A 115865-nucleotide genomic window follows, 5' to 3' on the forward strand; every position below is an offset into this window, starting at 1 on the left:
AACCAACTAAAACCAGAAGGAAATGACCAAGGTGCACACATGGAGAAATGTTTGACAATGATAATAGAAGTTTTAAAATCCCTCTCGTAGATCCCACTCCAGGTTAAGAGAATCTTACAAGACTTGGTTTTCCTCAACAGAAAATTAAGACACTAGGCAGAAATTCCCACCATGCCAAAATGCCTCTTCTATAATCCTTATAATGCCTGATTTATGGGTGTGTGTGTGTGTGTGTGTATGTTAAGATTATCTCGCTACGTCTGTCAAACCGTGCAACGTGGAGAGTTACATTTTTTTTTATGTGAGAAACGGCTGTCGAATCCTACTAGACGTGATTAAATTTCTTCAACTTCTCTAAGTGTGCAAACTCAACTTTTATTTGCTACAGCTGAAAGTAGAGTTGACGTATGAATCGTTGTTTTTACATGGTGTGCCCTAAACCCGCCGCGCGTGGCTGATTGGTCCGCCAACAAGTTTCTAGGTGATGCGTTAGCTTGCTGCTCTCTTGAACTATTGAAGATATTAGGTACTAATAATAGTAATTAATTAATCATTAATAAATGGATTTTTTTAATTGAAAAACTAAAAAGTCTTTATAAAACAAAAGGTAATTACCTATATTTTCTGTAGATTTTGTGTCAATCTGTCAAATGGCTTGGGAGCTATTGAACAAAACAGGTGATAATGATAATGAATGAATCTATATTCCTTAGAAAACGTGATTTCTCTGTGTGTGTGTATTTGTGTGTTTGTATATTAAGATTACTTGGCAACAATTGTCCAAACTATGCAACCAAATTGACATTTTGATGGTCCCCAGAAACGGCTGATGGATCATAATAGACGAGCGTCTGGCAGCAATATGTGTAGTGGGTAAACCAGTATTCAGAATAAAACACCTATGATAGGTCAGTCAACATCCTGATTTTAGCCGACTTGTCTAGTGGCACATAGTCATACAATGAGTTTTGATCATACGTAGAAGGAAACTGCTGCACTGGAGCAATCAGGCAGACATGGCGCTGTCATTGTCATCCCTGGGGGGCCAGGTAACCACCCCCCGACATTCCCTGCAATATTCACATTTTCAAATATGTAAAGTGGCAACTAGTTTGTATCACAATGAGGAATAAATGAACAACAAAATAAGGAAGCAACACATCTGACATCGCAAATGAGACGGTTATTTTCTTTTGCCCTGCAATCAGTCATAATAGCAGGACACAAGCAGAAGCAGTGATCAGGGGTTGAAAAACAAATCATTCGAGGACTACGCAGATGTTGAAAGAAGCAGCATCTTCCATTATCAAACGTGTTTTCAGATTGATCCATTCAATTCGAGTCAGGCATATTATACTGCCATATTCAATCACATGACAATCTGTAGATGACAAACAAAAGGGGCAATCCCTAAGAAAACAAATGTAAACTGAGTGAACACAATTTCTGATAACACTGGTGTGCCGTGAGCGCTACTCAGGTGTGACGTGGGAAAATACAAGAACTCATACTCTGTAATATTCTGAGAGAAAAATCTTAATATTTCGAGATTAAAATCAAACTATTATGAGATTAAAATTGAACTGTTATGCGATTAAAATCAAACTATCACAAGATTAAAATCGAACTGTTATGCGATCAAAATCAAACTATTACAAGATTAAAATATAAATTTGATGAACACCTGCTGTATGCCAACACAAAGGAGGCATACAGCTCAGCCCCCCTTCCCCCACTGGGCCGCTCAGACCACAACCTGGTCCATCTGATCCCCACCTACATCCCTATGGTGAGGAAAATAAAACCTACCACGAGGATCATACAAAGATGGACCGAGGAGACCAGCATGGTACTGAGGGACTGTTTTGAGACAACCGACTGGGAGGTGCTGTGCAAACCACATGGGGAAGACATCGACAGATTGACCCACTGCATCACAGATTACATCAACTTCTGTGTGGAGAACATCGTACCCTCCAAGAAGGTCCGTTGTTACTCCAACAATAAGCCGTGGGTCACCAGGGATCTAAGGGCCCTCCTGAACAAGAAGAAGAGGGCTTTTAGGTCTGGGGAGAAGGAGAGTCTCAAAACGGTCCAGAAGGAGCTGAAGAGAGAGATAAGGAGGGGAAAGACCAGCTACAGGAGGAGGCTAGAGAAGCAACTCCAAAGAGGCAACACCAAAGAGGTCTGGAGGAGCTTGAGGACCATCTCGGGCCATGGAGGCAACAGTGGGAGAGGCCCGGAGTCCGGAGACGGGGAGTGGGCCAATGAACTGAACCAGTTCTTTAACAGATTCAGCCCTGCCCCTCCTCCCCTGACCCCCCAGACCAGAAGCAACTCTACCCCCTCGTTCTCCTCTTCCTCCCCCTCTTCTTCCCCCTCTTCCACCGGTCTCTGCATCACTGTCGATCAGGTGACAAAACAACTAAAGAAGATCGAGGCAAGGAAGGCTACCGGTCCGGACAGCCTCAGCTCCAGACTACTGAGAGAGTGTGCGGATCAGCTTGGCACAGTGATTCTGCATATTTTCAACCTCAGCCTCAGTCTGCAGAAGGTCCCCACCTTGTGGAAAACTTCCTGCGTGGTCCCAGTCCCAAAGACTGCGAACCCCAGGGAGCCAAACCACTTCAGGCCGGTAGCACTAACCTCTCACCTGATCAAGACACTGGAGAGGATCATCCTCAACCACCTGAGCCCCCTGATGAATGCAGAGCTGGACCCTCTGCAGTTCGCCTATCGTCCAGGCATTGGTGTGGAAGATGCTACCACCTACCTGATGCACAGGTCTCTTTCACACCTGGAGAACTCGGGAAGCACGGTGAGAATGATGTTTTTTGACCTCTCCAGTGCATTCAACACCATTCAGCCGGTCCTTCTGAGAGAGAAACTGGAGGTGGCTGGAATAAGGAACCACCTAGCTGCATGGATCATCAACTTCCTCACCAACAGACCACAATATGTGAGACTCCAGGACTGTACGTCTGATGTGGTAACTTGCAGCACGGGGGCCCCACAAGGCACAGTGCTTTCCCCACTCCTCTTCTCCCTCTACACGTCAGACTTTAAACATAATACAGACACCTGCCACCTCCAGAAATTCTCCGATGACACCGCCATTGTTGGACGAGTGACTGACGGGAACGACCTGGAGTACAGGGGAGTCATCACAGCCTTTGTCGACTGGTGTAGGCAAAACCACCTGCACATCAACACCAGTAAGACAAAGGAAATGGTCGTTGACTTTCGGAGGACACCTCAACAGACCACTCAGGTGAACATCCAGGGTAAAGACATTGAAATCGTGGAGAACTTGAAGTACCTGGGTGTTCACCTCAACAGCAAACTAGACTGGTCCACAAACATAGATGCCCTGTACAGAAGGGGCCAGAGCCGCCTCTACCTGTTGAGGAGCCTACGGTCCTTTGGTGTGTGCAGGTCACTGTTGAGGACCTTCTATGACACTGTGGTGGCATCTACTGTGTTTTATGCAGTGGTCTGTTGGGGAAGTGGGAGCACGGAGAGGGACAGGAACAGGCTGAACAAGCTGATCAGGAGGGCCAGCTCTGTTCTGGGCTGTCCTTTGGACTCTGTGGAGGAAGTGGGAGAGCGGAGGATGCTGACCAGGATGAGGTCTATCATGGACAGCACCTCCCACCCCCTGCACGAGTCGGTGGAGTCCCTTCGAAGCTCCTTTAGCAGTAGACTGCGGTACCCTCACTGCAGGAAGGAGCGCTTCCGCAGATCCTTCCTCCCATCAGCTGTCAGGCTCTTTAACTTAAAAAAGGCTGTGGGTTAGGACCTCCTGAATTCGGATACAGTGTAGATGTGCTTCTATATATATGTATGTGTATGTATATATATATCTCACCAACACAGTTACCTATTTATATATTTATTCATGTATTTATTTATTAACTTACTATTAAGTACCTATTTGTGTATAATGCCTTTCCTATTCCTGCATCCTCACCCTCTTCCTATCGCAACAAAGAAATTTCCCGATTACGGGATGAATAAAGTTATCCAATCCAATCCAATAAGCCGCACCCTTAAAATTTCCTGGAAATCATTGAATTTTACAATTTCTTGCGTTTAAAACAACACCCTGATTCACAATTTTCCCCTCCATATTCATGGTTTTAATAGAGGGTACAAATTTGTTACTTAGAAGGGAAAATCTTAAGAAAAACCATTACACATGGTATTTCTGAAATATTGCATGGATCAAAAGCACATTATTAGTCTCAATTTCATAAAGAAGTCAGTAATCTAATGGTTGTTTTCTTCCTGCAAAACAGAAAATAACCAACAAGTAGTAAATGTTAATTTGCCGACATCTACTAGTAAAAAAAAAAGAATATCGATGGATGGATAACTTTATACATCTCGTATTCGAGAAATTTTATTGTGGCAGTAGCAAGACGGTGATTAGACAGAACAGAAAAGCAAAAGCACAAAGTACAAAGCAAATCAAAGTAAATGGAATCATCAAATCATTAAAACATAAAAGCAGCAAAAACACAAAAGGAGCAAGAGTGGACGGAGCTACCGCCGCCGCCGGCTGCCGCTTGAATGGCGCCATCTTGGTTGCGGTAGCTAAAACGGATACAGACTCAAAAAGACGTTGGAAAGTTGGACAAAAACTGCTTTAGCAATGCTGTATGTCCATATAAGTCTGGTCAGACAATCTAAATTGCCCCTAGGTATGAGTGGAGAGTGAATGGTTGTCTCCTCGAGCCGTGCGATTGGCTAGCCACCAATTCAGGGTGTCCCCTACCTTGTGCCCAAAGTCATCACTCTCAAACAACTCACATTTTAGAAATAGTAACAGAATTGTCCACTGAACAGAGTGCTCGGATTCAAAATGCTTTTTCTTTCGTCAAAATCATTGAAATATTTGGATGGTGTTATTTTCCTGAATTTAGTGCAGTTATATTTACGAAACAAATGTTCATACTAAGAGATCCACCCCTTGATCCCATTTTGCTATTGGTTGCATTTGCTGGTCATTCTCTAGACCCGGGGTGTCAAAAATACGGCCCGAGGGCCGGATCCGCCCCGTCTGGTGGTTTGGTACAGCCCGGGGAAGAAAGCTGCATTGTATAAAAAAAATATGAATTTTCTTTAAAATGTGTAGTTCTTGTATTATCCGCTAGTGTGTGCAGTGTTTTAGTACGTGGAGACAACATGAATTGACATTTATTTATTTTCTTATTTTATTCTCTTGTTCATAATATATTCTTCATAATGTAAAAGGAAAATTCTGTTAATAAACATTTTGATAATTTACTCATTCTTTGCACTAATTATTAGTATTAGTGACTAATACAAATGAAAAAAGTGGGCTTATGATTAGTTCATAGTAATGTAATTTTGCAATGAGTTTACTGGTCCGCCCGGCGTGATCTCAAATTAAGCTGTATTCGGCCCGCAGACCAAAGGGAGTTTGACACCCCTGCACCTTTGAATAACATGGAAAAAAGTTATTGTTTGGAAGGAAATGGTCTTCATATATGTACCTTGGAGGCCAGGGCTTCAGTGCTCTCTCATTACATTCTCTTACTTCCAGTATCTCCGGTATGGCATTGACCTTTTCAAAGACTACTGCAGAAACTAAGGGCAAGAAATACAAGTTCGACACTGAATGAAATTCTTCCATGCTGTGTTATGTCTTCATGTGAATTGGTTAAAATAAGGACAGTCATATATTTGGGAAAACAATGATTAGAGAAGGTAATTTCAAAATGTGACTTCTCAATATGAATGTTTTTTTAAAATATAGTAGAGAAGAAAGGAAAATGAGGAGCAGAGCAACTTTTTTTTTCAAATGTTTTAACTCTCCCTTTTTTTCCCCGAAAAGGAAATGGTCCTTCACAAAGGCCCAATGTTTGGAAGAAATCAATTTACAGGAGAGAATATTTGAACTAGAGAACGGCATGTTCTTAATATATAAATAAAATGGGGAAAATAGTTTATGTTTGTGATGACAGTTACAGACGTTGTGGTTTTCATCTGAATATATCCACCCCATGCCCATGCAATTCACCAGCCAAAACACATATTATGTTTGACTTTCACATTAATAGAGGCTGCTTCACTGTGCCAAGCAGCTGCATATTAGGAGCTATTACGTGATTTCATAGCTCTTAGAAAATTGCTCCTATTCACAACAAAATGGCTGGAGGTGGGGTGGCAGGCATGGTGAGGGGTAGTTAGAGGACAGGACAAAAAAACCCAAACACACAATCATGCCTTTTCAATTGATGATGGCAAGGTTGATGACAACATGACTATTGTGTTATAATGATAACACCACAAAGGCATCTGCCCCTCTCATCAAGGCCTCACCGTGGCTGCAGATACAATTTAATTCACTGCTCTGTTGGCGGCGCTGATACCATTATGCAGCACGTCGGCATAGGGGTAATCACTGTCTTTCCTGAGAAGAAGATGAATAAAGACAGACACAAAAAGAGAGAAGAAAACCGATGGAGGGATGATGTTGATAATAGGGATGCCGAAACTCACAATTAGACAGCCATATGTGATGCATCAGAGCCCCCGTTGATTTCCATCACTTCTACACTGCTATTTGTTTACCATGGCTACCAGTAATCATAATTAACATGTCATTAAGTTTAAGGTGTCTTTTGGTAGATGTATGTGAGCAGCCTGAGCATTACCAAAACAGACAGCCACAAAAGTGAGACAGAGTGAAAACTGTAAGCTAAGGGCTTCTGAATGATAGATATGAAGGGTGTAACAGGGGTGTCCAAACTTTTTGCAAAGACGGCCAGATTTGGTAAGGTGAAAATGTGTGCGGGCCGACTATTTAGCCTGACATTCTTTGAACCATTAACATTAAATAGAAATTAACCTTTTGGGATTTTTACAAATGGCATACTTTTACTTTTACATTTTTTTTTACATTTAGGTTTTTACCGAAATCACAAACCACAAAAAATTAAGAAAACTATCAAGGATATCTAAGTTCATGTGAAACATCACATGTTATTCACTATTATATGCTCACTGTAGGAACAGTGCTGAAAACAAAACAATGATCACTGCATATTCAAACTGTGATTTTGACCATCACAAAATAATACTGAACTCATGTATTTTATACTGTGGTCAACAGTGCTGGCGGGCCGTGTATTATTGATTTCATGATAGAGGCCACGGGCCGGTAAAAATTTGTCCACGGGCCTTAATTGGCCCGCGGGCCGGACTTTGGACATGTCTGGTGTAGGAAGTTCATCAAGGTCTTAATTGTGTTTCATTGGAAGGCAGGGCGGCCCAGGATCTGAGTGGTTAGCGCGTCAGCCTCATAGTTCTGGGGTCAAAGGTTTGATCCCAGGGCGGTCCTCACTGTGTGGCATTGCCATGTTTTCTCTGGGTACTCCGGTTCCATTCCACATCCCAAAATCGTGCAGGTTAGCCTGGTTAAACACTTGCCCATGGGTACACATTATTTATTGGAGTATAAAACGCCAAAGTTTGTACCAAAAAAATGAAGCAAAGTTCGGGTGCGCGTTAAATCCTGAGCGCCGCGGCGAGGAGGGTAGGAGGAATGGCTCAATACTCGAGCTCCCAGCTCCACTCTCTACCTCTCGATCATCTGTTCAAGGTCCCCGTTCGCCAGGACTAACTCCTGCGCCCTGTAATCATGCACCCGTTCTGACACCACGTGCCTGAGCGCCCGTGCTGACAATGCGTGCCCGAGCGGCCTTTCCACACGATGCCGACGTACGTGCTCCAACTGGGGCCCTGACGCCTGCGACCCACCATGTTTCCAACACTAAATTGTTCCTAGGTATGAGTATGACCGTGAATGATTGTTTATCTCTTTGTGCCCTGCGATTGGCTGCCAAAAAAAATGTGTCTTGGATTCTGCTCAAAATTGGCTGGGATAGGGTCAAGTACCCACATAACCCTTGTGAGGATAATGAGGATAAACGGTATGGGAAACAAATGAATGAAGCTTTACCTCTTGTATAGGTTATTAGATGGCAGTGACGAATTGAGACATCTCACACTATTAACCAGTTTATCACAGATTAAAAAAAGCAAGCTTTAAAAAAAAAGATCTCATAATTTAATTTATTTCTTTTCACAAACGCAAAACAATGACTGCACAACAAAATAATTAGTTTTTGCTGATTAATAGGAATGTTGAATATAGTTGTACTCATAACACTAATCAATCAACAATGCACATTTAATGTAAACAGCCGTGAAATATTTTGCACGAGGGATTTAATTAGGGAGTTAATTACAGCATGACTTCCACCTTTTAGCCTGGGGATCTTACGTGTTCATTTGATTGAAAAATCAGCACTGACAACAAGAATACCAAAACAATTTGCTCTGATGTTGGAGAGTACAAATTTTTGGAAAATAATTGAGGATCCAGCATTAGCACACACCATGAGGTTTTGAGTAAAAGTTTACAGATATGATCACATTTTGTTTCAATAAAAAGCAATACAACCACATATACACCACATATCTTGGACAGCAATACATACAGTACACCTAATTGTAAGATGACTACTGTGCTCGCATTGTGCGAGAAGAGTATTTTAGGTAAATATATATATATATATATATATATATATATATATATATATATATATATATATATATATGGAGAGATGACTTTAAGGAAAGAAAGTAAGCTTGCGTTAGGGATGTGAAACAACATTCATTTCCATGCCACAAAGTAGAGACCTAACACTGCTGGCATGATCAATGGTGGATGATGTTTTTAAGGTTTTTTAAGACTACACGACAAAGAAAACTGCCATTAATGTGGCTCAGTGGCGAGCAGCCGACTCCCTAGGATAAAACTCTGCCAAAGTGCTCTGCGGAATCCTCTTGAGCATCTCCTTGGGGAAGATTCGAAGCAGTTGCCAGCCAATGTCCAGAGTTTCGTACACCGTCCTGTTGTCATATGGGCCTAAGAGTGAGAAAAAAAAGCTCAAATAGGTTATAATTAGAACAGGGGAGCCCATTATATAGATTGCGATCTACCAGTAGTTCGCCAAGGAACTATCGGTAGATCGCCAAGGTACTAAACATTGGTAGATTGCACAAAAACAACATTTTGATCCCTGCCCTAAGTCAGTTAATTTGTACCAACCAAATTTGTGATGTATGAACACAAAAATCCGGATCAATTCAATATATTTAGGTTCCATGAAAATATTGTCTCTGATAACTTTAATCCGAATGCTGATCGGATTTATGAAAGTGTAAATGTGACTATTCATTAAACATTACGGCTGCCACCATTTGCTCGGACAATATCCCATTCTTATTACCGATATAGGCTCCTTGATGTCATTACAGAACAACAGTTAAGGTAGGACTAGCCATAGGTGGGCGGACTTATTCAAAGAGACTCAAACATTTACGGCATATATATTTTTCATATATTTTGTGAAACTGGCAGTGCAGTTGGGCAATTGCGCTGTGCAATAGTGCGTAAAATACCATATATGACATGGTAGATTTTTTTTAATGTTTTACTAAAAATCACAAAGATTTAGTGGTGAACATTTGTGTAGGGAAACACTCACCCTGGGCAATGAAGTTCTTTTCAAATTTCTGCAAAAACTCAAGGTAGAGAAGATCATCAGATGTGAGGGCTTCTTCTCCCACAACAGCTTTCATGGCCTGAACGTCCTTCCCAATAGCATAGCAGGCATACTAGATGGTGCAGAGAATATTGCAAGAAAATGAACAATAGGTGGAGAAAAAGTACAAAAGGATGTTTGTTGTAAGACACAATAAATCTGTCTCCATCCTGTCAGATCCTTTTTGTCGCTTTTCATTCAAAGCAAGAAAGAGTAGTATAATTATACAGTAGCAATGAAAAGTAAACACCATACCTACTAATAATAACATAAAAATTAACAATATCAACTGATAACTAAAATCGAAAGAACGTGTTACCAGCTGGTTTGAGACATCAGCGTGGTCCTTCCTGGTCATACCCTCTCCAATAGCGGACTTCATCAGACGGGACAGAGAGGGCAAGACATTGATGGGTGGGTAAATCTGTAAGAAAAGAATGGAAATCTTGATTAAAAAAACTTTAACCACAGTTTGAATTTTTTTTAACTCCACTGGCTACATTACCTGACGGTTGTGAAGCTGTCTGTCAACATACACCTGTCCCTCAGTGATGTACCCAGTCAGATCCGGAATTGGATGGGTGATGTCTGAGTAGAGAAAAAAGTGTAATGTAAGGAGGGAAATAGGTTTTATTTACAATCTGGCAAATAAGTATTTAGTCAAACACCAATTGTGCAAGCTTTCCTAGTCTTGAAAATATTAGCGAGGCTGGTAATTGACAACAAGGGTCAACCTCAACCATTAGAAACAGATTGTGGGAAAAAAAACCTGAAAATCACATTGTTTGATTTTTAAAGAATTTATTTGCAAATGATGGTGAAAAGTATTTGGTCAATACCAAAAGTTCCGCTCAATACTTTGTTATGTACCGCTTTGTTGGCAATAACGTAGGTCAAACATTTTCTGTAACTCTTCACAAGCTTTTGACACACTTGCTGGTATTTTGGCCCATTCCTCCATGCAGATGTCCTCTAGAGCAGTGATGTTTTGGGGCTGTTGTCGGGCAACACAGACTTTGAATTCCCTCCAGATTGTTTATGGGGTCGAGATCTGGAGACTGGCTAAGCAAACTCGAAATGCTTCTTACGAAGCCACTCCTTTGTTGCCCTGGATGTGTATTTGGGATCATTGTCATGCTGAAAGACCCAGCCACGTCTCATCTTCAATGTCCTTGCTAATGGAAGGAGATTTTAACCCAAAATCTCTCGATGCATGGCACCATTCATTCATTTGTCTTACAAAGATCAGTCGTCCTAGTCCCTTTGCAGAAAAGCAGCCCCAAAACATGATGTTTCCACCCCCATTCTTCACAGTGGGTATGGTGTTCTTCGGATGCAATTCAGTATTCATTCTCCTCCAAAAACAAGAACCTGTGTTTCTACCAAGAGGTTCTATTTTGGTTTGATCTGACCACAACACATTCTCCCAGTCCTCTTCTGGGTCATCCAAATGCTCTCTGGTGAACCGCAGACGGGCCTGGATGTGTACTGGCTTCAGCAGGGGGACACGTCTAGCAGGGCAGGATTTGAGTCCCTGGCGGCCTATTGTGTTACTGATATTTAGCCTTTGTTACTATGGTCCCAGCTCTCTGTAGGTCATTTGCTGTAGTCCTGGGATTTTTTCTCATTGTTCTTGTTATCATTTTGATGCCACGGGGTGAGATCTTGCATGGAGCCCCAGATTGAGGGAGATTATCAGTGGTCTTGTATGTCTTCCATTTTCTAATAAGTGCTCCAACAGTTGATTTCTTTAAACCAAGGGTTTTATCTATTGCAGATTCAGTCTTCCCTGCCTGGTGCAGGTCTACAATTTTGCCTCTGGTGTTTTTCGACAGCTCTTTGGTCTTGGCCATAGTGGAGTTTGAAGTGTGAGAGACCCGGGTTGGGGATAGGTGTCTTTTATATCGATGAGCAATGTTCCCTCTAAGTTGCGCGCGTGCGCAATTGCGCACTACTATCGTCTTCTCTGCACAGCAGAAATCATATGGCGCGTAGTAAATAAAATCCAAACTTTTTTTTACCCCTTTCCCCATGATGGCGCCGTCTACGCGGCAGGCGGTGCCAGTAGCTCTGTCCACTCTTATGTTCTTTGTGTTTAACAGCATGATTTACATGAAAGATTAGAGGGAACATTGACATGCACCTGTTTATGGCAGGTGTGATACTGGTGTACCCATAGCGAGCAATGATGATGTCTCTCACACTGGTACTTAGTGTGCTCAGGGAGGTTGACATTCTGCCCAGATCAATGAAAAATTAGAGGGAACATTGCCGATGAGTTAAAACAGTTGCTATTAATATAGGTAAGGAGTGGAGCCTTCGTTAGACCTCGTTAGAATAAGTTATGCCTTTTTGACAGCCAGAAATCTTGCTTGTTTTTAGTTGACCAAATACTTATTTTCCACTCTAATTTTGAAATAATTTTTTTTTAAAAATCAAACAACGTGATTTTCAGTTTTTTCCACATTCAGTCTGTCTCCCATAGTTGAGGTTTACCCATGTTGACATATACAGGCCTCTCTAGTCTTTTTAAGGAGGACAACTTGCACAATTAGTGGTTGACTAAATACTCATTCGCCCCACTGTATGTTTGAATTGTCATAAGTAAACAATTATATATGGAACACTTAAAAATATGTTTTAAAGTTACTTCAGATCAAGCAGTTGAACAACACCAAATGTAGAAAAGTTAGTTTTCTTGTGGCCATTTTACCACCCTCTAAAAGTCAAACGGTTGAAGCAGTAAAACAGCAGAAGTCTTCAATCAAGGTCGACACATGCACTGCATACTGTAGTTACTATGGTAACTTCAGGCAACACATTGCAAGACCATCTCTAATGGTTACACTGTTTTACATGATGGACCAATAATTCAATTCAAACACACAATCCATATGACACAGATAATTCCTTGTCCTTCTAACCCTACAATTGACTGGAAACCGATTTAAGGTGTAATCCACCCACTGCCCATAATTAGCTGGGATAATTTCCAGCATCTCCACGTCCTTTGTCAGCATAAACAACTTGGGAGAAAATTTAATGAATAACTGTAACCATCATGTCATTCCTAGGAAAAAGGTGCATGCCATTGCCTTCAATAACAATTTGCACCTCTGGTGAAGGTGTTTTTAGCTTGTAATTATTTCAATGTATTTCCTAAACAATAAAGTTTGCTAAAAATTCAATGATTAACCTAATATCTCCACACATTGTTAGTCAAGAAGATCTAATAGACAGGACTGTTTCTAGTGATTGGGTAAATAAAGAGCAATTTGAACCTATAGCGTTAAAAGGAATGCTGTTCTTACCATCATTAGGCATTGTAAGAATGGGGATCTGGGTGATGGAGCCATTCCTGCCCTCTACTCGGCCAGCACGTTCATAAATGGTGGCTAAGTCAGTGTACATGTAACCAGGAAAGCCACGACGTCCAGGTACCTCCTCTCTGGCAGCAGAAACCTTAAGAATGAACGTAAGAAAGGGTGCTGAGTGCAAAGGTCACAAAGATACATCAAGGTTCAGTTTAAATTTAAGCATAGCAACCCTAAACGAATCTGAAAACATCACAAATAATTTGTCATTCTAGTAATTTCAAAAGAAGGTAATTATAGAAACAGAGGGGCAATTAAAAATCTAGGGATAATCTCATGACGATTTGAAGTATTGTTCCGGCACAAGTTACTCAACATGCAAGATCACATCATTATACCTACCACAATATATGTTTTCGTGCCCATACAGAAATACAAGTACACAAGTACAATTGTCAAAAACTGTATATTTAGTGAACATTTTAGCCATACACATCAAAAGACTAATGTATTAATATCTAAATATACTATATTAAAATGGAACCATTGTAAATACTGTACTCAGTGAAAATACTTCCTCTGCTTAATATAAATTCCCCATTTTGGAGTTTTAGTCCAAGTCCTTTGTTTTCTGACCAAGGGTCCGTTGTCCTCGATATTGGCGGGGTTACTGTACTCGCCTGACTAAAAAAACATGTCAGGTAACTAAACGACTTAAAGAAACACCATTGTCTCTTATAAATGTATGTCAAAATATAGGCTTTGTTTTAGTTTTTTTAAACTATGAGGATGGTTGAACTTATTGGTTAAAGCTGGCTATACCATGAGTCCAGCCAGCAGCATTCCCACACATGATGATGATAATCACAGAGTTAATCTTTGAATAAAAATGTCCGGAAAGGCACCCACTTCCAAAAATACTATAATTTTGCTGCCTGGGGCCGGGGTTGCGGGCACACCTCGCTCGTTGCCGGTATGCACTGCCGGTAGGGCAACGCTGGCGGCATGCGCCACCGTACCGCCGGCCGAGATATTAAAATTCCACTTCGGTCCACCGTGCCGTCCAATCGGCCATTAGCCGTCCAATTGTCAATTAGCCATCCAAAAAGCTCTATTTTCGTACAAGTCCAACGAGGCAAGCCCACTGCCCCCCACTTAAATGAAATCACAACTTCCACGTTGCTCCGCCTTTACGCCACGACGCCTTGCCATGCTCGCCGGCCAAAGTGCTGTTTTCGAACAAGGCTGATTTCATTCGCCGTAATGTCGCCCAGGGCTCTCATTTCTCCCCAAAAAATTCCCTCTTCGCTGGTGCTCTCTGCTATCCAATATGCCGAGTAAGTTTTATTTTCAGATAAGTGCCAAAGACGTCAGCCCACTGCCCGGACTTAAATGGAATCTCAAATTCCACGTTGCTCCACCTCGACATCCCGCCATGCTCAACGGCCAAAATGATTTGTTTTCAGGCTTTGCAGTGCATTTTCAACTGACTTCATGATGAAATCTATTTATACATTCAATCGTCAACAAAATGTTTTGTTTGCCCATGTATTTACGTCCTCGACGATGCCGATTAGTCGGGACAGCTCTATAAGTGATGTTGGTCCATACATTGCTACAGCTGGGAAGAAACTGAATATGGCACACATGCATGGCTTAAGCATGTAAGGCACATGTCAAATTGTCAATGACATTACAAAAGTTATCTGCAATCAATGACTAATTGTAGTAATTAGCAGATTAACCGGATTCATTTAAATCTCAATGTCTACACTACTTTGAGCCTACTATTGCAGAGTCAAGTGATGGCAGATTCCAACAGGTTGCAAATGTTTGCCTTTGATTTCAAGATCTTGAAAAAAAATTATCTAAATTAACTTTTTTTCCCTCCTTTATAATGTCAAGTGCTTTCAGAGCAAAGGGGAAAGTAAATCCAAAGGCATTTATCCTTGGAGTCATGGGTTGTTGGTTAATATGAGGGCTACATCAGTTCAATTGAAAACTCACCCTCTATTTGCCTGAATAGAAATACGTTATTGTCCTCGGGGCTCTTTGTACATTCACATTGAGCAATTCAAATTTTAGCTGAGGACAGAGCACATGGGTCAAGGTGATCACACTATTAAAATCTAGAATTGTGCTTCCAGCGTATTGAGAGGCAAACTATACAACATAAAATGTTTAATACAGGCATAAAAGCAGGGTGAAGAGTATGGACCAGACTTCCAAGAACATGAAAAAGAAAGAAAAGGATAGGGTTAACAGGGAAAGAAGTAAAGGGGACAGCAAAAATGTGGGGTTAAAGCTTTTACTTGTAAAGCTCAGCAGCTGAAAAGGCTAGGTGTTTGCAACATATAAGATAATACTTATATCTACCTGGTTAATATTCATAGCTGTTCCATTATTTCACAAAATACTTACATTATACTTGGAATTTAACGTCACTTGCATCCGCACCTTAGCGCCGCTAAAATAATAGCACGTTTAGTTGTTTATTTATTTATTTTAAATCATTCAAACAGGTGACAAACCTTCAAAATGAACGCAAATACTAAATATCAATGCTTTCCAGCAACTTAGCATAAAAAGCGTATGATAGATGTGCTAATCTAAGACCTAATTACTTTGATTCCTACACAAAAGTGTGGTCCCCAGGTCTTCTACAAGAGTAACCTATCTTTTAACACCGAATCCAATGTGACAAGGAATCAATGAAAAGGGAAGATAAGAGCACAAATCTGAATTGCATCTGTTGAGCAATGAACAAAAAGACTGTTGTGGGTTATAACATTGGGGAATAAAATCCTGCACATCCTTTGTCTGAATAGGGATTATTACTGTTTTTTTAGGAAGCATGTACATTGATTAAACCATTTTTTTCTCTATTATTTCAATGATTTTCATAGATACATCACATTAGATTTTAAATAAATCATTTTTAAAAATACCTGAAAATGAAAGATTCAATGTTTTCAATACCGTGACGGGACGTTTCGTCGACGGACACTAAGTCCCTGGACGTTTCGTCGACGGACACTAAGTCCCTGGACGTTTTGTCGACGGACACTTGGTCGACGGACACTTCATCAAACGGACATTTGGTCGGCGGATTGTTCGGCGAACGAACGTTTCGTCAACGGACGTTTGGTCGAGGGACAATTCGCTGCCGGATTCGCTCGTCTGACATTTCGTGGAACGGACAATTCTTCGCCGGATTCGCTCGTCGGACATTTTGGCAAACAGACAATTTGTTGCCGGATTCGCTCACGCTCCAAATTTTGTAGTCTAAGATTGTACTTTAAAAAGAGGTTTATTATTAAAGCAGGGGTGGGCAATTAATTTAACAAAGGGAATCAACCTGCAGCTATAATCTTACATATTTACATGTATATGTTCCTTAATTTGCATAGTCCCCTTATCCAATAAATGAAACTCAAACCCAAGTGCAGTTCAAATGCAGTTGCCAGCCGTCCAATCCATTTAAAGTGGAACCTCTGATTGAAATGTACTGTTGACAAGCGCAGTGAATAAATAGGCTCTTTAAGTGCCAATCACCCAATGAAAATGGATTGGACACCTATTGCCATCAATGGCAGAATATGTGTTAACCTAACAGACTGACTTGTCTAAGCTTTTCTGTGGAATTTTGTCTATTCAATAAACAGCAGTGTTTATCACCATTGGTTTGTTCATTTATTGTTGTTTGAATAGAAAACTACGTTCATTGGAGAAAAGCCGACATTAAACAACATTAATTAATCAGCATTACATAGAAAAGAGACCAAATTATTGCTTCCCTAAATTGTTGTTTTACCACCACGGAAACTGGACAGATGACCCCCGAAGCCCTGATTTTGCTACACAAACTCAACAAACTTCACTAGAAAAGTTGCCAAGGGTGCTACTGTGCAATGTGCATTCTCTGCAAACAATAAAGCAGTAGGTAAAGTCTGTCCGATCCCAGCAATTCACGCAAAAGCTTTTAGCCCACGACGACTGTGTTTCTGACTGCTCTGCAGATCGAATCAAGCACCTTTGTAAGCGGTTGTCAGAATATCAGAATATAAGATAGTTAAGCTCTCATTTAGCCCACTAAATAGTAGTTTCATGACAATTCTGCTTAAAAACTAGCTTGAGTAGCTCTGTTACCTCTCTCAGAGCTTCAGCATAGGAACTCATATCGGTGAGAATGACCAGGACGTGCTTCTCACATTGGTAGGCCAGATATTCAGCTGCAGTCAATGCCAGGCGAGGGGTAATGATACGTTCAATTCTAAATTTTAACAGAGGGGAGGAAAAGAGAGAAATAAATACATAAGCTAAAACACAAACAGATATTGCATGCAGTGCACATCCTCTATCATGCTTATAAAGCGTGATTTATGGGTGTGAGTGTGTGTATGTTAAGATTCTCTCGCTATCTTTGTCCCAACCGTGCAATGTAGAGAGTTGAATTTTTTTTATGGTGGCCAGAAATGGCTGTATATCCTAATGATTAAATTTCTTCACCTTCTCAAAGTGTGTGAACTCATTTTTTTGTTAAAGCAGAAATCAGAGTTAATGTTTGAATCATTGTTTTTACATGATGTGCCCTAAACGCACCACGTGGCCGATTGGTCTGCCAGCGAGTTTTCTGGTGCTCCTCAGAACACTTTTTTTTGTCATGACGGGAGTTATAAAACATCCACCCATTCATGTATTATGATTCATCTATTCTCTAATCCTTACAAAGCCTGATGTACGGAGGTATAGGTGCGAGTGTACCAAAAAACTCGCTGGCGAAAATAATTCCCAAAATGACCAGGAAAGGTGTCTTTGGCCAGCACGTCCAGCACCGACGTGTCTCGCAGATTCTTTCCGTCACGACAGGAAAAATAAGTGTTTCAGGGAGCAGGAATAGATTGTGTGATTTATGGATGGGTGGATGTTTTACGTTATTATTATCACGCTACTTTTGACCAAATCCTGCATCGTAGAGAGTTGACATCATGGTGGCCAGAAACGGCTGTCGGAATCCTAGTAGACGAGTGATTGAATCTCTTTACCTTCTCAAAGTGTGTAAACTCAAGCTTTGAGCATTTGCATGTTTTATCGATGAGTATGCCTGACCTGAAATACGTTAGCTTGCTGCGCTCTTGTGGTGGTTTAAATTAGTTGCATGAAATACGCAACAGCACCGCTATTGTATATTTATTTTTGTAATATTTTCACTTTGGTTTACAATGTCTTACAAAACATTGCTTTAATAGGTAAAATTTGTCAGCCTTTCTTTTTAAATTGACCGTCACTTTTCCATACGTTTTCCTAAAAGGCATACTCCTGTTTCTGTATATATTATATATTCCTTTTATGCATACTTTAAACACGCTTGTCATTTTCACCAACTATGCCAAAAAAGAGGAGTTCTCGTATCGAGTTGGGAAAGGTGAAAATTGAAGCGCACCAATATGGCAGCATAATTTTCTTCATTCCAAAGTGGTGGCGAGGGTTCCACCTCGGCGGGAGCTCATCATACTGCATCTATATCATGGTTACGTAGCCCCGACCATGCTCAGATGCCTATTACTGAGTGTAGACTTAGCAGGGGCAATAACAGCTCTTGGGCTCGCATGTAACTGAACTTTTCCATCTAAACCTTTTTTCAAAAGAGATTCTTTTTTAATAGCGCAACAATTGTCTTTTTATTGTTTTTATGATTCTAAACAAGCAGGTGGGACCAGTGAACCCGGTATCCCTGTTTGTATTTCAGTATAGTCTGTTTGATATTTTAGAAAACCTTTGCTCTCCTTCCAGAAACAACATTTTGAGCAGCAAACTACTCTACTAAATAATCCTGCTAACCAATGTTCCCTTCTATTTTTTTTTTACGTCTTGACATACATACAATCTCCCTGAGCACTTGGAGGACAACTCTGAGCAACATCAGAAGTGTTTCCTATGGTCAAGCACCAGTATTACAACCTGTCACCAGCAAAGGCACTTCTACTACCCATAACTGATCTAGTCATTAAAAAAAATACTGATAACCATGAATAAAAAAGTCAGTGATTAATTTTCTGGTGTTATGTGCAGCTATTGTGGTCCCCTTAAGCACCAGTGAGCTACTGAGCTTCGTGTGAAATGAAACTTTTTATGGCTGAAATGTGGTACTCTTAGGCTGATGACATTTAATGAGCTCCAAAGGTCAAAGAAACGGTGAATGAACGTGTGATATGAGCAAACAAATTTTTTTTGTTTTCATAAAGCCTTTTTCCCCCACAGCCCTAATTTCGGCTTCAACATGACGATGGAGTGAGGCTGTTGTGCAAAAGTATAACTTTGTTTTTTTTAAACCCAAACTGTGGCACTTTGAAGTAGCTTGCCTGGCACTGAAATGCACAGATAAGACTTTGGAAGTGCTCTTGGAGATTTACGTTTTGTTGAGTTCAATAAATTGATTTACCGTACTTACTCGCATATAAGCTGCTTTTGAAGGACAAAAAATAACTGAATCGAGGGTACGGCATATATGCGTATAAAAACGCGACTTGCAAAAAAACTGCTTGTGAAAATGTACTTAGTCATTTGGAAGCAGTTGTACTTTTTCCTTGCCATATATAACCACCCTTCCTTTGCTTAGCCTTCCGACTTTACAACTTTATGGGTAAATGGTTGGTCATTGAACTTCACGTACGAAGTAGATATTTGTACAAATGTCAATGACATGGAGCGATTCAAGGATCCTCAAGACTACATCACCATCTGGAAAACTGATTGAATTTGAGTGATTGATTCAGGTAATTATTAGATTTTTTTTACAGTACGTAACTTTGAACACGGCATTTGCTTCGTTTACAGTGCCATCTTGTCGTGACGTCATCGTGTCATAGCACCGTCAATTTGCAGTTTTTTGCAAAACCCGTTTTATGCGCATATAAGCCATACCCTTGATTCAGTCATATTTTTTTGTCTGACAAAAGCGACTTATATGCAAGTAAAGAAGGTAATTGTGTAGCGCTTCATCATTCTGACTTTTGTGGGGTAGCATGGGATCGATCGTTTCGCGGTGGTGTGGTTGAGCCTGCAAATGGTGCAAATCCGTTTTTGTGATGAAAATGCTGTCAGAAATATGTTTCATTTATCCCTCAAATATTTGCTGGTGTCCTAAAGTGATCGAGGCCATAGAAAATACTAGATACTTACTCACATGTGTCCCGACCAATTTTTTGAACTCTCAATTTTCCAGTCTTTATTCCGTCAACAACCTCAGTTTCATTATACCAATCAATCAAGGAATGAATATCTCAGTTATGCTATAACTGTAAAAACTGTTCTTGATTAAGATGATTAAAATCACATTCTCTAAAGTCAGTGTACTCAATTATGGCATGCTCCATTGGTGCTAGAAATACAAAGTCAGTAAATGCTGACAGTCTTACGTAGGGTCATTGGCCAGGTTTAAGAAAAGGCACACATTATCCATCGAGCCATTTTCTTCAAAATCAGACTTGAAGAAACGAGCAGTTTCCATGTTGACCTAAGAGACAGATGGATAAATGTCAACGAAGCACAACAAAGGCCACTCAGTAAAGCAAGTTAAATTGTCTATTTATTACCAGCTTTCTTTCCACCAATTCAGTTCTTAATAAATTTAACAAAAAATTTAAACTAAATAATACATTGTCACTAGCGATAATACGTAATGATAGAAAAAATAGGGATGTATATCAGCAATTTCAACACTATGATTGATTCTTAGAACAATGATGTGATATCAATTTTTCAAACTGCTACAGTATGATTTAATGACCTTTGATTGATTTATTAAGATAATATGATTGAAGTCTAATCAATACTGAAAAAATTAAAGTGTTAAAAATAGGAAAATTGCAACAACATTTTTTTTTTTTGAAAAAGCAAGTCAACTTGCTCAGTTGCCATCCCATTTAGATGGAACTTGGGGAAAGGGGGTTGAAAATATTCAGCAAGTGAAGCAAATTAGGAGTTTGGAAAAGGTCAACCTGTCACAAAAGGCAGGCAGGAGGGGCAGCTGAAAGAAAGAGAATTTGATAGTGCTCGGATGGCAGTTTTAAGGGTCTTTTGAATTAGTAACCTCTACATAGCAAGAGGGTATGCTCAGAGGTGTAGAAGTAAAAACACTGACTTGAAGGTTAAATCACCTAATGAATAAAAGACTAAAAACAGGGTGGGAGAAAGACAGTCACATCGGGGTTAAAAGTGGATTATCAACAAAGATATGTATGATAGTAAACATTATTGGACGATAATTCAATTTTTATGCTCACCCCCATGGCAGCAAACACAATGGCAAAGTTCTCTGAGCTGTAGTCCATCACATCTTTGGACTTCTGCACAAGACCGGCTTGCCGACAGATCTGGGCTGCAATCTTAAAACAGACAGTAAATGCATTCATAGTCACACTCGTTAAAAAAAAAAAATGGAATACTACATTTCCCAATAATTTACAAAACTGAGTCATGATAAATTAAAATTTGTATACATCTGTTGTTTCACGGTGACAATTCAGTTTCAATTCATTACACTATTTGTATTGGTGCAATGCTAACATGTTCATTGCAACAAATTTAAAGAGTTATAAAACAAACTATGAAATTATTTTTTTAAAAACACAATTTTACGTTTATACATGTGTAACTTTCTTGTAAGTCAGGTATTGGTCTTAGAGACCTCTGGACCTGAAAGTCAATAATAAGGCACCACTCCTTTGTATAATGAGTGCTGTAGGAGTGGAGAGGAATTTCATGCTTTTCACTTAATGTGCATTGATCCATCCCGACACCTCTTTGCACCCCGCAAGCAGGCACCTGGTCGATAGAGCAACCTCTCCCCACATGAATGACCCAAGTGACATGCACTTAATTAAATAACCAACAAAGTTTTTGAACCAACCAGATGGCACGACAAGTGGATCATCATTAGGAGGGCTTTTTGTTTGACCAACTCTACAGTAAGACTCACTTTTGATCAGGCAATTATAAGGTGCGAATGAGAATAGGGGTCATACTGCATCTGGGCTCATAATATAATAAGAGTTAAAGAAACTGATGGTAGTGTGACATTGTTATTGCTGTGTCCATTATATTAATAGATATGTTGAAGTATAATCCTTTCAAACTTCCTCCCTATATGTATACTAAATACATTTATTTCCATGTAGTACACATGCACTGGTAAAAAAAATACAGTATGTTCAATGAGTGTTCTTAACTAATAAAACAATTGGAGCCTATCTATTAGAATTTTTCTGACATTTTCAAAAATGTCCATCAGGTGCTTGAAAGATTTGTTCATTTTTTATTTCAAGAGTAAAATTTTGTTGAAAAGTGTGTAACAAGAGCGCAAGGTTACATATTTAGGCCATGAAAGCTATGTTTGGAAAGGTTTGATATTTTTTATTTTTCTTCTCTCCGAAATTAATTCATTTATAGGTTCTATAAAAAAATCCTAGTATGTTTTGGTCTCATTTGAAACTTGATAAAAACCTTAGAATTTGTTGTAAACTGTTAATATTTAATAAATACAATTCTTGATACTTGCACTTGTGTACTTGTATAGGTGTGAAAATGTCGTATGTTATGTAGTAATAATAGGGGTGATCCTACATCGTGTTTTTTTTATTATCACGGCCATGTCTGGTGTACATTATCCACAAAAAACAATGCATTAGTGAATTCATCTGCCTATTGTACTTATCAGTTTCAAGGTAGAGTTTCAATCAGATCTTGTGGAGTTCTATTAAAGGAAACGTTAGTTAGCTTAGTGGGTGGATGTGGTCTTACTTCGTTATGGGGCAACCCAGCAGCGGAGAAAATAGGGATCTTTTGTCCTCTGGCAATACTGTTCATGCCATCAATAGCAGAGATGCCAGTCTGGATCATTTCCTCGGGGTAGATACGGCACTGGGGATTGATGGGCTGACCTGGAGAGCAAACCAAGCTTTGCTTTAACTTGCTACAACGAAGAAGCAATATTAGCTACAGAAAAAATATGGTGCCCTGTTGGAATATCAGATTGGTTATTTTAGGATTGTTAAGATTACCCTAAAGTGTGGATATGGCATGACCAAAATGTAAACAAAAAAGAAAAGTGCTTTTTCACCATCTATTTGTTCCTTGAAGATAAGATTCAGTGGGTTAAAAACAACATCAACAACAAATAAACGGGGCATTGCTAAAAACATACGGAACCTTCTCTATGGTGTTTAGTTTGTTACTAAATAAGTGTCAGCCAAGCAAAATATCTAGCCCATATCCCACTTTTGTTGAGGGTATTGGTGGGAGATCAATAAAATACACTTGTGTGGAAAAAACTGGTGTCATTTGTGTTGAGAATGTATGCTTGCAAAGAAATGTTAATGTTAAACATCTGTCATTTAACGACATTATTCCTAATTTAAATGTATGACCCATTGTAACAAAACAAACAAACAAACAAACAAAAAGTAAGACAAACAGCAGGTACCCATAATATCCAAATAGTCTTCAGCCAGAACACTGGGTCCTCGGTCGATAGGTTTGCCTGAGCCATTGAAGACCCGCCCTGAAACAGAAGAGTTTCTCCTTTAGATGAATGAACAAATGGCAAATCAAATCAGATGTAAAACCACACAGTGTTGAACATGTGTTTTAAAAAGCCCAGTGCTTTTTAAAAAACGATTAATGGCCCATGTCTTCCTAAAGGTAATGAATGTGTTTTTGGAAGTTAGTGCATCTGCCTCTTATCAGGTCTATAATCAGAGACACTGACTTGATGGAAATGATTGATACTTGGTGAAAAAAAAATGTTTATATTTTTTTGTTTTTTGCTGCAATTCATATGTTGCTGAGGGATGATGAGATCATCAAATGTATTGAGATTCGAGAACAATTGGTCGAATAAAGGGTTTAAATGTTTGACAGTGTTATTTGGTATGGTTCACAGGCAGATGGAAATAAACAAAATAACTAGCATGTTCTTACTCTCAACAATTCAAGCATTGACTTGCTAGTATAACACACTAACTGAATCAAAAATCTGTATCATGTTCTGCCTACCAAGCATATCCTCTGAAACTGGTGTGCGCAGGATATCGCCAGTAAACTCGCAGGCTGTCTTCTTGGCATCAATGCCTGATGTTCCCTCAAATACCTGAAAAGAGAAAAAAAAAACATTATAAAATACCTTGATCAACATTGAATACAACATTGTTTTTTGGTGTTTCTTTCAGAGGGGGGGGAACAAATTAATTTGTATTTAGTTCATTTCTATGGGAAGCGATGATTTGATATATGAGTAAATCGACTTACGAGTTGCACTTTAAGTACTGTACTCAGTGAAAATAGTTCATTTTCACATGATTCAAATAATAAAAAAACAGGTTATTGGGAACTTTAGTCCAAGTCCTCTTCGTCAGATTCGGGAGGCATTGGATCATCGATGGAATCTTCAGGAGACGCCGCATCGGAGCTTTTTTCAAGAGGAGCTTTTGCAAGAGGTTTTTGGCACACAATGAAAATAGCGACCGCCGTTTCTTTTCTCGTACAAATATTGCACTTGTTGGTTTTGCGACATTGTCAAGACGATCGCTAAATTCAATGGATCTGACAATGTTGTCATCAATCTCCTGGTGGAGCCGCCTTCTGATGTTGCCCCATGCAGTGTGTTGACGTCCTATCATCATGCCAGCTTCACGAATGTATCGACGGCGCAAATCCCTCATTGATTTTTTTATTCCTCAGAGGCAGGGTGCCTTAGTCCACACAAGAAAACATTTATTTTTATTTACTCGCAGAATACAGATCGCCACAACACACATACATCTCCAGAGTGGAGTGGCATTCACTTGTCGTGTTCTCCCTCTTAACCGCACGGCGGAATACATTAAGATTAACATGGTTCCTACCATCTGAATTATGGACAAAAGAATACCATAGTGTAGATTCATTTATGCTGCAAAGGCGCGCTACGGTAGTTATAATGGGAATGATCCTACTCCTCTTTTTCGTTTAGCACGGCCATGTCTGGTCTACATTTACCGCGATATTCGAGGTATTACTGTGGTTGTATCTTACCTGAACAACTGCCTTGCTACCAATCACCTCCAAGACTTGACCACTCCTTTTTGTTCCATCAGGCAAAGTCAGATGAACAATTTCAGCATATCTGGGGAACTAGTAAAATTATAAACACATTTAGTATTATATACGGTATACCCGTATTATACACACACACGCAGACACACATAAAATAACTCATCAAAAGGAGTAAGTGCCTCACCTTGACATTATCAAGAATCACCAGGGGTCCATTTACTCCTGACACAGTAGAATAAGCTGGAAGAAACAAGAGTCAGTGAATTACTTTTCATGGTTTCAGAGGGCAGCCAGATTGGGGCGCAATATAATTAACACTGTATTCCAATTTTCTATAGTGGCTGAAAAGCACCAATCAACTTGGGAACAATAATTGCAGTGAATACTTACAAGTCGACCTTTCACTATAAGAAGAATCAAACTGCTTTTTGCATTGCAAGCGCCAGGTCCAAATAAATGTCAAACAAGCAAATGTCGCAAAAATGTAGAAAATTCAATGGACAATTACTTTGACACAAGGTAAGGACCCACTATTCTCACAAAAGATGGTGAAATAATGGGCCATTAACAATAAAGGTTGCAGAAAATCATGGGTAAATAAATTGTACAACCAAAAGATAATCTAACAATAACCTAAAACTCACAACAAAGAGTAAAATATTAAAATATATTTTTTAAATGTACTGTTCCGTGAGATGTCACCCAATGCATGACTATGTCTATATAAAATGCCTCTGTAATAGAAAATACATTTATTTGAGTATAACTCACAAAATTTAGTAGTAAAAAACTGAAGCAAAGTTCGGGTGCGCGTTATACATGGTCTTCACTTTTTTGACAAAATCGCCAGAAGTTTTAATGTCCGCCATTTTGATGATTTCAGGCGAGAAAAAAAGGCAAGATGGCGGACTACGCACACATTGATTAGTAACAAGGTGGGTGCTCAGAGCCTATGCAGCATAAGTTTGATGTCTGGTCCTAGCATTAACAGTGTTATCAAAAGGCTTGAGTTCTGGAGTGTTGATTTGCTCTGTAGTGTATCAGTGTCTAATTGAGCACAACTTAAAAACGGCCACCTTGTGCCAGGTGTGCAGTGATGATATTTGCAAACTCCACTCATGTCAACGGAGTTCCATTGTCAATTGTCACTGCCTTCGGCAATCCCAAGTGTGCAAACAAATCATCAAGAGGAGCAGTGTGTTGACGTCCTCTCATCATGCCAGCTTCACGACCGCATCTACGGCGCAAATTCCTCATAGCACTGGTTCACTTTTAAAAATGTATTTCTCGTGGTTACCACTCATTTGGTGTCCTTGAAAAAGGATAGTTGCCGTGTTCCAAAAGTACAGTATCTCAGAAATACCACGTGTGATGATTTTTTTTTCAAGATTTACCATTCAAAGTAACACATTTGTACTAAAACCAAAAATATGAGCGAAAGTGTAAAATTCAACGATTTTAAGGAAATTTTAAGGGTACAGCTCATACACGGAGGCAGTAAATATGAGAGAAAATACGGTAAGTATCTAAATAAAAAAGGTTCATAAAGATATCAACTCACACGAAACTCCCAAGCAGAAGACAGGGTGAAAAATTACGGAAGTCAGGGTACCGCTTTTTCTTTGACGTCAAGTTGGGTGGTACTCCCCAACAGAGAAAAATATTTTCACCGTAAAAGAAAATGATGCTCCTGATGATGTAAAATGCTAAAAAGGCCTTTTCCTGTTATGTTCGAATTGGGTTTCGCATTGCGTATATCACCGTGTGGAGGAAGACGACATCTAGCCTTTACCTCTTTTCATTGCATTAGATTTTGCATCGCGCAAATCAACTTGTGAAGCAAGAGTACGCCGAGCCTATTCTAGCCTTGTTTGGATTTCGGAAAAAACAAAATGGAAAAAAAGTGGACCATGCCTGCATGGTACCGGTACCTGTCAGGGATGAAGGAGGCCATCAGACCTCTTCAATTCCACCTACATGCTGTCCGGTGAGGAAGCAGAGCCGTGGGACTTTAGGGGCGGACTATCTTATCTCTGGGGTTGAAGTCACCAAGATGGTTAACAAGCTCCTGAGTGGCAAGGCCCCAGGGAAAGATGAGATCCGCCCGGAGTTTCTAAAGGGTCTGGATGATGTGTGGGTGTCTTGGTCCTGTCGGCAACATTGCGTGGACATTGGGGACAGTGCCTCTGGATTGGCAGACTGGGGTGGTGGTTCCCTATTTTAAAAATGGTGACCAGAGGGTATGTATATATTATGGGGGAATCACACTCCTCAGTGTACCAGGGAAGGTCTATTTTGGTGTCCTGGAGAGGAGGGTGGGCGTGGGGGTCGAATCTCGGATTCGGGAGGAGCAATGTGGTTTTCGTCCTGGCCGTGGAACAGTGGATCTGCTCTACACCCTCAGCAGGGTCCTCGGGGGGCATGGGAGTGCACCCAACCAGTTTTCATGTGCTTTGTGGACTTAGAGAAGGCGTCTGACTGTGTCCCCCGTGCAGTCTTGTGGGGGGGTACTCCAGGAGTATGAGCTTCCGGAACCCCTCATACACGGCGTCCGGTCCCTTTATGTCCAGTGTCAGAGTCTGGTCCGCGTAGCCGACAGTAAGTCAGATGTTTCCTGTGGGGGCTGGGCTATGTTACCAATTCTGTTCATTACTTTTCTGGACAGATTATCTAGGTGCAGCCGTGGTGCTGAAGGGGTCCAGTTAGTAGGCCTCAAAACAGCCTTCTTGCAGGTGATGTGGTTCCATTGGCTTCATCAAGCCGTGATCTCCAACTTCCCTAGGTGGAGAAGTTTAAGTATTTTGGGGGCTGGTTCACGAGTGAGGGAAGGATGGAGCAGGAGGTTAACAGGCGGGTGGATGCCACGTCCACAGTGATGTGGACTTTTGTTCGAAAGTGACAAATATTGGAGTAATATGAACCATTGAAAGAAATGAGATATTTTGAAATTAGATTTGTTTTTTTACATCATAGGCGACACGCCGTTCAAAGCGGCTGCCTGTTTCAGTAGCTCCTTAAACCCTCACTCGTATTCTGTGCTTTTACAGCTTTTTATCCTTTATTTTTACGTTTTATTGTCTCTTAAGATTTTATCTGTATGCATGCATGTCCATATGTGTATGTCTATGTCTATGTCTATGTCTATGTCTATGTCTATGTCTATGTCTATGTCTATGTCTATGTCTATGTCTATGTCTATGTCTATGTCTATGTCTATGTCTATGTCTATGTCTATGTCTATGTCTATGTCTATGTCTATGTCTATGTCTATGTCTATGTCTATGTCTATGTCTATGTCTATGTCTATGTCTATGTCTATGTCTATGTCTATGTCTATGTCTATGTCTATGTCTATGTCTATGTCTATGTCTATGTCTATGTCTATGTCTATGTCTATGTCTATGTCTATGTCTATGTCTATGTCTATGTCTATGTCTATGTCTATGTCTATGTCTATGTCTATGTCTATGTCTATGTCTATGTCTATGTCTATGTCTATGTCTATGTCTATGTCTATGTCTATGTCTATGTCTATGTCTATGTCTATGTCTATGTCTATGTCTATGTCTATGTCTATGTCTATGTCTATGTCTATGTCTATGTCTATGTCTATGTCTATGTCTATGTCTATGTCTATGTCTATGTCTATGTCTATGTCTATGTCTATGTCTATGTCTATGTCTATGTCTATGTCTATGTCTATGTCTATGTCTATGTCTATGTCTATGTCTATGTCTATGTCTATGTCTATGTCTATGTCTATGTCTATGTCTATGTCTATGTCTATGTCTATGTCTATGTCTATGTCTATGTCTATGTCTATGTCTATGTCTATGTCTATGTCTATGTCTATGTCTATGTCTATGTCTATGTCTATGTCTATGTCTATGTCTATGTCTATGTCTATGTCTATGTCTATGTCTATGTCTATGTCTATGTCTATGTCTATGTCTATGTCTATGTCTATGTCTATGTCTATGTCTATGTCTATGTCTATGTCTATGTCTATGTCTATGTCTATGTCTATGTCTATGTCTATGTCTATGTCTATGTCTATGTCTATGTCTATGTCTATGTCTATGTCTATGTCTATGTCTATGTCTATGTCTATGTCTATGTCTATGTCTATGTCTATGTCTATGTCTATCTCTATCTCTATCTCTATCTCTATCTCTATCTCTATCTCTATCTCTATCTCTATCTCTATCTCTATATCTATATCTATATATATATATATATATATATATATATATATATATATATATATATATATATATATATATATGTATATATATATATATATAAATATTTCAGCAACAGTTATTTATTTATTTGTGTATTTATTTATTATTTAACTTATTATTGTAAAATATACTGGATTATATAAGAAAAAAATGTATGCACGCTAATGCCCTCACAATAGGATAATGCATGGCGACTTGTCAACAAGTAGTATATATAACTCTTGAAATAGTGATCGCCTCACCATTCGCAATGACTAGCGAGAAAGAAAAACACGCAATGCAAAAAAGCAATGCTCCGCCCAGTGCTCGCAGAGACATTACAAGAGGGAGTTGCGACTAGAGAGATTACAAGAGGGAGTTGCGACCAGAGACATTACAAGAGGGAGTTGCGACCAGAGACATTACATGAGGGAGTTGCGGGGAGAGAGACAGTGCCTATGATGTTCTTATGAGCAGCATCTTGCATCTGCTGTGTGCTTGTATATCAAAATGTGTTTCGTATCTCAAGATAACAATTTGCCCGAAATTTTACTCGTATCTCGAATTGCTCGTATGTCGAGGTACTACCGTATATTGTTCATATTTATTAGTTATACAAATGATGTTTAACCTTACAAGTGCGTAATGCTCAATTAGAGTAACTTATATAAACATTATAATGGATAAATCAAGGTATCTATTCTTCCTAAAACAAATACACATTTCATTTCCAAAATATCCACAAATATACTTTTCTTCTTTATCCACACTAGGCTTTTGCAGCAACAGAAGGGCCCATTTTGTGTTAAGTGTTTTTAGAATTCCAAACATTATGCTATTTAATAGCAGACCCTTTCTTCTAACAAGTGCTATGCACGGCATGTTGTCCATGATGAAAAAAATAAAATAATGACTACACTTAGCCTACAAATTGCCAGGAAATTTCAGAAGAGATACATACAGCTACAGTATTTACCGACAGGTGATAACAATAATGCTGGGAAAATTGGCCCACGTAATTATATAGAAACCTCCCAGCAGCCTGCACGTCATCTTAATGGTGAATCCAGTAACATGCTAAAGGAGTGAATTAAATGTTAAGACAATTTATTTAAAGAGTCTGTAAACTAATTTTGATGATTTGTTTCTAAATACATAGAGTATGTTTGAAGATAAGTGCTGATAACGGCACAAGCTAAGAACAACTGTGTTGAATCTGTAGGCAGAAAGTTTGTCTGGATTTTTGCCAGGATGTATTTTTATGCAGTTTTAAAATTTCAAATGTGTTTTAACATGAGCTGGTTGTAATGTGGGGCCTTTTCTGACCCACTTCTACCAGTATTAATGCATTCCTGGTTTGTCAGGAGATTCCAACAAGGACCACTACCACCATGCCTTCCCAATGCGTCAAATCCATTCACACCAAAGAAGTTCAAAACATCCTCAACAAGGCAAAACCCAACAAAGTCCTCAATGACCTACCACCTCTAATAAACCAAGAAGAAAAACTGCTGAGCAGGAAGGTGAGGTCCGAGCTCGCCAGGCTCAGATCAGGCTACAGCAGGAAACTAAACAGCTACCTGTCCAGGATCGATCCAGGAATACAAGATGCCTGCCCAAAATGCAACCTTTCCCCCCACAATACTGAACATCTTTTTTCGTGTACAAATGACCCCACAAATCTAACCATCCAAGACCTCTGGACAAGACCAAAGTTGGTCGCAGAATTTTTAAAACTAGATGATTAAGAGAACATTTGTAACCGTTTTTTCTATCACTACGACATACAACACAACACAGAACAAAAAGAAGCTTGACCCCCAGAATTCAGTACCAGAGAGGCTAATCAATCAATCAATCAACCATGCCTTCCCAAATCCCAAGATCCCACTATGCACCAAAAACATGGTATCATTTTTAAACTACCAAAAAATGAGACAAAAAAAACAAAAATTCATTAAGAGCCACACAAACGGAGACCTATTTTCAATTGGATTGGATAACTTTATTCATCGCGTATTTGGGAAATTTTTGTTGTCACAGAAGCAAGAGGGTGCAAATGCAAATAGTATAGGAAAGGCATTTTAGACATGAATAGATAGGTAATAAGTAATAGATAAATTAAATACATGAATAAATATGTAAATAAATATATAAATAAGCATGTTGCTGGAAAAAATATATATATATATATATATATATATATATATATATATATATATATATATATATATATATATATATATATATATATATATATATATATACACATACATACATACATACATACATACATACATACATACATACATATGTACACACAAAAACAGGATATTAGATTGGAAAAAATGTTTTATTTCTTCTAATTTGCCATCTATTAACAGAGTAACATAACTAGTGGTTTATAACTAGGGGCACTTTTCGCACGGCAACACGCTGGTTTCATAAGAAACTAATTTAAATGAACTTGGATTACGATGCACACACAAAAAAATAAGTTGAATGTAACCTTACACTAAACTTGATTCTAATTTTGTATAAAAGTTGGATACCTTTCCTCTCCGGGGTTGGCCTCGGTATTGTCTTGTATCTCATAATCGCTTATTTCGGCTGCGTTTTTGGCCGTGTGTTCATGCTCCGTGTTAGCTTCTATTGCTAACATACAAACTAACATACATCATCTCTGCCTAGACCCCCCCCCCCCCCGGAGGTTAACAAGGCCACAAAGAAAGATAATAAAAACTTGGCCCGAGGACCCCTTTCTCCACTGCAGGATTGTTTTTCCCGCACCAACTGGGAACTTTTCGAACACCACAACCTCCAGGACTACACGAACACTGTACTTTCCTACATCAAAAACTGCACGAACAACTTCACTGTTAATAAACAGATACAGGTTTTGCCTAACCAAAAACCCTGGATGACCAAGGAGACACGGGCACTCATCAAATGCCGTAACACTGCCTTCAGGTCAGGGGCCAAGGTACAATACAGCGCATCCATCCAGAGTGGAGCTGAAGAGAGGCATTAAAAAGGCCAAGGCAGCATATACAAAGAAAATTGAGGAGCACTTCACAGGAAATAACCCAAAGAAGATGTGGCAGGGAATACCACATATTACCAATTACAAGAACAATAATGTCTGTTAACGCAGATGCCTCACTAGCTGAGGAACTGAACTGTTTATTTGCCTGCTTTGAGACTGACAAATCAGTTCCAGTCTCAACACCCCCACCACCACCCTGCAGCAGTACAATGAAGTTTCGGGAACATGAAGTAAGACTGGTAATGCAGTCTGTGAACACCAGGAAGGCTGCTGGCCCCGACGGAGTACCAGGGAAGGTGCTCAGAGCCTGTGCTGACCAGCTGGCTGGAGTTTTCACAATAAAAATTCAATTGTTCCCTGCAACAATCCATCATTCCTTCCTGCCTGAAATCTGCCACCATTATCCCTGTCCCCAAAAAGCCAACCATTGAAAGCCTGAATGACTGTAGGCCTGTTGCACTCACCCTGTGATCATGAATTGCTTTGAAAAGTTGGTCGCCCGCCATATCGGGAAGACAATCCCTCCCTCAGTTGAGCCTCACCAGTTTGCTTATAGAGCAAACAGGTCCACTGAGGATGCTATCGCCATTGCTCTACATACAGCACTGCGCCACCTGGAGCACCATGGGAATTACGGGAGGATGCTTTTCATTGACGAAAGCTGAACATTTAACACTATAATACCGGACATTCTGACCAACAAACCCTCCCACCTTGGACTATCCTCTTCCATCTGCTGCTGGATAAAGAACTTCTTGACCAACCGTCCACAAACTATTAGACTTGGTCCCCACCTCTTATTACATTACTCTGAGCACTGGCTCCCCTCAAGCCTTTGTACCGAGTCCTTTTCTGTAATCCTTGTACACACGACTGTACACCAACCCACCAGTCTAACTCCATCATCAAATGTGCTGATGACACCACTGTGGTCGGACTCAGGAGGGGATGAGTCGGCCTACAGAGATGAGGTCAACAAACTGTCTTTGTGGTGCTCAGTGAACAATCTCACACTGAACACCACGAAAACAAAAGGACTAATCCAGGATTTTCACAAACACAGCACAGATCTGGCCCAACTCCTCATAAATGGAGTATGTGTAGACAGGGTCCAGTCCTTCAAATTCCTGGGGGCTCTCCTGGTCTACAAACACCACGGCAGTAGTGAAAAAGGCCCAGAAATGACTCAATTTCCTTAAGGTACTCAGGAGGAACAACTTGGACATTAAGCCACTGTGGAGAGCATCCTAGCATACTGCATCACAGTGTGGTAAGCTGGAAGCACAGCAGCAGACAAAAAAGGCCATGCAGAGTGATTAACACTGCTCAGAAGATTGGCTGCCATCACTGCAAGACATTCCCAGTCCTCGTTACCCCAGCAGAGCTAGGAACATTGTCGGGGACCTATACCACTCTGGTCAACAACCTGTTCCAGCGGTTGCCCTCTGGCAGACGCTATAGGTCTCAAAGTACGGACAAATAGGCTTAAGGACAGTTTTTCCCCACATCCATCAGGATTCTAAACTTGCGGTAACACAACACACAATGCCTTCTGTATAGTACCTCGGGGTGAGGTAACATGAAAATATGTTGGGCTGTGATCTGCCTCCTACTGTCTGACTGAAGGAAAGTGAGAAACAGTAAGAGGTAAGTGATTCGCTTGGGAGGTGATGCGATGTATCCATCACGGCAGAAAGCCAAACTACGAGTCTGAAAATGTCACTTATTTGGGTTTTTTTTGCCGGGAAATGCACCTAATGGAGAAGCACTACCAATTCCGTCATACGCAGCTGGGTATGATGACAATTACACTTTTGTCGAGTCAATGATGATGACAAAGCCTATGTCCGATCATATTATTATAACTAAAAACAAGTTTTCTCGTCAGCCTATTCTCCTGAGCCTTCATCTTGCAACAGCTTCTCCGTTCTTTGTGGTGGTCAGTTGGTGTAATTACAGTTTAAATGTATTTTTTATATTGTTGACAAAATGTATTTCACAATAATTAGCGTATTATCACCCAACCTCTGATCGAAATCATGTTCAAAACAACACTAAATCAGGAGCAACTTTCTAAACTACTATTATTAAAGGCGATGTATTCAACATTTATTGCACCAGGTAAAATCGGTTGACTACAGTTTCTCATTTACAATAACTTGAGAAGTAAAGGATTAATTTAGCCTACTACTAGTTCTGTCCAGATCACCAAACAAAACATTTCTTTTCATGGTTACACACAGTCAGAACACAATGGTACGCTAAGGTTACAGGTTATAGTTAGAGTATTCCTGACTTGAAGTGATTTTGAGCATTGCTTCTTCCTTCCATCAGTCAGTTGACACAACCCGCAGACCCCATATAAAAGCTGGTTCAACTAGCTCTAATAGAGACCCCTAGCCTGCCTTAATAATAATGTTGTACCCATCTTTTTAAAATAATTAGAACCATTTTGGGAATTTTAGTTAGGTCAAACCACGAAAAACAACTACTTTATCATAGTCTGCCAGAAATCTCAAAAGGCTTCTTATCTTTGTGATGAAATAAAATCTGAGATTGTCTAGGTGTTATAAAAATGTATGTTTTATTCTGCAAGTCTGTGTGCATAACTTTTGGTTAAATATATGCACTTTTCATAATGATAAAAACAAAAACAAAGCACTTCAGTAGGCAGTTATTTGTCAATGTGGTAAAAAGTGAAGGTAGCTTGCACTCACTTCATAACAATCACTATTACTCGAATCGACTATGTTCATGAGTTGTTAAGTAGCGATATTTCCCATTAGGTTTGGAAAACTTTCTCCACCCCTATTTTCTACTTCAGCTCAAGTGCAGCAGTCTCCTGGCTTGGCATGCAACCACAGAGTGGGTTACCCTGCAGCATATTCAACTGCCGAGCCCTTTGTGAACAAAGATGTTAATTGGTCCTAATCTGCCACTGGAGGCTGTTTTGGTAGCCTGACCTTACGCCCTGAAGGACACCTTGGTGTGAAATACTGAAGAGGCCATTCAAGTGCCAGAGAAAAGAGGCACATAGCATTCCAACACAATTCAATTTTCTATTTAAAAGTGAGAATGGTGGGAGGTAAGGAGGTCGGAGCTTGGATGGAGATGGGGCGCTATTGTTCAAGCAATAAATGAGAGCAACAAAGAAGCAGTAACTGCTGTGATGTGCAGTTTCAAATTCTCATCTTATCTTCAACTACAAGAAATTCCCACAGCACCACTGAAAATGGGAATACTAATTGCCTCAAAATCCAGCACTCGTGCACGCCTTGCCACCCAAAACACATTAACCATGTTGCTTACACTCAGAGAAACATCTTAATACAGTAATCCCTCGAATATCGCGGTTAATGTAGACCAGACATGGCCGCAATAAACGGAAAACCGGGAAATCGTATCACCCCCATTAGAACTACAATACGTTTTTGCGCCTATACAAAAATACAAGTACATAAGTACAAATATCAGTGCATATTTATTAATTACAGCTAAAAACATGTCAAACGACATATTAACATATAAATATAAAGTATATATATAAAAAGGTAACTACGTTAAATACTGTACTCACAGTGAAAATAGTTCCTCTCCGCTTGATATAAATCCAGAGCTGCCAAACACCGAGAATCGCTTTTTAGACTAGGTAAAGAGAATTTTCAGATTTTGGAAGATTTTTTTCCAGTGGCGTTTAAGAGCACAAGTTCTAATTTTAATGTCGTTTTTGGGGATAATTTTATCACTTATTAAAAATAACAGCTGCAAACAAAACATGATTATTGAGAACTTTATTACACAAAATCTGTGTGAATGCAATCATGTCAAAATATGTGGTAATCAACATTTTCAATGAAAAAAAAGAATGAAAGACCTACAAATGTTATACCACATGCAAATTTAATCAATTTTATTAGTTCTATTAAATTTCTCAGTTCCACGCTTGGCCTCTTTTGACTCCTCCCTTGAAGAGTTCTATTCATAGCAAGCTGCTCCTGCCAGTTGCATGTCCATCTTTACCAAGCACAAGGCCTCAAGTGGTCCCATTGCCATCCTGAAGTCTGTCCTGACCTTCCTCACAGCACTGAAAACACGCTCACGTGTGGCATTGCTGTGAAGAATCAAAAGTATGCCCAGTGCAATCTGTGTTGTGTTAGCATTATTTGGGTTTCCAGAGCTGTCTTTTATTTCTTCTACTAGTCCCCAATGCACATCTGCTTTCTCCTGTACTGTAATGCCTCCTAGCTCCTCAACTTGCAAGCAGCTGAATTCTCACTGTCAGGCTTCATGTATGGGAATCTGTTGATGAAGTACCTTACACTTGTCAAGTAACTTTTTTATATGATGCTGAGATCAGTTATTTCAACATGTTTGAGCAATTCGTACTTCATTAGAAATTTTTCTGACATATTTCACTGCAGTTTTATAGAACTTTCTCACACTTGTGCAGGCATTCCTTTCTCTTTTATATACGAACATTCTCACCAATACAAAGGCCTTAATCATTTTTCTCAAATGGAATACTAATCTCATAATCCACTTTCACTTCCAACAAGACTGTCACGCAAAGCAACAGTTTTCATGTTGCAATATTATAGTACTCAAAGAAGTCTCCTTTGGTTGATGGCGCCAAACACGGATATATAATACTTAATTCTATCTTGAATATTTGCAGTTCGTTATTTTTTTTTTTTCGATGGCAAAATATCAGTATCACAGTTCTCTCGCCTTCGCTTGAAAACCATGGCTACGGTACGTCGATGCTGCTTCAAAAATCTATCAGAATTACGTCCGCGTGACCTAAACGACTGTCACATCCGTTTAGGTCACATGGATGTAGTTTCGATTCGTGCCATCCTCAATCAGTGAATTTTAACTGAAAAAGTTATTACAACAAACGTAACCTTTCGAAACACCGATGGCGTCAGATATTGCTTGATTTTTTTTTCTCTCGCGGTTTTAATGGAAAATGCAGATTTTGTAATTTGCTATAAACTGGCGTAGAAAACCAAGGATGATTCTTAGTACAGTGGTACCTCGACATACAAGTGCCCCGACATACAGTTGTGGTCAATCTTGAGTTTCCAGTTATTTCTACAACTCTGATTTTTCTCTGATAGAGTGATTGGGACAGATACTTCTTTGTCACAAAAAAAACATTCATGAAGTTTGGTTCTTTTATGACTTTATTATGGGTGAACAGAAAAAAAGTGATCAAATCTGCTGGGTCAAAAATATACATACAGCAGCGCTAACATTCGGTAAAATGTCCCTTGGCCATTTTCACTTCAATTAGGTAGGTACTTTTGGTAGCATCCATAAGCTTCTGGTTGAATCTTTGACCAATCCTCTTGACATAATTGGTGCAGTTCAGTTAAATTTCTGACATGGACTTATTACTTCAGCCTTGTCCACAAGTTCTCCATTGGGTTTAAATCAGGACTTTGGAAAGGCCATTTTAAAACCTTAAGTCTAGCCTGATTTAGCCATTCCATTACCACCTTTGATGTGTTTGGGAGCCCAACTGCGCCCAAGACCCAATTTTCGAGCTGATGACTTATCTTAAGAATTTGAAGGCCATCCTCCTCCTTCATTATCCCATTTACCCTCTGTAAAGCATCAGTTCCATTGGCAGAAAAATAGCCCCACAGCATAATACTACCACCACCGTGCTTGACGGTAGTAGTAGGGTTTAAATGCCTCACCTTTTCTCATTCATACATATTGCTGGGCATTGTGGCAAAACAGCTCGATTCTTGTTTCATCTGACCACAGAACTTTCCTCCACAAGGTCTTATCTTTGTCCATGTGATCAGCAGCAAACTTCAGTCGAGCCTTAAGGTGCCGCTTTTGGAGCAAGGGCCTCCTTCTTACACGGCAGCCTCTCAGTCCTTGGAGATGCACAACATGCTTGACTGTGGACACTGACACTTGTGTTCCAGCAGCTTCTAATTCTTGGAAGATCAACTTTTTGGTGATTCACGATTGAATCTTCACCCTCCTAATCAATTTTCTCTCAGCAGCAGGTGATAGCTTGTGTTTCCTTTCTGATCATGGCAGTGACAAAACAGTTCCATGCAGTTTATACTTACAAATAATTGTTTGCACTGTTGCTATTGGGAACTGCGGCTGCTTTGAAATGGCTCCAAGTGATACTCAATCACTCAAGATGTTAAGAGGCCATGCTATGTAGATCATTTCACTGACAAAACGTTCTAAGTCACCAAAATTGCTAATTCGTGTTGCTGTATGTACATTTTTTGCCCACCAGATTTGATCACTTTTTCTGTTAACCCATAAAAAAGAACCAAACTTCATGAATGTTTTTTATGACTAAGAAGTAAATTTTCCAATCACTATCAGTGAAAAATCTAAATTGTAGAAATGACTGGAAACTCAAGAGAGCCATGACATTATGTTCTTCACAGGTGTATATAAACTTTTGGCCACAGCTGTACGGGCAATTTGAGATAAAAGGTAACATTTCAGGCAAATATTTATCTTGAGATAGGGGACAAATTTTGATATACGAGCATACAGCAAACACAAGAGGCTGCCCATAAGAACATCATGGGCACTGTCTTGTGTAATGTCTCTACGAGCACTTTTCCATTGTAATATCCTATTTTTTCAGTGGGTGGGAACAAATTAAATTGTTTTTAATTATTTTGTATGGGAAAAATTGACTTGAGATACAAGTGATTTGACATACTATCTCGGTCCCGGAACACATTAATCTCCAAAGTATTTGGGTATAGCCATCAAATATCATTCAGCCCAAGTTTGAAGCCAACATAACATTGTGTGAGTAACCTGTGATGAAAAAAAATAACGTTTGTATGAGAGAATTCTTTGGGCATGAGAATCTTTTCATCCACACCGGATATCTGTCACAGCGGAAGGCGACAGCGAAAAAATATTTTTAAAACAATCGACAAATGGGTCATAAATGTATCTATAGTGTTAGTGTCCATGGCCTGTTATATGGACAATTTTAGACCACAAAATAAACTGTAGTGAGCAGTCTTTAGGAGGTTGACCGTATTCACAAATTTGGTATAGACAACAAAATAAGCCACTCTGAGCCGTTTTAAGGAGGTTTTATAAAGTCCCAATTTCTGAATATTTGGATGTATGTTCTGTTCCTAACGCTGGGGCAGTAATACTGACTGTCAACTGTAATGGCCATATTAGGGTGACAAAAAAAAAAAAAATAGAGAAGTTGAGTAATGAAACAGGGGATTTCTGTAGACAAGTAAATAATACAAGTAAGGCTGTTCATCATTGCTTCCTGTTCTCCATTTTTAAAAAAATGGGTTATATGGCTACAAAAGACAACTTTTCCCTATTGCTGAAAAACTAAATGTCATTTTGGCCAACTAGAATGCAAATTAAGTAACTTGTATCGAAGTAAACAGACTTTGGTACTGACAGTTGAGACTAATACGACAGCATTATTACTATTAATTAAATGTTCACAAAAGCCGCACTGTGCCTTGCTCTTTTCACTATAATTCATTTAAGAATGCAGCACTAAAACAAAGGCCAGCATTTCATGGACTAATAGCTTTTGTCCTATTTGACACAAGAGAGACAAAGGCCTCGAGGAAGAAAAAAAAGACTTCGACTGATGTAAAATGTCCTGGATTTTTCATCTCAGAACTGTGACAAGTCAACAAAAAGGTCAAAAAAAGCATCTTGATCTTATGAATTAATTGCTTGAGATTCTTTTTCTAAGGATAAATATATTCTCTGCATTGGGCAATCACATAATATTCCTTTACCCGATAGACTAAGTGTACTTATTTGGCCGGCAAAAAAACCACTTTATCCCCATTAGGTTCACGTGGGGTGCTGGAGCCTAAGCCAGCTGACTCCGGGCCAGAAGCGGGGGGCATCCTGAATCGATGGCCATTCGATCGCAAGGGACAAGGAGGGGCACGGACAACCATGCATACTCACACCTATAACTAGGGTCAATTTAGAGTTTGCAATCAGCCTACCATGCATGTTTATGCCTGTCAAAATATCGGCGGGTTTTATTATACATTTTTATAGAGCAAGGAGGGAGTTGTCTTATTTGTATTGCAGAAAAGGACAACAAAAATACTTTAAAAATCATCATAATTTACATTCACTTTTCTTATCAAGTAAGGCAGCATGGTTACTTTCAAAATTGAATGACAAGGACAGTATTTTATTTAGTTATTCACGAAGTTTAAAGTTTCAAATCTGAAAGAAAGAAGATAGATATCAATTAGTGTAGATAATTATCTTGATAATTATCGATGGACTGATTTTTTTTTAAATTCCAATTTCCAAGCGTTCACACCCGCATTTTGTTGTCATTCACGTCAGGCATTCTTCTGTCTAACTCTAAAGAGCTGTTTTTGAGTATAGAGTGTTTTTGAGGGTCAAAAGCACTGTGAGCACATGGAAGTCAAATGCCTTGCTACCCGCCTGGGATGTTTTGAATGGATTTACCGTAATTCTTGGAATGCACGGGGAGGCTATTTTTAGAATGAACGTCCGCTGGGATGATCGGAAGAAGTAGCGTGCTGGCAAGAAATAAAACCATTCACTCAAGCGGTCAGAGCCATACTAAAAAAGGCGCACCGACCGATTGGGCGCATTTTTACATATATCGGTCGAGCTCTCGTGATGACACTAGGTATGGACTCGTGAAGACAAGTTTTAAACACAACTAAAAAACAAAAACATAAGAAATATGAACAAGATATACAATCACTCAGATTTAGAACTAATTTGCTAGATCATGGGTGAGATGTGAAAAAGGCATTAATTATTGTGGACACATCTATTAAAGGTATTAAATAGTCAGAAGTTCAAACATTAATAGATGTGTCCACAATAATTAATGCCTTTTTTACATCTCACCCATGATCTAGCAAATGACTTCTGAATCTACTTCTGACAATTTTACAGTGATTTCTCTATGAGGCTTCATTTTATTAAATTGTCCAATTTCAATCACAATTCTAACACACACACACACAACAAAGTAATATGTTCAAGGGCTCAGGTTTGCCTCCCGGTGGAGATTGGATATAGGGGGTTCGCAGCCTAATCCTTGGCCAGAGCACTTAGTATTTTAGGCAACAAGGGAGTTAGGAAGAGGAAAGCTATCCACAGTACCAGCAACGCAGCAGAGAGAGCCTCGAGATAGAGAGCCATGGAGCCATGGTATCTAGTCACCTGGAGGATGGTGTCTGGTGTTGAAAAAGTAGACTTGAATAAATATTTTTAGATTTTCTATTTAATATTATAATATTATAATATTAAATTATTTGATAATATGAGTTTACATTTTAATGTCAAGGTTGTATTTGTGAGGGTCTTTGGGGTCTTTTGAACATGAGGGCTAAGTAAATATGCGCCAATATTGGTTAATTAGATTTTTAATTGAGACTGTCCATATGCAATATTGTCATTATGTGTAAGCTGCCCTTTTGATTGATAGTTTGATGAGGCAGTCCCTCATTTTCTGAACCGCTTTATCCTCACGCAGAGGGTGCTGGAGCCCAGCTGACTTCAGGGCGGGGCGGGGGTGGGGGGGTTGTGACTTGGTGGCCAGCAAATCCCAGGGCACAAGGAGACAAACAATTGTTCACGCTCACACTCATACCTAGGAGCAATTTAGTGTCCAATCAGTCTACCATGCATGACTTTGTCATGTGAGGGGAAACAAGAGTACCCAGAGAAAACCCATACAAACTCCACACAGGTGCACATGACCTGGATTTGAACCCAGAACCCCTGGCCTGTGAGGTCGACGCGCTAACCACTATCACCAGTTTGATTAGGCAGTGGCTCCGTCAAATGTTGACGGGATCAGTCACGTGATCGTGTGTATCACGTACACTCCACCGCTCGTGATCGCGTCACATGACAAACATTTTCATTCTCCCCATTTTCACAAATATAACGACCTTCACCAATGCCTCCTAACATGTGCTGCTGACCAGAAGAGGATTGGTAATCCACGAGTAGATTTTTTTAAATAGTATATAACATTGGCTGATCGCAACACCAGAGGCTTAAAACAGCTATGCCGGGCCAAAGACTGTACTGCAATTATCCCGACTCCCAACATTAAATCAAATTACATTATTGACAAAATATTGACATTTGAAAATTACGACATGGTGAACACAAAAATAAAGCATTGAATAGATGCAGCGTGTCAATTCGACCTTGCTAAAGTAAACCTTTCCAGCCACTCTTAGCAATATCTTGCAATGTAGCCCAGTCGACTTGCAACGACATATGAATGACACGAAGCTGAAAATGGTAAAACAATAAATACAGACAAATACATCAAACAAAACTAGCCACCACTGTTATGTGTGATGAAGCCTTTCTTTTTTTTACGGTTGTCATTTTTAATTCATTTCATCGTTAGCCTGTAGCTACGTTAGCAGCAGGTAGCAATTTGATGTAATCACTTGAACGTACTTAGCCTTGGTTGGGAGATGTAATTTCTGGTCACGGCTTGAGTGTGCGTCCTCGCTGCTGCTGCCAAGCCGTTGTCCATCGTCCTGTTTGCCACTAACGTTGCCATTGCTGAGTAAAGTAAGCGACGGTCTTCTGGTCGTTTCTGCTAACCAGTGCTGCACAACACGGATGACAGCGAAGGGCTTACTGCTCAAAGTCGGTCATATGACTGCCTGACGAAGCGGATGTCCCCAGAGCGAGTGAGCGTCACTGAGTCTCGAAAAAAAGGAGGTTGGTGATAATTTGAAATCATTAAGAACACAAATTAATCTGAAACTCTTGCTATATAATGACTAATTATATAAAAAGAATCAATATTTTTTTTTAAAATAAGAAAGTTGCTATTTTGATTATTGCGGGTCAAGAATAATGTATTCATTAATTTTCTGAAGCGTTTTATCCTCCCTAGCGTCGCGGGGGGTGTTGGAGCCTATCCCAGCTGACTTTGGGTACGAGGCGGGAGAATCCCTGAATTGGTAGCCATTCAATCGCAGGACACAAGGAGACAAACAACCATTCACCAGAGCTGCCAAACTCTGTCGACCCTATTTCAGGAATGTCTTTGTCCAATTTCTGGAGTATTTCCGGAATGAATGTTCATCTCATTTCATTTTTTGAACCGCTTTATCCTCATTAGGGTCGGGGAGATGCTGGGACCAATCCTAGCTGTGTCCGGACCCTTAATTGGTGGCAATCCGATCGCATGGCTCAAGGAGACGGACAACCATCCACACTCACTCAAACTCACACCGACACCCACCCAGGGGCAATTTGGAGCACCCACTCACCCTACCATGCATGTTTTTGGAATGTGGGAAGAAAACGGTGTACCCGTAAGAAACCCACGCAGGCCCAGGGAGAACATGCAAACTCCACACAGGTGGACCAACCTGGACTTGAACCCAGGACCCCCGAGGTGTGAGGCCGACGCGCCAACCACTGGCTTCACCGGGCCGCCCTCTGGAGTGAGTGCGATTCATGCAAAATTTATATAAAATGTAAAAAAAAAATAAAATAAGAGCAGGACAATTTTCAATCAAACTTATCATCCTGTTTTCACATTGATTGAAATATTGTGTTTTTGCAAACAATTGTGGTGTGGGTCCTTGGATGTGTGTTTTAAAGTCAGTAATTCCAAGATGTGTCATGTTGAAGTTGTACCTGCATGCTGTGCAATATGCAAATGTCGGTACTTTTGGAGAAGGCGTCAACATGGGATATTTTGTCGAATAAGAAGCATTAAAGTTCTACGAGTGTCTGGATTTCTTAAAAGTTTCATCCAAATCATGATCCATTTTGCGCATATTCCAAGGAGGCATATTGGTAAGTGCTGTGTACTATGCAATCGATTCTGCATCGATTGCCACGCTGAAGTTTAACAAAACGAATCATTCGTCATAACTTGGATTATTCCCAAGGCACTGTTACTGAATTCTCCCGGTTTCCAGTTGAATCAAGATGACAGATGCCTTATCGATGGTGTTAATTTAGAGAGGATGTCTGGAGTCCCACAGGTTGTGTTGCATTTCCGTGTAATTCCTGGAATTTTGGAGTACATAGTTGGCAGCTGTGATTTACGCTAACACTCATACCTAGGGGCCCTTTAAATTGACCACCCCTCTTTCGGAATGTGCCCGGAAACCAGAGTACAAGGAGAAAACCCACTCAATAATGGCGGCCACCAGGTGGACGACGTCACCTTTATCCGAAAATAGAACGCTCTAGGCAGATAAAACAGCTGTGAGCCTCGGTGGTTGTGGACTTCTAGAAGTGCAAGCGTCGGCCGACCTTACGCTAGACAGAATGGCTGAGCGGCTCGATGTAGCGAACCTGAGGGTGGAATTTCCCAGAAATGTTTTCAAATGCGAGCACCGGGCAACCTTATGGCGGATGCCGTCATCGTTATCAGAAAATAGAGCGCCCTGGGCAGGTTGCATAGATGATGGCACAAAAAGCACTAGAAATCTGAAGAGGTAACCACTGCTAGGTTGAGGCTGATGGTATTCCCTCAATAGCTCATTCAATCATTTCAGGTACATGCAAAATATAGAAAATTGATGCAACTGAAGGGCTTCAGCCTACACAAGTGAGGCTCTCATTTTAGAAATTCCTTTATTTATTATGAGTTCAAAGGGAGGTGATCCCTCCAATGCGTGAACTGTAATTTACAATCACACTTCAGCACTTCAAGAAGTTTTCAAAAAAGATTCCAATTTCTATTGGTTGCCAGCCAATCGCTGTTTAATTTTAGTTCATCAACAATATTAAACTAATGATTATAAAAAAAATATGTATTTTATTAGAGTAAGGCGGCCTGGTGGCTGAATTTTGGGGTCATGAGTTCGATCCCAGGTGAGTCGTCACTGTGTGGAGTTTGCAGCTTCTTCCCGAACTTGCGTTTTCTCCAGGTACACCAGTTTCTTCCCAATTCCCCAAAACATGGGTGGTAGGTTAGTTGAACACTCTAAATTACCTCTAGGTATGACTGTGAGCGTGATTGTTTGTCCGTCTTATTATGTCATGCAGATGGCTGGACACCAATTCAGCAACAATACCACAATGGCTTTTTATATGGATATTACCTGGATCCCACAATGCAATTCACAACAGAGGGGGGGTTCGAGCGGGGTCGACTTTTTGCACAGGTGATTCGTAATCTAACATAAACAAATTTTAATAAATTTGGATTACGATGCAGACACTCAAAATAAATTTAATCTAACCTTACACTAAACTTTTCTAATTTTGTTTTACCTTTTTATACCTTTGTTGTCCCGCCTGGCTGTTTGTGCCCGCCTCCACCCTCACTTTCACTATCAATGGGCTGTTTGCATTTGTATTCCCTTCAAAATATTCCGAAAATGATGCACACAAATGTCTCACAATAGGATAACGCACGACCACCTGCCAATCGGGATGTAGTCTTGAATTAGCGATTGCTCCCCCAGCGGGAGCAAACAGGCTTAGGGAAAAGAAAACACTGGAAAAATGCTACGCTCCGCCCAGTGTTCGCAGAGACATTACAAAGAGGGAGTTGGGTCCAGAGACATTACACAAGGGAGTTGCGGGGAGAGAGCCAGTGCCCCTGATGTTCTTATGAGCAGCCAACGAGAAGTAATATATATACTATGTACTCGTAATAGCGATCGCTCTCCCATTCACGCTTAGTGACGGAAAAAACACTGAACAAAATGCAACGCTCTGCCCAGTGCTCGTAGATATCTGTTATACATAAAAGAAATGCAGTAAAAAAAGACAGTGCGCTAAAATCATAAACAACTTCTGATGTCTTGGCCACCTGATTTTCTCGTACCTTGAAATTTTTCTTGTATCTAGAGATAATTATTTGCTCGAAATGTTTCTTGTATCTAGAGATAATTATTTGCTCAAAATTTTTCTTGCATCTAGAGATAATTATTTGCTCGAAATGTTTCTTGCATCTAGAGATAATTATTTGCCCAAATTTCTTCTAAGATGGTAATTCACACTTTAAAACGAGCAACACAAGATCTACAAACAATAATGTGTATTGATAATTTTAAAAGGGTGAATACTGTGTTAAAGTCCTCTACAGCCTCAGAGAAACACTCAGAAACATTCTCTATTCTCCAATCGAACTTGTTTTCGGGTTTGGATGTTTCAAACATGCACGATTATTTTGACAGAGGAACCACGCTAAATGCATTAGCATCAACACTAGCAAGGATCAGGATTGCAATTGACATGTGGCTGGGGCACACCCACTGAATCTTAGCACTGAGAGAATAGGCTGATTTTCAAAAGTTAATTCATGTAATTTCTTTTGTTCATTCATTCATTAACTTTGAGTTCATGGCAACCTTAATTTTTTTGTATTTTATTTTTATTTGATTGCAATCATGTTTGCAAATGTAATTGTTCTGTAAATGGTAGGCCCGGAACTTGGTCATGGTGTGGCATCACACTGTGCTTTTTTATTATTATCAAAGTACCTATGTTCTGAACAATGAAAAAGCCATCTGCATTTTGTGTACAATTCTTTTCTGCCATGACCTGGGCCTCCACCACAATGCCGATGTTTTCCGCCGAGAGGCACTTTTCTCGGCCGGAAAATGTCAGCCTTCTCGTTTTGAGTTGACCGACTTTTTCTTTTCCTAGCACTGGATGCCTTAAGACGCCAATGACCTCCAACCTTGAAGTGCCGTGTGAGTGTATTTGGGTCAAGTGAGTATTTTTTTTCTTTGTTAACAAATAAGTATTGCAAATCTAAGTATATGTCGCCTCATTGTGTAGGGGTTCACTTGCCTGACTTCGGTGCAGGCAGGCACGGACTCGATTCCCACTGGTGGTGGTCTGATTTTGAGCGTGGATGGTCGTTTGTCTCTCTGTGCACTCTACGACTGAATGGTGACCACTCTAGGGTGTACTGGTCTGCCTTTCATGAGTTGGGATAGGCTCCGGCAAACCCTGGCACCCTTACGAGGATGCGCGGTTTGGAAAATGAATGAATGAATGAGTATTTTGGAACCAGTTATCCTTGTATAATGCCTCTTGATTGAATTTAAGCCTCTACGCACAGAAGCATTCCCAGAACCCTGCAGAAGCACCATATTTCAAAATAGTAAAACTTGGTGAAATTGAAGAACGATTGTAGTACACGTACTGACTCAAACACATACAACTGGGGTTACGCAAGTTTTTGAAGTAATATTTTTAAATTGGATTTCTCTTTTACAATTCCAAATGTGGAAGAATCTTGTGAGGGTTTACACTTATTTCATTACTTAATGGGATTATGTGTTTTGAAAGAAACAATGCAATACAATCAACACGTTTTTTTCCCTAAACATACAAAGACAAGAGGAGTTTTCTCAAACACATTTACGGAGTGCAATGGCCTCAGGATTTCTGTTACACGAGTGTGTTAGTTCATTAAACGGAAATCTATGGCCCAGGGGAAAAAAAGAAAAAGCGGTCACCAAAAAAAAAAACAAGACAGGATGTGACCTCTCTTTCCTCAGCCTTGTGCTTGAATACTGTGAGGACCATGTGATGAGAGAAAATGTGTTGGTGGTCTGCTCCTATGTAACGCTAGAAAAGTCCACCCCCCCAACACACTCCACCATTGCCTACATACACACACACATGCACACAGCTTTACAAAAACACATAGATTCATCCTAATTGGATTTAGGATGAAGCAAGAGAAAAGGTGGGGGAGTTTGGAGGGGTCAGTGGAGGGGTGTTAGGAAGCATAAATGCGACCTCCACACCCCAATCTTTTTCCGAGGGGAATTCCTAAGACAGATCTTGTTCAAACAAACGGTTTCTTTTTTTTCTTAAAACAATAATGTGAGCCCTAAAAGTTTTTGCTCACGCAAAATTTCCTCCACCGCTCATTGCCAAACAAAAATTCTACATTATATAATTCTAGTCTAGTGTTGTTAAATGGGTTAAATAAAGCTGTTTACTCGTTTATATCAGTACATTTTCCACAAAGAAAATTTGTGTACATGAAAACGAGACTTGCTTTCTTCAAAAGTTGTAAATTGCAATTAAAAATTGTGTTATACTCTACTCTCACAAAATTTCTTCTAATGGGTAAACATCATGGCTTGAATGCTTGGAATTTATTGACCATTTTGTATGATTTAGGAGGACTAATCAATTGCATGTTGGGCCAGGTTTATGATGGTTTACTCAGCAACCATTCTGACATTTGATTAAATATAGAGTAAGGTTTTTCTAAAACTGTCTCTCCTTAGAGACCTTATTCTAAAGAACTATAATTCATTCATCATGATGTATACACACATTTCTTATATAAGGGAATATAAACCTAACCCTAACCCATACACCGCTTATCCCATCTGACTTCGGGTGAAAGGCAGACTACAGCCTACAATAGTCCCCTGTCTGCCATAGGGCCCAAAGAGAGACAGACAGACAACCATTCAGATTTACAATCATATCTCCACTGAGCGGGAATCAATCCCACGCTCGCGCGCACCAAAGTCAGGGGAGTGAACCACTATACCATCAGGTGGTGGGAATATACATGTATTCATTTATTGGAACTTACTTGATGAGGATTAAAGATTGCCCGGATCGTAAATTGGGCCCAACCACATCCTTTTTAGACGATCAAAATTGGGTAAAAAAAAATGTTTTTTTTTTCAAAAACAACAATTGACAAAAATATAATGCTATTGCTACTGCAACAAAAAAAACGACATGTACAAGGCTATATAAATACGTTTATGATACTGAAACAAACTTTTTAGAACAAAGCAAAAATGTTGATTTATCACATTTGGACTATTTTTCTTGATGCATTTATTTGTTGAGTACCAAATATTTCAATGTAATTTCTTCGCAACCGTATTTTGTAATTATTAGATTCACTTGTAAAAACAATTTTAACCCTCTTGTTTGTTTTTTAATGTTTGATGGCAGTGATCAAAAGGGGAGGGGAAGAGATATTCGGATGTGCTTTTTTTCCCCCTTCTTAATACATTACCGACGTATTGGATCGAGACTCAGTATCGGCAGAACCACAAAAGGAGTTGACTCAGACTCGTCTCGCATTACAAATATGGCGATAGAAATGATCATTAAAGAAATATCAGTTTGCTTTTTATCGCCCTCATCATTGTTTTTCATGCCATTAGTGTAAATACTTTATTCCGTATACAATTAAAAAAAAAACAGTTGAACTGTATTCTTGATAAAATGTCAGTATTTAGTTAACTTCATCAATTGCCAATTTATTTTAAAAGAAGCACTTCTTTACGATGATCGTCATTAGTGCTAACTTTTTGTATACTGAAACACTGAAGAAAAATCAGTATCATAGGTCTGAAACCACTGTGTATTGTATAACAGTCATGGAATTCTTCATTTAACTTGATTCAAAAGAAGAGGAATTATAGAAAAATGGCGAAGCATGTAGCCGTACAGGATATATATGTATGTATATATATATATATATATATATATATATATATATATATATATATATATATATATATATATATATATATATGTATATGTATATGTATATGTATATGTATATGTATATGTATATGTATATGTATATGTATATGTATATGTATATATATATATATATATATATATATATATATATATATATATATATATATATATATATATATATATATATATATATATATATATATATATATATATATATATATATATATATATATATATATATATATATATATATATATATATATATATATATATATATATATATATATATATATATATATATATATATATATATATATATATATATATATATATATATATATATATATATATATATATATATATATATATATATATACACACATACACACATTTGGAACACACATTTTACAAATCTCACAGTACAGCACCAAATAGTTTTTAACTGATTACTTAATCCATTCAATACATTCTTTCAATCATGATTTACTTACTATACCAATAATGTAACAGTTAGAAAACTGAATAATTTACAATAAAATAACAATTTTAAAACTACATATCTCTTTTCCAGTACTTGTTTCGTACAATCATTTCACTCTTTCTCCAGGTGTGTCATCCTAATAGCCACTGGTTTCACAAAGGAGCTAAATTGGAATCTTCAAGGTTACTAAACCATTCCACATTTCGGTGAATATCACACAGCGAGCAGCACACTGATGGTGAAAAGCTTTTCTTAAAGACTACTACAAATTCACAATGGTACTGAAATTACAGACAAGAAAAAATTATCAAAAGTAAAGGTTAAATACTGCGACTTGAGGACAAAAACAGCAAAGATACGGTAAAAAAAAATAATCCAGTCTTCAATTAACCATTCTAACGACAGTAAGCAACTCTTCTGAATGACAATTACATCTCTTGAATATTTTTGTTCAAGACAATTTTCTTACAAATGAAATTACAAGACAGCTTTAAAACCATGTGAATGTTGTTTGTTTTATCTTACATATTGCTATACAAAGCAGCTTCTTTCTCTACAGCTACTCAAGTATACTGTCTTGTTTGACTGACCCAATACAATTCAATCATATTAAACTGCTAAGAATGTATTTTATGCCAGTTGCAACCTTATGCCGGTTCCTTTGTTTTTTTAAGGAAGGTTTTGTTATACTCCCTTTACAAATTGTCTTTGCATGTGTTTTTTTTGCATCTATAATACCACAGAACATGGTGACAAGACAGATGACACATTGACTAAAACAAAGACAAGTTAAGCTTAATAACAACCAAACATCCAGAAGAACAAGCAAGCGTACTTCCACATGAAAGCATAGCTTCATTCCAAAATCTTCTTGTCCATGGATTCTTTGCCATTGGTCCGCGAGTATGGCTCAAAAGCAGAGGAGCTCAGATAGCGGGCGGAGAGTTCTTGCAAATTGCCGGCTAATGAACTGGCCATGGTCAGCGGGTTCGATGGCATGCGGCTGGCGACACCGCTAAGTAAGGAGGGCATGGGGAAGTTGAATAAGCTGTGAGCTGCTGCAGAGCTTTGTAGGCCTGGCACCGTCCCAGAGCTGGTTACGGCAGGCAAAGTCGGGCTGCTGCCAGCGGCTCCACTGCTACCTCCGACGCCACCACTATTGTTGCTCATACCGACGGAGGGAGAGCGAAGGGCTGAGCCCAAAGTGCTACTACCGCAGTGTGGCAAGATGCCTGGTAGGCCTGAGGGTGTGAGCAGACGACCCTGCTCTAGCAATCTGAGGACACTGCAGGTTGCTGTAGTCTCCGAAACCACTGAGCGGAGTTCTGTATCTTTCCCTTGATCTTTTTTTTGTTTTGTGCGCCGGTTCTGAAACCAAACCTTGACCTGTGAAACAAAGACAAGGAAAGAGAAATATTTTATATTTTTTTATTTTTTCAAACACGCAAATGAAAACATTATAACCACCAACTCTTATTAAACTAAGCTCCACCTCAAAAATAATTTACTTCCAAAATGATACTATATACTGATTATTATTAAGATACATGGGCATAGTGGACCCAAGTCAAAACTAGGGCAAAGGTATTTTTTCTTAAAGTTGTGACATTACAAAAACATGTGCTTTAAGTGACTTGGAAATTACAAATATTCACTTATGTTGATATTGATATTGAAAAAGTCAAATTCCTCATGTCTCACTATTAAATCACCAGAGTGAGTGTATTTGTCAGTTCAGTAATACCCATTGTTCCATGCAAAACGTTATTGACTTAACACTTTAGCACGAATCAACACTTTAATAGTTGTTTTAATGTTTGTTTTAAACAAGTATTGTGCTAAAAAAAATCATAGATAAAAGGTGAATCCAAGGTCAGTATGCAATAGTATTTAGCTTTCGGTTAAACAATAGGATGTTGAGAAACAAGGATTTATTAAGGAAATGGGTGCATGATGTAGAGAGAATCGAGAGGGTAAATAGGTTTCAGCAATATATATCAGATGAATAAAAGAGAAAGACTGCAACAGACTGAGCTGTCTTCAAGTCAGTCAACGTTTACGTGCAAATGACTGACGTTACAGTTGCTAGCAACAGCTAAGCGTATTCTCTGCGCAAATGTCATTCGTTCCTGGGCCCTTGTAACTGGGGAGATTTTTTAACCACCTTGGAGACTTCAGCCCCAGAGATCGGAGAGCCACTCACAAAGTCTCTACGCTTTGCTTCCCCAAATAAAGGCATATTGGTAGTATTGAGGAAGTCTTCAAAGTATTGTGCCCATTGACTCACACCATCCCGAGACAAGGTCAGCAATGGTCATATCCACTATACAAAGTGTAATGGTTGGTGTAGTGGTGGATCATAATTTCCTTGAAACCGTTTGGCAGTTGTTCTCTATGGCCTTGCCGAACTCTTACTATGCTAGAGTTTTTGCCTCAGAGAGCACCAGAGCTGTGTTTTGCTTTTCCAACTCTCTTTAGTTTGATGAAATCTCATACTGACGGGGTCCATCTGTGATTTCCAGAAGGTCATCCACCTTGACAAGGGAGGCATGGAACATGTTCTACACGGACTATGTCAGTAATAAAAAACAACAGCTAATCAACAGCAGAAGGAAATTATTATCGTAATCGAGACTCAATTGAGTACTGTCACCGCATATGAAAGGTGTCACAAAACTGCCAGATGCATATCAATTAGAAATATTCTCAAATTTTTACATCAGTCTGAGCATTGCAATTTTTTTTATCTTGCTCTTTGATACCTGCATTAAAACTGAATAGCTACCTCACGTGCTGCCAAGCACTTTGGCCAGTTTTTTTGTACTTTAAATCTATTTGTACTTTTATAATGACAATAAAGACATTCAATACAATTTAGTAATGACATCAACAACAAAGGCAAAATGCACCACTGCAAGGAGACAGTTTACAATTTACCTTATGGCCATTCTTTCCTTTAACCTTTAAACAGAAATGCTATGAAAAATTATTGTTTTCACACCAACCTTGTCAACCATGTACATCAATAAATAACAGATGAACTTGTGTGTTTTGTTTGACCCTGGCTTATAAATGCCTTTCTCATTGTGACACAAAACATTTTGCCACTTATCAGCAAATTTCTGGTTTTTATTAAATGAAGTTGTATATCATGGTCACATTATTTAGTTTCAACATACATATACCCAGCAAACCAATAATAAAATACATTGACGGTATAATTGTAATCTATGTTTTTTCAACAGGACTCTAAAAATAACATTATTTAATGTAGTTTTTTGACTGACGACCGGTCTAGAATGTACTGTATTTTGCTGTTTAATATAGCCCCATTAAATATACTAAATACTAAATATAATTAATTAAATGGCAGGGGTATATTAAACGGCAGGGGTATAATAAACGGCAGGGGTATATTAAATGGCGCACAAACGGGAAGACACGATCCACTAAGCACTCTTTATGCCGTGATGGGGTGCATCAATGTTTTGCAGACTAAAAACACTTACTGCTCAGGTTAAAACTACTTACTCCTGAATAAAGTCTCTCCTGGAATTTTAAGGAACTTAAGAATCTATAATTATTCCTCCATGAACACCATACAAATTTTGCCAAAAAGCTGAGTTACCGTGTAATATAATATATTAAATGTCAGGGGTATATCAAATGGCGCACAAACGGGAGGCTCAAAAAAGCAAAAATCATTAAATATACCCGGGTATATTAAACGGCAAAATACGGCAATAAGCCTTTCGCCCAAAGTCCGCTGGGATAGGCCCCAGCAATCCTAGTGAGGGTACAGAAAATGACTGATTTAATGAATTTCCTAAATGCCTGAGCATGGTTTGTTCACTAAATGATTCTTAGACAAGAAATATTTAATAATCTGGTGGTCCTATTTACTTGATTTCCCACAAAAATACTAAACTAGAAATTACATTGACATGAATCAGAACTAAAGCAGTTTTCATCTGCTCCAATATCTTAAATTTAGCGTTTTAGCTACAGTAAGTGTAAGAGTATGCCTACCAGTCACTCTTGTAACTCATCTTATCTCATTTTCTTAACCGCTCTATCCTCATGCGGGTCACGGAGGGTGCTGGAGCCTATCCCAGCTGTCTCCAGCCCAGAGGCAGGAGACACCCTGAGTCGGTGGCCAGCCGATTGCAGATTGCCGATTCACAAGGAAAATAACAACCATGCACACTCACACCCATACCTAATTTAGAATGTCCAATCAGCCTACCATGCATGTTATTGGAATGTAGGAGGAAGACAGAGTTCCCGGATGAAACCAACGCAGGCCCAGAGAGAACATGCAAAATAAACACTTGGACCGACTTGGATTTGAACCTAGGACCCCAGAGCTGTAAAGCCCACGCGCTAACCACTTGCCCCACTAGGCCGCATAGTCTTGTAACTACTTTGTGAATTGAACTAACTCTAACCCTATACCATTAATAAGTTATAAAACACGTCTCACTTGCAAATGTTTCATTTACTTATTCATTTTCCATGTCGCTTATCCTCAGAAGGGTTGAAGGGGGTGCTGGAGCCTATCCCAGTTAACTATGAGCAGCAGGCAAAGGACTCCCTGAATTGGTGTTCAGCCAATTGCAAGGCACAAGGAAACAGACAGCCATTCATGCTCATACTATAGAAGCAGTTTAGAGAGTTCAACCAGCCTACCAGAAACCCATGCAAACCCAGGAAGAATATGCAAACTCCCCACAGAAAGGTCCGGACCTGGGATCAAACCCTCAATCTCACAACTGTGGGGGTGATGCGCTAACCACTCGGTCACCGCCCATGTTTCATTTAATGAAACCAATGTTAAAATCACAACAGGACAACCCAAGGAAATAAAATTTAAAAAAAAAAAAGTTTAATAACACCCTTTTACCTATGTGGGACTCAAAAATATTTTACACTAATCTATGTTTCACAGCTTTGGGGTCCTGGGTTCAAATCCAGGTCATGTCCATCCGTGTGGAGTTTGCATGTTCTACCCGGGCCTGGGTGGGTTTCCTCAGGGTACTCCAATTTTCTGACACATTCCAAATTATGCCTGGTAGACTGATTGGACACCCTAAATTGCCCCTAGGTATGGGTGTGAGTGTCCTTGTCCCCTACAATCGGCTGGTCACTGATTCAGGGTGTCCCTCGCCTCTGGCCCGGAGACAGCTGGGTTTGGCTCCAGCACCCGCCTAATGAGGATAAAGCGGTTCAGAAAATGAGATGAGACTATTCTGTGGTAATTTATCTGTTACAAAACACTATCAGGAAGCAATTCGGGGTTCAGTATCCTGCTCAAATATAATTAGACAATGTCACCCGGAAAGGGAATTGTACTCACAACTTCTGGGTTGGGAAACAACTACTCTATTACTGAGTCACTCCACCCAAATAATAGTTATCTATAACGAAGGTGAGCAGCTGTCTGACCCTATATTAAAAACTACTTTCACCCTGAACCTAAAAGTGAGTTGTTTCATCATCGGCAGCAATAACTAAAATCAAATGTTTGTAATAATTGATGATGAGTTGAGTAATTTTGGACCACTCTCTTTTCAGTATTGTTTCAACAATGCCATACTGGAGATATTTCTACCATGAATTGCCCCTTTAGGGTCCTGCCACAGCATTTCAAATTGTGATAATTCTGGATTTTGCAAAAAAACACTCTTAAAGCTTAAATCTGTTTTAAAGGCATTCTGAGATGGACTCAAATAGTTGTGCTAGTGGATTTGGCTCTGTAATTTTTTTCAGATCATTTTTTTTCCTCATATCATCTGGAATTTCTTTGGGTTGTGCATTTTTTGTTCTCAGGATTTTGTAGCATACTTCACTTTGGCTAACACGGGGGTTGTGAACAAATTAGTCACAAAGAGCAAACATTTTAAACTAAGAGTCAAAGAGCCATACCACACAGTGACCTGCCAAAATAGAGAGAAACACACACTAAAACACACAGTTAAAACTATATTATTCACTGTAACTTTCCTCTCCTCACAAAACAACAATCCATTTTACCAAATTATTTTTTAAATATAAATTATCATTTGTTTTAGATGTACCCTGATTAATTTGAGTGTGGTTTAAGAAATAATAAAAATAAGAGAAACATGAAACGAGCCACAGTATATACAAAGTATGAAGCAAAGATAATTCATTTTGGCTGGGAGCCACATGTGGCTCGAGAGCCTTATGTTTGCCACCTGTATCTAAAAGGCTCTACTTAAGTGGTTGCTTGATTCATAACAGTTTTGGCAAAGAGGTTTGGGTGTTGCCATTGAAATTTTAACGATTTTAAATGATGAATATTTTTTTGATTCATTTCTTGAATCCAATTCACTGTACATTATCAATTAACCCACTTTAACCAGCTGAACCTAAGATTGATCAAAAACACCTATATTGGATTATAAGGTAAACTTAAATTATAATTTTTTTATTGATAAAAATTGACATTGTGCTTTATGTATGTAATCTATTTTTGCTGAATAACCTCAAACCTATTTCGTGGGACTACAATTGTATTATGCTGCTTCAGTAACGTGGTAAAAACACACAATTCACCCAAATACACCCATACATAAAACTCATCTCATCGTCTTCCGCTTATTCTGTTACGTAAGAGTGGCATCGTAGGAACGTAGTCGGATGCAAATGTAGGGAAGCAATCACAGGGACAAAGACGTGGAGTGCTCCAACAAAACTGTATTACTTAAGGCAATAATCCCTAGAAAATAACATGTAGTTACAAATCAAACCACAAAACCAAACTTGACCGAAAACATGGGGAATCGAGGAACTTGGAACATGGCGTGGTAACTTGGCATGGAGTAAACAAAGTAGCTGATCCGACAAGGAGACACAAACACAGAATTTAAATGGACACACAAGGGCAGATTACCAAATCACGAGCAGCTGTTTACAAGAGGAAGGGAAGCCCAGAGGGGCAGAAGAGGTAAGAAGCACACACACACACACACACACACACACACACACACACACACACACACATACATACACACATTCAAAACCCTAACATGTTTTGACATATCCGAAAACGGGTCGTTGGGGCAGCAGCTTCAGCAGGGAATTCCAGACTTTACTCTCCCCATCCACTTCATTCAGCTCTTGCAGGAGGACCTTAAGGCATTCCGGGGCTAGCCGGGAGACATAGTCTCTCCTGGCAATCCAAGATCAGCCCCACAGCCTCCTCCCGGTGAGACAAGCCTGGAAAACCTCCCGAGGCTCACCTGGCTCCTCTCGATCCGGAGGAGCTCTAATCGGAGTCCCTACCGGATGACAGAGCTTCTCACCCTATCTCTAAGAGAGAGTCCAGTCCTCATGTTAAGGGAACTCATTTCAGCCGCTCGTATCCGGGATCTCGTTCTTTCGGTCACGACCCACAGCTCGTGACCATAGCTGAGGGTGGGAATGTAGACCAACCGGTGAATAGAGAGCCCCGCCTTTTGGCTCAGCTCCTTCTTCACCACGATGGACCGATGCAGAGGCCAAATCACTACAGACGCTGTACCGATCCTCCTGTCGATCTCCCGCTCCATTCTTCCCTCACTCGTGAACAATACCCCAAGATACTTAAACTCCACCTGAGGAAGAACCTTATCCCCTAGGGGTATGCAACTTTGCTGACTGAGAACCATGGTCTCAGATTTCAAGGTGCTTATTCTCATCCCAACCGCTTCACACTTAGCTGCAAATCATCCCAGATATAATTGGAGCTCAGAGACTAATGAAGCCAACAGAACCACATCATCTGCAAAAAAAGCAGGGTTGTAATACTGAGGACACTAAACCAGGCCCCCTCAACACCATGGCTGCGCCTACATATTATGTACATAAAAGTTCTGAACAGAATCAGTAACATAGGTAACATAGGGCAGGCCTGATGGAATCCAACCCCCACTGGAAACAGATCCGACTTACCTCCGGATACGCAGACCATACTTTAACACCGCTCATATAGAGACCGCTCATCAGGGGTACCGGGACCCCATACTCCCAGTGTACCCCCACAAGACTCCCCAGGCAACAGGGTCGAATGCCTTCTCCAAGTCTACAAAGCACATGTACACTGGTTGGGTGAACATCCATGCCTCCCCAAAGGACCCTGCTGAGGGTTTAGAGCTGATGCACTGTTCCACCTCCAGGATGAAAACCACACGGCTCCTCGTGAATCCGAGATTCGACCTCCCGATGAACCATCCTCTCCAGTACTCTCCAGGAACACACCCTCCGGTCCCCCTTTTTAAAAAGTTGAATCTCCACCCCGGTCTGCCAATCCAGAGGCACTGTTCCGAATATCCAAGCAATGTTGCAGAGACGTATCAACCAAGACAGCTTCACAACACCCAGAGCCTCTAGAAACTCTGGGCGGACGAGGAGCTTTTTGACCATCTCAGTGACTTTGACCCAAGAGATAAGAGAATCTGTCCCAGAGCCCCCCGGCTCTTCTTTCTCATGGAAAGGCGTGTCCTTAGAGTTGAGGAGGTTTTCAAAGTATTCGGTCTACCAATTCACAACATCCCAGGTCGAGGTCAGCAGCGCTCTATCTACACTATGGTGCTCTGCTTCCCCCTCCTGAGACCTCGGATGGTCGACCAAATTTTCTCCGAAGCCACCCGGTTCTCCTTGGTCTCAGCAAACCCCTCCAATGCCAAGGATTTCGCCGCAGAGATATCTAGAGCCGCGTGTTGCTTGGCCACCCAGTGCCCATTAGCTGTCCCTGGAGTCCTGTGGACCAAAAAGGTCCGATAGTACTCATTTTTCATCCGGATGGCATCTCTTACTACCAGTGGGTTCTGGGATTCCCGCCATCACAGGCACCAACCACCTTGCAGCTCTAGTCTGCCGCCCTCAGGAATAGAAGCGCAGAAAATGGGCCACTCAAACTAAATGTCCCCATCTTCCCGGAAATGTGAGAAGCTCTGTCGGAGGTGAGAATTGAAACTCCCTCTGACAGGGGACTACGCCAGGAATTTTCTGCAGACCCTCACTGAACGTTTGGGTCTCCGGGGCCACACGGACATCTGGCCACACGGACATTCGCCCCCACCATCAAAGCCAACTCAGCACAAGGTGTTGATCGGTTGAGAGCTCTGCCGCTCTCTCTACCCGAGTGTCCAAGAAATGCGGTAGCAGGTCCAATGACAAGACCACAAAGTCAATCATCGAACTGCGGCCTTTGGTGTCCTGATACCAACTGCACATATGGACCCCCTTATGCTTGATATGGAATAATGGTGTTCATTATTGTCAGTCCACGATGAGCGCAAAATCTAACAATAGATCACCACTTGGGTTCCAATCAGGGGGGGCATTCTTCCCAATCACTCCACTCCAGGTCTCGTTGTCGTATGCCACGTGAGCATTGAAGTCCCCAGCAGAATAAGTGAGTCGTCCAAAGGAGCACTCTCCAGCACCCCTTCCATGGACTCCCTAAAAGGTGGGTACGCTGAACTTCTGTTTGGTGCATATTCACAAAACACAGTCAGGTCTCATACCCCCTCTCGAAGATGGAGGGATGCTACTCTCTCGTCTACCAGGGTAAACCCCAACATACAGGCACCGAGCCGAGCGGCAATAAGTACGCCCACACATGTTCGGCGCCTCTCACTGTGAGCAACTCCAGGGTGGAAGAGTGTCCAATTCCCCTCAAGAGCAGTGGTACCAAAAACCAACCTGTGCGTAGAGGAGAGCCCGACTACATTACACCGGAATTTCTCGACCTCATGCACTAGTAGAGGCTATTATCCAACCAGACAAGACACATTCCACATCCCAAGAGCCAGTTTCTTCAGCCAGGGATCAGACTGTCAGGGATCTCTCCTTTGGCTTCCTCCCAGCTTTCGATGCACCAGACCTCTTTGGTATCTCTCATAGGTGGTGAGCCCATCTGAGGGAGAACCCACGTCTCTTCTGGCTGTGCCCGGCCGGGCCCTATGGGTGTTGGCCCAGCAATCAGATGCTCATCACCGTGCCCCTCCTCCGGGCCCAGCTCCAGAGTGAGGCCCCGGTGACCGGTGTACGGGCGAGGGAATCCGTAGTTTATTGGTCTTTCTCATCATAAGAGGTCTTTTGAGCCATTCTTTGTCTGGTCCCTCAGCTCAGACCAGTTTGCCATGGGTGACCCTACCAGGGGCACAAGGCAAGCAAGCACCCAAGATCACTGGAACACACAAACCCGACCAACACATTGAGGTTATGAGTCATCGGGGGAATAAAACATCAAACAAATATTAAAAATGATAATAATAATTACAATAACAAATAAAAGAATATTTTATTATCTCTCATTTTCTGAACCCCCTTATCCTCATCAGAGTTGCGGGGGGAGCTGGAGCCTACTCCAGGGCCAGAGGCGGGGACACCCTGAATTGGTGGCCAGCCGATCGCAGGGCACAAAAAGACGGACAACCATGCAGATTCACACTCATACATAATGGAAATCTAGAGTGTCCAAGTATCTTTTTGGAATGTGGGAGGAAACCAGAGTACCTGTATGAAACCCACGCAGGCCCAGAGAGAAACTCCTCACAGATGGACATGGACCTGGATTGACCCCAGATCTGTGAGGCCAACGCATTGACCACTCGCTCCACCGGGCCGCCCATCTTTTGTTATCTTTATGATAATTACTTTGTTAAAAGAAACAGAACAAATGACAACTGTAGTACAATGATACATGAAATGTGCCTTTTAATCAAGTGTGCCTCATGTATGTATTTAAAATAACCTTGTTCAGTGGTGGTACACATCATAATGGTGAGCCTTTATTTCTGAAAAATACATTTATATTTTCAATGATTATTTATTTATTTATGTTTTCAATGATTATTTATTTATTTGTATTTTCAATGATTATTTATTTATTTATATTTTCAATGATTATTTATTTATTTATATTTTCAATGATTATTTATTTATGTATATTTTCAATGATTATTTATTTATTTATATTTTCAATTCTTTATTTATACATTTAAATATTATTGATTACTTGGAGGAGCTTTCAATGACACTGGGTTTGGATGTTTGTTTAAATGTCTTTGGAATATGCTGGATTTAAGTGGTTTATTTTATTTGGGTCACAGGTAATGATTAAAAAACACACTTTTAAATAAACTATAAAAATCAATGCTATTATTTGTTGATTACCTTGCTGATAACGATTCAATCTAAATGAACCCAATAAGTTAAGAGGAAATAAAAATGTAAAATTGCTCATATTTTACTTTTTATCCTTACAAAATAATGTCGAAATTTAATTGGAGCATTTGGTGTAAACAAAGTTGGCTTATAAATAGAGAAACCATTGGTCACGTAAAAAAACGTTTTAGTGTGTTTTGTGGATTACACATTAAAAAAAAGATGAGAATAAAAAGAATATATTTTTGTCGAAGCATGTAAATTCAATTTAACCAAATGCAAATTTAATAACACCTTTGGTTCCCTGAGAGCTGACACAAAAAAATAGTTCAAGTCTAACTCGTTGTTTTTTTGTTTGTAGTGAATGTGAGAAAACATTAAACTATGACATTGGAGCATTATGAATCATACAAAAAACGCATTCAAAAATGATAACATCACACTCTAAAGGTACGTAAGTACATGTGTCAGATATTTTTAGAATTAATGTTGTAAATACAATAAATCCCCTGAAAAATTCTTATTTATGACCTTGGATTGAAATTGTGTGAAAAGGTTGACCTCCAGACTTCTGCAAAAACCTAACCTCCTATAGCCTTGCTCAAAGCCACCATATATTATAAACAGAGACCGTTATCCAATTCTGAGTCATTGGACAAAAATCCACATGAGCTTTAAATTTGCTAAAGTCAAGGAGAATCTGGATTGATTTTTTCCAATCTCGATCTGAATGTGCTACTACTTTGAAATACGGTGTCAAACCCAATAGTGCAAATGCAGGTCATTTATGGTGCTGATCTCTCCCACATGTAAGTCGAGAATGTCCTCAATATGTTTTATGGTGACTTTCATTACTGCTGCTTCCAGTTGAAATCAAGTTTGTTATATTAATTGTGTATTCTGAAGAGCAGGATATTATTATATGGGTAAATGTTAACTTTACGCACAGCAGGGTTCTATGTCTGAATCTTTGCAGATCTGTACTTATTTAGAAATAAAAAGAGAAATATAGGTATATCCATATGACATTAATTTTGCTCTATTCAGATTGATTATGAGATGAAATAGATTACTGAATATGGCAGCTGTCTTAAAAAGTTCACAGTATGCTTGCCAAGCGAGGCACAACCGTGAGGTTTATCACACTCTTTGCAATTATCATTGATTAAGAAAATAAGGGCACTTAGATTTCAGTCAAAAATTCAAAGTTGATTTGCTAAATTCTATTTCCCCAGAATGTCAAATATGACCAGATAATGAAGTGAAACCAGATAAAACAATAACTGAAAATATAGAATGAAGAGCTGTTCAAATGTTAATAGCTTGTAGTTATTTACTGGGCATCGTATTTTGAAATTAATGCCCTCACGCTCACCATAAAAGTTATAAAAGACATAACCACAACAAATTAACAAAATGCAATATATATATAAAAATAATGATTTTTAATATTTATTATTTTCAGGAATATTATCAGAAAGAAATTCTTGCTTTGTAATTTTGTGGTTTTCTGTGGTGCCATTTCTTTCAATTTCCAGACATCAGATGACACTGATTAAGTACAGCGCCAAATGGAGAACTATTGAAAATCCTTTGTATTTAGTGTTATTGAAATGTGTTGCGCCTTGTATTTAAATCCTTAAACTGCACAGAATGATGAAATGAAACAAATCTCTATCAAGAAATGTCATCACAATTAGTCGAACATTTTAAATCCATTTAAACCAAAAACTATAGCTTCACATTTCACTGAATTAATTTGACTTCCCAAAATCATTGGTTTAGTTTATACTCCAGAAACTGTAACTGGTGCTAACTAAACAATGTTATTTAAAACTGATTAATTGTTTGTTTGTTTGTTTTTTTATGTCTGGAGAAAGGCAGAGTAAAAATGAACACCTACCTGAGTTTCAGATAGATTAAGCTGGCGGGCGAGTTCAGTTCGCTCCCTTCCCACAACATACTGACACCTCTGAAACTCCATTTCTAACCTGTAGAGCTGCTCTGCTGTGAATGAGGTGCGGGTTCTTTTGGGCCGGTCCAAATCCAAGCCCTTTGGTAGGATAATCTCTCTGATTGAGCCTTTTGCATCTGAAACAATGATAACAAAGCGGACTAACACATTGATTTTCAGTGTGACACAAAGACAAGCATCATTTAAAGAAATAATATGAGTTTTATATTATAAGTTTGTATGTGTGTGTATATATATATATATATATATATATATATATATATATATATATATATATATATATATATATATATATATATATATATATATATATATATATATATATATATATATATATATATATATATATATATATATATATATATATATATATATATATATATATATATATATATATATATATATATATATATATATATATATATATATATATATATATATATATATATATATATATATATATATATATATATATATATATATATATATATATATATATATAATGTGTAGAAAAACACATTGAGTGACTAACTGACATCAATCAGATATAGCATAATCTTCAATAGAAATTGAATTGAGAGTTTGCTAACATATTTTAGAGACAAAGACCAAACAAGACAGCTCATTGTTAAACAAATTAGTGTTTGAACGAGTGACTCATAATTTACTTATAACAACTGGACATCTTTCAAAGATAGTATTGCATTTAATTCCCAACAATTTTTAGATTTAAAATGCTGTTTATTAAAAACAAAAAAAATTGTAAAAATTAAAAACAAACAAAAAAGTATGTTTCAAAATACAATAGCTGTGTCCCTCGCTGAATTTAGAATATTTTGGTTTTATTTCACTGGCCGTTTAAGGAAAGGTTCTGAGAGAATGCATTTCTTTAATCTTTTTCTTTAAACAATTTGAAAAAAATTGGGATACAATTGAATTGGATTGGATTGGATAACTTTATTCATCCCATATTCGGGAGATTTTGTAAATAATAAAATATTAAGATTAAGTTCATCAATATTGTAATGCTATTGGACAATATTCATTTTCTAACATTATTTATCATAGTCATTTAATCTTTTAATAACAATAATATCTTCACCAACATTAAGCATAATCCCTAAGTATAAATGTAAATCTATTTATTGATTTATTTAGTTGTAAAGAAAATCATTCTTACATACTGTCTATCCTAATTTTGGTAAAATGTAGGGATTTAAAACCCGAAGAATACTTTAATTTTTTGCACCCCATCCACGAACACACACACACACATGCTCACTCAAAGTTTAAAGCAGCAGTTGGTTAGCTAAATAGTTAAAGAATTTACATTAATTTGTACTTGTGAAAAAATGCAGGGAGTAACAAAAGCAAATATTTGTTTTAGTTCTGTTTATGAAAAAAAAATTGCAACTATTGCCAAAATAAAATGTCAATGTACCCATTATAGATTTAAGTGACTTTGAAATGTATCATAAAAAAAGGAGGATTTTTGTCACATATGTGTCCGGAATACGTTGTATAATCGCTAATGAAGAGCGCCAGATTTACCTCGCACAAGTATTCTCCGACAGTAGTCAGGATCTCCGGCGCTTCCCCTGTTTTTCTCGCAGTTTTCCACTGTCCCAGAGGAGGAAAAAGAGCTCTGTTGCTCCTTCAGAAAGCTTTTAGACAAGGCGCCCTGTGAGTCTTTTCCATCTTTGCCCTCCTTAAGTCCATTCTTCAGCACCATTCCTTCCGTGTCTTGGTTGTACCTCACGTCCATACTCAATTCTTGGACCTGCAGCGTGTCCACCTCTTTTTTACCCCCTTTGTCCCGTGTGAAAAAAGAAAGGGATTTCAAGTGAACACAGCGGAACAGATCATCTAACCAGTTTGGGTTTAGTTACAATACACCACCTTTCAGCAAGGTAACGTCAGCTATCTAATGTTGGAATACTTCTGCACCCAAACTGACGAAACCCAATTATCACTGACCAACTCCCTTGTCCAATGATCTTGGTCGTCTCAGTGAAACTCGATGATAATTCAAAGCCCCCCTTTCCTTGTTACAAAGACATCAGGCTGATAGATAAGATACTCATAATCAGAGCCATGGATTAACTCTCGGTGTTTCATCTGATTGCGGTAATTGTGTTGCCTCCAAATTTGCGTAACCTTGTGAAGACGCTAAATTGTTTATAAAAATTGACCGGATCTTGATGAATCCTCTCCGTTTGCCTGCTGTCAGTCCGGGCAATCACGAGAAATGATTGGTCTAGCAAGCTTCCCTGAGCCTTCATGTGAACATAGACAGTCGCAGAGATGTGACTCCTCCAAACTGAGTAAAAGTTCCTGCTTGCTTCATTCTTTCACCTTCAAAATGAGGCAGACTTCTTCTCCTCAGCTTTACTAGGCACAATCTGATTGGTGTCAACCGTCAGTAAAGTTTGACTCAATTTTTCCTTGGCTGACGTCCTGTAATACTCAGATCTACCGCTATTTTGAGCAGGACTTGCAGAGAATTATCCAGAGGGAAGGAAGTGAGAGAGAAAAGACGACAAGAGAGGAAACATATTTCGGATGAAATCCAAGTTATTTCAAATCATAAAGACAAGTGACGCCGAGATTTCTGCTAGACGCTTCTAGTTGGTATTTTCCCTGTTTCCCACGAATAACTACCCACCATATTGTAGACATTGCATCTTCCTGAAAGCTGATGACTGAACCCCACAAACTAACTTCAATTCTCTTGATCTTGTCCTACGCATTTCCAAGATGCCAAAAAAGGAACAACACTTGTCATTACGGCTTAGGCTGCCTACACTCTCTCACACATGCATACCACTGGAATGGCCCCTTCCCCTCTTCACTACTCACCTTCCAGCCCACTAACCACCCACCCAAGCACCAATTCATAGCTATTTTAATTGTCAGTGCAACAATATCTCTGAACACAGCAGTGGCCAGTAATCCAATAAGACCATTGATTAGGCTACAAAGATTCAATTCAATCCAGTGGCCTACTGCAAGGAACATTCTCTGCTCCTTCTTGTCACCTTAGCTGGCCAGAAGCCCCCTTCAAGCTGCTCCCCTCCCTGAGTGCCATTCATTTCTTTATGAGAAACAGAGAGGGAAAGGAGTGAAAGATGGCAATTATCTAATTGGACTATTAACAGACAATTCTGTGAGTGTGCCTGCCCGGCAGCAGTCTCCGGGTGGCTTTAAGGGCTGCATGTTGAAATAACTTTATTCGCTGAATGTTGGGGGTGTGGGCGAAATTTCTGCCTGGGTTGGGACATGAGCCATTGTTAAGGGAAGGTAAAAAGGAGGCTAAAAAAAGAGGAAACGAAGCTTCTCAAGCAGCAGAGCACAGCCTCAGCTTGGGAAATAGATTGGGGCTGCAGCGTCTTGGCCTCTCAGTGACAACAATGACCAGACTGGTGTGCAACTTTGCTTGCCCATCACTTGCCCAGTAGACATTATAGAGACTATTTAGTAGCCTGTGAATATATCCGAATGCTGCTATTTGATCATCAAGCCCTTAAGATATTAATAAGGAAATTAAAAAAGACTGGGAAAGATAGCATACTCCTTCAGTGAAAGCCTTAGTGAAAGGATACAAAATATATAAGGTACAGAAAAGGCTAAGGATGCTACTTGGAACAAATTAAATGTGCTTGCATAAAAGGTTGGTATAATATAATTGAATTCAAATAATCAAACAAAGGCTTATAACAAGCAACAAGTGAAATGTAAAACTATTGGGGTAGATTCCAAAGTTTTTATCATACCTAAATATATGTGCATTCTGGATTAAGTCAAAGTATAAAATGTTGCCACATCTAACAGCATGTCTCCATTTCAACACAAAAAGTGTATTTATAGTTCCATTCATTTATTTACACACTATGGCACAGTTTGTGAAAATGGGTAACATCGTTCTTGAAAAAAAAAAAAATTATATATATATATATATATATATATATATATATATATATATATATATATATATATATATATATATATATATATATATATATATATATATATATATATATATATATATATATATATATATATATATATATATATATATATATATATATATATATATATATATATATATATATATATATATATATATATATATATATATATATATATATATATATATATATATATATATATATATATATATATATATATATATATATATATATATATATATATATATATATATATATATATATATATATATATATATATATATATATATATATATATATATATATATATATATATATATATATATATATATATATATATATATATATATATATATATATATATATATATATATATATATATATATATATATATATATATATATATATATATATATATATATATATATATATATATATATATATATATATATATATATATATATATATATATATATATATATATATATATATATATATATATATATATATATATATATATATATATATATATATATATATATATATATATATATATATATATATATATATATATATATATATATATATATATATATATATATATATATATATATATATATATATATATATATATATATATATATATATATATATATATATATATATATATATATACACATATATATGTATATATATATCTATATATACACACATATATATGTATATATATATCTATATATACACACATATATATGTATATATATATACATATATATATTTTTTTTTTAATAATGGGATGCATATGGATTTTGAAGGGACTTCATTTCACAGCAATTAAGGCAGTGTTTCACAACATTTTGTGAGCTGCGGCATACTTTCTGCATTGAAAAAAATGTCAAGGCACCACACGACCTAAAAATCAATCCAAGACATTCTCATCAAAGTTTTATCAACAAAGTTTTGATCAAATAAATCTCCGAAATTAATCCAAAATAAAAATGTTCAAACCAATTTCATATCACCAAAGTTGATGTCTGCCGAGCCTGAACAACTTCTGGTTTAAGTCATGCAAAAATAGCTGATGTAACGCTTTTAACCTTATAATTGTACGACCTTTAGTCTCAATATTACTCCAATCTCTTAATATTACGTGACAAGCAATGTTGTTCACACACACACACACACACACACACACACACACACACACACACACACACTCACACACACACACACACACACACACACACCAAAAGTTGATGCCCCTGAAACCAAAAGACGTCTGGTTCACCTATCGTAAAAACAAGAAAATGACTTACATCTCATAAAATTATAATTTATTTTACTCTGAGGATTACTTAAATCTCATATCATTACACAACGAGCAGTGTTGTACTCAAACAGACTTAATGTTGCCAAGGGGCAAAGCCCATGAAGCCAAAAAACTTCTGATTCACATTACATAACATAAGAAAAACAAAATGAGTTAAATCTCATTATATTATGAGTTTAATCTTGTAATAGTACAATCTATCATTTAATGTTCCTTATATCTTTATTTTAATCTCATATTAGTTTAATTTTATTCTCATAATATTAAGATTTTTCTATCTGAAAATTGCAATGTATGACTTCTAATTTCCCGCCGCACATCTGACTATCTCTAACGGCACACGGTTGGGAAACACTTTTCTAACATTGCGGAATTGTAACAAGTCTGCACAGAAGAATGGGCCAAAATTCCCCCAAAGCGTTGTGAAAGACTCATCACAAATGATCGTAAACACTTGATTTCCGTTATTGTTGCCAAAGGTGGCACAACCCGTTATTCGGTTCAGGGAGCAATCACTTTTTCACAAAGGGCCAGACAAGTTTGTAATTTTTTTCTGCCTTGGTAAATAAAAAAAAACATTTACAAACTGCATTTTCTATTTCCTTGGATTGTCACCGTGTCATAAAAAAACGGTTTGATGATCTGAAACCTTTTTGCATGATAAATATGCAAAAAACACAGAAATCAGGAAAGGGGCAAATACTTTTACATGAAACTGTATATGGTTGGTCAACCTCACTGTTCTGAGATGTGGAGGGTATGATGCCTAATTCGGCCCTTCCTCTGTGAAGTTAGCATGTTCTCCCCAGGCTTGTGGGGGTTTTATCCAGGTACTCTGGTTTCCTCCCACATCCCAAAAAACATGCGGAGTAGGTTAGTTGAACAGTCTAAATTGCCCTTATGTATGAGTGTGAGCATAAATGGTTATTTTTCTCCTTTTGCCCTGAGATTGGCTGGCCATCAACGCAGGGTGTTCTCCTTTGGTGTCCATAGTTTGTTGGGATAGGCTCCAGCATCCCCGTGACCTATGTGCACAATAGTTCAATTCCATTGAACATTATTAAGTATTCAACATCGAGTAGAATTAAATTGTGTTCCAAAAGCCTAATATTAGACTGCAATTAGTGCGAGTGTGAGAAGTTTTATGGCGTCACAATACATTAAAGTGTCTTTTTTCAATAACGTTTAACTACACGTTCCTCGACACACCATATACATGGCTGAAGAAATAGTACTGCAACCTTTTGGCAAGGAAAGTCGATATCTGAGCGTTTGCTCAGAAGATTTCACGATAGGCATTCACATTATTAGAATATTTAGAGAATTATTGCTTAGTTTTGCATTTTTTCAAATAATTCAAGTACAATATTATGATGCTTGAAATAGATACGTATAATCCATTAAAAATGTGTACACCAGGCATCCATTCTTTGATGTGCTTACTTCATTTCTGAGTCAGTTTATTTAAAGAATCTTATGACAGTGCTTACTTCATTTCTGAAACAGTTTATTTAAAGAAGCTTATAACAATGCTTACTTCATTTCTGAATCAGTTTATTTAAAGTATCTTATAACCCGGAGTTTATGGGTACTAATTATACTGCACTGCAACTTTAGAAGTGTTATTCTGTGAACATGTACTACTTGAAATTAGGCATAAAAATTAAACGGCCAAGAAAAAGCTGGTATTATTACCGTGTTCAGTAGGAGTAATCTTATAAATGAACAAAAAGAATGCATCGCCAATGGGTTTAAAAGGAAATGGAGTGCTCTCAAATGTTGAACTAAGAAGTAAACTCGTGAAACAAATGGTGCTGTATTCACAAACCTTTTATAATTCTTGCTTTTGTTGCGGCCGCACTTTTGTGAACAAGATGACAGACTATCACGATGTAACTGTTGCAGCATTTAAAGAAGTGCTCAAATTACACCTGTGACAATAACTACTGCAAGGTGCCATCTGTGGGACAAAAGAATGTCACCTAAAACTATTCAGAGAAAGCAGACAAGGGGGATGGATTGGTTACTGTTCTGGCTTTGTATTAGATTTTACGCTGTACATTCTTGACAAAAGCTGATTAGTACAACAACGATTGAGATACGTTCAATGGCCTAACTAGATGCAGTAAACATTGGTCAGAGAAATACATAGAAACAGATTCCAAAGAACTTTAGAAAGCGATCTTTCTTTTTTTTGTTTTTTGCTTTGGATCAATATAACCAATATAACCATCATTCCAGTATTATAAGAAATGATATTTTAAAAGAGAGTGAGGGTTATGTAGAATTAAAGAATGGGAAACGAAGACATTGAATAAGAACACTCAATTTTACTGTTCACTATAATTCAGTACCAAACAAAATAGATAATTTAGTCCCAAAATTATATTTGAGTTAGATCATAGATAGATTTCACTCCACAATCGTTTTGCTAGCACATTGATGCCGGCTTTATTGGTGTATTTGCAGAACATTGGCTCGCCAAAAATGAAACCAGTGACTTAAAGGGGAGTTGTCAGTGGCAACATACTGTAAATTCATTCATTCATCTTCAATACCATCCATCCTTGAAATGGTTGCAGGGGTTGCTTGAGCCTAACCCAGTTGTCTTTGGATGAAAGGCGGACTACACCCTAGACTGGTCGACAGTCGCTGTAGGGGACACAGAGAGACAAACGACCATCCGCACCCCCAACCCACCACCGGAAATTGAGCCCGTGCCTGCCCGCACCTAAGTCAGGCGAGTGAACCTCTACACCACCAGGCGACTTGATACTGTAAATATGCAGCCTAAATAAACACACATTGCAACTTAGCATGATTATTAGCTCACCTGTCAATATCGCTTAGAATTGCAGACACTGCTAATTTGAGGTGCAAAAAAGATAGTTACGCATGCCACAGTTTTAAAATACGCAACTAACTGCTTTATGGATTCTTACACTTCTAAAAAAAATAAAGAAATAATAATTACAAAAAAAAAACATTAGATTCAGAGACGAGAATTCAAGCTCCAACACAGCTGAAAACATGCCATTTAGAGGGTTCAAGAACAGCTTGCTCTCTTACTGTGGAAAATAATCAGAACATTTTTAAACATAAAGAAAGCTTGTGAATGGAATCATTCATCTTGAGTTACTATGTTGTCACACAGAATTCACAGCTCTCCAAGGCCCGCACTCTCTACAGAAATCTACCTTGTATTACAGAACCTAAAAGGATTTTCCAACAAAGTATTAAGTAGCACTGAGCCTTAATAATGCAACCACAGAGAGCCAACTTACAGTATTCCGTTCAAGTTGGTCCTAATAAAAGGTTATACTGGTAGCAAATATTTCACCTTTTCTGTGACGTGTTAAAAGTTTTTATTTGTGTGCGTGTTTATATATATATATATATATATATATATATATATATATATATATATATATATATATATATATATATATATATATATATATATATATATATATATATACATATATATATATATATATATATATATATATATATATATATATATATATATATATATATATATATATATATATATATATATATATATATATATATATATATATATATATATATATATATATTAGTGGCGGGCCGTGCATTTCACACCTAGGCCTTCAGTAGTGCTACACCTGAATCAATCCAACACTCAATAACTATTTTATGGCAATTAAACAATTACTGCAGTTGCGACACAAAAAAAACATCCATAACCTCATAAAATATAGAAATATTTTTGGGGAATATAGCTCCTTTCTTGCCTCAAGAAGATTTTAATTACTCTGTCAGACAAATTATCCATGTGTTTCAGTTCCATCATCAAGTTCTTTTCTATCACCATCGAAGCTAATGCTGAAAGTCGAGCCAGTCCTGTCGTATTTCTGGCATGAGTTTTATTCGATTTATGGCTGAAAATGACAGGCTTGCTTGCTTCGGAGTTGTCCGACCTTTCTTAATGATGTCCAACTTTTCTTGAAAAGTCCATCTTGAAAATGGCTTTGACAGTAAATCTGCAACCAAATCCATTCCTTCAGTCAATGTGAGTTGACAAAATTGCTTTTAAATCAACAAAACAATATGTTTGCTTGTTCAGCTCTCTACAAATACAGTTCAGTAGCTCTGGCTAGTACACTATCACTAGCCAACAGTGACCGTGGATTTTCTCGTAGCGCCTTCAATGAATTAATCCCTCAAAATCTATTTTATGGCTATAAAACCTCGACTGAAGCTACAGCTGCGACACATAAAAATAATCAATAAATCAATGCACAAAAATGGGATAAAATACAAACACTAGAGCTTTTCAGATATCAGAATCGGGCCCGGAGGGTTAGGGTTAGGGTCATTTCCCCGGGGAAAAGACAGCAATGAACGTCGATAATACGTCATATACGTTCATACGCAAAACGGCAACATTTGCATTAAAATTGGGTAAAGCCAACTTCCTAGCAGCATTTATTGATTAAATACAAACACTGGAGCTTTTCGGATATAAGAAACAGGCCCACAAATGAAATATTATTTAGGAATATAGCCATATTTTACTCACAAAAAATCATTTTTAACTGTACACAATATCCATCCTCCTTTCTTTTTTCCGTCTTTTCTATCTCCTTTGAAGCTAATGCTGAAAGTCGAGCCTGTCCTGTCGTATTTCTGGCATAGTCAGTCTTGAAAATGGCTTTAAATCAACACAGCAATATATTTGCTTATACAGCTAGCTCTAGATACAGTTGGTAGATGTGGCTAATCACGAGCCAACATAGTAGGTGAAAGCGATGACGTATCCCTATGCCTGCGAGTCATTGTGGTGTTGCCAACCCAAAATCTGATGGGTTAAAGCAACAGTCTTATTGACGCTTGTTTAATGCAACGGAGCCTAAAGAAATGATTATGAAGGCCTTGAGGCAGATTTCTGACCCTGGCAACAAATAATGGCTGAAATGTGATTGGTTAAATGCTTCAATATGAAAACACACATTGGATTGGATTGGATTGGATAACTTTATTCATCCCGTAATCGGGAAATTTCTTTGTTGCAATAGGAAGAGGGTGAGGATGCAGGAATAGGAAAGGCATTATACACAAATGGGTACTTAATAGTAAGTTAATAAATAAATCTGGAGGCAGTGCAACCAGGGGGCAAAGCAAAGGGTGGCAGGCAGCGCAGGGCTAGTTACACTAGCTACTATTTGCGAATCGATTGTGGCCACCTGGACAAACGTATAAAACTCAGCGTTATCGATAACTCATTTGGACAATTGTTCAATTCGGACACAGAAAATGAGGACTTCGATGGATTTGTGGGTGATGATGACATGAGTACATTGTAAAATGGCTAAATAAAGTACAACTGAACTCAGTTTTGCTTCTGTTGCCGTTTTAAAAACGTGTTTTTAGCATGTGTCCATATGTTTAAGCTGGTGTATGTTTTGGGGTTGCCTGGCTGAGCCTTTAAAAGCGGTGCGCCATATATATATATATATATATATATATATATATATATATATATATATATATATATATATATATATATATATATATATATATATATATATATATATATATATATATATATATATATATATATATATATATATATATATATATATATATATATATATATATATATATATATATATATATATATATATATATATATATATATATATATATATATATATATATATATATATATATATATATATATATATATATATATATATATATATATATATATATATAACATTCACATTTTATATTTGGACCGGAAAAAAATAAATATATCGGTCCAAGGACTCCTTTTTTACAGTATTTTAATTGGTATTTCAATAGGAAAGCGGATCACAGATCACACAGTGACATTCAAATATTTTATATATATATATATATATATATATATATATATATATATATATATATATATATATATATATATATATATATATATATATATATATATATATATATATATATATATATATATATATATATATATATATATATCCAAGATGGCGCCGTTCAAGCGGAAGCCTGTGGCAGTAGCTCTGCACCAAGGGTGTCAGACTCTTATGTTTTTCATGTTTTACAGCTCTTCTATCTTTTTTTAAATGACATTTTAATATTTCCTAAAGCATTCTTTTTTACTTTACTTTGTACTTTATACTTTTTACTTTAATGTTTTTACAACTTTCCTTGTTCTGTTAGCCTGGCATTTTTCGGCCACTTCTTTTTTGTTCGGGGGACCAGCCAGCCATGCCTACGCTGTCACACACATGGAACTATCTGTCACAATACGCAGCAGAAGGAGCAACACCTCGGTACCGCCGGAGGTCTGGAGCTGGACAAAAGTGCTGGGAGAAGAGGCAACGCTTCTGACCAACCATTCCATCGTGGGATGGGATGGAAGAGTTGTAGGCCCCTAACAGCGACGGAGTCGAGATTTTCTGCCCTGCTGCTGTTTTCTTCAGCTTCAGACTACTGAGTAACTGTGCAAATAAGCTTGCAAGAGCGTATTCTCCACCTTGGTCACAGTCTGCAGCAGTTCCCCATCTCGTGGAAGACTTCCTGTGTGTGGTTCCAGTTTTTGCCCAATTTACAAGGTCGTTTTTGAGTCCGATTCAGCTACCGCAACCAAATTGGCGCTGTTTAAGCAGCAGCCGGCGGCCACGGTAGCTTTGTCCACTCTTGTTCGTTTTGTGTTTTGCGGCTTTTATGTTTTAATGATTTGATGATTCCATTTACTTTGATTTGCTTTGTACTTTGTGCTTTTTGCTTTGCTGTTCTGTGGGGTTCCAGTTTTTGTCCAACTCTACAATGTCTTTTTGAGTCCGATTCAGTTACCGCAACCAAATGGCGCTGTTTAAGCGGCAGCCGGCGGCCACGGTAGCTTTGTCCACTCTTGTTCGTTTTGTGTTTTGCGGCTTTTATGTTTTAATGATTTGATGATTTTAATGATTGATGCTGTTTATTCTGTCTAATCACCCTCTTGCTACCTGCCACAATGTAATTTCCCGAATACGGGATGAATAAAGTTATCCAATCCAATCCAATATATATATATATATATATATATATATATATATATATATATATATATAAATATTTGAATGTCACTGTGTGATCTGTGATCCGCTTTCCTATTGAAATACCAATTAAAATACTGTAAAAAAGGAGTCCTTGGACCGATATTTATTTTTTTCCGGTCCAAATATAAAATGTGAATGTTAGTTTAATGAACCGAACTGCATAAAAGGCTTAAGTCTCTCTAATTGCTGAACTCCTGACAATTTTTCATTGCCATTATGCAATGATGTGTAATGCCAATAGTTAACAAAAAGATTTTCAGGATACTGTAGTGCATCATTCATCATGATTGGTATGTTTTTATGATCTAACTATCATTAGATTTAAGACATTTTACCTGAGGGCAATTTCCCTGTCTCAAGGACAGGGTACAATCTACTATTTTTTTTACTCAGATAGACTTGTAGCTTTTTACCATGTGGGCACAATGCTACTGCCTCGCATTCAGCCACTTATTTAATGTCTAAACATGTCTGCTGAATAGTTCTCCATGAGAGTAAAACATAGTAAAAAAAACATTAAATGAGCTGACAAGAGCTTATTTTAACCTAGTTACTTGTTTGGCAATGTGAAGACTGCACTAATAACAGTTTATAAGAACACTCCGAAAATGTTGTGTTACATTCAATGAAATGATGTGATGAGAAATCATAAAATTTGTTCACTCTGGATTTAATTGGATTTGATTTTTCACATTTTACCCTGCTATTTTATTACATTTAGTCAACTGTGTAATATGAATGCAAAATGTTATTTCAGCACCAACAAAAAGACTAACTACAATTTGAGCCGTCTTTCCCTGGTGTCTTTTTTAATACACTTGTTATACTGTGATTTTATAATAACTTATAACTGACACTTTATTATAAAATCACAATACAATAACACCTTCATTTCATTCATTCGTAAGTTATGAATAATGAATATTTATTCACGATCGCAAATCCTGCTGGAAATCAGGAAGCTGAAGGAACACAAAAGACAAAGTCTTTAGGGCCCTCATGTGGTCAAAAGAGTTAGTGCAGTTTCAATGCACAATAATTTAATCTGTAATTCACATTTATTTTTCGAAGCCAATAATTGTGTTAATTTTTTTTCAATTTATGATCCACAAAATTATGTGTTAAAAAATAATATGCTATCATAGAAGATATAAAAACTGCAAATTCACTTAAACTAGGGTAGGCTCTACCTGAGCCACCCATAATAGGATATGTTAGTATGATAGTACTTTAACTTGACAACATGCTTTGAGTTCAATATGAATGCAAGAGTGTTCAACCAGCCTGCCCAGCAGGTTTTGGGATGTGGGAGGAAACCAGAGTACCCAAAGAAAACCCACGCATGTCCAGGGAGAACATGCAAACTCTACACATTGAAGACCTGGGATCCGAGCCACTCGGCCACCAAGCCGCTTGATTTAACATATTTGTTTATGTTCACATATATTGTTCTAGCAGCTCATTGAACCCATAAAAAACAGGATTTCAAAATACAGTGGCGCCTCTACTTTTCACGTAAGCATGGCGTCGTAAATGGACCCAAATGCAGGGAAGCAATCACAGGGACAAGAATGTGGAGTGCTCTAACAAAACTTAAATATATCAGGCAGAAATCTTTAGAAAATAACAAGGATTTAGAAATCAAATCACAAAACCAGACCTGACAGAAGACCTGGTTAGATGAGAGACATGGAACATAGCTTGGTAACTTGGCATGGAGTAAACAAAACAGACGATCCGACAATGACTCACAAACACACAAGGTTTAAATAGATACATAAAAGCTGATCACCAATCAATGGTTACAAGAAGAAGAGATGCCCAGAGGGACACAAGAGGTGAAAAGCACATACACAAGACGTGAAACTACTTTCCAAATTGTTTTCAGAACATGTGTACCCTACAACAACATATTACAACCATATAGTGTGGTGTCTAAGAATAATGAAAGCGTCTTTTGGTGTTCTGAAAAGCGCTAAATAAATCCATTCATTCATTCATTCATTTTCTGAACCCTTTATCTTTAGTGGGGTCGCGGGAGGTGCTGGAGGCTGTCCTAACTGACTTCGAGCACAAGGCGTAGGACTCCCTGATCTCTCATCTTACTTTCTCAACCGCTTCATCATTATTAGGGTTGTGGGGGGTGTTGGAGCCAATCCCAGCTGTCTCCGGGCCAAAGGCGGGGGACACCCTGAATCGGTGGCCAGCTGTGAGGCCGACGCGCTTTATTTAATATTAAGCTGTATAAATATATATTTATCTTTATACGGGTGACCATAAGCAGTGTATGAATGAATGTTTTTAGTTCCATTGTTTGTATGACTATGAACCGGGTAAAGAGAAATGGGGGGGGGGGGGGGTTTCGGGGCTTGCTTAGTTTACACTCAAAGACAATGATGCAAATTGTTCCGTCTCATACAATAGCTTTGAAGATTGTGTTCACTAAGCCTTTATCACTGATGTCATCCCTTCTTCAGTGCACTGTCTATGAGATACTGTCATACATTATAAATATGATGCACTCCCATATTTCGGAAAAAAAAGCAATTTCTTCCTTTTTTATTATTTTTTTTAGGACTGCACAAAATACTTCACCTTGTTCAATATTTTGTGGCACTCGGAGGGGCATTCAAAATGACACATTAGCTAGTGGATTTTATCCAGGAAACAAAAGGTGCAATATATTTTAATATGTGTATATAAGAACTGATTTTAATTAACAATGATCTTTTCCAGTTGAATTTAAAATTTTAAAAGTGATTGAAGGAGTGAACATCCATGGATTTTGACATCTGATACATTTTCTTTAGTATATACCCAAATATGCTTTTAAGTGAGCTTGATATCCAAACTAATCCAAGCATTGTTCTTTCCATGCACTAACTGCAACCACAGGAAGCAATACACTTAGGTCGTATTTCTCTTGGGAGTGTCAGTGCTGTGTTAGTAATATGGGAGTGTGTATTAATGTAGTGTGTGTGTGGCCACGCGCTCACTTTTGAGCAGACCCAGAGTACATCTGTGGAGTACCAAGGCAAGACGGACAGAGACGCTTCCAACTGGTAGAGCTGTGCAGTGGTAGAGGAAGAAGAGGAGAGAAGAGTGGGGTGAAAATGAGAGCTACGCAAGACAAGCCACCAAAAAACCCATACAGCGAGCCCAATTTATGCAAAGCGCGGGTGTGGAAGCTGCTTCCCCACTTAATGCTGTGCCTATCTTTGGTCATTTACGCTGCACTGGGTGCATGTTTGTTCCAGTACATCGAAGGAAGGGCACCTCCCATCAAAAAGGAATACCATGACTTCTTGGGTGACATTATCCTGCATGTCCAGAATCTCACCAGTATGTTAGACAAGTAATTATGCAATTAATTCATAATTACATACTGAGTATACTGACTTAACCTTACTATATCATTTTGTATGAATTCTTCTGCAGGTTAACATCAAATTACTTCCAATGTATATACCCAGAATAGGCTCAAAATGTTACCTACCACACCCAAATGATCTTAACTCTTCTTTTTAACTTTAGAAAATACATCGTCTACTCAACAAAACATAGTGAATGAAGTGGAGCATAAGATGAAGAGTTTTCAGAGCAAATGGCTCCAAACACCTGACATGTGGACATTCTTTGGGGCCATGTTCTTTGTGTGCACTGTCTTCACAACGGTTGGTGAGTACATTAGGATTCCAATACAAGTAAAGAACTTTAAACGCGATATGGACAATCACAGTGCATAATTCTCAATTTCCGATTGCAATATTTTTACAATGCAGTTATTCATATACGTATGCATTAATTCCCTCATCTAGGGCCAATTACAGTGCTCAATCAGCCTACTCTGCATGTTTTAGGATGTGGGGAAAAACCGGTTTACCGGGTGAAAACCCATGCAAGCCTGGCAAGTCCACACAGTGAGGACCTACCTGGGATCCCAAACCCCAAAACTGTGAGGCTGGGCTGCCTATGCATATATGTACTATAAACAAAATAATCAGACTATGATTAAAAAAGAAAAAGATAATTACCAATGGAAATGTAAACTAACTCCATGATAAACACTAATCTGGATGAAAAATAACACAATTATTAATTCAAATGTTGAGTTTAAGTCTATCTCAAAAATATCTCAGGGAGTATGTAAAATCATACTTAATAGTAGATGTAAAAAAAAAAAAACTATAATGTAGTCAATTTTGGTGGAGAGATATGTGGTAGAGAAATTTACAACCGTCGACTGAAACTGAAACTCTCAGGGCTTGCGTGGTTTTTCCTCGGTTACTCTAGCATCTTCCCACATCACAAAAGCATGCAGTGTTGGCTGGTTGAACACGCTAAATTTCCCTTAGGTATGAGTTTGAGCGTGAATGGCTGTCTGTCTCCTTGTGCTCTGTAATTGACTGCCAATCAATTCAGGGTGTTCATCCTTCAGGTGCCCGAAGTCACCGGGGATAGCTCCAGTACCCCGTGTGACCCTTAAGAGGATAAGTGATACATATAATGAATGATTGAATGAATATATATAACTTCTACATACAACATATGATAACAGAGTTGCTATGTCTCCCAAAACCCTGCTCGTCTCACAATTGGCTACAAGCAAGCTAGGTCTCATTGATGCCTGAACTAAGGTTAGCGCTCTGTAGGGGGATGTAACAGAGCTGGCATAGTAGCCAGACTAGAAAACGTGGCATTCTAGGCGGACTCAAAACCTGTCCTGGTCAGGGTAGCAGCCAATGGGATAGTATAAGCACGATTGTCAGAGTGGAGAAGCTCTGCCCAGTGGTGTGTTCCTGATTCGTTTGCCTTCGACCCTGATTCGTCACTGAGTTGTTTCTTGAGTTTTTCTGTGTTTTCATAACATAATGATAAATGTTGAGTAGTGTGTTTTGGTCCATGTGAACAAATGTTTACTCACCTGCCACTCATAATTGGAAATTCATTGGGAAATTACTTCTTATTCATTTTAATGGCTTAATAAATAATTTTCCTTTAATGTTTCCTCATTTTTGCATATACAGTAATACCTTGACATAACGAGTGCACCGACATACGAGCAATTTGAGATACGAGTAAATTGTCAAGCAAATATTCGCCTTGAGATAAGAGACATTTTGATCTACGGATGTGCAGCTGACGCAAGAGGCTGCTCTCTTTCTCCCCGCAATTCCCTCGTGTAAATTATTCTGAGCACTGGGCGGAGAGTTGCATTTTTTCAGTGTTTTTTTTTTTCGTTAGTCAGACCAGAATGGTGTATGCGTGGCAGAGCTTGCTGGCCAATACGAGAAGAGTATACTACTACCGGTTGGCAAGTGGTCTTGTGCATCATTTTCAGAATATATGAAGGGAAAACAAAAGCAAATTCCACACAGGTGGATGTAACCTGGATTTTAACCCAGGGCTCCATAGCTGTGAGGCCGACACGCTAACCACTTGGCCACAGGGCCGCCCTTACTTGGTACAGTAGCAACATATTAAAACAATAGTAGTAATAGTTCATATGTAGTAATGATGTCAAATTGAGTTTAGCACTGGTATGTGGTTCTGTTTCCAGAAGAAAAAAATCATTTTTGAACACAATAAATGTAAATCAGTACACTATGTAGCTTTTAACAGAAGGTACCTTATTATAATCCCTTAACATCTCCAGGATACCATTTGAAGTAAGCTTTTACATTTCAATTTGAAATAAGTAATACTTAGTTTAGATTAAAAAGTAAATTTGATTATAACACCCTTCAAACATTGTCAACTTTGAGAATGATGTCGGATGCAAAAATTGTGAAAAAAGAATGTCTGCTCATTGTCTGTATTGCTTACGCATTAATAAAAACATAAAATTGACATAACACTACTACTCAAGGCATTGATAAATAATATTTGGGCACACGATTTGGTTTAATATAAAGTAAAGAAAATGGCTTGCCAACGAGCTAGGAGCCCCTCAAATACTTGCAACCCGTGCCTCTCTTAAGTGGAAGGCAGCTGCTTTAGGATGGTTGGAATATTTTAGAAGAGACAAATGGCATCCACTGCACGATAGACCTCCCTGGACCAAAAGGAGGAATGGCTTGTTAAATATAATTCATCATTTGCTGTTAAATGACTACTATGTTAATAACAACTATAAAAAAATATTATGTCAGTACGTTACAGCCTTTAAATCTTTTTATGTAGCATAGAAAAGCTATGACAAAAAATAAATACATTTTTATATGCATATTACTAAATGGTGAACCTGCGTAGGCCTTCTTAAAATTAAGGTAAACAGCATTCTTTAAAAATCCATATACAAGAAATTAAAAGTGCAGGACAGACATTTTCTACATTTATATTTTCCAGTCAACATAGTTTGAAAGGTAAATTTGATAATATTTGAGGAATTGTGTTTGGCGATTGAGTAGTTAAGCACCTCACTATTCTTAGATCAAGGGTTCAGTCTTGGGCTCCTTCCTGTGTGGAATTCGCATGTACCCCTAACCCCCTCATCCCCTGTCATTGCATTGGGTTTTTTTCCGCGTACTCCTGTTTCCTGCCACATCCCAAAAGCATGCATGCATGGTAGGCTGATTGAACTTTCCAAATTCTCGACTTTCGTTAGCCATTAGCGGGAGTTGGGCGGTTGTAGTTTATTTTGAGCTTGTTTTATCTTACATGTCTTATTTAAATATTAAAAGATCCATGTAATCTATTCGATTATAAATGAGAATGATCGAAATTAAAAGAAATAAACGTTGACAGCCAGAACCAAACAATAGTCATCTTTTGTTTGGGAATTACTTTTTTCATTTTTTTTTGTAAAGAAATGTTTCCTTCTCTTTTTTCATTTTTTTTGAGTTCAATGAATGGATGCTTACATCGATCCATTAATGCTTGTAAAATTCTAACAAATCTTTTGGTTGTCAGTCATCGAACTAGTGATTATGTTAACTAATGACCGCTAATGGTAGATGCCTGCGACTCATAGAGGAAAAGAGGTTGAATTTACATCACCACAAATAGCTGATGAGTGCTTTTTAGTGGTTAAAAGCCAATTGTTTTCTCTATGTATTGTTCTAGAGGGTTTAATTCACCTTTCCACAAGCAACATTGTGGTCAACACTGGGCCGAACATACTCTGTTTTAAAGTAGAGATATAATTGACTCCCATACTAAAACAGTTGTTTGAAGTCAGTTTAATGGAAACTCTGAAGACTCGTCATTTCTCAGATGAAAATTCAGTTCATGAAACTGATCAAGAAAAGACTACATATCATTTGCAAGCATTCTACACAGCATTCTCATGCCATCCCTTTCATATCACAAATTGCGATAAGAAGGCTCTGATAACCGTGATAATCTCTTGGGATGAGGGTCCCACATATCATATGGCTTGGCCCCATGAGGCCGGACCTCCTTCCCATTTGGGCCACTTCTTTTATTTTCCCAACTTCCCCCTCTCACTTTTGGTACCTGCTTTCTAATACCTTTTTTCTGGTGTTTTTCTGGCCTGGTTGGCCCATGAATTGATTCTGACTTGCGGTAAGTGGGCTGTTGCTCTCCTGGGTGGCTGCAAAACCCATGTTGTACCTCAGTCACAGGAGTTCCCTAGTACTCATTAACAGGTGGGTGTATTGGGGCAGTGGCTGAGATCTGCAGATCGGTGGTGCGGTTCCACCACCCTATTGACAACGTCTGGTTGGGGTGCCTTGATAAAACTGGAAGATGGCACTCAGACCACTGAACTTACAATTCAAATTTGTGGATCAACTATCTCTGATACACCACATAATGGCTCGGATTTGCCAAATTAATATGAAAAGTTTATAGTGTAGGAATAATAATACAAACATGAAATGTGAAAAAACGGCAAGTCACAATTGAATATTATTTAACCGGGCAATAGAAAGCAATGTCTCCTATTGGAATTTAAATAATCATACTAGAAAGGGGTTTCAAACTCCAAATAATATTAAGTACATTGGAGTTATTCACTGATTGTGGTAGGTCTTGGAATAAAAGAGGCAGTAAGTGGCAATAATACTAGAGTCTTATTCAACTCTATTTCCCGAGAGTTGTGGCATATTGGTGAACCGGGGAGGAAGTGCGCGTAACTGGCACTAGGACACACTTACGATCAGAGGTGGTTAGAATACCCAAAGATTTTACTAAAGTAGTTCATTCATTCATTCGCTTGCTCGCTTTTTCTCAACAAAATTTTCTTGTTTTCCACAGCAGAAAATCATCTATTATTGTTATCTATATTCTTGAGTAACGGCCCAGCGGCTTGGGGTTAGCGTGTCGGTCTCACAACTCTGAGGTCTGGATTCAAATCCAGGTCTGTGGACCTGTGTGGCGTTTGCATGTTCTACCTGGACGTGCTTGGGTTTCCTCTGGGTATTCCGGTTTCCTCCCATATTACAAAAACATGCACCCTAAATTGCCCCGAGGTATGGATTCAGGGTGTCCCCTGCCTCTTGCCCGGAGTCTGCTGGAATCTTTTATCAATCAAAATGTTATTGTCTTCGACAAAAATTGTCCTTCCGTATAAAAAATGCGACTCATGTTTACATTCATAGAGAGTACGCTTAAACTACTGAAGATTTTGATAACATTTCTCGTCCAGTTTTTTGTTGCCTGGTTTTAAAAGCCCATAGAGTTCTCCAGATTTGAGAATGCAGACAAACTACTGTCTATCTACTATCTTTGCCATTCAATGTCAATGAGATTCGGCAAAGCTTTATTGTGTTCAACTGTTTGTCAAAGTGCCGGGTCCTGGAGCCTATCCCATCCTCTTTTCCCCAGAAAACCATTCATACTCAGGCGATGGCACCACTACAATCATCATTGGAAAAGAATGTAAAACTAAATTGTGACAAGTGTTCGATTATATTGCCACCACTAGATGTCAGTGAAAGTACAGTTTATGAAGAGCTCAGAATATAAAGCTGTTTTAAAATACACACTGCTCTTCATTGAATGCTCAAACCAAAACAACAATGGCTCGCTATTGCAAAAAAAAAAATAATAATAATATATATATGTATATATATATATATATATATATATATATATATATATATATATATATATATATATATATATATATATATATATATATATATATATATATATATATATATATATATATATATATATATATATATATATATATATATATATATATATATATATATATATATATATATATATATATATATATATATATATATATATATATATATATATATATATATATATATATATATATATATATATATATATATATATATATATATATATATATATATATATATATATATATATATATATAGATAGATAGATAGATAGATAGATAGATAGATAGATAGATAGATAGATAGATAGATATATATATATATATATATATATATATATATATATATATATATATATATATATATATATATATATATATATATATATATATATATATATATATATATATATATATATATATATATATATATATGACTGAAAGCATGAGTGGAATGCCCATCATAGAATACAAGACGCACTTTACCAAGTAGCGTGACTAGATAGATGGCTACATAGCCTGCACAATAAATAAACAAAACAAATTATTTATATTATATATATATATATATATATATATATATATATATATATATATATATATATATATATATATATATATATATATATATATATATATATATATATATATATATATATATATATATATATATATATATATATATATATATATATATATATATATATATATATATATATATATATATAATATAAATAATTTGTTTTGTTTATTTATTGTGCAGGCTATGTAGCCATCTATCTAGTCACGCTACTTGGTAAAGTGCGTCTTGTATTCTATGATGGGCATTCCACTCATGCTTTCAGTCATGCTTGATATTGGAGACTTCCTGGCTACGTTGCTGACCAAAGCTTATTTTCATATTCATGCATTCTTTTATATATATATATATATATATATATATATATATATATATATATATATATATATATATATATATATATATATATATATATATATATATATATATATATATATATATATATATATATATATATATATATATATATATATATATATATATATATATATATATATATATATATATATATATATATATATATATATATATATATATATATATATATATATATATATATATATATATATATATATATATATATATATATATATATATATATATATATATATATATATATATATATATATATATATATATATATATATATATATATATATATATATATATATATATATATATATATATATATATATATATATATATATATATATATATATATATATATATATATATATATATATATATATATATATATATATATATATATATATATTGAGTCATTTGCATCCCAAATGGTTTTGTAACCTGAACATTTCGTACATAGAGGCATTTTTTTAAGTAGATGTTTGACTGTACACTGCAAAATGATCCCACAAATGTAGGCCATTGTTTTGTGGCACGATGACTTAATTTGCGCTTTCAAAATAGAAACTCCTTCATGCATTTTCATGCTTGAAATCCCAAATTCAGATTGAATTGAGATTTAAAAAAATAAATAAAAACATTTAGGAGTCAAGATACAGACTGGTCCTGTGTTAGAACATTTGCACAATATTCTTGTATTTTCTTTTTAAATTATTGTCACCCTGTCCACTTACCACCGTTAATTTTGTTCCGTGTCATTTGCAGGCTATGGAGCCATCTATCCAGTCACGCTACTTGGTAAAGTGGCATGTGTCTTGTATTCTATGATGGGCATTCCACTCATGCTTTTAGTCATGCTAGATATTGGAGACTTCCTGGCTACGTTGTTGACCAAAGCTTATGTTCATATCCATGCCTTCTTAAAAGTTTTGGACTCACACAGTCTGTCCCAACTGACGCTTCGCAAGAAACCGAGAGAGTCCAACCATCGGACTTTAGAAGACGGTAGCATTGCTTTCAGCACTGATGTTGTGGTCCATGAACTACTCAATATCCAGGAAATCTTGCAAAGTCAAGTGAAAGTGAGGGCCGATTCCATTCAGCTCCAAAAAAATAAAGAGATTTTTGAGAAGATTCTTGCCAAAGAAAATCTCCTGCGAACGGGACCGTTGCTCAGGAGCATGTCTTGCCCAGAACTGAATCAAATGCCACCATTGCCCAAAGGATTTGCCATATGGGACTTCACCGGAATGGGAGAGACTATGGACGCGCTGGATGTACCATTTGTGCTTATTCTTTTCATCGTCTTTGCTTATGTTTTCCTTGGAGGGGTTGTTCTACCAGTGTGGGAGACAGAAATGGAGGGATTTGACCCTTACTATTTCTGTTTTATAACACTCACAACTATTGGGTTTGGGGACATTGTGCCTCAACATCCCAATTTTTTTATGCTCACCTCACTCTTCATCATTTCAGGCATGGCTATCATGTCCATGGCATTTAAGCTTAGCCAGACACGACTTGTAGCCTGTTATCGCCAGTGTATTAGTATCATAAGCAGGCAATAACCCTAATACAGCCAAGAACTAGCCCTTATGTTCCTACAGCATTATGTAATGTCTTAATGTTGTATTTTTTATTATTAATTCTGACATTTTTGCATAGCTGATCTTGTTGCATGTCTCACCTGTCACGGTTTTGTTGCAGCTGTGACGATTTTATGTAGCCAGGCCCTTTTTTGTTTCATTTTTTTATTCAAAGCTGATAGCTTTACTTGCAGTATGAAAGCGGGGTATGTTGTGCCAAGCGGGAGCACAATAATCCCCTGAATATTGTGGTTTCAACTATCGCGGCTTCACTACATCGCAGATTTTTTTTCTGGGGGATTATTTTTGGGAAGTTCATAAAAATATGAAAATCCAAGGGGTGACCCTATTTTGCGTTTTTTCGTTTATCACCGCAATGTCTGTTCTACATTAACCTCGATGATCGAGGGATAACTGTAGTGTCATGCCTGTTATCTGGAAAACCATTGAAGTTTGTCATGTGGTTACATTTTTTTGAAAAGAAAGTAATTTCATTCATAATGCAAAAACATGGAGACACACGGCTTTAGGGTAAAGCACATTGAAATAAAAAGTGTTGACCTCTGTGATTTCGTCCTTCAACAGATGCAAATGTATATAAAAATTGTGTTAATTGTTTGTGCTGCTATTGCTTTTGAGAAATGTATCATTCTTTTCGAAGTCAATCTGAGGGCACCCAGCCACTTGTTCCCATTAAAAACGGTCAAAACCTGATAAAAAAAATTCCTTTGTTTAGGCCAATTTTGTGCTATTTTATGGTGTAAAGTGTTTTGTTCTACCTCGGTTCCACAGTTACTACAGAGTGTTTTGTTCCGAGGTCAATCAGAGTTCATCCAGGCGCTTGTCCAAATATTTTGTTTGTGAAATGATAGATTCATTAATAATTACATTTCTCTATAATTGTCAATCACTGCAGGCAGCCATCTTATTCAATCATTGACATTTAATTACATAATTTGCATCTCTGGTAACAACCTTAGAAGGGTAGATACATCAAGACTTCCTCCCAATCTCCAAAGGATCTCCTCGAACAGTAATTTCTAATACGGCTTTAAAGCCATAAATCAAAACAATTACAAGGCGATTGATTAATCCAACATGCGTAAGCAAAAACAACATCTGTAACTATAATAACAATTTAGGTATTTAACAATAATAGAAAGAGGAAACGAATCAAAACAATCATGCCTTCATTTGGCATAACAATTACATAAAGAAGCGTGAAGTGCGTCACAATGTAGGAACACTATGCGAGTGTTCCTGGAAGTGAATGATGTCCATCTGCTGGTAGCAAGAGTCCTTGACTACTCTACTCTTCGCTGCAGACCCAGATCAACAGTCCTCGGAGCCCGGGACTGGGTGAGATGTCAGATAAACAGTCCTTGTGAAAGGACTAGGTGACTGGTTACGACCCCGAGTTCTCTTCGAACAATTGGAAGAATGGTTTAACAAAGAAATGATTAAATACACACATCTAAAATAGTATGACAGAATAAACCCAACATTAGGGAACAGGATTGTACATATTCTGCTTTCAATTTGTAGTGATTACGTCACGCCCCACATACGGCAAAACAGAAATCCAATGGTGGCGTTTGTTTGTACCCATGCGCACACTCACATAGTTGTAAACTCTCAACTCATTTTCACTCAGTAGTAGCTAATTAGCATTAGCTAAAAAAAAAATTCATGTCACCTGCGGTGCTCCATAGTTTTACAGTTATTAAAAAATTTTAATGATTTTATTTTATGTCATAAAGACTTCAATATTCATCAATGTGTAGTAGAGCTGTTGAGCATGTGATGCCTGTTAGTCTCGAGTAGAGGTGAGATCCCCAGTACGAGCATGAGCCTGAGGCCGACCTTTCCTAAAATGTCAATCAGATCGGGTCAGGCCGGACTTCTCTCTCGCTAAAAAAAAGTATACTAAAATGAGGTTTGGTCTCTCTTGCTGACTTATCAATCTAAATGGGTGGCCAGTCTAATGCATGGCACAAGGAGACAAACAACCATTCACGCTCGAACCCAGACCTAGGCGCAATTTAGAGTGTCCAATCAGCCTACCGTGCATTTCTTTGGAATGTGGGAGAAAACCAGAGTACCCAGAGGAAACCCACACAGGCCCGGAAAGAACATGCATAGTCCACACAGAAAGACCCGAAACTGGATTTGCCCCGACGCGCTCACCACTCAGCCGCTGGGTCGCCCCAACCTGATTTCATGAAAGAAAACTACAGCAATGTTCATGTTAACATTTTAGAATCAACCTGCAGTAACAAAGAATAGACGCATGATGGTGCTGCGGTAACAGGGAATTCAAATTAGCAATTAGCTGATTCCAAAGGTAAATTTAAGAACGTTCTGCTTTGCACGAAGAAGCAAATATTATCTGGTGCCGAAGCTGGAGGTGGAAAAATCTAATAATTTTGTTGTTTGTTGTTATAGCTGTGGTAATAGTGATCCATATTAGATATATATTACAATTATTTATTCATTTTCTGAGACGCTTTTATCCTCACCAGGGTCGTGGGGGTGTTGTAGCCAATCACAGTGAACTATGGGCACCTGGCAGGAGACATTACGAATCGGTGGCCATCCAATCGCAGGGCGCATAGAGAAAGACAACCTTTCACACTCATACCTAGGGCAAATTTAACCTGAATACCATGCATGTTTTTGGGATGTACTGGTTTTCTCCGGGTACTGAAGTACCCGGAGAAAACCAACAAAGGCCCAGGGACAACAAGCAAAATCCACACGGTGAGGACCCACTTGGGATCAAACCCTCGACCCCAGAACGGTGAACCGCACAGCGCATGAAAATTAAATTATTTTTTTTCATGAAAACCAAACTTTCATATATAAATGTGAATATTTACAAATGCAAAAGATATATTCAAAACCTTCATTATTATTGATCAGGTGGACATTATCAATTACTTAACACTGCTTATTTAAAATTAAATGGTGACAGATTATTTCCATACAGTCACTGTTGTGATTTCACTGTAATATGACTTATTCGAATGAATAATGAATGTTTCTTTTTAAAATTGCAAGGACATTTTCCATCTTGTTCATGACAAGCCGGGCAAAGTAAAAGGGCCGGACAATAGAAGACAGCTATGTATCTGGGTAAATCACAGCTGTTTTTACTGTCTTAAATGCTCATAAACATTTTAATGGTACTACTACATGAAACAAATTACACCTACACCACTCTTACAATCTGTTGCATCCATTTAATTACTCGCAATTACAATTTTACATATTTGTTCATTAAATGACCTGTAAAGTCTGTGAGATTCTGTTTTCCTTTCAATTTCTTGTATTTATTGCAAAATGCTAATAAATTAATTCTGATTCCAGCATCCTTCCTCCTTCTTTTAATGTTTCCATGTCATCCTGTACTCAGAGATGTCCAAACTGTTCCACAAAGGGGCACTGTAGCTGTAGGTTTTCATTCTAACTAATCAAGTGCTTCACCAATATAGTCTCTTGCAACTGGACTATATTTTCCAGAGTGTTCAACACACTTAATACCCCAATATTTTTTTTTCCAAAATTGAAAGTTCACCTTATGTCTAGATTTTGGTCCTGCTGAATGAACGAACGCAAACCTATTTTGTTGGAGCAAGTGTTCAAGACACACACAAATCAAACTCATAAATAAAACAATAAACCAAATACCAAAACATGACTAACTGATTTAAAAACCAAAACGTAATTGATTTTCCATGCAGTGAAGTAAAATGCCCAATAATTTGCCTATCATTTTTAAAATTTTACAAATGGTCCTGTTTAAGTAGCAAGCTGTTTGAGGTTTTCTGATATTTTGGTTCAACAAAACCCTCATTTATGAAAATGAACCTAATGTTTCATTTTTCATGTCCTCATGTTGTGTTTGCATGTGTGCATCTGTATGTTTACTCAGTTGCCAAATGTTTGCTCCCTACTCCCTCATCTATGCACTCGCAATTGTAATCCAATGAAAAATTTTCTTGCATGTCTTTTTAATGTTAATGGCTGATTAAATAATTTTGTGATCTTTTCTTGTGTGTGTTTTACAATTTTTTTTAATTTTTAAGGGGTTAAATAGATTTTACAATAGTACAGGGACATTCGAACTGTTGGAATAAATCAAAGCCTTTACATATCCTTATAAAATATCCAAGTTACGAAATGACTCCTGTAACAAATTCATTTCAGAAGCAGAGGTACCACTCCACAATAATAATTGTTTTCCCATCAAACTTTGTAAGTCTCAAGTTCAATTAAAATGTATCACTATCACTGACTGGGCAACCTTAAAATAAATTCACATTTTCACTTTTAATCTTACACTGAATTTTTTGTTTTGCCAACATCCCTAAAAACACGTCAAGTCGTCGGTGTACAGTGTCAGTTGATAGTGAAACAAGTGCCTCTCTTGCGTGTATGACGTCAGCAGCTGGTAGAAAGAGTCAGCGCATCAGTTGCTGCACGCTCTGCCAGGCTGCCATTGACCTCTGTTTATCCCGGGTAAGATGGAACCACCCATAGCCAGTGTACTCTGCTAGAGGGCTTTTCTTCCGTCTAATCACTTTGTTTCTTCACAGGACCACACATCTGATCCTCAGCCAGCTTTTTTTTTGACGGAATTAACACCATGGGGAGACTAGATGCCTTCCGACAGTTTCATTTACTCAACTGGCTCAGAGAGGAGAGACAGTCGAGGAAACTTATTCTTTTCATTGTTTTTGTGGCTCTCTTGTTGGATAACATGCTGCTCACCGTGGTTGGTAGGTTCAATATTTTTTTAAAATGATTAATAAGTGCTTATTTACATCATCATAATAAAGTGTCACTAAAAATACATTAAGAAAATCTGAAAACATTTGGAAGATGATGGATTTTCAAATGATTCCCCACCTATATTTTATCTATAAACTTTCAGATTAATATTTTGTCCCCCTTTACGAGGATAAAAAAAAAGCCAAACTTGTCGTATTATAACGTTTGCATAGTCTACATATTGTTTGCTGTGCCTGTCGTATATTCTTTTTCCATGATTGTGAATGTGCATGCGTGTAATATATGCGTATATTAATAGAAATTTATTATCTACAGGCCCATGTCATTTGTGGTGTATTTAACCATGATAAACAAAAACAAATAAATATTTTTTAGCTTCTGAAGATCTGTTTAAAATCACACATAGATAGCAACATTTCTTAAAAATAAAAGCACCAAGTGGTTTGTATCTAAAAGCTTAATTGGGTATTAATATGTCTCATTCCCAGTTGAGAGGTCCCTAGTTTGAATTTCAGCCAAGCCCTGTTATATGGAATTTTAATGTTTTAATGTTATCTTGTTTGGGTTTTCGCAGGGTGCTGCACTTTCCTCACAAATGGCAAAAAAACATAAATCTTTGTCAAACCACCTTTTATTTCAATTTGTTCTGTATAAAATCATTTCTGGTCAAATGAAATGACAGCAGAAATTTTACTTCAAGCACATGTTTATTGCAATATACGTTAGGATGGCCCCCAAATATAAATTCAATATATTAGTGTATGTGTGTGACAACATTATTTTACTTTATCTGTCAGACTCAGCGGTGTGACTATTTATTACATCACAATTGTTACAACAGAAAAAAAACACTAACTGTCAGAAAAGATATCTGGAAGACATCTTGCTCCAAATACACACAACAGAGTACAATTATCTTTTTCGTATATTGGCAGCTGCTGCCTGTGTCTCGTCTGTTCTTGTCTTGTTCAATGCTCCAGTACGTAGCCTCTCCTCCTACTCTAAATAAAGTTCCTTTTCCTGGCACTGTCATGCCTTCGGGTGGCTGTGGGTGCTGAACTGAACATCCCTGGTTTGAGTCTGGCTGCCATTGTTTATTGCATGTCATTTCTCATACATCTCACCCCTTGTTTACTGTCAAAAAAAAAAAAAAAAAACAGGAGACTGCATGTACAACACACACTGTGAAAGTCCAGGCGTTTCTTCAATGTGCTGGAAATGTCAGTTATGTAAAGAAATTACTGTGATTTACTTAACTGATGTTGATTTTAGAACTATAGCTACCCAATGCATCTTGTTTACTCATTATACACAATTTCTAATCTTTTCATAGTGCCATGGAGATTTTATTTTTATTACTTACTATAACTATTATTGTGATTATTATTCATTGTATGTATATCTGAGCCGTAGAATTTGTATATATATAAATATATATAAATATATATATATATATATATATATATATATATATATATATATATATATATATATATATATATATATATATATATATATATATATATATATATATATATATATATATATATATATATATATATATATATATATATATATATATATATATATATATATATATATATATATATATATATATATATATATATATATATATATATATATATATATATATATATATATAATATATATATACATATACATATACATATACATATACATATACATATACATATACATATACATATATATATATATATATATATATATATATATATATATATATATATATATATATATATATATATATATATATATATATATATATATCTATATATATATATATATATATATATATATATATATATATATATATATACATACATATATATATATATATATATATATATATATATATATATATATATATACATATACATATATATATATATATATATATATATATATATATATATATATATATATATATATATATATATATATATATATATATATATATATATATATATATATATATATATATATAATAGGGTTCATTAGGGTCATTAGACCTCATTAGGTCGCGGGGGGGTGCTGTAGCCTATCCGGGCCAGATGCGGGGGACACCCTGAATCGGTGGCCAGCAGATCGCAGCGTACGCATGTTTTTGGAATGTGGGAGGAAAACGGAGTACCCGCAGGAAACCCACGCAGGCCCAGTGAGAACATGCAGACTCCTCACAGGGGGACATGACCTGGATTTGAACCCAGGAACCCAGAGCTGTGAGGCCGACGCGCTAACCACGCGCCCAGAAAACAATAAACGTGGAAAAAAAGACTGATGACAAGAACCGGAGGCCTTTCAGTTCTCAGGGCATTTATCAGCGATAGCATCCTATCTAACTTTAGCAAGGTTAGAAATAAAATAGTGAAACCTGTTATTTTCAAATGACTCCAAGAAAAAAAAAGTCTTCAAAACAAATCATTTTCAAATCTTCTGAATTTGATCACTTGTCACATTGTTTACCTACGCCGGTCTACAAGGGGGTACACTTCGCCGCGATTTGAATATTCAAGTAAAGAATTATCTCCTAGGATTATGACTCATATCTCCATTAGTCAAAACTAAATGCAAACGTTTTCGTTTATACACGTTTTAATGTCATTCAGAATAGCATCCAGCCTAATAAGTAATAAGGCAGAGGTCACGTCGGATTTCATCTCATCAGTCATTTGATGAATATATGTGCCCAACAGTGCCCATCATCCCCAGTTACCTGTACAACCTGGATGAATCAACAGATGAGGCATTGAGCAACACCTCATCACAACCACAAAATCTTCCAGGGGCCTTCAATAGAATTGTGTCCTTATACGACAGCACAGTGAAGTTGTCAGGGTTCAACGCCACTTTAGGGCCGACTGACACAGTTGTGCCTACAACTACCGCCCTGCTGCCACAGAACTCATCTAACTGCCCTGGATCCAGCAGCAAGCTGATCAACGAGAACGTCAAAGTAGGGTTGTTGTTTGCGTCCAAGGCAACTGTGCAGCTGCTGACCAATCCTTTAATTGGGCCACTTACCAACAGGTGAGGTTTTTGCTCATTTTCTTTTTGTTCTGTACTGTACTTTTATCAGTGAAGTCATTTAGATTATAAATTACAATAATCCCCTCGATTATCGCGGCTAATGTAGACCAGACATGGTCACGATAAATGAAATACCGCGAAGTAGGGTCACCCCTATTTGAAAAAAAAAATCACTTCAGTTCTGAGTCTTAGTAGCAAGTCGAGAACAGAAGAGTGGCTTCCGCTTGTGAATTTCGGGGCGGATTTTCATATATTTCGGAATTTAAAAATCTTTTTTTGAAATTAAAAAAAGATTCCCCCAGAAAAAAAACCCACAATGTAGTGAAGCAGCGATAGTTGATGGTTAGCACGTTGGCCTCGCAGTGCGGGACCTGGGTTCAAATCCAGGTCGGTCTGCGTGTGTGGAGTTTGCATGTTCTCCTGGGGCCTGTGTGGATTTTCTCCTGGTACTCCGGTTTACTGCCAGATTCCATAGACATGCATGGTAGGCTGATTGGACACTCTAAATTGCCCATAGGTGTGAGTGTAAGGGTGAATGGTTGTTTCTCTCCTTGTGCCCTGCGATTGGCAGGCCACTAATCGCAGGGTGTCCTTTGCCACAATCACGTTATGTTGGGATTTTGGTGGAGGTGTGTGCGTGTCTCCTTTGTATGTGCTGTTTGGGTGATATGGGTCCAAATAGTTTCCCCTTCCTTTTGTGACCAGGTGTGTTTGATTCATAATTGTTGCGTCCATGTATGTGTTTTTGTTGGATTATTGCTTGCTTGTGGTCATGTCGTCTCCCTGCCAGTGTGCGTATAGTTGTGGTCAAAAGTTTATACAAGGATTTTTGAGGACAAACTGGTGTTTTTATTTTATTTTTTAAAATACATTTTTAGGTATTCCTTTTAATTAGCATACAGTTGTGGTCAAAATTTACATACACTTGTGAAGAACATAATGTCATGGCTATCTTGAGTTTCCAGTTATTGCAATTCTGATTTTTCTCTGGTAGGGTGATTGGGACTAATACTTTGTCACAAAAAAACATTCATGAAGTTTGGTTCTTTTATGACTTTTTTTATGGATTAACAGAAAACGTTATCAAATCTGCTGGTTCAAAAATATCCATACAGCAACACGAATTAGCAATTTTGGTGGTTTAGAAAGTCGTGTCATTGAAATGAGCTTCATAGCATGAAGCTTAACTTCTTGTGTGATTATGAGTGAATACAGCTGGTGACTTGTCTGAGGCCACACCCATACATAGGGGCAATTTAGAGCGTCCAATAAGCCTACCATGCATGTTTTTGGAATGTGGGACGAAACCGGAGTACCCGGAGGAAAACCACACAGGCCCAGGGAGGACATGCAAACTCCACACAGGTGGACCGACCCTGAATTTGAACCCAGGAAACCCCAGAGCTGTGAGGCCAACACGCTAACCACTCGCAACACCGGGCCGCCGAGTAACAAATTGAACACCATAACTCTTAAAAGCTAGATAATCTTTGGCTGGCTTGAAATGTGGGAGGTTTTGATCTTCATAGTATATTATGTTCCGAGAGCTGACATAGTGTGTTCACATACGGCAGGACAAAAAAAAAACACCTCAAAATATAACAGAGTGTTTGATATTTTACTAGATGGGATAAATGTTTTTTGAGACTACATCACCCAAACAAATTATATTGTGACTGTTCTGTATGTGTCATTAAATTGAATTGCCTTCACACAAGTTGAAGTTCACATCATAGTTTTGACCACAATGCTTTAAAACATAATATATTTCTTACCTGAACAGAGTTTTTAATCATGTTTGGGATCTTGGCTTGTTGTCTTTGGATTGATGACCTTTAGCCAAGCACTTAAAAAAAACATGCACCAAAATATCAGAACAGCAATCTATTGTCTATGCATTGTGTTTAGCAAGGTAGAATTTCAATGATACTTTTGCCAGATTGATTGTTAAAAAAAAATCCACAGATTTTCACCAGGTTTGAAAAAAGAAAAGGTACTGGTCGTATTTTTTTTAAATTTTGTTTGGAAAAAAAGTTTTAAAAAATAGGAAGAGGACTGAATGTACTTTATGAATCTTTTTTTGTTATGAGCCACCTGATGGTGTAGAGCACAGGTGCCAATGTGGCGGCCCGTGGGCCAAATCTGGCCCATCGCATCATTTTGTGTGGCCCGAGAAAGAAGATGATGAGTGCCAACTTTCTGTTTTATGGTGAAATTCAAATGAAGATTGTAGATTATTTCCTGTGTTTCCTCATTCTAAATCAATAATTGCAAAAATGTGTACTAATTTGAATGTCCAAAAATGATATATCGATTAACACAATCGAGAAAGCTGTCAATTTATGAATTGATTAATTCTGGCAGCTTAGTTGGAAGACATAACGGCCTTCCAGGTGTCATTGAAACTACCACGTGGCCCATGACAAAAAATGAGTTTGACACCCCTGGTTAGAGGACTTTGCTGCAGCAAGGTGTGGGCTCGATGCCCACTGGTGGTGGTATGATAGTGGGTGCGAATAGTCGGTTGTCTGTGTACCCAATAACTAACTGGAGACCAGTCTAAGCTGGGATCGGCGCTGGCAACCATTAAAATCAAAGAGGAGACAAAAAAATGCTTCATACTTTATTTTTCTTCCTTTTCTACCCTCTTTTGCAAAACAAAGCCTCATTATTTGCATTCACGTGTGTGGGCAAAGGATTTGATAATTTTCACACAGGGATAGCACAATTGCATGAATTAGACTACAGAAACAAATAAACTAAATCATCTCATCAAATGTAAAATTTAATATTATGTGACCCAAAAAATTACAGGACACTGATGTCATTACGTTTTGAGAGATGACAAGCATCAGTGGTTCTCACAACTCAGTCATAATTCATGGAAAGATTCACATCTTATTTTGACTTTCTTAGGGGGCTAACATTATTGGCATGCATCTCCAAGATGGTCTTTAGTGTCTCAGCTGCACACTTAGATAGGCTGTAATTGAGGCTACGAACAGCACAATTACTTGTGCATGGTCACCTTCTCTCCTAACAAAGGACAAAACATGACAAGTCAGGCAAATTGACTACGGACCACAAATATAAAATTCTTTGTCATAGGAGTTTGCCTTTAAACATATCATAATTTTTCATATTAATAATAGGTAAAAAAAACACCCAAAACAGCTTCTGATTATCATTTGATGGCAACATGTTGTTGTAAATAATAACAGATTTGCAAAGTATTTTTTATGTCCACAGGATTGGATACCAGCTCCCCATATTCATTGGCTTCTGTATCATGTTCATCTCCACAATTAGTAAGTGCCAATACATGTTGATTATTCAAGGCAAATAATGTGCTCTCTTTATGCCTGACGCGTCTTTTCCGATATTTTTTTTATTCTTATCGTTGTGAAGTGTTCGCCTTCTCATCGAGCTACACTCTGCTGTTTCTGGCCAGATCACTTCAAGGTGTGGGCTCCTCCTGCTCATCTGTTGCTGGTAAGAACTCATTAACTTTGTATCTTTCACATATTTAGTCATCTTTTCATCCATTTACAATAATATGCCTGATATATTTTACCTATATATATATATATATATATATATATATATATATATATATATATATATATATATATATATATATATATATATATATATATATATATATATATATATATATATATATATATATATATATATATATATATATATATATATATATATATATATATATATATATATATATATATATATATATATATATATATATATATATATATATATATATATATATATATATATATATATATATATATATATATATATATATATATATATTGCAAGGGACTATGACCGTAACCCACCTACCATCGCAACGATATTGAAGCAAAAGGAAGCAATAAAAGCGATATATATATATATATATATATATATATATATATATATATATATATATATATATATATATATATATATATATATATATATATATATATATATATATATATATATATATATATATATATATATATATATATATATATATATATATATATATATATATATATATATATATAGTAGTAGTAAGTTCAGTCACAATGGAAGACTTTATTTTTCCCTAGAGAAACTGAAATGCATTTTTTCTAGCTAAAAATAGACAATGGTTAAAAGTTAGTCATTTTAATGATTTTCTTTTAAATACAGTGGTACCTCTACTCATGAATGTATCTACCTATAAAACCTTTTGATAATAAAATTACTATTCCAACATACAAAAACAACATCCAAGTTATTGAAATCCCCCAAAACGTCATTACATATCCGCTGGCCTCCCATTGTCTGTGTTTGTTTTTTTGCCCGTGTTTTGGGTGTGGTTAAAGTAACTTCTCTTCTTTATTTAAAACTACTGGTGTAAATGAAATGGAGAAGTGGGCCTTGCTATGCACCCAGGACTGATATTGCAAGGGACTATGACCGTAACCCACCTACCATCGCAACAATATTGAAGCAAAAGGAAGCAATAAAAGCGACAATTCCATGAAATTGCAGGACATACAGTGACAGAGTCGATTATTTCTGAAAAAGAAGCTTTTTAATGCTAAGTAGCTTTTAATTCATAATTTGAAGTTTTTTAAATGTCTGTTTATGAGTTTGTGTATGCTGTCTGTTGCCTAATGTTAGCTTCCTCCTTATACAACTAAAGCTGTTTTATTTTGAGGACTGTGAATAAGAGAATTTACATAAAACAGTGCTCTATTTCCGAAAAATCCAAAGTTCTGCAACCAATTGTGTAAGTAAAGGTACCACTGTAAATGGAATTCGTTCGTAAACAATGGCCGTTCAGTCCACTGAGCGACCTCTATTTCCAGTGTAGGATGACAGCATCGCAATAAGGTCGCCCTTGGCTCGCATTTCTGAAAAAAATCCACCATCACTTAGGCTCCTGGACGTCCCATCCGCAGAACAAGCTCTATTTACAAATAAGCCCAACGGCGTCTGGCGTAAGGTTGGCCGAGGCCCGCATTTAAAAAAAATTAAAAAAAATCCACCCTCACAGAGGCTCCCCGGTGTCCCGTCTGCTCAGAAAGCTTCATTTTTGGATAAAACTGACGGCGATCCGCTGCCAGCTTAAAAATCTTTATGTACTTTTTTAAATACTTTATAAAATTATTTAAAAAAACGCAATGTGCTGAACCCGCTAAGTGGTGAAGGAAGACAGTAAAGCTTTTTGTAAATCCACTTTTTGTGAAACAAAACAGATCAAGCAAAATTGTAACATTGACATTATCAGTTTGCTCAGTTTTTTGTGCTTTTAAAAAATTTCTTCATAGTTGTATTCATTTAGCAAAGCAGCATAAGCTTTGGAATAATTATCAGATTTAGCACCATTAGGAAGAAAATGTAAAATAGATATTTTTTAAAAAATCTTAATTTTGAAGAAGAAAATTGTTCCTAATGAGTTGTTTCTTTTTGTTTAAACGACCTAAGCACATTATTTTATGTGGCACGTTAAAAAAAGAATCATCTTCATATCCTTTCCGATTTTATTACTTATATTATTACCAAAATTGCAAATAGTTTGAGAATGGGTTTTTCTAAATATCTTTAGGTACACACCATATCCCCAAATCGTTGCATTTGTGCAAACAGAAATGTGAAATCAGATCGGTTAATGTTGAAATGTTGTGTTTTTTGTTTGTTTGTTGTATTTTCAGGGATGGGAATGCTTGCAAGTGTGTACACAGATGATGAAGAAAGAGGACATGCGATAGGAATTGCCCTTGGGGGTCTGGCAATGGGAGTTTTGGGTAAACAAACATTTGAAGAATATAAGATAATATTTTTTGATTTTTACTTTTTTCATGTTATCTATCTATTTATATTTTGTACACTATCTATTTCACTAACAGTTGTGCTTGTTCTCCACAGTTGGACCCCCATTTGGCAGTGTGATGTATGAGTTTGTTGGAAAGACTGCTCCATTCCTCATTCTGGCTTTTCTAGCTCTTTTTGATGGAGGTGCATCATAAGACCAATAATTGTTTCTTCCGAAGCATTATATAATAATCAATTTTAATTTTGATTCAATTAGTATTCTAATTTATTCATGTGTTTCCTAACAGCGTTACAGCTTTTTATACTTCAGCCCACCAAAGTCGAGCCAGAGGTGAGGAATTTCATCACGTTGCTTAATTAAATTGCTAAATTCATACGTGTCCCGTGATTTACTTGTAAATACACATCAGATCTAAAGCTTTCCAAACTAGTCCCTAACAAAATTGTGTTATGGTTCAAACATTACATTTTTGTTGTACGCTATTGTACCTATATCTTTCAGAGTCAGAAGGGGACACCACTGTTGACCCTCATGAGAGATCCATACATTGTAATTGCAGCTGGTAAGAAGACAACAAAGCCAAACAACCTAGTATTTGTATCTTACATCTTGAATAGTCTGCAAATTAAATAATATATTTAGAGCACTGCTGAAGACAAAGGCTTGCAGTCAGTCCATCAGAATTTTTTGCTGTGTCATTTCTTTATTGTTCACCATAGAGAAAGTATCTATTTATCATTCAAGTTTCTTCACAGGTGCCATTTGTTTTGGAAACATGGCCATTGCCATGCTGGAGCCAACACTGCCAATCTGGATGATGGAGACCATGTGTGCTAGGAAATGGCAGCTAGGTATTTACCCATTTTTGTTTCACATTCATTTAATAATTTTCTAAATGAGGGGGATAAAGTTGCTTTTTCGTATCCCAGCCAAATATGGGTAAGAGGTGGGGGACAGAGTGTTCAACCAGCCTACCAAAGAGGTTTTTGGGATGAAACGGAAGTAAACATAGAAGGTACGAGGTGGGGGACAGTCTGAAATGATGGCCAGCCAATCGCAAGGGGAAAAGGAGACAACCATTCATACAAACACACTCATAATTCGAGGCACTTTAGAATGTTCACCCAGCCTACCAACAAGATTTTTGGGATGAAACAGAACTACCCAGTTTTAAACCCTCGATTAGTGACCAGCCAATTGCAGGGCACAAAGAGACCATTCACGCTCACACACATACCTAGGTGCAATTTAGTGTGTTCAGGCAACCTACCTTGCATGCTTTTGGGATCTGGATGGAAACCGGAGTACTTGGAGAAAACCCATACAAGAACATGCAAACTCCACATAGTGAGGACTGATCAAGGATCTAACTCTCAACCCAGAACTCTGACGTGCTAACCATGTCACCAAGCCCTGTTGTTTCACATTTTAACACAAAATTAACAAAATTAACGAACACTGAACTTCTATCTTAGTCATTCATAATCAGAAAGTAGCATTTTATAATAAAATCTTTGGGTTAGCATCGTGAGGTTGTGGTTAGCATTTATACTTCACGGGCAAGTGATTATTAGTTCACGCTGTTTTTCCAGCCTCACTGCAGTACAATACTACGTTGAGAGTTTCCCACCATAAAAGAAATTTGAGATACGAGGAAAATTCCGAGCAAATTTTTGCCTTAACACGAGACAAATTTGACGTACGAAAATGTGATGCGGCCAATAGGTAGTCCTTTTCAAGTTACGCAGCTTGATTTAATATGCATAAAAAAGTAACAGTTAGCAGACTCTGCGAGGACTAGAAAGTAAAAAGCAAGCAGGTAAGAAGGGGGATATTTTGACACTAGTCGAGACCTTCAACACGAGGTGTGACTGACTTTAAAGAACGGACTGGGGATATCCTCTTTTTTGAGCCACGGGAAAGCTGCTAATTCCGACTCGAAACTCGCAACAGAATACATTAACACCTTTGCCTCAAAAGCCGCTGCAGAATACAATAACACTTTGCCTCGGTTATAGCAAACAAGGTTACATCCAGTTTTAAGTTTGTCGATAGTAGGCAAAATTCCTTTAAGTTCATGTTATTTTAAATAGTGTCACAAAAGTGTAGCGAAGTTACCTCTGCCGTTAGCTGCTACCACCTGTCTTAAAGGTAAGAACTCCACACAATACTGTACACAATAATGTCACATTTTATCGCAGATCATAACCACTAGATAGGTATTTGTCACTTTGTGTGCCAGGGTGGTGAATTGGAACAATTAAAAACATGTTTTTCCAATGTAATACCATTTTTAGGTGATTTTTTCAGGGTGTGGGAATGGATTAATTTGTATTTGGTTATTTCCTATGGGAACATTTTATTTGACATACAAGTAAATTGACAAATAACCTCAGTCGCAGAACGCATTAAGCTTGTATCTCAAGATATAAATGTATTTATCTTTAAAAAAAATCACCTACAAATAAAACAAATAATGATACGGGTTGGACTATTAATATTGATCATGGGCAGCCCTATTGTGGCAGCTGTGCTGCTTAAATACTTTCATCTAGATGCGAAATATTGGCAACAAAATCTATTTAAAATAAATGCCTGGTCTTTAAACAACAAGAGAATCAATTGGTAATTTCCACGCTTGTGAATTATGTTACTAACTAGAAGCCTCTCTAAAGACTTCCACGCCTGTTGAGCAATCGGCAACGCTATAAACACCATTTTTTCCTTCTGGTTACTTGGTTTGTTCCTTCATTTTGTTGTATATAAAGTCTTGGCATGATAAAAATAAAACGACAAACAGGATATTAGGGTGTCATGTGCTGGCAGGTGGAAAGTACAGGTCTTCATTACAAACAATGAAAGATGTACAGCAGCTTGATGATGAAGCACTGATACAATCTGCTTATCTTTCAAAGCTTTACCACACCTACAGTCTTTTGTACCGCTTTGTTTTTCTGAATGTGTATGTGTCTGTGTGTCTCGTCTAGGAGTTGCTTTCTTACCAGCATCCATCTCCTACCTTATTGGAACCTACATCTTTGGAACGCTGGCTCACAAGATGGGGAGGTAGGAGGGAAATAACGCTTATCTGTTCTCAGTCTTTGCTTCACTCCCTCGGGTGGGTGCGCTATCTGTTTCCGCTTTTCAAAATTAGATTTCAGTGTTTTTAATGTTTGTGAGCCTGGTCTCATTGAAGCCTAGTGCGTCATAATGGCTGGTAGTTAACCTCGAGTTTTGTCTTTACTACATTTCTTTGTTTAAACCTGACGTTTTACTTGTAATCAAGCTACAACTTTAATTTTTTTGCTAGGTCAGTCACAGGCCATCCTGTCATACAACAAACATTATACAGGGTGACCCAAAAAGATGTGCACCCATGAAAATTTCTATTTTGACTTTGATTAAAAAGCTATTTATTCCTAATTACAACCACTCATTATTCAGTTTATGGAAGACCATTCACCAGAGTTTTAGCTATTTCTGTCAATTTTCAGTCAATTTATGGCTTTCCCAAGATGTGTTCCAAATGTCCACTACTAGTCTGATCACTTTTACTCATTCCTCTTTCGGGATGGCTTTTATTTTTACTGTGATGGAAGTTTTCAGTTCCTCAATTGTTTGCGACATTCGTTAAAAAATGGATTTTTTTTATCGAATAAAATATGGGTACGCATCTTTTTGGGTCACCCTGTATAAGGATTGTAATTGTTAGTCACCAGTCAAGATTCCAGGATAAATATTTGACTTTTCAGCATGAATATTTGATTTCATGTTGCCAAATTTTTAGTAGAGACAAGTTATGGCACTTTGTAAAAAACAGTTAAAACGCTGGATTCAAATTAAATTTATGTTTCATGTTAATTACTGGTTTGGATTTGTTATCTGTACATCAAAAAATGAACATTATTAAAGATTAAGTAAAAACAGTATTTCAATATTTCTATTAACCATAAAGTCATTTGCGAATATATGAATAAACACAAAAAAAGGGGAATTTGAGGAGGCCCGCGGGGATGGTAATTTGTCTCTCTGTGTGCCCTACGACTGGTGATCAGTCTAGGGTGTAGTCTACCTTTCACCCGAGGACAGCTCGGTTAGGCTCCAGCAACCTCCGCAACCCTTTCAAGTATGGGGGTACAGAGGATAAATTAACAAATTCATTAAAAAAAATGTCCCCAGAAAAAATCTGCAATGTAGTGAAGCAGCGATAATAATAAGTGTGAAGTAGCGAGGTCTCTCTGTAATGCTCATTTTAAGATCATCCGCTTATCATAGACTAACAACCCTTGGTGTGTTAGTCAATATTTGTGAATTTTATTTTAAAGATGAAATTACCATGAAACCATATGATGATAATAGGTTTGAGCTATGAGGCTTCTGACATCCATGCTCTGACATGCATGGATGTCAGACGCATTTCATTCATAAATATGACAGCAGCCGGTATCTGATACGCTGAATCACTCTAAAAAAACATTTTTGGAAGGCATTGTTGTAATTTTTTTAGTCGTTTTTTAAATTACATGGCCTGAAAAGGAGGGCAGTTACTTTGTATGAGGTCCCAAGTGATACAAATCCTCAATAGCTCAATGATCACCAGCTCATCCATACTCCAGTCATACACAAATTGCTAATACAAAGTACGTTTATATATATCATATATATATCATAATTAAAAGAAATGGGGCCATCTATTATGAACGATGAAAAATAATATCTCAATTCATGCCAAACGCAGTGTAACCCACCCTCATTCAAATGCAATCACCTCAGTGTGGATTCGTGTTTCCTTCCATCCCTTGAGGACATAAATTGAGCCTAATCAAACAATTTCCTGATCAATTGTGTATCTACCTCCAACAGATGGCTTTGTGCCCTCATCGGGATGGTGCTTGTTGGAATTTGTGTATTAGGGGTAAGTATAGTAGAGACACAAGAAACTAGTTTGCTTAATTGTAACATCATCATAATCATCACCCAAGCTTTAGTTAAATTGCCACTTATTGAAAGTGTGATTATGCATGCAATTGGTTCTTATATATGAGTCACTGGAGACCAGTTCAGTGTGTGATACATTTGTTCTAAAGCCAGCTCATCCCAAACTTAAACCCAACGAGCACCTTAATAATGTCTTCATGGATTCTTTCCCAGATGCTACTATATTTAGCAGTATTTTTGTGACTTGTGTCTGCCTATTACAGGTTCCATTTGCCAGAAATATATATGGTCTGATTCTCCCAAACTTTGGTGTTGGCTTTGCCATTGGTACGTGCGTAACATAAGATAAAAATAATCATTATAAAACTGCCCCCTCCTCGTGCCACACTGAACCTGCCACCTGTTCACCATTTGTTACAGGCATGGTGGACTCTTCTATGATGCCTATCATGGGATACTTGGTGGACTTGCGGCATGTGTCGGTTTATGGAAGTGTGTATGCCATTGCTGATGTGGCTTTTTGCATGGGTTTTGCTCTAGGTAAGCAGAATGTCGCACCAAACCTTGGAATTTCTAATGATATGATACCAAACCATAGGCTTTTGCTGATATTTTGCAGTCAGCAGCAACTGGCTGGAAGGACACATAGCGTAGATAGTCATGATATCTGTTCCTATATTTGCATTTCTAAGTCACATGGCATTTAAGGTTTGAAATGCTTACATTTTACCGCTACTGCCTCTTTCTACCAGAATTTATAATGGTACAATATTTTCAATTTTAGCCAATACAGGTACAGTTTTCCAGACTTCCAGACTGGAAATAATGGAATTTATTTCTGTTTTGCTCCACTGTTACACATGAGAAAAATGAATGTTCTTTTTTCCTGAATGTATTGAGCGAGATTCTTTTTGCTAAGATGCACATGATAAAGGTAATAACTTTCCCTTTAAACTATGTGAAAGGTATCTCATTCATTTCTACTTTTTTTTTTTTAGGTCCATCAATCGGAGGATCCATAGCTGAAAATATAGGCTTTCCCTGGTTGATGACCATGATTGGAATAGTGGACATTTTATTTGCCCCCCTTTGCCTTTTCCTGAGGAACCCACCTGGACAAGAAGAAAAAATTGTAAGCTTGCAAACATATTAAAATAGCTCTAAAAGCCAAGTACAAAGATAATCACCAGAGGTATTGCATATCATATGAGAAACTACAATACAATTACATCCGTAATTAAACTTAAATACTAATACCAGCACCTGTGTGAGGACCTCCAAGAGGTCCAGGTGTCAGAATTTGGTCCATGCTGCGTTTTGCAGGTCGGATTTGCTTCCAGAGAGAGTTGAATTCTTCCAAGGCCAGGGTTTTGTACATAAACTGTGTGGAAACTTTTAGGGGGAGAATATCTGGGCACATTCGAGGAGGTCCTGTTTAACGGGTTGGGTAGGTTCGTGTCTGAAGTGGCCGCCACGTGGAATAAAGGTTCACTCACCTGACTTCGGTATGGACAGTCACGGGGAGTGTGATTGGGAGTCTGGATGGTCATTTGTTTCTGTGTATTCCCTACGACTGACTGGCGACCAGTCTAGAGTGTCCTTTGCCCGAAGATAGCTGGGTTAGGCTCCAGCAACCCCTTCAACCCTTTCAAGGGTTGTGTGGTGGTTGTGTCATGAAGGGCATGAGTTGTAAGACTTGTGCTAAATCTATCATGCGGACCAACTATTTTTGTGTGAAAACCCTTGAGGGGATAAGCTGTAAACTCAAGTAGTGTGGTCCTAAGCACAACTATGATTCCCCCTGTATTTCCACTCTGGGTTTTTGTTTTATTGCTTCAATTACTGACATCTAGCTATAATGATTGCTTTTGGAGATTGAGGTTTCCAGCTCTAATTGGAATCTTGACTTGATACCTCTTTACCAAGAATATTTTGTTCAAATAGAAAGTTGTAAATTATACTTAGATAGTTAGCTAACAGCTTATTTGTTTTAGCAGGATTTGTCATACATTTTATGACATAAATTGTTGAGAATGCTGGTAGTTCAACTTTAGAATTGTGTTTGGCCATGAGTTTGTCTTTTGGTCATTTATTGAAAAATGCTTGAAATCAGATATTGGATTGGATAACTTTATTCATCCTATATTTGGAAAATTTTGTTGTCACAATAGAAAGAGGCTGAGGGTGCAGAAATAGGAAAGGCATTTTAGACATGAATAGATAGGTAATAAGTAAGTTAAAAATCAATGTGCAGATTCAAAACAACACCAATGTTAATAGATCATATATATTACCCCAGGTGTGCTGATAGATATTTTCACTGAATTCGACATTTCTTTTGAAAGAAATTCTTATTGTAATTTTGATATTGATGCAAACATGATATACGTATGTTGTATTTTTGTGACCTTACAAAACTAAATTTCATCTCATTTTCTGAACCGCTTTATCCTCATTAGGGTGCCGGGGGCGCTGGAACCAATCCCAGCTGTCTCCGGGCCAGAGGCGGGGGCACCGTGAATCGGTGGCTAGCCGATCGCAGGGCACAAGTAGACGGACAACCATCCACACACACACACCCATACCTAGGGTCAATCAGCCTACTATGCATGTTTATGGAATGTGGGAGGAAATCGGAGTACCCGGAGGAAACCCACACAGGCCAAGAGAAAACATGCAAACTCCACAAAACAAAAAGATACATATATTATAATAGTTGAATCACATTTGTTATCTGTCTTACAGGCAATTTTGATGGAAACCAACTGTTCGATGAAGACGAGATCCTACTCCACGCAGGGAAATTACTACCAAGGTGAAAACATGGATCCAGATTATGATGGTTATGACTAAAAGGAAATCAAGCATGCAGAGTAATGTGAACAAGGGTTCAGAGGATCTATTTTGTTGTATTAAAACCAAGGAACATGGAAAAAAACACCAACAAAACACCCAAGATGTTTCCATGTGAATCTCTTGCATTCAGTATTTTACGTTTCTCTTATTAGCGCTTGTACCAAGAAAATCCAGAGTTCATCTTGATTTATGTTTGCAAGTGCAGCATCTAAGCACCAACAGCCTTATTTGTTATAGACAGCTTTTTTTTAAAAGCACTTGTACAGAGTAGAAAATTGCAGGAGAATATGCTTGGTCATTTCAAATGTTCACTCAATTCATGCCTGTTTGGTGTCATACATCGCTGTTTTGTTCCATGTTTCCAATATATCCAACATGTACGTAATTTCTTTCCCTCTTGGCCTAAATTGCTAAAAGTTGTGGATGATGGTGTCAGTGACAGTACTACAATATATAACATACTGATTGAGTGGGAGAACAGTAAAAGTGTTAACTGGAACGTCAAACTGAAGTTCAGCATTTGTTAATGATTTTGATTAGAATTATGTGAGCAGCTTAGAATTTTCAAAATAAAAGAAAAAAAAGCATTTGTAGTGTCCTAATGTATGCCACCCACTTATTTATGTTAAAAAAAGAAAAATACAGTCTGAAGATAAGGTAATGGTATGAGTGTGTGTTGATTGTGGGCAGAATTGCATTGACTTTGGATGCCTTTTATTGATTATAAATATCAAAACAAAAATTCAACTGCACAGTTAATATATATATATATATATATATATATATATATATATATATATATATATATATATATATATATATATATATATATATATATATATATATATATATATATATATATATATATATATATGTATAATATATATATATATATGCATGAACTGCACAACAGCACTGGTATTTTGTGAGTTTTTATTTTCTTCTTATTTTCACTTTGGTTAACAATGTTTTAACAAAAATAACACCCCAACATTGCTTAAATAAGTAAAATTCGTCATCCTTTTTTTTTTTAAATTGACCGTCAGTTTTCCTTACTTCTTCCTAAAAGGCATAATACAGCTTCTGTATAGCTGTACATAATTGTATACACGTTTGCTGTGCTATGTGTGTACCTGAAATGTTTCTTTTTCATCCAACCCATTTTTCAAAAGAGATTTTTTTATAGCACAATCGTTATTTGGTTTTAAACAAGCAGGGGGGGGGGGGGGGGACTCCCCAGTATGCTACAATGCAATTAAAGGAAGCGATTGATTACAAAGTTCCCTTTATGTCAAGTAACGTCTATGGTAGGCTATACATAAATATTATCCACTGATCATCCTTTTCATGTTGGTGTTTTTAATATTAACAGGCCTTGCAAAGAATGAAAGGCAGCAAAATGAGTTTGCATGACAGGAAAATATGAGACCAGAGCGAGTAATCTACATATCCATCTTAACTCTGGCCCACCAAATCAATTCACTGATGCCTCCACAATGCACTCCATTATGCTATATAGATTATAAATCCATTGAAATATGGAATGGAAATGCTATGAGGAAAATATTTAACGCAGCTTCTCCCATTTTTCAGGACCTGGGTTTAAAGAGGAAAATCTTCAGTATGAATGTGGTTTAGAAATCTGTCTAAGTAAGCATCTAGTAAGCATTTTCGTTACTTTATTGAGATAATCCATCCTTCCTCAGAGGCGTGACAAATCGAAATACTAATTAGACAACGTGTTTATTGCACTGGGAAGTTTAGGCAGACATTCCAAGTTCCAAAAATCCCTTTTTAGGGAGATGTTAACGGAACCTATGGCTTTATGCTTGCTGATCAAACCTTTTTTTTGACTATAGGGTTGTGTAGCCTAGTCACGGTAATGTGTAACCACAGCAACTGGCACTGGTGTTCGAATTATAAACAATTGTGCTGTGTTCTGGCAGTTGTAAAAGCTGTTCAAAGAGAAACAAACATTGTTAAACTTTTCCTGATCATTGTCCAAATATCCTGTTTTTATAGTTCAAAGAGAAGTGTCATTCATATCTTGAGATTTCTGCCCCAACATATGTTTAATTCAAAACCCCAACTAGCTAAGGGCATTGGGGTGGCCCAGTGGAGCGAGTGGTTCGTGCATTGGCCTCACAGCTCTGGGTCCTGGGTTCAAATCCAGGTCAAATCCACCTGTGTGGAGTTTGCATGATCTCCTGCGTGGGTTTCCTCTGGGTATTCGGGTTTCCTCCCACATTCCAAAAAACATGAATGGTAGGTTGATTGGACAGTCTAAATTGCAATCTAGGTGGTGGTGTAAATGTGCACGGCTGTCTATCTCCTTGTGCCCTACGATCGGTTGGCCGCCGATTCAGGGTGTACCCTGCCTCTGACCCGGAATCAGCTGGGATAGTCTCCAGCACCCCCGCAACCCAAATAAGGATGAAGCGGTTCAGAAAATGAGATGAGAGGGCATTGGATATTCTTTTGTAACTGAAACCCACCTACTAATATCCAAAGTAACGTCCACTTTGGCCTGAGTGAGAGGTTTTAAACAGGAATCAGATCACGAGAAAGTTTCTCTTGCGAATAAAAAGATTTGACCATTGAATCTTCAATAATGTCCTGTCTATGTTTTGTCACATTTTTAAATTCATAAAATCTTTTAGAACAAAATTACGAACTTTAGCACACACTCTGACAAAACACCCCAAACAAGATATTACAATGGAAAAACGTTTTTATTTTTTGTAATAACAAATACTTATGAAGTGGTTATGGTCTTCAATACTAAAATATGACATTATTCAGTACAGACAGACGGTAGCGTATAGAACGGGGTGCGTGGAGAGAGAAAGAGAGAAAACGAAAAAAGAGAAAGGACAGGAGACGGCAACACGCTCATAACATAATCTATAAATGTAAGTTTTATTACTATACACGCACAAAAAGTTTTATTCTTCCGTTGCACTACATTTAAACCTTCCTCTGCAATAACCGAGGCATATATGTTAATGTATACCACAGCAGCTTTCGAGTCGGAATTTCCTGATTGTCCATGCCTCAGAACAGAGTGTATCCGACTTTCTTTAAAAAAATTATCGAACCATCCACGGCTTGCTTTGAAGGGTTTCGCTGGTGTCTTTTTCAGATGCTTCCTTTGCTTTTAAGTCCAGGTAGATTCCACTGGCTTTTTTTGCAGATTGTCAACGCGGTAGCCCTATCTCCAGTAAAAAAAAATACAATCTGTCCGGCCCGGCGCGCACTGAAAAACACAGAGCGATGCTGTTCTCATAAGCAGCCTCTCGCATACTGCATCAGCAACGATCTCTTAGGCTCATATCTCAAATTTGTCTCGTACATCAAGGCAAAAACTTGCTCTGAATTTTCGCAATTCTCAAATTTCTTGTATGTTGGGACACCCGTTTGTCAAGGTATTACCACTAAAACTCACACACACACACACACACACACACACACACACACACACGCAAACACGTTTTTATTACTACATTGAGAATAATTGTATAATTCATATATTTGTTATTAAATTGGATTGGATTGGATAACTTTATTCATCCCGTATTCGGGAAATTACATTGTCACTTTTGATAAATTTTGCCTACCTTTAGATATATCCAAACTTAAAATATCAGTGTCAATTATATTACCAACCTTGATCCTCTTCGGTTTTTTTTTTTGTAACACACACGTGTTGCCGTGATTTTACTTTGTCTTTTTTTTCCCTATCTTTGTATATTTTTATGTAGTGTCCTTGAGTGTCCTCAAAGTCACAAAGAAATTAAATCTTTATTATATTTGACTTAGAATCAAATAACAAAACCAAACCTGACGGGAAGACATGGTGAAACGAAGAACATGGAACATATAGAAACGCGGAGCAACGCAGTGTGAAGCAGACGATCCAACAAGGACTGAAAAAACACACAGTTTAAATAGACAGACATGAGTTTACGAGACAATTAGAAACACATGGGTATCACAAGAGGAAGCAAGCAGAAGACAAACCAGGGGCGGAGAAACGACAGGTAAACACAAGGTACAATCACATGGACAGGGCACACAGGGGAAGAAAAGCATAACGAAACCAAAACTAACATGACGCCCCACCAAAAGGTACAGATTCGAGAAATCCCACAAAAAACAAAACAAGATATTCCAAAACCAGGCTAGCAGGGCGGGTGGGTCCTCAAAGAATAGTTTGGCTAGTCTGGCGGTCGTCCAGTCCGAACCACGTAGAAGCGGGGCGTGGGTCGGTGCGGTAGTCGTCCCGTCCGGTTCATGAGGAAATGGTGGATTGGCTGGTCTGGCGGTCATCCGGTCCAGAGCCCACAAGGAAGCGGTGGGCTGGCCGGTCAGGCGGTTGTCTGGTTGGCCAGTTCGGCGGTCATTGGGTCCGGCCCATGAAGAAACGGCGGGTTGGCCGGTCTGGCAGTCATGCTGGCTGGGTGCCTTACCCTGAACTGACTCTGGACTGCCTCGCCCAGAGAGCATGATGGCACGCAGACCGAATACGGGACGAATAAAGTTATCCATCCATCCCTCTCGCCCAGAATACATGACGGGTCGCACGCCCCCTCGGCCTGGGAGCATGATGGTACGCAGGCCATCTCGCCCTGAGAGCATGATGGGAGGCAGGCCGCCTCGCCCTGGGAGCATGATGGGACGTAGGCTACTTCGCCCTGGTCACCAGCTGCCACCCCTTGGATAGGTGAAGGGACACCGGCCACCCCCTCTAGATGCATGACGGATGGCTGCAGGCCACCTCGCCCTGGGAGCATGATGGGACGCAGGCTGCCTCGCCCTGAAAACATGAAGCGTAGCAGGTGTCAGGGCCCCTGTTGTACTGCACGCCGCCATTAGTGGCGGGATGGGCACTGAGAAGGCGCCGCCGGCACGGGCGCTCGAGCAGGGGACATATTTAGTCGAAGAGCGTTTTTGTCGAACGGTTGCTTCCTTGCGAATAAATAATTTGTTGATAGTGATTAACCAGATAATCTCTCTGTCTCAAAATTATAATCACCCTAACCTTAAACACTATCCTATAACCCTAATTCTAACCACTAACCTTAAACACTATCCCCTAACCCTAACCACTAACCTTAACCACTATCCCCTAACCCTAATTCTAACCACTAACCTTAACCACTATCCCCTAACCCTAATTCCAACCACTAACCTTAACCACTTACCACTAACCTTAACCACTATCCCCTAACCCTAATTCTAACCACTAACCTTAACCACTATCCCCTAACCCTAATTCTAACCATTAACCTTAACCACTATCCCCTAACCCTAATTCTAACCACTAACGTCAACCACTATCCCCTAACCCTAATTCTAACCACTAACGTCAACCACTATCCCCTAACCCTAATTCTAACCACTAACGTCAACCACTATCCCCTAGCTCGCGACTAATTGTCCGTCGACGAAATGTCCGGTCAACGAACTGTCTGGCGACGAAGAGTTCGGCGACGAATTGTCCATCGACAAAGTGTTCGCCAATGAAATGTCCATCGACGAAATTTCCGGTCACGGCCCAAGTCTGCTACGCATGATATAAACCCACCGCAGCCCACTTCATCCATTTTCGATTCTCTTCCGTTTGAGTCGGTTTTGATAACGGACTGCAGTCAGGCCAAGTTTGCGGTGAGGACGATAGGCATTCATATGTGCTTCCCTGGAACTAATTCTGGCAGTTTGTGCAGAAGTACTTTGGTTATGATAACTGATTGTTGCCACAACTATCTCGGTGGCTGGTCTCAGATAATCTTGTCAATAAACATGCAAGCTATGTAGGTCCGAGAATGGAGTGATTACACGTTCTTCGGTTCTGTGCACTACCAGATTGTCCAAAAGCCCTTTTGAAATGTCTTATGGTAGAGAAATAAGCATTAACTCCCATGCAACACTCTAGTGGGCCTTCTTGTAGTCAGCATGCCAAAAGGAGGATCTTCTCTGATGTTATCATTTACATTTCTTGTTATACATTATCGCCGGCGGCCACGGTAGCTTTGTCCACTCTTGTTCGTTTTGTGTTTTTGCGGCTTTTATGTTTTAATGATTTGATGATTCCATTTACTTTGATTTGCTTTGTACTTTGTGCTTTTGCTTTGCTGTTCATTCTGTCTAATCACCCTCTTGCTACTGCCACAATGTAATTTCCCGAATACGGGATGAATAAAGTTATCCAAATCCAAATATCATATTGTAAGAATGGGCACACATTGAAACTGTTCCCTCCAAAATGTGGCATCCGACTGTGATAACGTGGCACCATGTGACTGCTCCGTGTTACAATGTTCACCTCATGTTTAACTTCATAACAATATTAATGAATTGTTTCTTTGCTTTGATGAAATTGAAGAAATGCAATTTTAAAAAATCTGATTTTTGATATCATTTTTTGATGATTCAAAAAACAACTAAATGAACTTACGTAACGTGCGTTAGTAAAAGGTAGTTGTGGAGTTTGAAGATGCAAAGCACTTCTAAAATCGACTTTTGCACTCTTCTAATTTTTCCAGAACTAATGCAATTGGAGTGTTTCTCTTTCCCAACTGGGTACTCGGCTGCAAATTCCATATGCCTTGCCTGGAGATGTTTTAACCACATTACTGTTTTTGTTATTTAAAAACGTCTTGTTACAAAATGAACATTTAGGCAATCCATTGTCAATGAATGCAAATGATTCGGTCTAAGAAACGTTGAAATCTTCTTTTCCTCCGGTACCCGTATCGCAGGCTTATGTGGCAAATTTTTTCGTTGACAAAAATGTTGAATTTTAATATTTAATCTACACAACCTCATAGCATTGGAAAACATTGAGTGTTTGCGTCAAGTTTGTCCTAGAGAAACCATATCAAAACAAAGAAATATACTTTGAGTCCTCCATATTTAAACATTTTTGAAAAAGGTCCAG

At 37.9% G+C, this 115865-nt stretch overlaps 4 protein-coding genes and 1 long non-coding RNA gene across 7 annotated transcripts; 3 read left to right on the forward strand and 2 right to left on the reverse strand.

Moving 5' to 3' along the window:
• Positions 1-8636: 8636 nt before the first annotated feature.
• atp6v1ba (ATPase, H+ transporting, lysosomal, V1 subunit B, member a) lies at positions 8637-43038 on the reverse strand. Its single transcript, XM_077729652.1, has 14 exons — positions 42794-43038; positions 25233-25288; positions 25028-25126; positions 24011-24104; positions 23439-23516; positions 22757-22896; positions 21241-21342; positions 20374-20471; positions 17105-17228; positions 12953-13103; positions 10147-10229; positions 9961-10065; positions 9585-9714; positions 8637-8962 (listed from the first exon to the last, which is right to left on the reverse strand). The coding sequence occupies exons 1-14, from the start codon at positions 42897-42899 to the stop codon at positions 8820-8822; spliced, it is 1509 nt and encodes a 502-aa protein (XP_077585778.1). The 5' UTR covers positions 42900-43038; the 3' UTR covers positions 8637-8819.
• LOC144205340 (uncharacterized) lies at positions 42745-50966 on the forward strand. 2 transcript variants are annotated; one of them, XR_013328060.1, is made up of 4 exons: positions 42745-43063; positions 43242-43797; positions 46970-47035; positions 50415-50966. It is a non-coding gene; the product is annotated as an uncharacterized LOC144205340 (long non-coding RNA). The 2 variants fall into 2 exon arrangements; XR_013328059.1 differs by lacking the exons at positions 46970-47035; positions 50415-50966 and having other exon boundaries at positions 43242-44094.
• On the reverse strand, positions 50203-66280 carry vax1 (ventral anterior homeobox 1). The gene is made up of 3 exons (XM_077729653.1): positions 64993-66280; positions 63370-63557; positions 50203-51674 (listed from the first exon to the last, which is right to left on the reverse strand). Exons 1-3 carry the CDS (start codon positions 65204-65206, stop codon positions 51144-51146), a joined length of 933 nt encoding a protein of 310 aa, XP_077585779.1. The 5' UTR covers positions 65207-66280; the 3' UTR covers positions 50203-51143.
• Positions 66281-78365: 12085 nt separating this feature from the next.
• Positions 78366-88142, forward strand: kcnk18 (potassium channel, subfamily K, member 18). Of its 2 annotated transcripts, XM_077730470.1 has the most exons (5): positions 78366-78516; positions 78849-79021; positions 79100-79184; positions 79377-79520; positions 86615-88142. In XM_077730470.1, exons 2-5 carry the CDS (start codon positions 78956-78958, stop codon positions 87415-87417), a joined length of 1098 nt encoding a protein of 365 aa, XP_077586596.1. In that variant the 5' UTR covers positions 78366-78516; positions 78849-78955; the 3' UTR covers positions 87418-88142. The 2 variants fall into 2 exon arrangements, with proteins under 2 accessions (XP_077586596.1, XP_077586595.1); XM_077730469.1 differs by having other exon boundaries at positions 78849-79184.
• A 3848-nt stretch (positions 88143-91990) lies between these two features.
• On the forward strand, positions 91991-109512 carry slc18a2 (solute carrier family 18 member 2). The gene is made up of 15 exons (XM_077729613.1): positions 91991-92216; positions 94965-95298; positions 98548-98606; positions 98707-98790; positions 101010-101102; positions 101224-101313; positions 101418-101461; positions 101633-101693; positions 101887-101982; positions 104119-104197; positions 105995-106046; positions 106333-106396; positions 106490-106609; positions 107068-107201; positions 108815-109512. Exons 1-15 carry the CDS (start codon positions 92084-92086, stop codon positions 108920-108922), a joined length of 1551 nt encoding a protein of 516 aa, XP_077585739.1. The 5' UTR covers positions 91991-92083; the 3' UTR covers positions 108923-109512.
• The last annotated feature ends 6353 nt before the right edge of the window (positions 109513-115865 follow it).

Source organism: Stigmatopora nigra, chromosome 12, assembly GCF_051989575.1.
Source record: "Stigmatopora nigra isolate UIUO_SnigA chromosome 12, RoL_Snig_1.1, whole genome shotgun sequence".
Classification (NCBI taxonomy): Eukaryota; Metazoa; Chordata; class Actinopteri; order Syngnathiformes; family Syngnathidae; genus Stigmatopora; species Stigmatopora nigra.

Excerpts from the sequence above, each read along its gene's own strand:
- slc18a2 (XM_077729613.1), top strand. The coding sequence starts at position 92,084 with ATGGGGAGACTAGATGCCTTCCGACAGTTTCATTTACTCAACTGGCTC. Across the intron at positions 106,397-106,489 it reads TGGTGTTGGCTTTGCCATTG|GCATGGTGGACTCTTCTATG; the intron begins GTACGTGCGTAA and ends CATTTGTTACAG. Across the intron at positions 107,202-108,814 it reads CTGGACAAGAAGAAAAAATT|GCAATTTTGATGGAAACCAA; the intron begins GTAAGCTTGCAA and ends TCTGTCTTACAG.
- vax1 (XM_077729653.1), bottom strand. The coding sequence starts at position 65,206 with ATGGACGTGAGGTACAACCAAGACACGGAAGGAATGGTGCTGAAGAAT. Across the intron at positions 63,558-64,992 it reads TCGGAGAATACTTGTGCGAG|ATGCAAAAGGCTCAATCAGA; the intron begins GTAAATCTGGCG and ends TCATTGTTTCAG. Across the intron at positions 51,675-63,369 it reads TTAATCTATCTGAAACTCAG|GTCAAGGTTTGGTTTCAGAA; the intron begins GTAGGTGTTCAT and ends TTTGTTTCACAG.
- atp6v1ba (XM_077729652.1), bottom strand. The coding sequence starts at position 42,899 with ATGGCAACGTTAGTGGCAAACAGGACGATGGACAACGGCTTGGCAGCA. Across the intron at positions 13,104-17,104 it reads ATGCTGAAGCTCTGAGAGAG|GTTTCTGCTGCCAGAGAGGA; the intron begins GTAACAGAGCTA and ends TTCATTCTTAAG. Across the intron at positions 8,963-9,584 it reads AAAGAACTTCATTGCCCAGG|GCCCATATGACAACAGGACG; the intron begins GTGAGTGTTTCC and ends TCTCACTCTTAG.
- kcnk18 (XM_077730469.1), top strand. The coding sequence starts at position 78,956 with ATGAGAGCTACGCAAGACAAGCCACCAAAAAACCCATACAGCGAGCCC. Across the intron at positions 79,185-79,376 it reads GCATGTCCAGAATCTCACCA|AAAATACATCGTCTACTCAA; the intron begins GTATGTTAGACA and ends TTTTAACTTTAG. Across the intron at positions 79,521-86,614 it reads CACTGTCTTCACAACGGTTG|GCTATGGAGCCATCTATCCA; the intron begins GTGAGTACATTA and ends TGTCATTTGCAG.